At 41.6% G+C, this 115,072-nt stretch overlaps 1 protein-coding gene across 1 annotated transcript; it reads left to right on the top strand.

The window, feature by feature from the left end:
- The first annotated feature begins 3,395 nt into the window (after positions 1–3,395).
- On the top strand, positions 3,396–93,473 carry LOC106605051 (2-oxoisovalerate dehydrogenase subunit beta, mitochondrial). Its single transcript, XM_014200299.3, has 11 exons — positions 3,396–3,627; positions 17,709–17,786; positions 17,919–17,987; positions 20,496–20,629; positions 27,195–27,350; positions 28,572–28,680; positions 38,159–38,256; positions 39,584–39,694; positions 70,551–70,637; positions 88,565–88,726; positions 92,986–93,473. The coding sequence occupies exons 1-10, from the start codon at positions 3,432–3,434 to the stop codon at positions 88,703–88,705; spliced, it is 1,179 nt and encodes a 392-aa protein (XP_014055774.1). The 5' UTR covers positions 3,396–3,431; the 3' UTR covers positions 88,706–88,726; positions 92,986–93,473.
- Positions 93,474–115,072: the final 21,599 nt, after the last annotated feature.

Raw genomic sequence — 115,072 nt, 5'->3', positions numbered from 1 at the left:
GTGTTCAAAAGTTTGGGGTCACTTAGAAATGTCCTTGTTTTTGAAAGAAAAGCACATTTCTTGTCCATTAAAATAACATCAAACTGATCCGAAATACAGTGTAGACATTGTTAATGTTGTAAATAACTATTGTAGCTGGAAACAGCTGATTTTTGATTAGCTACATAGGCGTACAGAGGCCCATTATCAGCAACCATCACTCCTGTTTTCCAATGGCACGTTGTGTTAGCTAATCCAAGTTTATCATTTTAAAAGGCTAATTGATCATTAGAGTGTCTAGTTTGAGAAACAGATGCCTCACAAGTCCACAAGCAGCTTCATTAAAAAGTACCCACAAAACACCAGTCTCAACGTCAACAATGGGGGCGACTCCGGGATGCTGGCCTTCTTGGCAGAGTTCCTCTATCCAGTGTCTGTGTTCTTTTGCCCATCTTAATCTTTTATTTTTATTGGCCAGTCAGACATGGCTTTATCTTTGTGGTGACTGGGTGTATTGATACACTATCCAAAGTGTAATTAATAACTTAACAATGCTGAAAGGGATATTCAATATCTGATATTTTTTATTTCTATCTATCAACCAATAGGTTCCCTTCTTTGCGAGGCATTGGAAAACCTCCCTGATCTTTGGGGTTAAATCTGTGTTTGAAATTCACTGCTCAACTGATTGGCCTTACAGATAATTGTACGTGTGGAGTGCAGAGACTATTATTGCACACAGAGTGAGTCCATGCAACTTATTATGTGACTTGTTAAGCACATTTTTACTCCTGAACTTATTTAGGCATGCCATAACAAAGGAGTTGAATACTTATTGACTCAATACATTTCAGCTTTTAATTTTTTATTAATTTGTAAAACTTTCCAAAAACATATTTCAAGTTTAACATTATGGAATAGTATGTGTAGGCCAGTGACACACAATCTCAAATTAATCAATTTTAAATTCAGGCTTTAACACAACAAAATGTGAAAAGAAGTGAAGGTGTGTGAATACTTTCTGAAGGCACTGCTTTTGTAGGAGAATTTTCAAAAGTCACTTTTTTGGCACTCTGTTTCATTCCCTTGCCTCTGTGTCAATTCCAAGCTGCATCTTCATATACAATATAAACAACTGATAATATTCTCACTCATCAGGCTATTGTAAATGTAATCTTGTCTTTCAGCTAACTCTATTGTTATATGTTTGAAATGTCCCCGTAAAACTGCTTATAACACAAATTATGTTTGAGATATGAATATTCTAACAATGATAATGTGTTATATAGACTTATTTAGGAAAAGCCAAGGATGGGGGCAAATAACTTTAAATTGAAGGTCTTAGCAGAATTGTTAAATAACAGGGTTTTATATTTCGACTAAGTTGATGTCCCAGGGACAGTTAGTGAAAAACATAGGTCAATGCAACCCGATTGGGGTGAGAAATATGGATAGAATGGTTAACATTGAGAGATTTATTCACCTCAGTTTCAAGGTCTCAGCTTAGAGAGAAGAAGCCTCATGAGGTATTGGTCTGTCACATGTTATGAACCAGTTTTGGTCAGTCACATGAATGAAACAAAACGGTAATGATTAATTAATTATGCTAAATCATGCAAATATAACTTGTCTGTGTATAGCCGAATATAAGACAACTGCTGGGTTTGACTATGGGGTACTATGGTGCACTGAGTGTGTTGGAACCTCTCCAGGGTGCTGACGAATAAAGGATGATTCATTTAAGATTGACTTCGAGTGTCCCTGTGTAAGAATTTCCACGGGTCCATAGGTTTTACCGTGCAAAATATTTAAAAAAACGCTTCCAAATTAAACGAACCCCCTCCACCTCTCTGTCATGCTTTAAACTATTTATTTCTACATGGCTGCACAAACTCTCCCTGTCCATGGAGTGGATGAACATGCACAGGTAGCCTACATTGTTATTTATTTGACAATCAGATGAAAAGATCATGACTGGTTGTGTTCATGCCAAATGAAAAGCTAAATACATTTTTAAGTTAAATTAAGTCTTTATTATTAGGCCCTGCCTATAGTTTATTATGTGTAGGTCTATGTGAGTAGCATGTTAAATGCAAGAGTCATGGATTTACATAGGACTACAAGATTATTTGGTCTAAAATTGAAAATCACATTAGATAGGTTGTGATTTGTGATCGATTACAGTAAGGTAGGCTTGTATGATAATTTAATGATGGTTTGATGGTGGCTGTGGTAACTCGTAACAACATAGTTTCGTCATCCCACAATACAAAAATAATTGTTTAGCACAACAAGAGTGTCGAATTTGGTCAGCAAAAAATAATGGTTTATTTGCTGCGTGAAGTTTATTTGATCAAATATAAATTTCGTAATGCTTAAGTTGTTACGAGTGTACTGATATAAGTAGGACATGTGACAGCCCGGCAAACTTTGAGAGAAAAAACACTATAAGGGAGTTGTCTCGAGATGGTTATGCATATTCATTAAATGAGTAGGAAGCATCTCTCTCCATTGAATACAGGTGGTTGACGTCAACAACCCTGGTGCTTATTACATTACTTTTACATCACTTTACATCGAATATTCAAAAACAGATTTACAGTAATGAGATGTATCCACCAATCCAAAGAAAGGATGGGCGGGAGCTAGACAGCCCGCTGTGCCGTTTTGTGGACAACGATTCCTAGTGCCAGGGCGGAGAGACTGTCTTGTCAGTATATCCATAATATTTGGCACAACTTCATTACCTTAGTCAAAGGGTGTTCGAGAGCGTCAAACCCATGATGTATCATTGTTAAATTGTGACTGACGTACTGATCTACAAAGACTATTGAGTTGTTATTTAGGATGCACGGTGATTTGTAGATCAGTCAGTCTCGACTCGCTTATAAAGTGGGCTGCAATGTCGAACATGACTAAAGTCAAGGAGGGAGTTCGATTAATTTTGCCCGGGCTGAAAGTTGATTGCTGCCTCCGGGCTTGAGTCGGGTGTCCGCTCTGTCGGACAGCGAAGTTGGCTCAAAATAAAAGTGATGTAAAAAGCACGTGTAGTAATGAGTACGATTCTGTGTTTTCCCATGCAAAAGTGATTGCTTTTGATAAAAACGCTTTATCTGCCTTCCAATAAAACAAACATAAAACATGTATTTTATGGAAAATATATGTTGTATGTTTCTGGACGATACCATGCTGCCTTGTTGACAACATCAACTGACCGGCGCAGATTACTGTTCGATATGAGAGGCGCTCCTCCCTACCCGCTTTCGCCAGACGACGTGACGGACACTTCAACGCGGGCCAAGTCCCTCAAGTGTTCGGGGTCGATTGAGGCGATTGGACAAGAGGCTGAACCACTGACACCCCCCACTGTTTCAACCAACCACAGCCCCTTTCGACTGAAAAGGGACGCTGTCATTATTCTCTTCTTCCTGTTCACTCCACTCACAACAGCAATGGCGGCTGCTGCACGGTTTCTTGTCAGAGGTGCAGTCTCGAAAGCCTCCATCGCGAATGTAAATGTCGGTGCTCAGAGCTCTTTTGGGATCACTCTGCTGAGGTTATCCCCGAGTTTCTCATCCAAAACAAAAACACAAAGAAGGAATGCAGCGCACTTCACCTACCACCCTGACCCTGTCCCCACAGAGTATGGTAAGTGAAATGCCCTTGCATTCTAAAATAATGTGTCAGACAGACAACTATCTTTGCTGAAAAGGTAAAGATGATTTGAAAATATCTTCAGTTCGTGGTCTGTAGATTTTTTCTATATGAGTTAGCTAACTATCTAACTAACATGATAACATTAGCTAGCTGGTTAACGTTATGCCAGCTGCATTCCTGCTTTGCTTTTTCTGTTGGCAAATTGGCTGTGTTGCATTCCCATACTTTAGTTTGGCAGATGTAGATGACAGTCACATGGCTCTTTCTAGGGTACCAGTGAGCATTTCTGGTAGTGGACAGCTGTTTGGAGCTGCTACAAAGTAATTCATAATGATTTCCTTTTTTTTTAACCTTTTTTTCTTCATGTGAATACATTAATATATGAAGGGGGAACATAGCTATATTCAATACAGCTAATTCATGAGTTGAATCAACAGCTATGTTTAAACCCTTTCTGGTGCTTGGAGTCTTCAGATTTGGCTAAAATCGAGTGACAAAAAACACAACTTTTCTTTCCTACATGTATGATACATCTACCTACATGCACATATTACCACGACTAACCGGTGCCCCACACATTGACTCTGTACCGGTACCCCTGTATATAGCCTCACTATTGTTATTTTACTGCTGCTCTTTTAATTATTTGTTACTTTTATTTCTTATTTTTTACTTATATTTTTCTTAACTGCATTGTTGGTTAAGGGCTTGTAAGTAAGCATTTCACTGTAAGGTCTACACCTGTTGTATTCGGCACATGTGACATAAAATGTGATTTGATACTGTTTGTTGTTATCGTATACTAAGCATTTAACAATTGAATTATACATTGACATTGATCCTGTGAAATTCCTGGATATTGCTGTGACTCACTTTTTTTGTGTGGAGACCTCAGAAGTGTACTTTAACATTTCGTATCTCCCAATGTTACAGTGTGAAGTTTTCATGGGCTCACATAAAAAATAATGTATGTGATTGCAAAAATTCTATGCTTCAAAGATAAAGATGTACTTTAATATGATTAATTAAACACAAATCGATACTGTCTTTAACAGGGTATTTCAATAATTACTCATTGTTTTCGTTAAGTGGGTACATTATCGCACAACATCAGCTGATTCAGGAAAGGATTTTCTGAATGACAGTCAAGTGATAAAGACCTTGTGTGATACTGCACACAATTTAACAACAGCCAAAGTGCGGGAATGAATCTTAATCTCAAGGCTTGACAGAACATTTTGGTGTCTGTTGGGGCGGTCAAGATAATTAGCCTACTTCGTGGACAACATTAAATCAAGATTCCTGAGGTAAGATTATGGTTGGTGTACGTTTTGATCGTTTGTTTTCCGAGTTAAAACGGCCTGTTATTAGTTTGAGTTAGTTAAAACCAAAAAAACAACTTGATATTTAGATGGTTAAATGTGGAATGCCTGGTCAAGTGCACAGCCAACACTTCCCGTCCTTTCAAAGTAGGTCACCCTTACATCTAGACGTTCCGCTAGCGGAACACCTGCTCCAATATCCAATGATAGGCGTGGCGCGAATTACAAATTCCTCAAAAATACAAAAACTTCAATTTTTCAAACATATGACTATTTCACAGCATTTTAAAGACAAGACTCTCCTTTATCTAACCACACTGTCCGATTTCAAAAAGGCTTTACAGCGAAAGCAAAACATTAGATTATGTCAGCAGAGTACCCAGCCAGAAATAATCAGACACCCAATTTTCAAGCTAGCATATGTCACAAAAAACAAAACCACAGCTAAATGCAGCACTAACCTTTGATCTTCATCAGATGACACACCTAGGACATTATGTTATACAATACATGCATGTTTTGTTCAATCTAGTTCATATTTATATCAAAAACCAGCTTTTTACATTAGCATGTGACGTTCAGAACTAGCATAGTTCCGGTGAATTTACTAAATTACTCACGATAAACGTTCACAAAAAACATAACAATTATTTAAAGAATTATAGATACAGAACTCCTTTGTGCAATCGAGGTGTCCGATTTTAAAATAGCTTTTCGGTGAAAGCACATTTTGCAATATTCTGAGTAGATAGCCCAGCCATCACGGCTAGCTATTTAGACACCCACCAAGTTTAGCCCTGACCAAACTCCGATTTACTATTAGAAAAGTTTGATTACCTTTGGTGTTCTTCGTCAGAATGCACTCCCAGGACTGCTACTTCAATAACAAATGTTGGTTTGGTTCAAAATTATCCATTGTTATATCCAAATAGCGGCTTTTTGTTTGTGCGCTCAAGACACTATCCGAAGTGTAAATAAGGGTCACGAACATGGCGCATTTCGTGACAAAAGATTTCTAAATATTCCATACCGTACTTCGAAGCATGTCAACCGCTGTTTAAAACCTCTTGGGGCTAGGGGGCAGTATTGAGGATTTTGAAAAAAATATGTGCCCATTTTTAACTGCCTCCTACACCAACTCAGAAGCTAGAATATGCATATTAATGTTCAGGTTTGTATAGAAAACACTCTGAATTTTCTAAAACTGTTTGAATGGTGTCTGTAAGTATAACAGAACTCACATGGCAGTCAAAACCCTGAGACAAATTCTGACAGGAAGTGCATACCTGATGTGTTGAATTACCTTTAAGCCTATGCCATTGAAACACACAGGGGCTTATTAATTTTTGAGCACTTCCTATGGCTTCCAATAGATGTCACCAGTCTTTAGAAAGAGTTTTGAGTCTTATACTGTGAGAACTGAATGAACAAGAGCCTTGGAACGGTGGTGGCCGATTAGGCTCTGGCGCGCGAGTTCATGTTTGGTACTCTCGTTTTAAAAGAGAATGCAAACGTCCGCCTTGAATATTATTCATGTTCTGGTTAAAAAAGGCACTAATGATTTATGCTATACAACGTTTGACATGTTTGAACGAACGTAAATATTTTTTTCCCCCTCGTTCATGACGAGAAGTCCGGCTGGCATAGATCATGGGCTAACAACACGGAGCTTTTTGGACATAAATTATGAGCTTTTTCGAACAAAACTACATTTGTTATGGACCTGGGATTCCTGGAAGTGACATCTGATGAAGAGAATCAAAGGTAATGGATTATTTACATAGTATTTTCGATTTTAGATCTCTCCAACATGGCGGTTAGTCTGTATCGCAAAGCGTATTTTTCTGGGCGCAGTGCTCAGATTATTGCAAAGTGTGATTTCCCAGTAAGGTTATTTTTAAATCTGGCAATCCGGTTGCGTTCAAGAGATGTAAATGTATTCTTTGAATGACAATATAATATTTTACCAATGTTTTCGAATAGTAATTATTTAATTTGTTGTGCTGCTTGACTGGCGGTTATTGGAGGGAAACGATTTCCTCAACATCAACGCCATAGTAAAACGCTGTTTTTGGATATAAATATGAACTTGATAGAACAAAAAATGCATGCATTGTCTAACATAATGACCTAGGAGTGTCATCTGATGGAGATTGTAAAAGGTTAGTGCATCATTTTAGCTGGTTTTCTGCTTCTGGTGACGCCTGTCTTTGAATTGACAAAACATTACACACAGCTATTGTCAATGTACTCTCCTAACATAATCTAACTTTATTATTTTGCCGTAAAGCCTTTTTGAAATCGGACAACGTGGTTAGATTAAGGAGATGTTTATCTTTCAAAGGGTGTAAGATAGTTGTATGTTTGAGAAATTTGAATTATGACATTTAATTGTTTTCAAATTTGGCGGTCTTGATATTTCACCTGTTGTTGATTGGGTGTACCAGGGGTGGGACGCTTGCGTCCCACATAGCCCATAGAGGTTAAAATCAATTTTTATGCCATTTTTCTCGTAAAAAAGCCATAATATTCCGACCGGGAATCTGCGTTTAGGTAAACAGACGAAAGAAAATAAAGCATGGGGTCGACTCGGGCACGAGCCTGAGTCTCACAGTACTGTGACCAGCCACTATCCAAACGCGCTACTTTTTTTCAGCCAGAGCCTGCAAAGCCACGATTCAGCTTTTTGCCGCCTTCTGAGAGCCCATGGGAGCCGTAGGAAGTGTCACGTAACAGCAGAGATCCCCTGTAATGGATAGAGATAATCAAGAAGGGCAAGAAATTGTCAGACAGGGCACTTCCTGCATGGAATCTTCTCAGGTTTTGGCCTGCCAAATGAGTTCTGTTATACTCACAGACACCATTCAAACAGTTTTAGAAACTTTGGAGTGTTTCTGTGTGTTGTTATTATGTTATAATTAAGTCTATGATTTGATAGAGCAGTCTGACTGATGTATGTAAAGTCATAAACAACTCAATGCTTGAAGCACAGCGAAGAGCTGCTGGCAAACGCACGAAAGTGCTGTTTGAATGAATCCTTACGAGCGTGCTGCTGCCTACCATCGCTCAGTCAGACTGCTCTATCAAATCATAGACTTAATTATAACATAATAACACACAGAAATACGAGCCTTAGGTCGTTAATAAGGTCAAATCCAGAAACTATAATTTTGAAAACAAAATGTTTATTCCTTCAGCGAAATACGGAACCGTTCCGTATTTTATCTAACTGGTGGCATCCATAAGTCTAAATATTCTTGTTACATTGCACAACCTTAACTTTACTTACGTAAAATTCTGGCAAATTAGTTTGCAACGAGCCAGGCGGCCCAAACTGTTGCATATACCTTGATTATGCGTGCAATGAACGCATGAGAAGTGACAATTTCCCTAGTTTAATATTGCCTGCTAACCTGGATTTCTTTTAACTAAATATGCAGGTTTAAAAAAATACACTTCTGTAAAGCCTATCCACTCCCGAGATTAGGCTGGTGTAACCGATGTGAAATGGCTAGCTAGTTAGCGGGGTGTGCGCTAATATCATTTCAATCGGAGACGTCACTCGCTCAGACCTTGAAGTAGTTCTTCCCCTTGCTCTGCAAGGGCTGCGGCTTTTGTGGAGCGATGGGTAACAATGCTTCGAGGGTGGCTATTGTCGATGTGTTCCTGGTTCGAGCCAGGGTAGGGGCGAGGAGAGGGACGGAAGCTATACTGTTACACTGGCAATACTAAAGTGCCTATAAGAACATCCAATAGTCAAAGGTATATGAAATACAAATGGTATAGAGAGAAATAGTCCTATAATTCCTATAATAACTACAACCTAAAACTTCTTACCTGGGAATATTGAAGACTCTCATGTTCTGAGCAAGGAACTTAAACGTTAGCTTTTTTACATGGCACATATTGCACTTTTACTTTCTTCTCCAACACTTTGTTTTTGCATTATTTAAACCAAATTGAACATGTTTCATTATTTATTTGAGGCTAAATTGATTTTATTGATGTATTATATTAAGTTAAAATAAAAGTGTTCATTCAGTATTGTTGTAATTGTCATTATTACAAAAAATAAAATATAAAATCGCCCGATTAATCGGTATCGGCTTTTTTCCCCGGGTCCTCCAATAATCGGTATCGGCGTTGAAAAATCATAATCGGTCGACCTCTAGTGGTGACTCCTCAGCACTGCGATGCAGTGCCTTTGACCGCTGCACCACTCGGAAGGCCAAGCAAAGGTATTTTAAGGGAGTATGCGAGCACACTCTTTCAGTTTGGTTAGCCACCAGCCAAACTGAAGTATGCTGACACCTTTAGTTTCATGTCTTTGGCAAGGGCACTTATTATAAGGGTAACGTGACTGACTGGGTTAAGACTTTGTTAGCCTGCGGAGCTAAGGCCTAGGCATTGGTTCTGTGACTTGCGACGCTTTTGTGATGAGTAAGTTGTTAGAAACCTGAAAAGTTGCATTGTGTGGTGCACTGGAGACCTGAGTTAGAACACCATCAGTCAAACTAATACGTCTTCAGGTCAATGGCAATAATGTTGCTCATCACATGCATGGATCACTAATCCACCTCTGTTGCAGTCTCATTGGACTACACAGAACCTTCTGCTTCTGTTTGCCAAAGAAAGTGTTGTTGTGCAGTAGGCTTGAGTTTGAACCCAGTCAGTCATGTACAAAATTATTGGCACCCTTGATCAAGATGAGCAAACAATATTGTCTAAAATAAATAATACAAATCCTGTGCTTTATTGTATGCAAAACAAAATAATGAAATGTATATTTTATACTAAAACAATTGCTCAGAGACATTTTGTTTAACAAGTGACAATATGTTTTCTAAAAAAAAGATATGGGTCAAAATGATTTGCTCCCATGCTTTAAAAGAAAAATTTTTTATTTTTTTTTATATACCTTTCAGTACCTCACCTTGTGAGGATGATGGCACTGAGACTTTTCCAAAATGTTTTATGAGACTGGAGAACTCCATACATAATATTTCCAGATCCTTTATATTCTGACATGGCCATTGCAAAATGTAGATTTTTGTGTTCAATTAACAATTTCTTTGGATTTTGGGTGACTTGGGGTTATTGACTTGCTGGAAGATCAACCTCCGGCCAAGTTTCAGCCTCCTTGCAGAGGCAACCAGGTTTTTTGGGAAAAATATTAGGGTACCGGTTAAAGTTCATGATGCTGTTGACATTAACAAGGGCCCCAGGACCAGTGGAAACAAAATGGCCCCATAAAATCAGATCAACCACCATACTTTACAGTAGGTATAGGGTTATTTTCTGCTTATGCATCCTTATTTTGACCACAAACCCACCACTAGTGTGCGTGGCCAAAAAGCTATATTTTCATATCATCCAACAAATGTAAACGCCTAGAGTTTGATAAACGGCATTGGCACTTGGATTGAAACTGGTGTTATGGTCAGATGATGTGAGAAATTGTTATGGGAGCCAAATAGCATTTCTTGTCACACTCCCTTATAACGTGTCCTGCCCATTCTGTGACCATAATGCAGAAGGCACAACCATGTTCCAGTGTGTCTTAGGATTCAGGAATAGGGTCATAGTAGCTTATAGCCCAAACGGTTCAAACGCTAGTCAAGTTCATAGGAAGAAAATAAATTCAACATATTGATTTGATTTATTAGGATCCCCATTAGCCGACACCAATGGCAACAGCTAGTCTTACTGGGGTTCGACACATAACGAAAAATACTATACAATTTACATTTAAAACATTAACCTGTGTGTGTCTATCTGTTAGACGTCAGTACATACACAACAAGTAGGTCACATGGGGGAGAGGTGTTGTGCCGTGAGGTGTTTCTTTATTATATACACTGCTCAAAAAAATAAAGGGAACACTTAAACAACACAATGTAACTCCAAGTCAATCACACTTCTGTGAAATCAAACTGTCCACTTAGGAAGCAACACTGATTGACAATAAATGTCACATGCTGTTGTGCAAATGGAATAGACAACAGGTGGAAATTATAGGCAATTAGCAAGACACCCACAATAAAGGAGTGGTTCTGCAGGTGATGACCACAGACCACTTCTCAGTTCCTATGCTTCCTGGCTGATGTTTTGGTCACTTTTGAATGCTGGCGGTGCTTTCACTCTAGTGGTAGCATGAGACGGAGTCTACAACCCACACAAGTGGCTCAGGTAGTGCAGCTCATCCAGGATGGCACATCAATGCGAGCTGTGGCAAGAAGGTCTGCTGTGTCTGTCAGCGTAGTGTCCAGAGCATGGAGGCGCTACCAGGAGACAGGTCAGTACATCAGGAGACGTGGAGGAGGCCGTAGGAGGGCAACAACCCAGCAGCAGGACCGCTACCTCCGCCTTTGTGCAAGGAGGAGCAGGAGAAGCACTGCCAGAGCCCTGCAAAATGACCTCCAGCAGGCCACAAATGTGCATGTGTCTGCTCAAACGGTCAGAAACAGACTCCATGAGGGTGGTATGAGGGCCCGACGTCCACAGGTGGGGGTTGTGCTTACAGCCCAACACCGTGCAGGACGTTTGGCATTTGCCAGAGAACACCAAGATTGGCAAATTCGCCACTGGCGCCCTGTGCTCTTCACAGATGAAAGCAGGTTCACACTGAGCACATGTGACAGACGTGACAGAGTCTGGAGACGCTGTGGAGAACGTTCTGCTGCCTGCAACATCCTCCAGCATGACCGGTTTGGCGGTGGGTCAGTCATGGTGTGGGGCGGCATTTCTTTGGGGGGCCGCACAGCCCTCCATGTGTTCGCCAGAGGTAGCCTGACTGCCATTAGGTACCGAGATGAGATCCTCAGACCCCTTGTGAGACCATATGCTGGTGCGGTTGGCCCTGGGTTCCTCCTAATGCAAGACAATGCTAGACCTCATATGGCTGGAGTGTGTCAGCAGTTCCTGCAAGAGGAAGGCATTGATGCTATGGACTGGCCCGCCCGTTCCCCAGACCTGAATCCAATTGAGCACATCTGGGACATCATGTCTCGCTCCATCCACCAACGCCACATTGCACCACAGACTGTCCAGGAGTTGGCGGATGCTTTAGTCCAGGTCTGGGAGGAGATCCCTCAGGAGACCATCCGCCACCTCATCAGGAGCATGCCCAGGCGTTGTAGGGAGGTCATACAGGCACGTGGAGGCCACACACACTACTGAGAATCATTTTGACTTGTTTTATGGACATTACATCAAAGTTGGATCAGCCTGTAGTGTGGTTTTCCACTTTAATTTTGAGTGTGACTCCAAATCCAGACCTCCATGGGTTGATAAATTGGATTTCCATTGATTATTTTTGTGATTTTGTTGTCAACACATTCAACTATGTAAAGAAAAAAGTATTTAATAAGATTATTTCATTCATTCAGATCTAGGAAGTGTTATTTTAGTGTTCCCTTTATTTTTTTGAGCAGTGTATTTTTTTTAGACCACGTTTGCTATTCACTTGCGCTATATAAGATGGAAGGGAGTTCCATGCATTCATGGCTGTGTATAATACTGCACGTTTCCTTCAATTTGTTCTGGACCTGGGGACCGCGAAAATATCCATGGTGGCATGTCTGGTGTGGTAAGTGTGTGTAAGTTGACTATGCAATCAATTTGGAATTTCCAACACAATGTTTCTTAAAGAAACAAAAAGTGACGTAGTCAGTCTTTCCTCAACTCTTAGCTAAGCGAGACTGGTAAGCATAGTATTAATATTAGCCCTCTGATTACAATGAAGTGCAAGACGTGCCAGCTGCAGCTTAACCATTTCTTTCTTTGCAGCACTTGACCATATGACTGGACAATAATCAAGATAAAATTAGAGCCTGCAGGAATTGCATTGTGGAGTGTGGGGTCAAAAATAAGCAGAACATCTCTTTATTACGAACAGACCTCTCCCCATCTTTACAACCTTTAAATCTATGTTTTGACCATGACAGTTTACAATCGACGGTAACACCAAGTAATTTAGTCTCCTCAACAGCCACACCATTCATTACCAGATTCAGCTGAGGTCTAGAACTTAGGGAATTATATAATGCTTTTAATTTTAGAGATGTTCAGGACCAGTTTATTTCTGGCCACCCATTCCAAAACAGACTGCAGCTCTTTGTTAAGGGTTTCAGTGGCTTCATTATCTGGGGTTGCTGATGCGTTTATGGTTGAATCAGCAGCATACGTGGACACACATGCTTTGTTTTAATGCCAGTGGCAGGTTATTGATAAAAATAGAAAGAGTAGAGGGCTCGAGCGCTGCCCTGCGGTACACCACACTTTACATGTTTGACATTAGAGAAGCTTCCATTTTAAAGAAAGCTCTGAAAAGCCGTAACGCATACAGTACCAGTTAAAAGTTTGGACACATCTAGTCATTCAAGGGTTTTTCTTTATTTTTATTATTTTCTACATTGTGGAATAATAGTCAAGACATCAAAACTATGAATTAACACATGGAATCATGTAGTAACCAAAAAAGTGTTAAACAAATCAAAATATATTTGAGATTCTTCATAGTAGCCACCCTTTGCCTTGATGACAGCTTTTCACACTCTTGGCATTGTCTCAACCAGCTTCATGAGGTAGTCACCTGGAATGCATTTCAATTAACAGGTGTGCCTTGTTAATTTGTGGAATTTATTTTCTTAAGACGTTTGAGCCAATCAGTTGTGTTGTGACAAGGTAGGGTTGGTATACAAATACAGCCCTATTTGGTAAAAGACCAAGTCCATATTATGGCAAGAACAGCTCAAATAAGCAAATAGAAATGACAGTCCATTACTTTAAGACATGAAGGTCAGTCAACCTGGAAAATTTCAAGAACTTTGAAAGTTTCTTCAAGTGCAGTTGCAAAAACCATCAAGCGCTATGATGAAACTCTCATTAGGACTGCCACAGGAAAGGAAGACCCAGAGTTATCTCTGCTGCAGAGGATAAATTAATTAGAGTAAACTGCACCTCAGATTACAGCCCAAATAAATACTTTACAGCGTTCAAGTAACAGACACATCTCAACATCAACTGTTCAGAGTAGACTGCGTGAATCAGGCCTTCATGGTCAAATTGGTGAAAAGAAACCACTACTAAAGGACACCAATAAGAAGATGAGACTTGCTTGGGCCAGGAAACATGAGCAATGGACATTAGACTGGTGGAAATCTGTCATTTGGTCTGATAAAATCTCAAATTTGAACTTTGGTTCCAGCCACTGTGTCTTTGTGAGATGCAGAGTAGGTGGAATGGATGATCTCCGCATGTGTGGTTCCCATCATGAAGCATGGAGGAGGAGGTGTGTGGGTGCTTTTGCTGGTGTACTGTCTGATTTATTTAGAATTCAAGGCACACTTAACAGCATGGCTACCACAGCATTCTGCAGTGATACGCCATCCCATCTGGTTTGTAGGGCTATTTGACCAAGAAGGAGAGTGATGGAATACTGCATCAAATGACCTGGCCTCCACAATCACCTGACCTCAACCCAATTGGGATGAGTTGGACCATGGAGTGAAGGAAAAGCAGCCAACAAGTGCTCAGCATATGTGGGAACTCCTTGAAGACTTTTGGAAAAGCATTCCTGGTGAAGCTGGTTAAGAAGAAAATGGCAAGAGTGTGCAAAGCTGTCATCAAGGCAAAGGGTGGCTATTTGAAGAATCTCAAGTATAAAAAATATATTGATTTGTTTAACACTTTTTTTGTTGTTGGTTACTACATGATTCCATATGTGTTATATCATAGTTTTGATGTCTTCACTATTCTACAATGTAGAAAATAGTACAAAATAAAGAAAAACCCTTGAATGAGTAGGTTTGTCCAAACTTTTGATTGGTACTGTATGTTTTCTCAACAACCGGTTATTGTCAATATCAAAAGCTGCAATGATACAGTTGAAGTTGGAAGTTTACATACACTTAGGTTGGAGTCATTTAAAACTCGTTTTTCAACCACTCCACACATTTCTTGTTAACAAACTATAGTTTTGGCAAGTCGGTTAGTACATCTACTTTGTGCATGACACAAGTCATTTTTCCAACAATTGTTTACAGACAGATTATTTCACTTATAATTCCCTGTATCACAATTCCAGTGGGTCAGAAGTTTACGTGAACTAAGTTGACTGTACCTTTAAACAGCTTGGTAAATTCCAGAAAATGATGTCATGGCTTTAGAATCTTCTGATAGGCTAATTGACATCATTTGAGTCAATTGGAGGTGTACATGTGGATGTATTTGAAGGCCTACCTTCAAACTCAGTGCCTCTGCTTGACATCATGGGAAAATCAAAAGAAATCAGCCAAGAGCTCAGAAAATAAATTGTAGATCTCCACAAGTCTGGTTCATCCTTGGGAGCAATTTCCAAATGCCTGAAGGTACCACATTCATCTGTACAAACAATAGTATGGAAGTATAAACATCATGGGACCACGCAGCTGTCATACCGCTCAGGAAGAAGACACGTTCTGTCTCCTAGAGATGAACGTACTTTGGTGTGAAAGTGCAAATCAATCCCAGAACAACAGCAAAGGACCTTGTGAAGATGTTTTAGGAAACGGGTACAAAAGTATCTATATCCACAGTAAAACGAGTCCTATTTCGACATAACCTGAAAGGCCGCTCAGCAAGGAAGAAGCCACTGCTCCTAAACCGCCATAAAGCCAGACTACGGTTTGCAACTGCACATAGGGACAAAGATCGTACTTTTTGGAGAAATGTCCTCTGGTCTGATGAAACAGATATAGAACTGTTTGTCCGTAATGACCACTTATGTTTTGAGGGAAGAAGGGGGACGCTGGCAAGCCGAAGAACTCCATCCCAACCGTGAAGCATGGGGTTGGCAGAATCATGTTGTGGGGTTGCTTTGCTGCAGGAGAGACTGGTGCACTTCACAAAATAGATGGCATCATGAGGGGGGGGGGAATTATGTGGATATATTGAAGCAACATCTCAAGACATCAGTCAGGAAGTTAAAGCTTGGTCGCAAATGGGTCTTCCAAATGGACAATGACCCCAAGCATACTTCCAAAGTTGTGGCAAAATGGCTTAAGGACAACAAGGTCAAGGTATTGGAGTGGCCATCACAAAGCCCTGACCTCAATCCTATAGAAAATGTGTGGGCAGAACTGAAAAAGTGCGTGCGAGCAAGGAGGCCTACAAACCTGACTCAGTTACACCAGCTCTGTCAGGAGGAATGGGCCAAAATTCACTCAACTTATTGTGGGAAGCTTGTGGAAGGCTACCTGAAACATTTGACCCAAGTTAAACATTTAAAGGCAATGCTGCCAAATACTAATTGAGTGTATGTAAACTTCTGACCCACTGGGAATGTGATGAAAGAAATAAAAGCTGAAATAAATCATTCTCTACTATTATTTTGACATTTCACATTCTTAAAATAAAGTGTTGATCCTAACTGACCTAGGACAGGGAATTTTTACTAGGATTAAATGTCAACAATTGTGAAACTGAGTTTAAATGTATTTGGCTAAGGTGTTTGTAATCTTCCGACTTCAAATGTATCTAACAGTTCAGCTCCCACTATCTTCCTATTGTAAATTTCTTTCATCCAATCTTCAGTCATTCTTCAGTGCAGCACATGTCGTGTGCCTTTCTCTATAAGCATGCTGAAAGTCTGTTGTTAATTTGTTTACAGAGAAATGGAGTTGTATTTGGTCAAACACACACAATGGTTTCCAACAGTTTGCTGAGAGTTGGTAGCAAGCTGATAGGTCTGCTGTTAACCAGAAAAAGGCCGCTTTACCACTCTTGGGTTGCGGAATTACTTTGGCTTCCCTCCAGGCCGGAGGACAGACTTTCCTCTTGGCTCCGATTTAAAGATATGACACACAGGAGTTGCTGTAGAGTGAGCTACCATCCTCAGCAGCTTTCCATCAAAGTTGTCAATGCCAGGTTTGTCATTATTGATTGATAACAATATTGTTTCCACCTCTCCCACACTAACTTTACTAATATTCCAACTTACATTGCTTTTCTTTCAATATTTGTCTTTTTATGTATGAGTATGATGGCTCACTGTTTGTTGTTGGCATTTCCTGCCTAAGTTTGCCCACTTTGCCAATTAAGTTATCATTAAAATAATTGGCAACATAGGTTTCTGGCAGTTTCTGAAGCCAATTTAACACAGCGTTTGATTCTGTCTCTTCTCTTCTAGCATTTCTTGCTGGCAAAGTACCAGAATGTTGTCTCTGCAAATTCCGTTCTCCAAATTCATTTAAAATAACCAATCTGAACGCTGAAGTGCGACATGTTTACTCGTAAAGGCGGCAAATATTTTGCTGTGCACCCTGAAGTAAAAATGTAGGGAGTGCCAGTGCGGCTAGAAAAATGTTATATTTTTCATTGTTCTCCTAAATACCTTTTTTGTGTGCTTACATTTTTCAACTTAGGCACTCCTGTTCCTTGTAAAAAAAAAAGGTCAGAGTAGAACCGTGAAATGCGTCTGAAAAGTTGAATATGTGAAACTGGAAATAGTTTGAACTTGGTACACATACAATGAATGCGATATTGAAACTGATTCTATAAATATAGAATTTGACTATTAACCTAAATTGAATTTGAAATCTGAATGCAATATTCATTCAGTTTAAAATTAAATACAAGTTCAATTTATGAATTAAACGATTCCATCTGTACATTACAAATTCAATATCTAGATACAAATGAAAAAATATGGAATTCAAATAGTTTGTTGGCACTTTAATCACTCAATAAAATTCTCCCAACTTCTTGTAGGCCCCACTACAAAGATGAACTTATTTCAGTCTGTGACCAGTGCCTTGGACAACACTCTCGCCAGCGACCCCACCGCAGGTAATAAAACTGGTCTGCATTGTAATTTAATGTATTCATCAATATCTTGAAAGATATGCGTGAATAAGACATGCAATTTAGAAATATTAGGTTTATGTGTTACTGTGTCTATGAGATGTATCTGTGCTTCAGTCATCTTTGGGGAGGACGTCGCCTTTGGTGGAGTATTTCGTTGTAGCGTGGGTCTCCGAGACAAATATGGTAAGAGGCTGAATTCTTTCCATTTTAGACAAATATATCAGGATGTTAAATATATCAGTATGTTTGTGCTGATTCCTGTTAATAACCTTGTGATGCCACCAGATGGCAGCCGAGGACCATTTTCATGCCCTTGTTGGTCAAAACTCCCAAGCGTGTGCGTACACCTATTGGTCAAAACTCCAAAACTGTGTGTTAGTTTGCACGTGTGTGATACTCCTGACATAGCTGTGCTTGCTTACAATTGTTGATCGCAAGGAGACACATTTCTACAGAAACTTTTTTCATATAGTAGTAATCATTTTTGTCAGCTATGCCCATGCATACTGTTAGGCTATTCATTGCACAGTTGACATAATGGATTAACTTGTGTGGGTGTACTGCTGCTACAAATGCGCAGGTTTTGAAATGGCCATTATATCTTTTGTGTGCTGCCTCCTCATAATGTAGAATACTTTACCCTCATCTCCATAATGAACCCAGTCATGATTCACCCCTGGCTAGGTGGAAATATATGATTAGGTTTTGGAAAAGTCAATGCACGTCTCCCTCTCTGCTGTCTTTTGTTGTCGTTGACGTCAGATGTGTTGACCTTCTGCTAAGGATCATTATTTTTAAATCTCATCTAAGGGCGGAGAGGGTTTTTTTATTTTTTATTATCCCCCCTCTCTCTACCATTATACTGCATGCAGGTTTATGGGAAGTATCCTGATCTCTATTTGTGTGGCTGACTGACTCATTCACCCCAGTGATGCGTTACTCCGCCACTGAGTAGCGTGCGCACTGGAAGTGTCTTCTGCGCCGTTCACCTGGAAACGACTAGCCACTTTGACCTCTGTCTTTCTATTTCTCCTAAATGAAAATGAGTCTATCATGAATGACTAGCTAATAGATGCCTCAAACGTGCATGTGCAAGTGCAGTGCATATTCATCAAATGTGAGCTCCAAAAGTGTTTGGACAGTGACACAATATTTGTGGAACCAAAAGTATTGGGACAAATTCACTTATGTGTATTAAAGTAGTCAAAAGTTTTGTGTTTGATCCCATATTCCTGGCACGCAATGATTAAATCAGGCTTGTGACTCTACAAACTTGTTGGATGCATTTGCTGTATGTTTTGGTTGTGTTTCAGATTAGTTTGTGCCCAATTGAAATTAATGGTAAATAATGTATTGTGTCATTTTGGAGTCACTTTTATTGTAAATAAGAATAGAATGTTTATGAACACTTCCACATTAATGAGTGAGAAAGTGAGACGCAAAAATATCATACCCCACCAAAAAATGCTAACCTCCCCTCTTAATGTAGTGGTCAGAGGTTAGCATGTCTTGAGGGTATGATATTTGTGCGTCTAACATTGTCACTCATCATTATTCACGATTCATTCAGGACTATCCGTAATCATGGTAGCATCCATATTAATGTAGAAGTGACTCCAAAATGACATAATACATCATCTGTAACACAACCAAAAACAAACAGAAAATGCATCCATCAAGTTTGTAGAGTCACGCTTGATGTAATCCTTGCATGCTAGGAATATAGGATCAAATACTAAACTTTTGACTACTTTAATACACAAGTGAATTTGTGGTCCCCTAAAATAGGGGGACTGTAAAAAGCACTGTCATTTCTAAACTCTTCACCAGATATGGATGAAAATACCCTCAAATTAAAGCTGACAGTCTGCACTTTAACACCTTAGTCATTGTATCATTTCAAATACAAAGTTCTGGATTACAGAGCCAAAATGACAACAAAACATTCTCACTGTCCCCAACACGTTTGGAGCTCACTCATTGACCACCAGGTTTATTTTGTTGTATACTCTGGCTGTGTTTTACAAGTACACAGGATTCTGATTTGACTGACAGGTTGGCCTAATTCTTCATTTCTGAGGGCTTGTAGTGCTCTAATGGTGTCCGGTTTGTGGTGAAAAGTGGGCACTTGCGGTAAGGACAGAAACGAGGTTCGGAGGGATCAATGAAAGAAAATACTTGCTTCTTGGCAATTAAACAAAGCAAGGGAACCAAAATAACATTCCTCCCAAAATGTAGAGCCCCAGTCCTGCGGCTCCCAGTCAAGATTATAGAGTGCTGGATGGAAAAATAGTTTTTGTTTATTATTCAGACTAGGGCTTTTTAGTGCAACACAGCCTAATTTGCTCCAGTTGAGGAGGAGTCCTCTCTCTCTCTCTCTCTGAATGTCACTTAACTTATTTTAAGTCCGGATGCTATTTTAAGGAGACACTGCAATGATTAAACACACACTTATGAAGCAAGTGTTGGGTAGGGGGGCGACTGACAACCTTGTCGTCCATCGTGTGCCCTGGCCCTATTACACTGTATTTTGCTTGGATTTCATCCCTAATTGAAAAGGAATGAGTGTTTTAGTCAGCAATGCACAGCATTAACTTTCCTTTGGTTGATATGGGTGTGCTGTTATTTGTTGTTATCAGCCCCCTTGGTAGATAACTGAGTAACCCTCTCCCCTCCTCTTTCTCTCTCCAGGTAAAGACCGTGTCTTCAACACTCCTCTGTGTGAGCAAGGCATTGTGGGATTTGGAATCGGTGCGGCAGTTGCCGGCGCCACGGCCATCGCTGAGATCCAGTTTGCCGACTACATTTACCCTGCCTTCGACCAGGTGAGCCAGTCTGACTGCGCTCTGTGCATGAATTGTAATTTCTCAGTCACTTGTTTGCTTACGCAGATGGTTTTATTTGTTATCGTCATAGCCCAGCCTCTTGTGTGACAGGAACAGATTTGATCAGGGATACTGGGATCCAGTTCCCATTTCTGCTTCACTCATGCATATATGTTTTCACCCACCAACAAACACCTGCCTCATCTGCATCCATGTCAATCTTGTGTAAATATAATATTTTCCCTAGTGAGTTCTCTGCTCATAAGTGATTAGGCTTTCACACAATCAAGTTGTAATCAAATGCTGTCAAAAAAGCTAAACATTATAATTGAGGTGCAATTTGGCAAGATGCCAACCACACACTAGCTTTTAACGCTATCTGCTGATGCATTTCCACTCTAAATAGCACAGCTGTTGTTTGAAAGACCGGAAATTGACACCGGAAATCTGCCCGAACTATGTCTCCCTCACTGTAAAAATTTGCTCAAAGAAAACACTAGGGTAGCGAGTCTACCTCAGAAGATGGCAATGGGGCTTTAATGCACTGACCTGGAAAGTGTGCGCGGGTTCACTATCTGGCCTTGTCTGTTATGCTGGCACTCGTTTCCAGGCAGCATATCCGCATCCCAAAGACCAATGAGTTTCCCTCCCTTGTCAAGGCAACCGAAAAAACGCTGAATGTTGATAATGAGATATTTCAGACTGCTGCCATATTGCTACAGAGCAAAATGGCATACATATAGCGCCAGGCGCCTTGAGTCACACACACACTCCTCTCTCTGTACTCTCAATTAAAACGAGGGAGTCCAAAATGGCCCCCAGAGATGCATAAAATCAAGAAAGAATTGTCTACCTGAATATTAGACACTGGTAGTGTCCAATAGAGCCTTGGACACCACCAGTGTCCAAGAACCTGATGGTCACTCTGACAACATTCCAGAGTTCCTCTGTTGAGATGGGAGAACCTTCCAGAAGGACAACCATCTCTGCAGCACTCCACCAATCAGGCCTTTATGGTAGAGTGGCCAGACGGAAGCCACTCCTCAGTAAAAGGCAAATGACAGCTCACTTGCAGTTTGCCAAAAGGCACCTGAAGGACTCCGACCATGAGAAACAAGGTTCTTCGGTCTAAAGAAACCAAGATTGAACACTTTAGCCTGAATGCCAAGCGTCACGTCTGGAGGAAACCTGACAACATCCCTACAGTGAAGCATGGTGGTATGTGTGTATATATACATACACACATATATATATATATATATATATATACATATACATACACACATATATATATATATATACATATACATACACACATATATATACATACATATACATACACACATATATATACATACATATGTATGTGTATATATATATATGTGTGTATATACATATACATGTATGTATGTATGTATATATGTATGTATGTATGTATGTATCATTATTCACGATTCATTCAGGACTATCCGTAATCATGGTAGCATCCATATTAATGGTAGCATCCATACACACATACATATACATACACACATATATATACATACATATGTATGTGTATATATATGTGTGTATATACATATACACATACATATATATACATATACATATATATATACATCCACATACATCCACATATATATATATATATATATATATATATATATATCTATATCCTGATCTCTATTTGTGTGGCTGACTGACTCATTCACCCCAGTGATGCGTTACTCCGCCACTGAGTAGCGTGCGCACTGGAAGTGTCTTCTGCGCCGTTCACCTGGAAACGACTAGCCACTTTGACCTCTGTCTTTCTATTTCTCCTAAATGAAAATGAGTCTATCATGAATGACTAGCTAATAGATGCCTCAAACATGTGCAAGTGCAGTGCATATTCATCAAATGTGAGCTCCAAAAGTGTTTGGACAGTGACACAATATTTGTGGAACCAAAAGTATTGGGACAAATTCACTTATGTGTATTAAAGTAGTCAAAAGTTTTGTGTTTGATCCCATATTCCTGGCACGCAATGATTAAATCAGGCTTGTGACTCTACAAACTTGTTGGATGCATTTGCTGTATGTTTTGGTTGTGTTTCAGATTAGTTTGTGCCCAATTGAAATTAATGGTAAATAATGTATTGTGTCATTTTGGAGTCACTTTTATTGTAAATAAGAATAGAATGTTTATGAACACTTCCACATTAATGAGTGAGAAAGTGAGACGCAAAAATATCATACCCCGCCAAAAAATGCTAACCTCCCCTCTTAATGTAGTGGTCAGAGGTTAGCATGTCTTGAGGGTATGATATTTGTGCGTCTAACATTGTCACTCATCATTATTCACGATTCATTCAGGACTATCCGTAATCATGGTAGCATCCATATTAATGGTAGCATCCATACACACATACATATACATACACACATATATATACATACATATGTATGTGTATATATATATATGTGTGTATATACATATACACATACATATATACATGTATGTATGTATGTATGTATGTATGTATGTATGTGTATATATATATGTATATATACATACATACATACATACATTATATATGTATGTATGTATGTGTATATGTATATGTGTATGTATGTATATATATGTGTATGTATGTATATATATGTGTATATATATGTATGTATGTATATATATATGTGTATATATGTATGTATGTATATATATATGTGTATATATATGTATGTATATATATGTGTATATATATGTATGTGTATATATATATATATATGTATGTATATATATGTGTATGTATATGTATGTATATATATATATATATATATATATATGTATGTATGTATATATATGTATATATAATATTACTCATATATATATATATATTACTCATTAAGAACACCTTTTTTATATTGAGGTGCCCTCAGCGGACTCAATTTGTCGGGGCATGGAATCTACAAGGTGTGAAAAGCGTTCTACAGGGATGCTGGCCCATGTTGACTCCAATGCTTCCCACAGTTGTCAAGTTGGCTGGATGTCCTTTGGGTGGTGGACTATTCTTGATACACACGGGAAGCTGTTGAGCATGAAACCCAGCAGCGTTGCAGTTCTTGACATAAACCGATGCACCTGGCAATTCCTACTAGAGGTCGACCGATTAATCGGAATGGCCGATTAATTAGGGCCGATTTCAAGTTTTCATAACAATCGGAAATCGGTATTTTTGGACGCCGATTTGGCCGATATTTTTATTTAATTATTATTATTTTTTTTTTTACTTTTATTTAACTAGGCAAGTCAGTTAAGAACACATTCTTATTTTCAATGACGGCCTAGAACGGTGGGTTAACTGCCTTGTTCAGGGGCAGAACGACAGATTTTTACCTTGTCAGCTCAGGGATTCAATCTTGCAACCTTACGGTTAACTAGTCCAACGCTCTAACCACCTGCTTTACATTGCACTCCACGAGGTTACGCGAATGCAGTAAGAAGCCAAGGTAAGTTGCTAGCTAGCATTAAACTTGTCTTATAAAAAAACAATCAATCATAATCACTAGTTATCTACACATGGTTGATGATATTACTAGTTTATCTAGCCTGTCCTGCGTTGCATATAATCGCTTAGGTACACGTTGCTCCAACCATAAACATCAATGCCTTTCTTAAAATCAATACACAAGTATATATTTTTAAACCTGCATATTTAGTTAATATTGCCTGCTAACATGAATTTCTTTTAACTAGGGTAAATGTGTCACTTCTCTTGCAAACAGAGTCAGGGTATATGCAGCAGTTTGGCCGCCTGGCTCGTTACGAACTGTGAAGACTATTTCTTCCTAACAAAGACAGCCGACTTCGCCAAACGGGGGATGATTTAACAAAAGCGCATTTGCGAAAAAAGAACAATCGTTGCACGACTGTACCTAACCATAAACATCAATACCTTTCTTAAAATCAATACACAGAAGTATATATTTTTAAACCTGCATATTTAGCTAAAAGAAATCCAGGTTAGCAGGCAATATTAACCAGGTGAAATTGTGTCATTTTGCGTTCATTGCACGCAGTCAGGGTATATGCAACAGTTTGGGCCGCCTGGCTCGTTGCGAACTAATTTGCCAGAATTTTACGTAATTATGACATAACACTAAAGGTTGTGCAATGTAACAGGAATAACGTTTTGTTTTCAAAATGATAGTTTCCGGATTCGACCATATTAATGACCTAAGGCTCGTGTTTCTGTGTGTTATTATGTTATAATTAAGTCTATGATTTGATAGAGCAGTCTGACTGAGCGGTGGTAGGCAGCAGCAGGCTCGTAAGCATTCATTCAATATAGCACTTTCGTGCGTTTTGCCAGCAGCCCTTCGCAATGCATTGCGCTGTTTATGACTTCAAGCCAATCAACTCCCAAGATGAGGCTGGTGTAACCGATGTGAAATGGCTAGCTAGTTAGCCGGGTGCGCGCTAATAGCGTTTCAAACGTCACTCGCTCTGAGACTTGGAGTAGTTGTTTCCCCTTGCTCTACATGGGTAACGCTGCTTCGAGGGTGGCTTTTGTCGATGTGTTCCTGGTTCAAGCCCAGGTAGGAGCGAGGAGAGGGACGGAAGCTATACTGTTACACTGGCAATACTAAAGTGCCTATAAGAACATCCAATAGTCAAAGGTATATGAAATACAAATCATATAGAGTGAAATAGTCCTATAATAACTACAACCTAAAACATCTTACCTGGGAATATTGAAGACTCATGTTAAAAGGAACCACCAGCTTTCATATGTTCTCATGTTCTGAGCAAGGAACTTAAACGTTAGCTTTTTTACATGGCACATATTGCACTTTTACTTTCTTCTCCAACACTTTGTTTTTGCATTATTTAAACCAAATTGAACATTTTTCATTATTTATTTGAGGCTAAATTGATTTTATTGATGTATTATATTATGTTAAAATAAGTGTTCATTCAGTATTGTTGTAATTGTCATTATTATAAATAAATAAATGGGAAAAATCGTCCGATTTAATCGGTATCGACTTTTTTTGGGGGTCCTCCAATAGTCGGCATCGGTATCGGCGTTGAAAAATCATAATCGGGCGACCTCTAATTCCTACCATACCCCGTTCAGAGGCACTTAAATATTTTGTATTGCCCATTCAACCTCTGAATGGCACTCATAAACAATCCATGTCTCAAGGCTTAAAAATAATTTTTTAACTTGTTCCCTTCATCTACACTGATTTTGAAGTGGATGTAACAAGTGACATCAATAAGGGGTCGATCATAGCTTTCACCTGGATTCACTTCGTCAGTCTGTCATGGAAAGAGCAGGTGTTCTCAGTATTTTGTGCACTCAGTGTATATCCCTCACATGCGACCCGTAATAAGACAATGCAATTGGCCTAATTTAAAATGTTTATCTGACTCCATTTAACATTATAGTAAAGCTTTTTGAAATCAAGTATTATGGAATTGTCATGATAAGCGAATATCAAAGCAAGTATTATTTAATAACTGTGTAAAATGAATGGATTCACATACAAGGCATAAAGCTTACGTTACAAGGCAATACCGGGGTGGCAGGTAGCCTAGTGGTTAGAGCGTTGGGCTAGTAACCGAACGGTTGCTGGATCGAATCCCCGAGCTGACATGGTAAAAATCTGTTGTTCTGCCCCTGAACAAGGCCGTTAACCCACTGTTCCCCGGTAGTCTGTCATTGTAAATAAGAATTTGTACTTAACTGACTTGCCTAGTTAAATAAAAAGATTAACAAAGCATAATTCTAGGCGTATACATCCTACGGTTAACTAACTTACAAGACAAAGCATGAACTAATCAGACCTACTCAGGGCATGGGCCTGGGTAGCTCACAAAATAAAAAGCTGGTATAAATGGGATGAAGGTCTGTTGTTCTCGCTCTTCTCCTGTATCCTGCCCATGGAATAAGGTTGTACAGACATTTTTATTTTGTGAGCTACCCAGGCCCATGCCCTGAGTAGGTCTGATTAGTTCATGCTTTGTCTTGTAAGTTAGTTAACCTTAGGATGTATACGCCTCCAATTATGCTTTGTTAATTTTTTTTATTTAACTAGGCAAGTAAAACTAAGATGTCACATCAAACCAGCCAAAATCCCCTAGGAAGCGGGTCACTTCTATGTGTGATGACCTGAGGGGGTGTGCTGGGTAGGACAATTTTATACAGTGTCGACAGAGTTCACTCTGAACAACTGCAAGTAACCATAGAGATCATACATTCATCTAAGTTTTATTTTATTTTATAGAGTAACACTATTGCAGCCATATTTGGTATCTTACACACATTTCAGTAGTCAATTCTCTGGTTTCTGTTGGAGAGGTTTGTCCCCTCGGAGGTGGGAAGGGCGTACTGGTCCTTGGGCATTGTCTTCTCTGGCAACAGAGAGCCATAAATTAGGGTCGAGCCTACACAATCGTGTGAGGTCCAAGTCTTACTGTTATGGGAGACTGAGGTAATGTTATGAATGACTAGCTGTGACTGACCAGCTTGATGAGTGGTGATGCTATTATTTATGGATCTCTGTCTGTCTCCCCTCAGATTGTAAACGAAGCAGCCAAGTACCGCTATCGCTCCGGCAACCTATTTGACTGCGGGAACCTCACCATCCGGGCGCCGTGGGGTTGCGTGGGCCACGGCTCGCTATACCATTCCCAGAGTCCAGAGGCCTTCTTCGCCCACTGCCCAGGCATCAAGGTTAGACACTCATCCCTATCGCCTTCCCTCCCTCCCTCCCTCTCTCCCTCCATCCCATCCTACACTCACTCACTTCTCCACCTCACATGTACTCTTAAAGCACCTTATAACCTATTTACCTCTGCACTGCTTGCCCCTTCCTTAATGAGCCTGTCTTCATGGTCTAAGGCACACACATCTTTCTCTCTGTATCAGTTAGCTAACCTCTCTCTTCACTTCACTGCACTGCACTTATTACACATATTTTGGTGTAGTCGATCTCTGTGTATGTACCTTGCTAAAACACCTACTGGACTGTTTGAATTGTTGATTTGATGAGGGTAGAAAAATATCTACCTCAAATTGCTGTTGACCTATTCATGCACCCACTCCCTTCATTTCCAAACCCTGCTGGCTGCTGCATAGTGCTTTACATCCATAGAAATGAAAGGGAAATTAAGCACACAGACTCTCAAATAAATACCTGAGTCACTGTACGCCGTGTGCTGTCACCTGGGTTTCAACCGGCTGATCTGTGAGCGTGTGTGATTAAGCTGGCTTTGAAGGCACGTACGCTCGGAGGGAAACGAGTGCGTGCTAAAAATGTCAAATATGATTCACCCCCCCCACCCCCCCCCCCCCACACCATCATGAAAGGAATAAAAGTCTAAAGTTCTCCTACGCAGCCAAGCACCACAGCACCAGTTAGCGCTTTACAGCCATAGTCAATTCAGTAAACATCCTCTTGTCTTTTTCAAAGGTCAAGGTAATAAACACTGCAAGGGGTGAGAGAAGGCTCAAATGTCTAGCTCAGATATAGAGGAAGCCGGCTTCTGCTTTCCACCCAATTGCACATTGTTTGGATCTGGGTTGTGTGTGTGTGTGTGTGTGTGTGTGTGTGTGTGTGTGTGTGTGTGTGTGTGTGTGTGTGTGTGTGTGTGTGTGTGTGTGTGTGTGTGTGTGTGTGTGTGTGTGTGTGTGTGGTGTGTGTGTGTGTGTGTGTGTGTGTGTGTGTGTGTGTGTGTGTGTGTGTGTACCAGTTGAATAGTATGGTCTCTGTTGGTACAGATACACTCTGTTTGCAAGTTGTCCTGGGTACACTGCCTTAATAGTTGCTGGAACCGTGCTGAAAAAGGACCACTTTATAAGAAAATGTCCGAGACAGAACAGTTCAGGTTGGCACGATAGTACAATATTACCTTTTTCACACTATGTATTTACGATCTATGTATTTCACTCCAGGTTGTAATACCCAGAGGTCCGGTCCAGTGTAAGGGACTGCTGCTGTCGTGCATCGCAGATCAGAACCCCTGCATATTCTTCGAGCCCAAGATCCTCTACAGAGCAGCAGGTGAGTGAAAGAGCCCATCTGACCCAGGTGATGTGTGTTTGTAGGTGAGGTGTGTTTACAACAACACGTCTATGCTCAGTTTCCTCAAGCATTCTCAATGACCTTCTGTCAGCCTTTTTTGTCTCCTTGGTGACAGATGGTTTGTTATTGTTGTGACAGAACAGAACGATAAACAAACTATGTCCTGGCTGCTTGGCTCTGGACTGAGTGTGAGTGACTTCACCAGATTCAATCGCAAGTGTGAACCAGCTGGTCCAAATGGGCCGTAAACTGCTGACAGCCTCTGGGCCGTGTCCTGTCCTCTGGCTGGCTGTCCATTCTAGCCCTGGCAGGACTGGCAGCATGCTGCCTCAGGCGCCTGCCTCAGGCCTACATCGTTTTTGTTGGCTTTTAGAGCAGGGATCGACGGCCTTCACGACTGAATGACCTCTTATTATCCCTTTTAACAAAGCCTATAATTTCCACACACAGCTTTGGGTGATAAGAGTCAATTAAATGAAGTTGTGAGATTGTTTTGATTAAGGCATTAGAAAGTTGTTATGCCCAGAACATTCTTTTCTTCTCGGGTATTAAAACCACTCGATCCAAAACAAGCCTTATGTCCGTCTTTCCCTCCGTCTCGTCTGGAATTGTTAAAATCAAATCAAATTTTATTGGTCACGTACACGTGATTAGAAGATGTTATTGCGGGTGTAGCGAAATGCTTGTGCTTCTAGCTCCGACAGTGCAGTAACATCTAACAACATACAGTTGAAGTTTACATACACTTAGGTTGGAGTCATTAAAACTTGTTTTTCAACCACTCCACAAATTTCTTGTTAAACTATAGTTTTGGCAAGTCGGTTAGGACATCTACTTTGTGCTTGATGACACACAATTTTTCCAACAATTGTTTACAGACAGATCATTTCACTGTATCACAATTCCAGTGGGTCAGAAGTTTGCATACACTAAGTTGACTGTGCCTTTAAACAGCTTGGAAAATTCCAGAAAATGATGTCATGGCTTTAGAAGCTTCTGATAGGCTAATTGACATCATTTGAGTCAATTGGAGGTGTGCCTGTGGATGTATTTCAAGGCCTACCTTGACATCATGGGAAAATCAAAATAAATCAGCTAAGACCTCTGAAAAACAATTGTAGACCTCCACAAGTCTGGTTCATCCTTGGGAGCAATTTCCAAATGCCTGAAGGTACCACGGTCATCTGTACAAACAATAGTACGCAAGTATAAACACCATGGGACCACGCAGCCGTAGATGAACGTACTTTGGTGCGAAAAGTGCAAATCAATCCCAGAACAACAGCATAGGACCTTTTGTAGATGCTGGAGGAAACGGGTACAAAAGTATCAATATCCACAGTAAAACGAGTCCTGTATTGTCATAACCTGAAAGGCCGCTCAGCAAGGAAGAAGCCACTGCTCCAAAAACGCCATAAAAAAGGCAGACTACGGTTTGCAACTGCACATGGGTACAAAGATCGTACTTTTTGGAGAAATGTCCTCTGGTCTGATGAAACAAAAATAGAACTGTTTGCCCATAATGGCCATCGTTATGTTTGGAGGAAAAAGAGGGAGGCTTGCAAGCAGAAGAACACCATCCCAACCGTGAAGCACGGGGGTGGCAGCATCATGTTGTGGGGTTGCTTTGCTGCAGGAGAGGTTGGCATCATGAGGAAGGAAAATGATTTGGATATATTGAAGCAACATCTCAAGACATCAGTCAGGAAGTTAAAGCTTGGTCGCAAATGGGGCTTCCAAATGGAAATGACCCCAAGCATACTTCCAAAGTTGTGGCAAAATGGCTTAAGGACAACAAGGTCAAGGTATTGGAGTGGCCATCAAAGCCCTGACCTCAATCCTATAGAAACTTTGTGGGCGGAACTGAAAAAGTGTGTGTGAGCAAAGAGGCCTAAAGGAATGGGCCAAAATTCACCCAACTTATTGTGGGAAGCTTGTGGAAGGATACCTGAAACGTTTTGACCAAAGTTAAACAATTTAAAGACAATGCTACCAAATACTAATTGAGTGTATGTTAACTTCTGACCCACTGGTAATGTGATGAAAGAAATGAAAGCTGAAATAAATCATTCTCTACTATTATTCTGACATTTCACATTCTTAAAATAAAGTGGTGATCCTAACTGACCTAAGACGTGGAATTTTTACCTGCATTAAATGTCAGGAATTGTGAAACTGAGTTTAAATGTATTTGGCTAAGGTGTATGTAAACCTCCGTCTTCAACTGTATACCCAATGCAAACAAATGTAAGTAGGAATGAATTAAGACTTTATACTAATGGACGAGCGATGTCAGAGAGGAACGGACTAAGATACTGTAGAATAGTATAGAAAACAGTATATACATATGAGATGAGTAATGCAAGATATGTAAACATTAAGTGAATGAGAGACCGTAAAATAGTATAGAATACAGTATATACATATGAGATGAGCAATGCCAGATATGTAAATATTATTAAAGTGACTAGCGTTCCATTCCTTAAAGTGGCAAATGATTCCTAGTCTATGCCTATAGGCAGCAGCCTCTAATGTGCTAGTGATGGCTGTTTAACAGTCTGATGGCCTTGAGATAGAAGCTGTTTTTCAGTCTCTCTGTCCCAGCTTTGATGCACCTGTACTGACCTCGCCTTCTGGATTATAGCGGGGTGAACTGGCGGGTGGGTAGTTTGCCCCCGGTAAGGCATTGGGCTGACCGCACCACCCTCTGGAGAACCTTGCGGTGATACAGCCCGACAGGATGCTTTCAATCGTGCATCTGTAAAAGTTTGAGGGTTTTAGGTGACAAGCCAAATTTCTTTAGCCTCCTGAGGTTGAAGAGGCTCTGTTGCGCTGTCTTCACCACACTGTCTGTGTGGGTGGTCCATTTCAGTTTGTCAGTGATGTGTATGCCAAGGAACTTAAAGCTTTCCAACTTCTCCACTGCGGTCCCGTCGATGTAGATAGGGGGGTGCACCCTCTGCTGTTTCCTGAAGTAGTCCACGATCATGTCCTTTGTTTTGTTGACGTTGAGTGAGAGGTTGTTTTCCAGGTACCACACTCCCAGAGCCCTCACCACCTCCCTGCAGGCTGTCTCGTCATTGTTGGTAATCAAGCCTACTACTGTTGTGTCGTCTGAAAACCTGATGATTGAGTTTGAGGCGTGCTTGGCCACACAATCATGGGTGAACAGGTAGTACAGGAGGGGGCTGAGCATGCGCCCAGTGTTGAGGATCAGCGGAGTGGGGGGGATGTTTCCTACTTTCACCACCTGGGGGTGGCCCGTCAGGAAGTCAAGGACCCAGTTGCACAGGGCGGGGTTCAGACCCAGGGCCTCGAGCTTAATGATGAGCTTGGAGGGTAATATTGTAATAATAATGCTATTTTCAATCTATGTAATTAATGCAAAAACAAACAACTGTCAAATTCCCGAAGCTGTTAGGTCATTATGTAGATTATTTATGACATGCACGCCACACACAGCCTAGGGAATAATCTGTCTGGTAGTAAGAGCATGCAGTGCTCAACTGGTAGTTGTGTGGAGCAGCTCACAGAATTAATATGGCAAGACAGCCTGTGTGACTGACACTTCTTTAAAATGTATTTTACCTTTTTTTATTTAACTAGGCAAGTCAGTTAAGAACAAATTCTTATTTTCAATGACGGCCTAGGAACAGTGGGTTAACTGCCTTGTTCAGGGGCAGAACGACAGATTTTTACCTTGTCAGCTCGGGCAATTATGCTCCATCATGGTATGCGCTACACACACACACAAACAAACCGGTTCCATGATGAAGCTCCATCATAAATGTATATTAGAAAAGATTTCCCTGATTTCTCTGCCCAGGTTTTCAACAATATTATCTTTCGTCATGATTCGTCCAGTTGTAGCATGTGATTTGGCGCCGTAGCCCAATGGTGGTTTTAGCTGAGTTATTTTTAATTGCGGGGGGCAATAGGGAGCGATTCCATCGTATATATCATTTACATAGTCACGATAGGACAAAGGTTGACATCGCCCAATTCTAGATTACGTAACAAAGTAAACAGAGAAGCAACGCACAATAGGCAGTAGTTATACGACTAACTATGAAGAACAATATACACATGTCACAACTCACTTGGTGCACTCGCACCAACCCACAAGTCCACAGAGATCTGGAGGAGTCCAGTTGTTGGGCAGGGCTGAGGTGAAGGAGCTTGCTCCTCTTTCTGCAATTGCTTAGAGACTGTGTAGTGTGAGACCTGGAGAGTCAGAAGGGTGTATGGCCCCCCTAGCAACTGCCCTAGCTACTTGCTTGGCAACCAATAAGGGCCAGGTCACACAGGTCAGAGAGAGTTTTGAGAGGTCAGTTTATGGTACCCATAGACTTTCAGGCACCACTCCTGGTTGGATGGGGAGTGGAGTGTGCAACTTGAAAGGGTTGTGAGGTGCTGGTAAGAGGCACTGTCAGGGAATTCGTGAAACTATGCAACATTCTGCTAAATGTGGAAAGCTATGCTGTCATCAGTGTGCAGTTTATAATGTAGTCATTAACTTAGCGTGAGTGTATGCTTCTAAATTGTAGAATATAGGATATGTGGTAGTGTTGACGCATTTTGCACCTCTGCCATTTCTATGCATGTCTGAAGTGTATTATTGCCTCAACTGCAGGGGTCTCCAATTACATTCAGCTCTGGGTTGATTTTTCCTTGAGCGGATGGTTGGAGAGAGGGAACATAGTTATAAATAATGTACACGCTGCCTATTGACCGCAAGAATCACAAACAGATATAGTATTTGACAAAAACAATCATTTCAAACCTTGATTACATTGCGGTACGATCACATATGCCTCTCTATTTATGGGTGGGAATAGTAGTGAACTTCCTAAATTAAAATAACTTTTAGCTGATTTTCCTGGTGTTTTACAGACTTTATGCTATAAGTACTTGGGGGGGCCAAATAAAATCACCCGCTGGCCGAATTTGGCCTGCGGGCAGCCTTTTGGGAAACCCAGCTCTAGTCAGACTGTAATATGGTGAGGTGAACTGTTAGTCACAGTAATATAGTTTAACAATCAAGTTGAAATCTGCCTCTTTAGGGCCTGCAAGGATATGTTTCAGTTTTGCAATGTTCTTGGCACAGAAAAGCAGTTGCCACATTTATTTTTCCACTCCTTATCTTGGATGTCAAATTGTGTTTGATGCTTCTCAGGAAGTCAAGAGCAGCCTTTTTTTTCTACTGCAGAGTAAAAATCATATGAGCCATGACACTTACTGTCTTAGTCTCTCAAAATGAATGAAATAACACCTCAGTTTTATATATCCCTCAACAAAACTGTAAGTCTTTCTGCGAGGTTTGTTGTTTCATTTTCAGATGGACTAAACCCAGTTACTTGGAAGTACAGTGGGGTATGCAGGTTCAAATTGTGTACAGTGTCTATGACTCAGTGAGACTTAATGAAACTACGTCAGAGAGGGAGATATTCGGTGCGTCTCTTTGAGGAGAAATAGACTCTTGTCTGACAAATAGTTCCATGGCATACCACCTAATGGATATTTCTCTCTTTTTCTGAAAATATCTCCTACAGTGAGGGGAAAAAAAGTATTTGATCCCCTGCTGATTTTGTAGGTTTGCCCACTGACAAAGAAAGGATCAGCCTATAATTTTAATGGTAGGTTTATTTTAACAGTGAGAGACAGAATAACAACAACAAAATCCAGAAAAACACATGTCAAAAATGTTATAAATTGATTTGCATTTTAATGAGGGAAATAAGTATTTGACCCCCTCTCAATCAGAAAGATTTCTGGCTCCCAGGTGTCTTTTATACAGGTAATGAGCTGAGATTAGGAGCACACTCTTAAAGGGAGTGCTCCTAATCTCAGTTTGTTACCTGTATAAAAGACACCTGTCCACTGAAGCAATCAATCAGATTCCAAACTCTCCACCATGGCCAAGACCAAAGAGCTCTCCAAGGATGTCAGGGACAAGATTGCAGACCTACACAAGGCTGGAATGGACTACAAGACCATCGCCAAGCAGCTTGGTGAGAAGGTGACAACAGTTGGTGCGATTATTCGCAAATGGAAGAAACACAAAAGAACTGTCAATCTCCCTCGGCCTGGGACTCCATGCAAGATCTCACCTCGTGAAGTTGCAATGATCATGAGAACGGTGAGGAATCAGCTCAGAACTACACGGGAGGATCTTGTCAATGATCTCAAGGCAGCTGGGACCATAGTCACCAAGGAAACAATTGGTAACACACTACGCCGTGAAGAACTGAAATCCTGCAGCGCCCGCAAGGTCCCCCTGCTCAAGAAAGCACATATACATGTCCGTCTGAAGTTTGCCAATGAACATCTGAATGATTCAAAGGACAACTGGGTGAAAGTGTTGTGGTCAGTTGAGACCAAAATGGAGCTCTTTGGCATCAACTCAACTCGCTGTGTTTGGAGGAGGAGGAATGCTGCCTATGACCCCAAGAACACCATCCCCACCATCAAACATGGAGGTGGAAACATTATGCTTTGGGGGTGTTTTTCTGCTAAGGGGACAGGACAACTTCACCGCATCAAAGGGACGATGGACGGGGCCATGTACCGTCAAATCTTGGGTGAGAACCTCCTTCCCTCAGCCAGGGCATTGAAAATGGGTCGTGGATGGGTATTCCAGCATGACAATGACCCAAAACACACGGCCAAGGCAACAAAGGAGTGGCTCAACAAGAAGCACATTAAGATCCTGGAGTGGCCTAGCCAGTCTCCAGACCTTAATCCCATAGAAAATCTGTGGAGGGAGCTGAAGGTTCGAGTTGCCAAATGTCAGCCTCGAAACCTTAATGACTTGGAGAAGATCTGCAAAGAGGAGTGGGACAAAATCCCTCCTGAGATGTGTGCAAACCTGGTGGCCAACTACAAGAAACGTCTGACCTCTGATTGCCAAAAAGGGTTTTGCCACCAAGTACTAAGTCATGTTTTGTAGAGGGGTCAAATACTTATTTCCCTCATTAAAATGCAAATCAATTTATAACATTTTTGACATGCGTTTTTCTGGATTTTTGTTGTTGTTATTCTGTCTCTCTCACTGTTCAAATAAACCTACCATTAAAATTATAGACTGATCATTTCTTTGTCAGTGGGCAAACGTACAAAATCAGCAGGGGATCAAATACTTTTTTCCCTCACGGTAGCTTAGTTTCCAATAGCGAAATGACTCCATTTTGTTCCTTTTTTCCCCGAACTTGGTATCAACAATCACTTGTCTGTTTCCCACAGGACTCTCAGAACTAATAGCAGTTAGGGAATTACTTTAATTTCCGAATAGCGCAGAAAGCACTACCTCGTGCCGGGTCCTAATCCCTCTGAGCGATGCTTGTTCGGATGATGTCATGTAATGTTTTTCATTGAAACAGTCATTTTCTTTTCTTACCAAGCCAGAGGGGGATGTAACCACAAGCACTGGCTTTATCAGGACCATAGTTAAATGTAGGCTAGTTAGTGGCAGAGATTCTCAATATTAAGAGAATATTTTTTATGAAGACTGTTATACAGCACCATTGTCACGTGAGCTTATGATCCCACAGCTGGTTGTTGAGTGGACTTCCTTTAAGTGAATTGGGGACTGAAAAAGGCAATCACCGCCTGACATTGGTCTTCTTGAGTAAGATCGGTCACTACTACTATAAAATGACTGCTGTGTCACGGTCTGAAACGGGGAAGCTATGTACACCAGAGGAGGTTGATGAAATTCCACTATATAAAGATCCCAGAATCCAGTCAACAGTAGTTCACTGTTTTGTTCGTTGGTGGCGTGGGTGGGATTTTACTTGATGCTTGTTGTGGCTTTGTGTGTAAGGTTAACTTAGTAGTTTACTGTATGCTTACGTATTAGAAGAATGCTTATATATTAGAAGTATCTCAAGATGTTCCGAGAGAGAAATCATTTGAAATTCCATCATTGGAGTTGGTATTTTGAAAGAGTGCATTTTCTTTTTCCAATTCCACATCTTTCTGAATCACCCTGAGGATTAGATGACTTGCTCTGAGAGATACTGGTTAACCAAAATAAGCATCCTCTCATCCCTGACATCACTTAAATTTGGAAGCCATTTAATTGTAAATGAATGTCCCATGTGGCCTATAGGTAAATCAATCATTCACACCCCATTCAATCTATGATTCATTTGAACCATGTACGAGCACACACACTAACTTCAGGATTGGGTTGGAAAAAGGCTTGCCAGAGGTAGCTCATTTGACTCGTTTGAAATTGCTGAAGAAACTTGGAGTCAGCAGCCTATTTCTTAACCTCTAGAGGGGGAATGGGTGGAAGTCATCCCGACTGTTCCAGGAAGTGTAGAGTGGAGTCGGAAACCGTAATGTCTCCCTTGAGTATCAATAGTATGGCCAGTGACTGTTGCAGTTCATGTGTTACCTTGCAAGAGACTTTTAAAGAGCACCAGTCTCCCCACTGAACACCCACACACACCTTCTGAAGGTCTTATCTTGCTTGTCAGGGTCAAAGCTGTGTATGATGAGCGCCAAAGACCTGTGTAATGGTGTTACCAAATAACTACATAATAGGCTATGTTGGTGCCTCAGGTTTTTTTTCCCACCAAGTGTTTATGAACTCCAAGATTACTACAAATAGGGTGCCGAAGGGTCGGATGCATGAATATAATGTCCCTTGTGTGTTGAACACATTTTGAACTATATCCAGTCCCGCAAATGTTTTGTTGTCCACATTGATCAGGGTGACTGGCCTATAGTTGTTCACTAGATATTGTTAGCGCATAGATTTATTTTCTTCTTATTATTAATAATATTAATAATAATAATATGCCATTCAGCAGACACTGTTATCCAAAGCGATTTAGTCATGCATGCATAAATGTTAGGTATTGGTGGTCCTGGGAATTGAACCCACTACCCTGGTGTTGCAAGCGTCATGCTCTAGAAACATAGCAACAGAGGACCATAGAGAGGCGCGCACACAAGGCTCCTTGTGATTGATGAGGTCTGGAAAAAGCATCTCAAATGGGCCAGAGACTTTGTTCCTAACTGGAAGCATAGATTGTAGGCTTTCATTTGTGAGTGTGCCGGTTATTTCCCTTCTTGTCATCCACTCCATCATTGAGCTCTACGGGTGGTTATGGACCATCGTTTGACAGAGAAACCACAGTTGGCCATAACAGTGTGATTAATGTGTGTTCGAAATTGACCCCCAATTATATTCCTAGCGTGTGTAGTACTGTAGTTACGTATGTGCACCAGGTCATGTTGGCTATACTGATAGGATACTTGGGCTCTTTCTAAAAAATGTATATATTCTCCTTCGCTGCACTGATCTGCACGGTTAGCTTCCACCATAGGGTTTCACCTGTCAACTAATTTACGATCAGTGCGGATGAAGGGGAGGAGATGAGAGTACAGGTTTTGAAACAATTGAGATGGAGGTCGTGTTTTGTTTTTTTCTTTGTTTGCTTTGCAGTGGAGCAGGTCCCTACAGAGGCCTACACCATCCCACTTTCGCAGGCCGAGGTTATACAGGAAGGAAGTGACGTCACTCTGGTCGCGTGGGGAACACAGGTGAGACGTGGAAGAAGGAGCCGTGGGTTGAGTCTACATACTCGAGCCATAGAGGAGATGGAGCTATATATCTATGGCTGTGCGTGAGTCATGACCTTAGCCAGAAGTCATTGTTTATGGTGTGGAGGCGTGCAGAGTAGGGACATCCGCATTACATCTTGGGTCTTTGACATTTTTAAGCCGACAGGGACGAGCCGTGGATTACCTCTTAGCTCCATCACAAGCCCACGCCTCTCAACAGGGGCTTTCTCACCAGGGGTTGGTTGGTTTATCGTGTCTACACTGACGTCTCCGTTGGACCGATGCTGCTCCACAGTGTTAACAGTCCACGTCTACACAAGGCCTTCCATTATCCTCAACTCCTGTCCCCCTGATTTTCTTTTCCTCAGGAGAGGATTATGGTCTCTATAGCACTCTTGGTGTCGTTGCCCCTTACAAAGATTATGCTAGCCCACTTAACGGGCTTAACCCACCCAGAGAAGGAGACTAATGTAGGTACAGCTGAAGAGCAGAGGGGGTCTAAGCCTGAGGGCTGGGAATGACTGGGAAATCAACTCCTTCAAAGACGTCATTTTGCAAAGATGAAAAATCCACCCAAGTAGTCGAAATCGGGGCTTTTTAAAATGCCACCCCATTACTCTGGTAATCCGTCAGCCCTCCGTGGACGAGTGAAAAGAAAACAACTCCCAGCAAGTGGAGCGGTCGGAACCGCGCCTGGAACCTGCCGTGAAGGCCTGCTAATGAGTGTAACAGAGGGGTTCATTTGGCCAGTCCTGAAAATCCCTACATTTGTGCGCATTTTATTGCGCACTTTAAACCTGTTCATATCTTGACAGAAGTACTAGGCTATATCATTGCTTCAGCAATATTCAGTATATTAGTAGTCATCTCTAGCAAGGTTGACTAACACCAGAATATAATATTTATCTTTTTAATATGCCTGTTGTAGACCCGTGTCTATATGGGCTGGAAGCCTATAGATTGCTGTGTTCCTTTTTTATCAATTGGCTGTCTGACTCATGACTATCACTCAAGACCCACACATTAATAGATTTTATTCATTAACCCTCACACACATTCATAGACAAACTCAAAGCCCTGATGCACAGCTTAGGGATAACGATGGAGCCAGTATGTCCTGCTGTTAGATTGCCGGTGATTCACAGGCACAGCAGTCATTATCTGGAAACGGACAGCTTTCTAATCAGCCAGTAAACATGGAGTCTATCCAAGCAACTTTCTCCATTAGTCCAAACTGACTTGAAAAAAAATCCATTGTGGATTAGAATGGAATATATGGTCTTGATCTCTGACTCCTGCCTTGCAGATCCATGTGCTGAGGGAAGTGGCCAACATGGCTCAGGAGAAGCTGGGTGTGTCCTGCGAACTCATAGATCTACAGACCATCTTGCCTTGGGACACTGAGACTGTTTGCAAGGTAAGACGCATGCTAGGCTATATAATTTGTGTACACACACTCAGGGTTGGGTAGGTTACTTTCTAAATGTAATACGTTAGTTACTAGTTACTTGTCCAAAATTATTAGCAGTAACTTCACTTTTGGATTACCAAAACTCAGTAATCTGATTACTTTCAGTTACTTTTAGATTGCTTTCCCCTTAAGACATTAGAAGACAAAGACTCCCTCAAACGTCAAATCAAAATAAAATTGTATTTGTCACATGCTTTGTAAACAACCTTTGTAGACTAACTGTGAAATGCTTATTTACAGGCCCTGCCCAACAATGCAGAGAAAAATATAGAAACAATTATAACACAAGGAAAAATGCACAATGAGTAACAATAACTTGGCTATATAAACAGGGTAACAGTACCGAGTAGATGTGCAGGGGTTCTGAGGTAAATATGTACATATAGGTAGGGGTAAAGTGTCTAGGCAGCAGGATAATTAATAAACACTGGTAGCAGCAGCATATGTGAAGAGTCAAAAGAGTTAGTGCAAAAGAGGGTCAATGAGAGTCCGTGCAGCTATTTGGTTAACTATTGATAAGTATTATGGCTTGGGGTAGAAGTTGTTTAGGGTCCTGTTGGTTCCAGACTTGGTGCCACTTGCCATGTGGTAGCAGAGAGAAAAATCTGTGTCTTGAGTGGCTGGAGTCTTTGAAAATGTTTAGCGCCTTCTCACACCGCCTGGTATAGAGGTCCTGGATGGCAGGGAGCTTGGCCCCAGTGATGTACTGGGTCATACGCACTACCCTCTGTAGCGCCTTGCGGTCGGATGCCAAGCAGTTGCCATACCAAGCGGTAATGAAGCCAGTCAAGATGCTCTCAGTGGTGCAGCTGTACAAGATTTTGCGGATCTGAGATTACATGCAAAATCTTTTCTACTTTTTTATTCCATAGGCTGGGATCCGTACTATGCAACTGAGGCAAGAGCGCATTTTTCACAGGCTGTCCACTGGCCTCAAAAATGATTGATATGCAGCTTAAACTTCTTCAATTTAACCATTGAGTTATACATATCCAATTGTGAACAGCCATCCACAATTGCCACAATAAGTAAGGCGCAAATGGCTAAATGAGAGGGCAGCAGTGTGATTTACATCAATGCGCTATGTAGATATCAATAATATGTAGCCCGTAGGCTACATCACTGCTGTCGTCCTTACCCTTTGCGTTTTATTTAGATTGGATCATCTTTGGATGCCGACAGCGGTTGCACTATTGGAAGACATGGCTTGGACAGTTGGCTACAGAATTCTATTCCTGCTCTTTTCCCGCGATCCCTCAAACACATTTGGTGTGTCATCATAGTGGTCTCTGATTTCAGACTTCCTCAGGCGGAACAAAAAACATGGCTGAGGATTATTTCTGTCTAATAAAACTCTTGTTGATTGGCTGGGCCTGGCTCCCCAGTAGGTGGGCCTATCCCCTCCCAGGCACACCGATGGCTGCATCCCTACCCAGTCATGTGAAAGCCATAGATTAGGGCCTGATTTATTTATTTCAATTGACTGATTTCCATATTTGAACTGTAACTCAGTAAAATCTTTGAAATTGTTGCATGTTGCATTTTATATTTTTGTTCAGTATAGGTGATGATCCCTGCAGTAGACTGTGTAATTTAGCACTTAAATTTCCCTTCAATGTGGCACAGAAACCATGTTATTTTTCTCTGCAGTGCAGTTTCTGCCATTCGTGATTGATTGAATTCCAACTTCATTCTCCTACAGCTGGTATGATTTCATTAGGGCTGTATTTCTACTTTGCCGCACGATTAAAGTAACTGTAGCACTCACTCGTGTTATTATGTAATGTAAGAGAGAAACTGTTTTGTTAGCCTTTCAAAGTATTCTAATGATGTCTTGAGTTTAACGTTATGGTCCATTCAAGCCCAGAGGAATGGGAGGAGAGGAGGTAAGCGAGGCCTGTATATTTTGTCCACATACAGTGCCTTCAGAAAGTATTTACACCCCTTGACCTTTTCCACATTTTGTTGTTACAGCCTGAATTTAACATTTTTATTTTTTTTCGTCACTGGCCTACACACAATAGTTCATAATGTTAAAGTAGAATTAAGTTATTTAAAAAAAAAAATGTGAACAAATTAATAAAACAATGAAAAGCTGAAATGTCTTCAGTCAATAATTTGTTATGGCAAGCCTAAATAACTTCAGGAGTAAAGATTTGCTAACAAGTCCCTTGATAAGTTGCATGGACATAACATTTTTTTTAATGACTACCTCATCTCTGTACCCCACATACAATTATCTGTAAGGTCCCTCAGTCAAGCAGTGAATTTCAAACACAGATTCAACCACAGACCAGGGAGGTTTTCCAATGCCTTGCAAATAAGGGCACCTGTTGGTTGATGGGTAAAAAAGAAGAAGCAGACATTGATTATCCCTTTGAGCAGGGTGAAGTTATTAATTACACTTTGGATGGCATATCAATACACCCAGTCACTACAAATGTACAGGCATCCTTCCTAACTCAGTTGCCTGAGAGGAAGGAAACCATTCAGGGATTTCACTATGAGGCCAATGATGACTTTAAAACAGTTATGGAGTTTAATGGCTGTGATAGGAGAAAAATGAAGATGACTCAACAACATTGTAGTTACTCCACAATTCTAACCTAATTGACAGAGGGAAAAGAATGCCTGTACAGAATATATGTAAAAATATTCCAGAACATGCATCCTGTTTGCAACAAGGCACTTAAGTAATACTGCGAAAAATGTGGCAATGCAATTCACTGTTTGTCCTGAATACAAAGTGTTATGTTTGGGGCAAATCCAATATAACAAATTACTCTCCATATTTTCAAGTATAGTGGTGGCTGCATCATGTTATGGGTGTGCTTGTAATCGTTAAGGACTGGGGAGTTTTTTAGGCAACAAAAATGTACGGAATAGAGCTGAGCACTGGCAAAATCCTAGAGGGGGGGGAAAAAATCTATGGCAAGACCTGAAAATGGCTCTCTAGCAATCATCAACAACCAATAATGGGCAAATGTTGCACAATCCAGGTGTGAAAAGCTCTTAGAGACTTACCCAGAAAGACTTACAGTTGTAATCACTGCCAAAGGTGCTTAGACAAAGTATTGACTCGGGTGTGAATACTTATGTAAATGAGATTTCTGTATTTAATCTTTAATACCTTTGCAAAAATGTCTGAAAACATGTTTTCACTGTCGTTATGGGGTATTGTGTGCAGATGGGTGGGGGGGGGAATAAATAATAATAATATCTATAGATAGTCTGAATTCAAAATTTAGATCTCTCTAACGCAACAAAATGTGGAATAAGTCAAGAAGTATGAATACTTTCTGAAGGCACTGTATTTTGTCACCTCCCGAGATGTGCCAATGCCATGCATTTTAAATGGCCCACTTCAAACGTGCCACATACTGTTTTGTTGTGAACGTGGCAAGCCGCTGGGGACCCGATGCCGGATGGATTTTTATATTGCCTGTTTTATCATGCATTTTTAAAGTCCCTCTGGTGCAGCACATGACACAGTTGGTAAGCTCTGCGAGGCCTGGCGCTGCCAAGTAAATCTTATAACTGACAGTTAAGGCACAAGATGAAAATTGTGGTCACAGGCCGGTAATTTAATAGGGAGCCCAATTGGAATCGATGGTATATATTATTATTGTCTTGGCACCGGGGCGCTTCAAATGAAGTGAGCAACAGTCTGCTATGGGCCGTTTTGTTCAGAGACAATTTTCTCAAATGAACGGGGTGATTTTCAGCAGTGGCCGCTCCATTAAACCGGCTCTATGAAATTGAATAGTGTGTTTATATACTGCTTATGGTTCTCGGGGGCAAGGCCGCCGTCTCCACCTTGCCAACAACACTTGTCTTCCTCTCCACTGTTTTCTCTCCTCTCCTTCAGCTAAACGTGTTGTGGAGTATCCATCCTCACACCTTTTTAAATTTCCCTTTTCCTTGTCAGTTTATATCCTCCTATCTTCTCATTCTCTTATTACGTATTATTCTGTTTTCTCTTGATAAGGCATTATGTCCTCACTCAGTCCTATAGCCATAAAAATTCAAATTCTAACAACATTGCCTGGGAATGTGTTGTTGTCTCTCAGCTTCAGTGTGTTACCCTATTTGACCCATGTGGCATTATTTGATGGTTGTGGATGAGTAGAGAACCTTTTAATCATGCAATTAACTGGAGAGGATGAATTAACCACAGGCTAAATAATCCCCATGTTCTTTGTACCCGATTTGCCATGAATGCAACGTTAAAATATTTTGTTTTATCTTTTAATAAATCTGAAGCATAAAGAACTTCGTGGTCCAGATGTCAAATTAGGAACAAATGCGGTTCTCTGTTTTAAAAAATAAATAAATAAAGCTTACGTAAGACTACTAATTCCTCTCAAAATGATGTTTTCAGACAGTGGGGCCAACTAATGAAGACAACCCTGACATGAAATACTATGGTCTCCTTTTATGCACGAAAGGTGGGTTAGTGGACAGGGAAATGGGGTTCCGTTACCCAGAAATGGCTATGCTGAAGTACTGTTTAAAAAAAAAATATATATTTGTCAGTCTTAGCAGTGCCTGTTTTGGTCACAACGCACAATAAAACAAATGCCCCATGGTTCAGTATCATCATTGCAAATGGTCAGCCCTGACTGAGTGTATACCTAATTTCCCACCTGTGGTCAATGATCTGCCTCTGCAATGATTGTGTGTGTCTTGGTGTGAAGACTAGACACAAGTATTCATCCACTGAGTGCCATAATGGATTCTTTTTGTGATCTACCTCTGTTGTCTTAGTTGGGAAGTGCTGGCTGCTGAGCGGTTGAATTACAGGTTTTGACCAGTGTACTTAGGCGCTACAATGTATAGCACATGAAGGGCGCCTTTGAAACTAGTCTACCTTTCCATATCTGCATTTGAAGAGCAACCTGATTGTACTCGCATTGCACAGCATTTTAGGGGGTCATAGCTGCTTGACGATAGGGAAAATATTTCACTTTAATGGTTGGTTTCACTAACCCATATTGAATAAATCCAAGAGTAACAGAGAACTAAAAACGTTATTTCATTAGCATTGACGTAACTGGGATTTCAGACATCAGGCCAGGACTATTGAGTCTGAGTGGAACCTTTTTTAAATCGTATGAACTGCTGTCCAGGAATATGTCTATGAAACTAAATTATCATTCATCCTACCTAAAAATGCAATCTAGTCCAGGTCCCTGCTTAATCTCTAATGTGAAACAGACCCCTTTATGTGTGCTTACGCTACTCTTTCTGTCACCCCTCTGACTACCCAGAATCCTCCACTTCCAATCCTAAAGTAGGCCCTATATTCAAAGGTTAGGTGGAGAGTGAGGTCAAACCTTGGTGCCCCTGGTCACCCTGACTGACTGACTGCGGACTGACTGAGGGCTAGCCCTGAGTGACCCCTGCCTGCCTGCCCTGGCTCTGTGGCTAGAACTACTGCTGATGCTGAACATTTCAGACACTGGGGCATTCACGCAAGGCAGCTATGACAGGAATTTCCCCCTGCATTTACATTTTGCATTTTATTGAAACAAGTTCATTTTTTATTTTTTTTTGTATTTTGTTTCAGGGTCAGCCGGCCCTACATGTGTTTGTTGGGGCACAATTGTCACAAACCTCTTCTCTATTTCTCTTGACTCACCCTACCGCTGAGCCCTCTGACAGACCAGCTATTTTAGATTTACAGAGGACGACTGTGGCCAGAATTACGCAAGTCACACAGCCTTCTCTCGCCTTAGATCTTTTGCTTCTAAAGGGGCGATGTGACATTTCATCAAAGGATTGCTCAGAGGAATAACTCACAGAGCATTGTGACCTCAATCTTCATCCTGTTCCATCTGAGTTGGCTTTCTCCGTCTCCGTTGTGAATTCCTAGGATTCATTATGTGCCAGTCTATAGGCTGAGGTAAGGGGGGGGGGGCACAATTGGCACCATCAGAGGCTAGTAAATAGTTGTCAGTGCTGATTGTCAGTGCTGTTCTTTGTCTCAAGTACATGTCAGAAAGAATTCAGTCTGCTTTTTAATTCAGTGGTTGTTTGCTTGATCTTCAGTGTTTTTCCAGGAATACCTACGTGCTCTCACATCGTCTTGCATTAAATGGGTTGATAGGCTCATGAGCAGACGGAGTGTGTGTGTGTACACACACGCTCAGCTTGTTGGTCCATGGACGCACATCCAAACACGGACGCACATTCAAATAGGACTTCATGTAAATCTATGAGTCACAGTCGGCTCCTGCATCTCTCCTCAGCGTCTTTCAACAACGGACATCCATGCCCAGATTGAGCACGATGTCCATATGAGTCAGTTCAATCAGTTCTTATCTCTTTGAGCCTGGTGGGTCTTTTATAGATGAGTGTCTGTGTGTGTCTCCTTAGTACATGTGATCATTAACACGATAGCTCTGGGTTTCCTGTTCCCTCCATCCGGAGCCATCCACCCCGGTGGTAACCGGAGGCGACACAGGGATCTAAATATACAGTCAAGTCTCTTGTTGACAAAGGGAATAGACAGAAATTACTGTAGAAATGGAGAGAAACTGTATTTTGTCCCGCTGTCTGCGGCAGTCCAGTAAATGTAATAGTCGTTCATTTAAGGGATAAACAAAATTACTGGTTTGGCCCTGCCAGACCCACAGGCTCAAATGATATAATGTGGAAAGTCTCCCTCTCTCTTGTTCCTGGGTCAAAAGCCAGTGTGGTAATTTATTTAAAAACCCATATCATCCTCTTTGACAGACCTTCAGTCTCTCTTGTTGTTTTGAGTGGCCTATATCTTAAGTGCTCTTGAGCTGGCTCTTGTACAATCTAATTTTGATCAGACATTTCTACCACATTGTACAGCTCCTTGTCCATATTCAATACTAGTCCAGATTCGTATTAGTGCCTAGCCAGTGATTCAGAGCCATTTTCCAGTCCTGGTCAGACTCCGATCTGGGCAGTGTGAAACCGCCCTTTTGAGGGTGTGCAGTCAGTAATAGAGCGGTGGCTCAGTTAGCAGTGATTGGAGATGGCTCTTCCCATGCCGCACAAACCAGACCCGTCAGCCAAAAGGCCTGGGTCCTGGAAGACCTTGGAGCTCAGGTCCTCTCCCTACAATGAACCTCTTATTACTTTCCACCCATAGCTTCAGCTCTCTCCATTGAAAAAAAAAAAGCTATTTTGACTGCTTCGTCCTCATGACACACAATACCCTTCCAGACTGGGTCTTTCCAAAGCAAAGAAACTAGCTAACGTGATCAAGATGTGGCTCGGGCTCATGCTTTGAGGTTCCGAGCTCCATGTGGGCATGTCCACTATAAAATGCATTTGAGGAAATTCACGGCAAACGTATACATTTGTTTGATTTTACAGTGAGACTTGGAAAGGCGTTTTGTACCCTGGCCATAGTCCGTGCGCTAGGCATCTGGAGGGTTCATGCACTATTCTTTAGTACCTGTACGGCAGAGTTCATGTACTGTTTAATTTCGTTGTGTTCTCATTGCCTTAAGTCAGTGGGTTCAAATCATTTTTTTAAAGACTTCTTCTCAGGCTCATTTTAAGGTCACTAAAGTGCTGATGAAATAAGTTGTTCCACTATGAACTGTCAAGATTAGCTTATTTCACCTGGGATTGATCTCACAGCAGAGGGCCATGGAGCTGACGTTATAATAAGATAGCATATCCCTTCGGTCACGGCTGGGAAATACTATTTTAGAAATCTCCCTGTCTCCCATCTCTCCTCACACTTGGTCATGGTCTGTTAACTCTCTCTTGGTCATCAATATTCCCTTTTACTTTACTTCTTTTACCTCTCTTGGCCTCACTTGCTTACTCTCCCCTCTCTCAACATCGCTATTGTTATCGCACACAATATTTCTTCGCTTTGGCATTTGTCCTCCTCGCAGCCAGCAAGTCCATGCTGGTTTGGGAATCTGCAAGTCCTATCTGCTCCCATAAAACACACCATTTCCCCAGCCCCAACCTCGGCACACATTCCACATCATATGGTGTCCCTTAATGACCCCTGGAAATGTGTGTGTGCTCACTTCTCCCTCCTCCTCTCCAGAAATATGTATGACTTTGCCAAAGAAAAGCCAGAACACCCACTGTAACAGAGTAAAAAGTAAAGGAGAGCGAAGACTTAACCAAGACCACTCTGACTTTCCGCAGCACGGAGGAAACTCCTCTACTTCACCCTTCTGCTACATCAGAGCACTGCTGCCACAGATGGAGATTGCTGCTGGTGTGTCCTATTTGTCAAGTAGAAAGGGATGCGTAAACATGAAACAGCCAGTGATATGTTCTCCCTGTCTGCTCTGAGTGGTGTGGGCATAGCGTGTTTGCTGAACTTGGTTACCCGAGGGGCTGGTGTTCCCGGCAGTCGGCACTTCACACTGAAGGCTAACACCTGCCATGGTAACAGAGATGTGTTGGCAGGTGGTATAGTGTGGCAGGTGCTGGCTGGCCGTGCCCTGTTTCATTAGTTTGTTCAAAGTTCACCGGAAGTGGAACATTACATTTTAAAAGCCCCAGGGTTGCATGGGTACTTAAAGGCGTGGATATAAAAGGTGTGGTTGTCACTACAGAAGCTGTATATTATCCATAGTGGATTACCATCAGTCACTCCATTTGTCAATTGATTTATTTGTAGCAGTGAATGGAAGACGTTAGACTGTGTGTACGGTTTTTGGCCATATCTTGACCAAGAAAATATCACTTAAATCCGTATCGGCCTAGAACTTACACTACTGTTCAAAAGTTAGGGGTCACTTAGAAATGTCCTTGTTTTTGAAAGAAAAGCACATTTCTTGTCCATTAAAATAACATGAAATTGATCAGAAATGCAGTGTAGACATTGTTAATGTTATAAATGACTTTTGTAGCTGGAAACGGCTGATTTATTATGGAATATCTACATAGGCGTACAGAGGCCCATTATCAGCAACCATCACTCCTGTGTTCCAATGGCACGTTCTGTTGGCTAATCCAAGTTCATAATTTTAAAAGGCCAATTGATCATTAGAAAACCCTTTTGCAATTATGTTAGCACAGCTGAAAACAGTTGTGCAGATTTTAAAAAGCAATAAAACTGGCCTTCTTTAGACTAGTTGAGTATCTGGAGCATCAGCATTTGTGAGTTCGATTACAGGCTCAAAATGGCTCGAAACGAACTTTCTTCTGAAACTCATCAGTCTATTCTTGTTCTGAGAAATGAAGCCTATTCAATGCGAGAAGTTGCCAAGAAACTGAAGATCTCGTACAACGCTGTGTACTACCTTCACAGAACCACGCAAACTGGCTCTAACCAGAATAGAAAGAGTGGGAGGCCCCGGTGCACAACTGAGCAAGAGGACAAGTACATTAGTGTCTAGTTTGAGAAACAGACGCCTCACAAGTCCTCAACTGGCAGCTTCATTAAATAGTACCCGCAAAACACCAGTCTTAACGTCAACAATGAAGAGGCGACTCCAGGATGCTGGTCTTCTAGGCAAAGAAAAAAGCCATATCTCAGACTGGCCAATAAAAAGAAAAGATGGTCAAAAGAACACACACTGGACAGATGAACTCTGCCTAGAAGTCCAGCATCCAGGAGTCACCTCTTCACTGTTGACGTTGAGACTGGTGTTTTGTGGGTACTATTTAATGAAGCATATAAATTATCCCTAATGCACAGTGGAGAGGTCTGTCTGCCTACAGGCCCGCTGGTGACACGGGTAGGGGCCTTCCCTTTTTGGTGTGATAGTGTGAAAAGGTCATAATGCTCCTGTTTTGATTTAATGTGTATACTTCCTAGAAAATGTTTCCACTTAATATAATTGTGTTCCTTTCAGTTAGACTGACTCAAAGTGTTGGCCCTCTGCCCTCGAGGTGACGCAACCCATTTGGTTAACCCATAAGAGGCGAGAGTCATCTAAGGACTAGATTTGTGTGTTTGCACACGCCAATCTCTCTAATAAATGAAGATGTGTCTGTTGTGAGAGAGAAATAGATGATGGTATGAGAATGGGGGGGGGGCACAGATGCAATCTCGGCAGCGTGGCCTGTTCTCCAAAACTGTGTTTCTGGGAAGTGGTGCTGCTGACTGCATAGGGAGCTCTGGAGCCTGTTCACTTGCTTTAGATAAGACTTACCACTTACCAACCTGGCCCACCTCTCCCGCTAAGTGCCTCACATGCTAAGTGCTGTCTTACTCAAAGAAAGCTAGCAAATGTACTGTACCGGCAGTGGAACAGAGTGTTCAGACTTTGTTTGTTTGTCATGAACTGGGATGGAAGCAATGCGAAATGCAAACACTTTTTAGGACTGGTGTTGTTTTTTGGATACAATGTCACAAGTAACGGCTTTCCAGTTATGCTTTTCCTCAGTCTATGGCTGTGGGTGTAGTGGTACTATAGTTTTTTGGTAGTACAATTTTTTTTAAACTTTTGAATACATTTTTACTTGGATCAACTAGTCTAAAGAAGGCCAGTTTAATTGCTTCTTTAATCAGCCCCAAGTTTTCAGCTGTGCTAACATAATTGCAAAAGGGTTTTCTAATGATCAATTATCCTTTTAAAATTATAAACTTGGATTAACTAACACAATGTGCCATTGGAACACAGGAGTGATGGTTTGCGTATAATGTGCCTCTCTACGCCTATGTAGATATTCCATAAAATAATCTGCTGTTTCCAGCTACAAAAGTCATTTACAACATTAACAATGTCTACACTGTATTTCTGATCAATTTGATGTTATTATAATGGGGGGGAAAAAATTGCTTTTCTTTCAAAAACGAGGACATTTCTAAGTGACCCCTAATTTTTGAACGGTTGTGTGTCTGTGTATATATGTGTATACAGTTGAAGTCGGAAGTTTACATACGCATAGGTTGGTGTCATTAAACCTCGTTTTTTAAAAACTCCACAAATTTGTTGTTAAGAAACTATAAGTCGGTTAGGACATCTACTTTGTGCATGACACAAGTCATTTTTCCAACAATTGTTTACAGACAGATTATTTCACTTATAATTCACTGTATCACAATTCCAGCGGGTCAGAAGTTTACATACACTAAGTTGACTGTGCCTTTAAACAGCTTGGAAAATTCCAGAAAATTTGACGGATTTAGAAGCTTCTGATAGGCTAATTGACATCATTTGAATAAATTGGAGTTGTGGATGTATTTCAAGTCCTACCTTCAAACTCAGTGCCTCGTTGCTTGACATCATGGGAAAATCAAAAGAAATCAGCCAAGACCTCTGGAAAAAAATTTTTTAGACCTCCACCAGTCTGGTTCATCCTTGGGAGCAATTTCCAAATGCCTGAAGGTACCACGTTCATCTGCACAAACAATAGTACCCAAGTATAAACACCATGGGACCACGCAGCCGACATACCGCTCAGGAAGCAACATCTCAAGCTATCAGTCAAGAAGTTAAAGCTTGGTCGCAAATGGGTCTTCCAAATGGACAATGACCCCAATCATACTTCCAAAGTTGTGGCAAAATGGCTTAAGGACAACAAGGTCAAGGTATTGGAGTGGCCATCACAAAGCCCTGACCTCAGTCTTATAGAAAATGTGTGGGCAGAACTGAAAAAGCGTGTGCAAGCAAGGAGGCCTACAAACCTGACTTGGTTACACCAGCTTTGTCAGGAGGAATGGGCCAAAATTCACCCTACTTATTGTGTGAAGCTTGTAGAAGGCTACCTGAAATGTTTGACCCAAGTTAAACAATTTAAAGGCAATGCTACCAAATACTCATTGAGTGCATGTAAACTTCTGACCCACTGGGAATGTGATGAAAGAAATAAATAATTCTCTCTACTATTATTCTGACATTCCACATTCTTAAAATAAAGTGGTGATCCTAACTGACCTAAGACAGGACATTTTTACTCTGATTAAATGTCAGGAATTGTGAAAATCTGAGTATAAATGTATTTGGTTAAGGTGTATGTAAACTTCAGAGAGAGAGAGAGAGAGGAGAGAGAGAGAGAGAGAGAGAGAGAGAGAGAGAGAGAGAGAGAGAGAGAGAGAGAGAGAGAGAAGGAGAGAGAGAGAGAGAGAGAGAGAGAGAGAGAGAGAGAGAGAGAGAGAGAGAGAGAGAGAGAGAGAGAGAGAGAGAGAGAGAGAGAGAGAGAGAGAGAGAGAGAGAGAGAGAGAGAGAGAGAGAGAGAGAGAGAGATCACTTTTTCAGGACCCTGTCATTCAAAGGTAATTCCAAATAACTTCACAGATCTTCATTGTAAAGGGTTAAAACACTGTTCCCATGCTTGTTCAATGAACCATAAACAATTAATGAACATGCTCCTGTGGAACAGTCGTTAAAACACTAACAGCTTACAGGCGGTAGGCAATTAAGGTCACAGTTATGAAAACTTAGGACACTAAAGAGGCCTTTCTACTGACTCTGGAAAAAAACAAACAAATTAAGATGCCCAGGGTCCCTGCTCATCTGCGTAAATGTGCCTTAGGCATGCTGCAAGGAGGCACGAGAACTGCAGATGTGGCCAGGGCAATAAATTGCATTGTCCGTACTGTGAGCGCCTAAGATGGCGCTACATGGAGACAGGACGGACAGCTGATCATTCTCGCAGTGGCAGACCACGTGTAACAACACCTGCGCGGGACTGGTACAGGATGGCAACAACAACTGCCCGAGTTACACCGGAACGCACAATCACTCCATCAGTAATTAGACTGTCTGCAAAATGCTGAGAGAGGCTGGACTGAGGGCTTGTTGGCGTGTTGTAAGGCAGGTTCTCACCAGACATCACTGGCAACAACGTTGACTATGGGCACAAACCTACCGCCGCTGGACCAGACAGGACCGGCAAAAAGTGCTCTTCACTGACGCGTCACGGTTTTGTCTCACCAGGGGTGATGGTCTGATGTGTGTGTGTGTGTTTTGTATTTCACCTAATTTGAATATGCTGTTGTAAAGAGCACGTTCCACTTTATAAGTCATGTTTTCCCATCTCAAGAGCTCAAATTTAAGAAAAGTGCCAAAAACAAAAAATGGGTTGACGATTTGTATCTTAAATCAGCCTTAACTCCCCTAGTGACAGGGAATGAAAACATGTGTGCAACAGGGAGGGGCAATTGAATGCAAGCTTAACAAAAAAGTGACTTGTTAGAACATGTCTAGCCCACTTATCTATCTATATGGGTTACAGGGTGGATGTGTTATGCTCTATACCACAAAACACCAGAAAATGTCGAAAAAGAGTAGAACCAGCTCACCTGCTTTTACGCTATGATTTGACTATTAATGTTCAATGTTTCTTTTGAAAAAATCTTAACAAGGAATAGTTTCACCATATTAAAACAAATGTTCAGTTGACAGGGTTTAACCTAAAATGAGGGACACATTTAAATGTATCTCACTAATCACACAAAATATATAATAATGTTGTCAAAGCAACTATATAACTAGGGCTTTACAATGATGAAAACTTTTTGAGTTAAACTCTTCCTCAAAGTGATGTGAGTGGGAGGCATTGGGAAGGGTGGGGGATCAATAGGGAATGTTCTGGAGGAGGAGTTTTTATTGGTTTCTCAGTCAGACTGAATTGTAAACCAATTTACAAACATAACATCATATAATTATCTCATAGTAAAAATCCTAAACTAGCAAAACAGTTAATATAATACAATGTTAAAATATGCAATATAAACAAAACAACAATACTACAATGACAAGGTTTGGGGTGGCAGCCTGGGTAGAATATTTTTATATTCCGGACATTGCTCATTCTGATATTTCTTAATTTCTTTCTTTTAACTTTTTGGATTAGGTGTGCATTGTATTATTGAACTTTTGGAGCTAGAAACACAAGCATTTCACTGCCCTTATGATAACATCTGCAAATCTTTGTACATGACTAATCTTTGATTTGGGGTACAGGCAACGATTTGTTGCGCGTCCCCCGTGCTTCTGCAGGGTCATCACCTTAACTGTTCCTGTGAATTCAGTGCCCGTTTTGAGGGAGGTAATATCCTCCCGTCTCCAGGCGTGGGCAATCAGAGTTTAAATTTTTTTTTTTTATGTCGGATCCAGGACGGCTGGTGCAGCCGGTATTTCCTGGTTCCGAAAGGCAGTCAAGACTTTACCCCCATTCTATTCTTACAGTGCATTCAGAAAGTATTCATACCCGTTGACTTTTTCCACATTTTGTTGTGTTACAGCTAGAATTTAAAATGGATTAAATTGCGATGGGCTTTGTTACTCCGAACGCAACAGTTGACTACTCCAATTTCGACACTTTAATCAAATCAGTAGGCCTAATATCAATATATTTAATAATACCATATACAGTGCCTTCAGAATGTATTCACACCCCTTGACTTTTTCCATATTACAACCTGAATTTAAAATGGTTTAAATTGATATGTTGTGTCACTGGTCTGCACACAATACCACATAATGTAAAAGTGGAATTACGTTTTTTTACAAGTTAATTAAGTATGAAAAGCTAAAATGTCTTGTCAATTATTCAACCCCTTTGTTATGGCAAGCCTAAATAAGTTCAGTAGTAAAAATAGGCGTAAGTCAAAAGTTGCATGGACTCTGTGTGCAATAATAGTGTTTAACATGATTTTATTTAATGACTACCTCATCTCTGTACCCCAGACATACAATTATTTGTAAGGTCCCTCAGTTGAGCAGTGAATTTCAGACACAGATTCAACCACAAATACCAGGGAGGTTTTCCAATGCCTTGCATAGAAGGGCACCTTTTGGTAGATGTGTTTTTATTTTATATTTTTTAAATTGTTTTAAAGAGCAGACATTGAATATCCCTTTGAGCATGGGGAAGTTATTAATTGCACTTTGGATGGTGTATTAATACACCTAGTCACTTCAAAGATACAGACGTCCTTCCTAACTCAGTTGCCGGAGAGGAATGAAACTGCTCAGAGATTTCAATTACATAGTTAATGGTAGTGAGAGGGGAAAACTGAGGATGGATCAACAACATTGTAGTTACTCCACGATACTAACCTAATTGACAGAGTGAAAAGAAGTGTGTACAGAAATAAATATTCCAAAACATGCATCCTGTTTGCAACAAGGCACTAAAGTAATACTGCAAAAAATGTGGCAATGCAATTCACTTTTTGTCCTGAGTACAAAGTGCTATGTTTGGGGAAAATCCAATACAGCACATTACTGAATACCACTCTCCATATGTTTTAAGCATAGTGGTGGCTGGATCATGTTATCGGTATGCTTGTGATCGTTAAGGACTGGGGAGTTTTTCAGGAGAAAAAATGAACCGAATGGAGCTAAACACAGGCAAAATCCTAGAGAAAACTCCCCTTTCAGCAGGACAATAAGCTAAAACACAAGGCCAAATCTACACCATAGATGCTTACCAGAAAGACACTGAATGTTCCTGAGTGGCCGAGTTACAGTTTTACCTTAAATCTACTTGAAAATCTATGGCAAGACCTGAAAATAGTTGTCTAGCAATGATCTACAACCAATTTGACAGATCTTGAAGAATTTTGAAAAGAATAATGGGCACATTTTGCACAATCCAGGTTAGAGGTCGACCGATTAATCGGCATGGCCGAGTTCAAGTTTTCATGACAATCGGTAATCGGCCTTTTTGGATGCCGATTTACATTGCAATCCACGAGGAGACTGTGTGGCAGGCTTGACCACCTGTTACGCGAGTGCAGCGTCAAAAGGATCTTGTGCCGACAAAGAGCCAAGATAAGTTGCTAGCTAGCATTAAACTTATCTTATAAATAACAATCAATCTTCACATAATCACTAGTTAACTACACATGGTTGACGATATTACTAGGTTAACTAGCTTGTCCTACGTTGCATATAATCAATGCGGTGCCTGTTCATTTCTCATCGAATTACAGCCTACTTCACCAAACTGGTGGTGATTTAACAAAAGCGCATTTGCGAAAAAAAAAGCACAATTGTTGCACAAATGTACCTAACCATAAACATCAATGCCTTTCTTAAAATCAATACACAGAAGTTTATTTTTTTAAACCTGCATATTTAGTTAAAATCAATTAATTTTAGCAGGCCATATAAGCTAGGGAAATTGTGTAACTTCTTTTGCGTTCAGTGCAAGCCGAGTCAGGGTATATGCAGCATTATGGGCCGCTTTACTCATTGTGAACTGTGTGAAGACCATTTCTTCCTAACAAAGACCATAATTAATTTGCCAACATTTTCCATAATTATGACATAACGTTGAAGGTTGTGCACTGTAACAGCAACATTTAGACTTAAGGTTGCCAACCGTTCTATAAAATACAGAACGGTTCCGTATTTCACTGAAAGAATAAACGTTTTGTTTTCGAAATGATAGTATCCGTACTATACAGTATTAATGACCAAGGCTCGTATTTCTGTGTGTTTATTATATTATAATTAAGTCTGATTTGATATTTGATAGAGCAGTCTGACTGAGCGGTGGTAGGCAGCAGCAGGCTCGTAAGCATTCCATTCAAACAGCACTTTACAGCATTTGCCAGGAGCTCTTAGCAATGCTTGATGCACAGCACTGTTTATGCCTTCAAGCCTATCAACTCCAGAGATTAGGCTGGCAATAATAACGTGCCTATAAGAACATCCAATAGTCAAAGGTATATGAAATACAAATGGTATAGAGAGAAATAGTCGACATGTCATAATTCCTATAATAACTACAACTTAAAACTTCTTAACTGGGAGTATTGAAGACTCATGTTAAAAGGAACCACCGGCTTTAATATGTTCTCATGTTCTGAGCAAGGAACTTAAACGTTAGCTTTTTTACATGGCACATATTGCACTTTTACTTCTTCAACACTGTGTATTTGCACTATTTAAACAAATTGAACATGTTTCATTATTTATTTGAGGCTAAATTGATTTTATTGATGTATTATATTAAGTTAAAATTGTCATTATTTTTAATTGTCATTATTACGTGTGTGTGTGTGTGTGTGTGTTATTTATATATATACATACACACACACACACAGAGAAATGGTCCGATCGGTATCAGTGTTGAAAAATCACAATCGGTCGACCTCTAATCCAGGTATTGAAAGCTCATATAGACTCAACTATAATCGCTGACTTAGGGGTGTGAATACTTATGTAAATTATATATTTCTGTATTTGTAGCATTTCTAAAAACATGTTTTCACTTTGTCATTATGGGGGTATGTGTGTGTGTGTATAGATAGATAGATAGATGAGAGAAACAAATATTTCATATATTTTAAATTCAGGCTGTAACACAACAAAGTGGAATAAGTTAAGATGTATGAATACTTTCTGAAGGCACTGTAGGTGTCTTCAGAAAGCACTCAGTCTATGAATTCAGAATACTCACAAGCTGCCGGTTATTACAGTTGACTGGCTGGGGGCAAGCAGTGTTACACACACACATACAGTACCAGGCAAAAGTTTGGACACATCTACTTATTCAAGGGTTTTTCTTAATTTGCACAATTATTTACATTGTAGAATAATAGTGACGACATCAACACTATGAAATAACACACGGCACAATTATTTACATTGTAGAATAATAGTGACGACATCAACACTATGAAATAACACATGGAATCATGTAGTAACCAAAAAAGTGTTAAACAAAGTGGTTTCTTGGCAGCAATTTGACCATGAAGGCCTGATTCACGTGGTCTCCTCTGAACAGTTGATGTTGAGAGTTCTGTTACTTGAACTCTCTGAAGCATTTATTTGGGCTGCAATGGGAGGTGCAGTTAACTCTAATGAACTTATCCTCTGCAGCAGAGGTACACTACCAGTCAAATGTTTTAGAACAGCTACTCATTCAAGGGTTTTTCTTTATTTGTACTATTTTCTACACTGTAGAATAATAGTGAAGACATCAAAACTTGTTGCCATAATATAGGACTACCTTCTGTATACCACCCCTACCTTGTCACAACACAACTGATTTGGCTCAAACGCATTAAGAAGGAAAGATATTCCACAAATTAAGACGCACCTGTTAATTGAAATGCATTCCAGGTGACTACCTCATGAAGCTGGTTGAGAGAATGCCAAGAGTGTGCAAAGCGGTCATCAAGGCAAAGGGTGGCTACTTTGAAGAATCTCAAATGTAACATATATTTTGATTTGTTTAACACTTTTTGGGGGTACTACATCATTCCATATGTTATTTCATAGTTTTGATGTCTAAAATGTTGAAAATAGTAAAAATATAGAAAAACCCTGGAATGAGTAGGTGTGTCCAAACTTTTGACTGGTACTGTACAAGCTGGTGTCCCTTACTCAGTCTCTAGGCTTGATAGGAAACCAGAAAAAAGCTGTCAGACTTAATCTCACCGCATTCCATTCTCCAATGAGACTCGCACACGAATCACTCTTTTCGATCCATTGGGTGTGTCCAGATTCTGGCTCTGATTAGCCTAATTTCAGCTGCATCACGCAGTGCTTTTTTGCCAGTGCCTACGCCTACTGGGGATGATGGCTTCCCCAAGAGCTATTGTTGTAGCCTTTCCTGTGCTGAGTGCTAGTTGCTCACCTAGTCCCATCTCACAGCTTAAACCAATCTCTTTGGGTGTCCACGTCGGGCCTACAGGCTAATTTATTGTCAGTGGGCTCCCATGGGTTCAGTTGTACACCGCAGGGTGATCACGTCAACCCACGCTGAGGGTGGGTTGCACTGTACGATGGCAACTCAATTCGGGGGTTATGGACAGTGGGACGGAGTACACTGCATATGAATTACTTAAAGCTCCTATCATAAATGGCGCTCAGGCACTTCCTCCCACCTTTGTCGGGCCGGCTTGTTCTGGTCAGAACCGGCAATGTTCATGGCGGTGGTGGCATACATCAACAGACTGTAAGGGACTCGGTCTTCCCATTGCTGTGGAGCAGTGCGCACATGCTCTCGCTTCCCCAGTTGCCTCAACTCTTGTACAGATCTTCTAACCAGGGGGGGCCTTCTCTCTCCCTGGGCGGTCTCCCAGATATGTGGAATATTCGGCAGGGCCAACGTAGATCTTTACACATCACGAAGAAGCACGCTTTGTCTGTTTCTCTCAAAGACCTGAGCGCTTCGTTGGAAACGGATGCACTGGTGCACCAGTATCCTCGGCCCCTCCTTTACGCATTTCCCCCCGTGGAGCTGGTTGTGCCTGGAGAGCTTGTTTTTGATTTCTTGTGGCTCCCCGTTGGCCCAAGCAACCTTGGTTCACAGAGCTCATTCGTTTTTTAGGTGTTGACCTGTGACAACTCCTGTTGTTCAGAGACCTGTGGTCCCAGGCGCACGGTCAGAATTGGCATGCAAAGCCGGATATTTGGTTCCTATGGGTCCGGCCCCTGAGAGGGCCAATCTGATGGAGTCTTCAACTCGAAAGTCATGGCTATGTCCTACAGGTCTTTTAGCTTTTGAGTTATTTCCCATTTTGTGTCCTTTTTGCTTCTGAAGAGCAGCTGAGTTTAAATGCCCTGTGTCCAGTATGAGCATTATTCACGTACATTGAGTGGATCTGGGATATCCGGTTATGTGACCAGCTTTTAGTTTGTTTTGCTAATCCAGCTGGCAGCTAATGATTAGCAGACGCTCTCCCCTGGCAGGCCCAAGGTTAGAGCCTGTATCTGCTTACTGGGTCGCACTTATATCTTTGGTCCGTCATAGGCCGAAAGGCCCTGGAAACAATCACTAGAGAAAATGTCACACGAAGAAAGAGCCCAGTAGTTTTGGGGCTGGCTGATACATATTTATTGTTGAAGCCGATGTCTGTAATTACAATATTAACACAGTGCTCTGGTCTGGCCTAGTGGGGTTGCGTGTTTATTGGCCAGTATGTCATAACTTTGTCATGTGTCCTTACTGTGGTGATGTTTCGGCGGTTATATCAGTGGAAAATGACTCATGGTTGTTTTTCGGTGGTGGCTCTATCGCTTGCTGCCTGGTGAAATTATGGTGTAACCCGACACTGCCAGAGGCATAGGCCTGTGTGGACTGGTGAGGAGTTTTTCACACTACAGGGACTTATTCAGGTGAAATAAAGTTGTATCCATAATGTTATATTAAGCCCATTTGTTGATTTTATATTTTTGCTGCCTTTGTTTCAACACTGTGTGTGAGATTAATATGGTCTCTCTTGATCTGCTTCTCTTCATTCAGGCTCTCTCTCATCACCTTTTCCTCCTCTCTCTATCACTCACTCGCACTGCTTTCCCATTGACTTTCCAGGCTGCAGCCAGCGTTCTACATTCCTCTCCTCGGCACTGGAGATTTCTAGAATTCCTCCCTGTGTCACCTTCTAGCGGAGGCCAGGCTCACATTTTCTAAATCCACACAGAGGCATTAAAAAAAGGGTGAGAGGAACAAGGGGCTCTTTATCCTTTCTTTGGAGGCGCTTTTTCCTGGAGGAATTCAGATTTGAATCTAAAGTGGTCTAACTGGCCACTGAGGAAGCTTACGGTCAGGGTTGACATGACGTACAGTCAGTGTGGGTGCTGTGAGACAACCCTACTGTATAGAAGTGAGTGATGCACAGCCATTGGCACCTTACAGATGCACACATTGGGAAAGATACACACACACACACACACACACAGTGATGGAGAATAGGCCTGGTCAATAATGAGCCACCAATTCCCCACTCCACTGCTGTGTTTTCCCTGTTTTTGTTGGCATAACCAGCACTTACAGCAGGGGCTGGTGGTGTTCTCTTGAGATTGGACCTGTGAAAGCGTAAGCCACTTAACATTTGATGGGTTGCTGGGTCGTCAGTTTTCCACTCGGCGATAGGAAACTATTGGATAAGGGTCTGGACAGATTAAGATCATTAAGGTCAGCTTGGAGTATGGACTGGTAGCAGCAGGCCTGAGTGGAAAGAGTGAGAATAGTGGGAGAGACAGGGCTGTTAGTCATGAGGATGGTACTGGGATCCAGGGTCCAGCACGGACTCAGAGAGAGCGAGAGGGAGCGAGACAGGGAGGGAATGCTCTGTTGTTTAACATGGGACCTTCAAATAAAATTGTATTTGTCACATGCGCCGAATACAACAGCTATAGATAGACCTTACAGTGAAATGCTTACTTACAAGCCCTTAATTGTTCAACTATTTACTAAAATAAAGTAAAAAATTAATAAATAAGAAAATAGAAAAATAGCAAATAATTAAAGAGCAACAATAAAATTAGCAGTAGCAAGGCTATACACAGGGGGTACCGGTGCAGGGGGCACTGGTTAGTCGAGGTAGTATGTACATGTAGGTAGAGGTAAAGTGATTATGCATAGATAATAAACAGAGTAGCAGCAGCGTAAAAATGGGGGTGGGGGACAATGCAAATAGTCCAGGTAGCCATTTGATTAGCTGTTAAGGAGTCTCATAGCTTGGGGGTAGAAGCTGTTAAGAAGCCTTTTAGACCTAGACTTGGTGCTCCGGTACCACTTGCTGTGCGGTAGCAGAGAGAACAGTCTATGACTAGGGTGGCTGGAGTCTGGCAATTTTTAGGTCCTTTCTCTGACACTGCCTGACATAGAGGTCCTGATGGCAGGAAGCTTGGCCCTAGTGATGTACTGGGCCGTACGCACTATGCTCTGTAGTGCCTTACGGTCAGAGGCCGAGCAGTTGCCATACCAGGCGGTGTTGTAACTGGTCAGGATGCTCTCGATGGTGCAGCTGTAGGACTTTTTGAGGATCTGAGGACCCATGCCCAATCTTTTCAGTCTCCTGAGGGGGAATAGGCATTGTCGTGCCCTCTTCACGACTGTCTTGGTGTGTTTGGACCATGATACTTTGTTGGTGATGTGGACACCCTAGGAACTTAAATCTCTCAACCTGCTCCACTATAGCCAAGTCGATGAGAATGGGGGCATGCTCGGTCCGCCCTTTCCTGTAGTCCACAATCTTATCCTTTGTCTTGATCACCACACTGCCAGGTCTCTGAACTCCTCCCTATAGGCTGTCTCATCGTCGTCAGTGATCAGCCCTACCACTTTTGTCGTTGGCAAACTTAATGATGGTGTTGGAGTCGTGCTGGGCCATGCAGTCATGGGTGAACAGGGAGTACTGGATGGGATTGGGCATGCACCCCTGAGGGGCCCCCGTGTTGAGGATCAGTGTGGTAGATGCGTTGTTACCATATCCTTACCACCTGGGGGCGGCCCCTCAGGAAGTCCACGATCCAGTTGCAAAGGGAGGTGTTTAGTCCCCGGGTCCTTAGCTTAGTAATGAGCTTTGAGGGAACTGTGAGCTATGACCAGCCTTTCAAAGCATTTCGTGCTATGAGGCGGTAGTCATTCTGACAGGTTACCTTGGCATTCTTAGGCATAGGAACTATGGTGGTTTGCTTGAAATACGTAGGTATTAGACTGGGTCCGAGAGATGTTGAAAATGTCAGTGAAGACACTTGCCAGCTGGTCAGCGCATGCTCTGAGCATGCGTCCTGGTAATCCGTCTGGCCCTGCTGCCTTGAGAATGTTAACCTGTTTAAAGGTCTTACTCGCATCGGCTACAGAGAATGTGATCAAATGGCACTAGTTAAACTCCCCCTTTTGTTACATTTCCCAACGTTTACAGACCACTGCTCATGCCCTATCAGAGCTGTTCGTCAAGTCCTATGGTCTGTGCTCCGAGTTGTTCATGGTGTTATGGTTTAAGGGCAGAAAGGTGGTGTAATTGGGTTTAATGGGCCTTTATGGGATGTCGGGAGTTATTTCCGTCTGAGGTCTCCCCTGGTGTCTTGACTCATCTCTCTGTAGGCAGGCTTGGACAAGGGCCCAGTGCCTGAGACATTTTCCTCCCACTCTCTGTGCTTTAACTGGCCTCACACTCACCCCTCTCGCTAATTGTGCAGCGCCACTTAAAAGGACTGAATAACAAGTCAAACTGCGCCGCGACTACCATTTGTCATTGCGATCTCAAGGCGGCGGTGTGAGTTAGGACCCGGCGGCGGCGATTACAGGGTGGGCAGGGCAACTCAAAGCCCAAAGGGGCCACAACTCCTCGCTGGTTGCAGGGTTCACCATCTTCACTTCTTGTCCCGGGGTTTTGACGGAGTGCCCTGTGGAAGAGAAGGGTTGGGGAAAACGCTGGGAGCTTCTTGCAGGTGCTCTGTAGCGTGTGTGCTGGATTTTGTTGTCAACCCTGACTATTTCTGTACTTTCTTAGCCATGTGAAGTATAGGCTAGATCTCACTTGTACATTTTATAAAATGTTTCTCCTAATATATAGAACTTATTGTGTTGGACTTTTGCCAATATGAAAGACATTGATTTCTTCTGTTTGTTTGCTTTTCTGACTGCATATAGTCCTACAGAGTGAGAGTCCATGATCAGTTTGAGGTTGTACTTTGTCTCTTTCATTTTGCTTTCCTGCAGACATCAATATCGGCTTCTGAAGATTTTCAAAGCAGCCAGGAAATCGATTGAACTGAAATCAGAAAAGGTGTAGAGTGTGGAGTTGCAATATTGGCAGGTCTTGGGCAATAATAGAACTGTCAGTCAGTCGAGGTTCAACTGCAACAATTGATTTCCTGGCAAGTTTCTATTCAAAAGAGGAATTTTAGCCTACAACCGTGTCTATATGAGTGGACCCAGTGACCCTGAGGCAGAGTTGGACTGAGTGGGCACAGGCCTGAAGGCTGTGCTACTGGGTTAACTGGCTGGGCTGGCTGCATGTTGGTTGGTGGTAGTGTGGTTGGGACGAGCGTAGGCTGCATGGCCTGGGACTCCAAGGCAGAGTAGAGTGAGGCTGAGCGCTGCTCATTATGTTGGGTGTGTATGGGAACGCCTGTAAACATGACATTCCCTCTCCAGCGAGTTAATGACAGCCCTGCAGCACAATGAGCAGTAAAGTGCAGCCACCACTGTCGCCACACGATGGCCAGGACCTTCCTACTCCCAGGCCGGGACTGCGACGCGACAGACCCAGAGTGGACATTAACCCCTCTTTCCAACCTATTGAAATAGAATGACTACAATGGACATCCATTGAATTCCATTTCTATTTTCTCACGCTCTCTTGCCACCCTCTTTCTGTCATCTCTTCTTTCTGCCTTCCCTTCCTTCCCCCTCCTCTCTCCCCTTTCATCCCTTTCTTTTAAGTCTTCCATATTTTCCCGAGAGGACATTAACCTCTTTCCCACCATACACCACTCTGACTCTCTCCATGCTCTCCTATTTTCTGCTCCCCCCCCCCCCATCCACCCGACTGACTCTGGGTTCTCACCATCCACTCAACTCTGCCTACCTTCTACACTCCTCCATCAATTTCTGCCTTTCATCGCTTTTCTCAGATTTCCCTTCCTTTCCCTCTCCTCTCTCACGCTTTCTTTCCTCTTATTTAGATTTCTCCATATTTCCCCCATTTACCTTCTGGTCTTCCTCTTCTCACGCGTCACTCTTTCATATAGGAGGTGGAGGAGAGATTTGTCGTGCAGCCTCCTAGCTCCGTACTCATCGTCTCCGAGGTTTTTGAAAGCTCTACTTGAGTCTTGATTACACGCATCACACACACTCTAATCCACTCTTCCTCTCCTCCTCATCGCCCTCTCCTTCTCTGTCTTCTCTCTCTCACACACACACACACACACACACACACACACACACACGTTAAATCGTAGCAATAAAAGCCTCCTGTCAGTATGCATGCCTGTTTTTGTCAGGCTGGAGTGTACAGTGAGATTCATGGCATGTCCGTGTGCTCTCATTGCTCCAAGCGTATAATTCTCATGTGGAGAAAGCCTACTGCTCATATTTGGGCCCTCTGCTGTGGCTCCACCACTGTCCTATATAAGGCAACTTGACATTACGACATTGGGTCCATGTTCACCAACATGAAAGACTGGTTTTGATGAGTGAAATAAATAGGTAGTGTGCTACTGAGAAAGGGTCACTGGCTCCTCTGAAGAGGAAGAGTCAGGGTTAAAGGTCCGGCCACAATTACTATGTTTGAGTAAATGAGTACACTACTGTCATTGTGTGTCCAAGAAAAGTGTCTGGCCCATCCCTGTCCCCTGGGTGAGGCAGTGATTTGAGATGAGTGAGTTGGACAGTGCCAGTGTTGCGGTCAGCAGTATTTGGGGAGGCAGGTAGCCTAGTGGTTAGAGCATTGGACTAGTAACCGAAAGGTTGCTAGGCCGGCCGGTTGGTCTGTACCCCGCCGGCCAGCCCATCCCCCGCCTTTTCGTATTCCATTTATCAGTGTCCCGTCTGTCTCTCTCTCTCATTGTCTGGCACACAACGCTTTTAAAAAAGGGCAAATACCATGGCCGCTGCTATCAGACCTAAGCTTATTTTTATTTTATTTAACCTTTATTTAACTAGGCAAGTCAGTTAAGAACAAATTCTTATTTACAATGACAGTCTAGGAACAGTGGCTTAACTGCCTTGTTCAGGGGCAGAACGACGGACCGGCAGGGTGGAAGGCGCGCGCAGGCAGACGGAAGATGGAGGTTGGCGCAGGAAGGTGGGGGGGGGGGGGGGACCGGCAAGGCGGGAGGGGACCGGCGGGGTGGAAGGCGCAGTTAGACAGACTGAAGATGCAGGCGGGAAGACAGGCAGGGGATAGACCGGGCGGGGTGCAGACCGACCGACGGGCGGGGGGCGGACCGGCAGGGCGGATGGCGCGTGCAGGCGAGGCTGAAGGCGCAGACAGACGGGGGACGGACCGGCAGGGCGGATGGTGCGTGCAGGCGGGGCTGAAGCCGCAGGCAGACGGAAGACGCGGGCTGGCTGGCGCAGGCAGACGCGGGATGGCTGGCGCAGGCAGACGCGGGCTGGCTGGCGCAGGCAGACGCGGGCTGGCTGGCGCGGACTGGCTGGCGGGCGGCCCGGCAGAGGACGCGGGCAGGTGCGGGCAGGCGGAAGACCGACCGACCGGCGGGGGGGACCGACCGACAGGCGGGGTATCGGCAGGGCGGAAGGCGCGGGACAGACAGAAGACGCAGGCAGACGCAGACAGACGGAAGATTCAAGCAGGCGCAGACAGGGGGGGCAGACAGACGGAAGACGCAGGCAGACAGGCGGGGGACCGACCGGGGGGGACGGCGGAAGACGCGGGCAGGCGGAAGACCGACCGACCGGCGGGGGGACCAACCGACAGGCGGGGTATTGGCAGGGGACTGGCGGGGCGGAAGGCACGGGACAGACGGTAGACGCAGGCAGGCGCAGATAGACGGAAGACGCAGGCGGGGGACCGACCGGGGGGGCTGGCGGGCGGACGGACGGAAGCCGCGGGCGGATGGAAGCTGTGGGCGGGCGAGCAAGTAGAAGACACAAGACAGACAACAGGTAGAAGGAAAATGGACAGACTGAAAGAAGACAGACGGACGTATTTAAGAGGTTGAGGGAAAAGTAGAGATCAGATGGACATAAGAGCTGTTTCTTCTCCATAGTTTTTTGTCTGTCCCACAAAATCTTTATCCAAACACATAAGCAGTGATTATAGCTTTAAACGGTCGAGCTCACAATAAAATGTCAGTTTCTTCATAACAAAAGATTGCTGGGTATGATCTAGCATTTGAGGCAAGAGATCTGGGAGCTGGAATACTCCTCAGTTTGAATCTGATAGTGTTTATTTTATTACATTTGTGATTATTATTAAGAGTGTGATCTCACATAATCTTGGCCCAAGCCTCACCTGGTTCTCATATTCCTATTTAGCCCACATAGTCCAACATTTTGGGCACCCCTGCTTTACATTCAGCAATACCCCTGCGGTGTGGGCCAGACGTGAATAGCTACATTTTGTCTTGTCCATTATTGTCACAGCATGCACTGGAATCAGTCACAATCACACATCAGAATACCCGTCGGCAAGGGACAGGCTTTCCCAAACCACCGTCCCACCTATTAGTGCAGAAATCCAGAAGGCATTTGGAGTGTGATTACTAAATGGGTCATTCGATTCCCTGGCCCCCGAGGGGTGAAATTCTATCTCACGATATTGAAATAACAGCGCTGCTGCCTTTGTCAGAAGCATCTGAAGAATGTGCTTGTGTTGGAGTATGGTATGCAGCTCTACTCCTGGCACTGAGGTAGAGGCAGCCCCTAGTGTTTAGGGGTGAAGTGAAACGCTTATTTAAACACAATCTCTCTCTCTCTCTCTCTCTCTCTGTCTGCGTGTGTGACAACAAGCAGGGGGACTGGTGTCAATTTAGCTGCAGGGAATTGGGGGGTAGCCTCACTTATTTATCTACCTGTGAGTCATATTCCGTAACATGTCACACCATGATATTGGTGCCCTCTCTCACCCCTTGCCTGATTTGCTATCTGCGTTACATTTTAGCAAGGCACCGTTACCCTCTGGTTCTCCCAATTTCCAACCCTTTATAGCAAAATGATATAGCCTGCGGTGCTGTGGGTTTATTTTATGTGAAAATGTATTTTTAAGGTATTTCACCTGGTAGTCAGTTACTCAAGCTCAGTAGACAAGGATACAAATATAATGGACATTATTATTTTAAAGGGATGGTACAATTTATTTTCTTCCTGATCACACAATATGAGTGATTGGACAGTCCTACTCTCAACCGGAGTGCCATACCTAGAAATGCCATGGCTGGCAAAGCAGGCATTCTTCCAATAGGTTGACTCTGGAGACTGTCATGGTGAGATCCCCATATTAGTATGTGGTCTCTGACCGAGTCAGTGTGCAACCATACTAGGGACCCCAGCGACGTAAACAAACACTCAACCAGCCTCTTTAACATCAGCAACGCTTTTGGTTCTGATACTGTATCTGTGGTCCTTTGGTGTAGTAGCAAATGAAGCTATATTTTTGTATCTTTCTATATCCATGTGTTGCGTATTTCTAGAGTAGGTTTTGAGTGAGGTCAGGAGTCTCCACACCAAATGAAAAATGACGCTGTATATAAGCTGCGGCGCTTACTCAAAAAAGGTATTGCAGATAGGGCATGTTGTGATACATTGGGAGTTCACTTGCCAAGTGGTTTAGAAGGTGGAGGAGCCAGGTGATAATTTGCCTCATGCCTGTTCTAGTTGCAGTGTGTCACATGCCTGCAGTAGACCCTCTTGTATAGGGGAATGAGAGAATCACAGCTTTGTCTGTGTAGTCCATTATTTCTGTGGAAACAATATTCTCATTCCAAACCGAAGAAGGAATTTCTCTCCACTCATAGCTGTAACTCAGGGCTGCACAATCCAATAGAAACACTAAACCAGTGCATTACTACCACACAACACTAGCAGGTTTTTACAGCCTGGATTGATGGAGTAGCTAACTGAACTTCCGTGAATTATAATTGCTATACCAGTATTTGTCTCCTAATCAAGAGTAGGGATATAATCTATTGAGGATGGAGCGATGCGATTTGGAGACGATGGAGTTAAGACTGAGTTAAGGAGAGACAGACGAGGTTTGGATGAGATCAGACTATACGATGGTGTTAGTTATACGCTGTGGTCTGTTGCATCTTCCTCCTCCACCGCAACCTATTCTTCGTCCTGCTGCTGCTGTAAAGTAGGGTTTACAGTAAAGCCAGATGAACAGCCTCTCAGCATGTCATCCAGCTCGTTGCCTACCAGCCTAAATCAAACCCCAATAGCATTTCAAAAGAACACATCCTACTGCTCTCCAACATCCATACCACACAAAGCCTGGCCATGCAAACAAAGCCTGGTCATGCACACATACTGTTCATTCCATTCCACTGTTTCAACCAGCAAAATAAAGTTCTGAACCGGTTCGAACCACAAGAAGTAACGGTTTATATCATTCCTTTTTTAACTTGTGGATTTTTTTTTTTTTTTTTTAACATTTAACTAATTAAATTACTTTACCAGTCAGTGCGGATAGAGCAGGCAAGCAAGTTGTTTACATGCATGATGGACAGACAAGTGTATACTATGGTGCAAGATGCGACAGCAATTTTGCAGGTGGTGAAAGAGGGGGAGAGTGTTGAAAAGAGGCTTGAAGCACTGGGCATCTTGTTATGACATGCATTATTTGAATTAGGCCCACATAATTGAGTTTCAGGATAAAAAAGAAATGGAATGGTGCTAAGCACAGGGAAAATCCTAGAGGAAAACCTGGTTCAGTCTGCTTTCCACCAGACACTGGGGGATGAATTCAGCTTTTAGCAGGACAATAACCTAAAACACGAAGTCAAAGCTATACTAGAATTGCTTACCAAGAAGACAGTGAATGTTCCTGAGTGGCCAAGTTAAAGTTTTGACCTAAATCGTCTTGAAAATCTATGGCAAGACTTGAAAGTGGTTGTCTAGCAATGTTCAACAATCAATTTGACAGCGCTTGATGAATTTTGCAAAGAATAATGGGCAAATATTGTACTATAGAGACTTACCCAGAACAAATCCCTTTAATCCATTTTTAATTCAGGTTGTAACACAGCAAAATATGGAATAAGTCAAGGGGTATGAATACTTTCTGAAGGCACTGTAAATATCATGACATTAGCTTTTATAACGGTCAATCTTTCCTTTTTATCATGTTTTGGAACATAATCAGGCTCTCTCTCCACTAACTATTGTTCATGCCGTGAGGATTCAACATCTTCATCAAATGTTTTCTAATTTATCTGCAGATAATTACCGAAAAGCAGTAGTAGATGAGCGGCTCTCTCACCGTTTCGGTTCCGTTCACCTGAAAGATCCGGTCAAAAAGAGCCGTTCGTTCGCAAATAACCCATCCGTAGGCTGCACTGACGGGTCACTGGCACTAGCACGTCTCGACATGGGCTTTCCTAGGAAAATACAAACAATATCTTTGGTTTGCTTCTCCGGATGTGATACCATGGACATGCAGTATAACTAAATTGTATATTTTATGAGTAACATAGGGAAATAGGAGATTGACTTTATTCAGTCATTGCGACACCTTTTATAAACTTGTCAACACTTGCAGTTCGGTCGTCAATCAAACCACAGTAAATGGCCTCTGTTCCCGACTCTGTGGCTGGCTATAGTAAGCCTTTGAAACAGGCCGAAAGAAAATAAATGAATGGGCCACAGAACAATAATTACGTGGATTTCAACTCATCATTACCACTTACGTTACATGGGACGTCCCATGGGATCTCCCTCCTCCGTGAAAAGAAATTCAACTGCAGCCAACCAGAACGCACAAAAATAACACGGATACCGAGAGGGGGACAGACAGCACACTGACAAACCAGCAGTGTCCCTGTCATGACTGACAGGCGCCTGTCCTGTCACTAGAAGATGCATGTCGTTCATTCTGTTGGGAGAGGGCTATACAGACTTTTCTGGCTATCGAATTGAAACTTTTAAATGAAAAGAAGCCTAGTTAATAAATTAAGTGGAAAAGGTATCCGGCTAACTATGAGTCTGAGGCTATTTTAAGCAAAGGCCAGCGTTTATGGACAATACTGCACTCGTTTGTGCACACACATATGCTACACAAATTCTGTTAGAATGGTTGTGTGTGTGTGTGTGTGTGTGTGTGTGTGTGTGTGTGTGTGTGTGTGTGTGTGTGTGTGTGTGTTTGAGTTTGAGTATTTATTATCTCCGGGGAGCTATTCATTGTGTTAAGAATTGTTACTCATGGGTTGACTGCACTAACTGTAGTAAAATGTATCAAATGTGAAATAGGGGTCCCTCCGGGTAAAAGGATGTGAACTCCTGTGTTAGAACATGCTACAAACTGTATTTGCGTACTCAAATCATGTTCACCCTCTAACTCATTGTACATTTGTCATGGTACCATAATACGATGCTTGTCTCGTTGTCTGCGACATGCTTGCCTTAGACACCACAGGCAGGCTGGGGAGAGACATTATGTGTAAGGTAACTATAGATTTTGTCTATGGGTGATGTCACACTGTATTGATCAGACTGCGTGTGTTGTGTTTTTCAGTCGGTGGCCAAGACCGGACGGTTGCTTATCAGTCACGAGGCTCCAATCACCGGAGGCTTTGCTGCCGAGATCAGCTCCACAGTGCAAGTAAGTGTGTTTGTGTGTGGTCATGCATGCAGAGGGTTCTATTGGAATCCCAGGGGGCCTTCAGAGGTGAGATGTGGGATGGATTGCAGATAGACAGGTAGGGTATCTATATCTGTGTGGATTGGGGTTTGGGTTGGACTTTCTCTGTTTGAAATGTGAAAAGAAATTCAAATATCTGTCAGTGGGTGTCCTCGGTCAGGCAATAAATCTGAGCTTAAGAGGCACTGACAGATACAGTCGAAGTCGGAAGTTTACCTAAAACTCATTTTTCAACCACTCCACAAATTTTTTGGCAAGTCGGTTAGGACATCTACTTTGTGCATGACACAAGTAATTTGTCCAACAATTGTTTACAGACAGATTATTTCACTTATAATTCACTGTATCACAATTCCAGTCGGTCAGAAGTTTACATGCAGTAAGTTGATTGTGCCTTTAAACAGCTTGGAAAATTCCATAAAATAATGTCATGGCTTTAGAAGCTTCTGATAGGCTAATTGACATCATTTGAGTCAATTGGAGGTGTACCTGTGGATGTATTTCAAGGCCGACCTTCAAACTCAGTGACTCTTTGCTTGACATCATGGGAAAATCAAAATAAATCAGCTAAGACCTCTGAAAAACAATTGTAGACCTCCACAAGTCTGGTTCATCCTTGGGAGAAATTTCAAAACACCTGAAGGTACCACGTTCAAAATGTACAAACAATAGTACGCAAGTATAAACACCATGGGACCACGCAGCCGTCATACCGCTTAGGAAGGAGACGAGTTCTGTCTCCTAGAGATGAAGGTACTTTGGTGCGAAAAGTACAAACCAATCCCAGAACAACAGCAAAGGACCTTGTGAAGATGCTGGATGAAACAGTTACAAAAGTATCTATAGCCACAGTAAAACAAGTCCTATTTATCGACATAACCTGAAAGGCCACTCAGCAAGGAAGAAGCCACTGCTCCTAAACCGCCATAAAAAAGCCAGACTACGATTTGCAACTGCACATGGGGACAAATATCGTACTTTTTGGAGAAATGTCCTCTGGTTTGATGAAACAAAAATAGAACTGTTTATCCGTAATGACCATTGTTATGTTTGGAGAAAAAAGGGGGAGGCTTGCAAGCACGGGGGTGGCAGCATAATGTTGTGGGGGTGTTTTGCTGCAGGAAGGACTGGTGCACTTCACAAAATAGATGGCATCATGAGGGGGGGAAATTATGTGGATATATTGAAGCAACATCTCAAGACTTCAGTCAGGAAGTTAAAGCTTGGTCGCAAATGGGTCTTCCAAATGGACAATGACCCCAAGCATACTTCCAAAGTTGTGGCAAAATGGCTTAAGGACAACAAAGGCAAGGTATTGGAGTTGCCATCACAAAGCCCTGACCTCAATCCTATAGAACATTTGTGGGAAAAACTGAAAAATTGTGTGCGAGCAAGGAGACCTAGAAACCTGACTCAGTTACACCAGCTCTGTCAGGAAGAATGGGACAAAATTCACCCAACTTATTGTGGGAAGCTTGTGGAAGGCTACCTGAAACGTTTGACCCAAGTTAAACAATTTAAAGGCAATGCTACCAAATACTAATTGAGTGTATGTAAACTTCTGACCCACTGGGAATGTGATGAAAGAAATAAAAGCTGAAATAAATCATTCTCTCTACTATTATTCTGACATTTCACATTCTTAAAATAAAGTGTTGATCCTAACTGACCTAAAACAGGGAATATTTACTAGGATTAAATGTCAGGAATTGTGACAAATTTAGTTTAAATATATTTGACTAAGGTGTATGTAAACTTCCGACTTCAACTGTGTGTCAGATATATCATACTGAAACTTGGTAGACTTTGTCAGTTGAAATGAGTAATATATATTAGATCAAGCCAGTTAAAACTAATACTCAAACCTTGTCTGTGGATGAATTTTTGCTCATGGACTGTACTGACTACTGGAGGTGTATCCCCTCTCCCTCACTCTATATTTCCCTCCATACCTCCCTCCCTCCCTCTGTCTGGTGAAGACTGCTCTGGCCTGGTTAGGGCATGATCAAAGTATGTGCTGTGTTCCCTTCAGGGAGAATGTGAGAGGGCATAAGCCACAGTTTCACCTCCATGAGCTATTCCTGAGTTATGATTATGACCCTTGTCGGCAGGGCCGCCAATCGCTTTTCTTTTCTTTCTACCTAGACCACACTAAAAGGTATCCGGATAATGGCATGCTATTCAGTGTAGGCATTACCTCAAGTGGATGATACCCTGTGTGTCTGCATCAACACTGGTCTAGCGCTGAGATGAGGGCCCTGGAATTGGTCCTTCTCATCTCCCTGGCTGTCACTCATGTTGTTGTTATCCCCAGACCTGCTTATTGGTAGGATTAATGGTCTGAGTAATACCCATGTTTTCACATGTTTTGTGTCCCGAGGTAACCATTGTTGAATGTGAGATGGCATATGGTGAATATAACTGTTTATAGCGTTTTAATACCTTGTTTTTATTGTGTATAGCCATTAGATTTATGAGCTTTGTGTATGATGAGGTATTGTTGAGGCTGCTTTCATCTCGCGCCAAATGAATCCTCAACCACTACTGACAGAATAAATGATCACACGCACTTGCGCCTCATGTCTAAGTGCATCCAGGTGTTGCGGCCACGTGCCACGTTGTTTCCCCTCAAGAGCAGGGCACACACAGACTCTCGTGGCCAACTTCTCTTGGCAACGTGACAGCGCTGGCTCTGGAGGGCCCACTTGCACCCTGTCCAGATGGGCCAGGGGAGATGGTCAGTACTGCAACTCGCCAGACTGTGGTGACTCACCCGCTAATAACGGGGATGTGGCGTGGGTTCTGCGCTGATAACGCAATGAAACGGAAAAGGCACTAAAAATAGGGCTTTTAGTAGAAAGGTGCTGAGCTATCGGACCTGGGTCAAGCCTTTGGGAACTACCATAACAACAACATCATCCAGTGCTCTCAAGGGAACGACCAGAAAGGGAGACTTAAACCACTACTTAACAAGAGTCAAGAGCAGAGAGGGAGATCTGCACCACACCTCTCCACCAGTCAAAAGCCGAGAGGGAGACCCTGCACCACACCTCACCACCAGTCAAAAGCAGAGGGGGAGACCCTGCACCACACCTCACCACCAGTCAAAAGCAGAGAGGGAGACCCTGCACCACACCTCACCACCACAGTCAAAAGCAAGACTCGGCCTGGAATATCCCATTCAGGGGCACATGGTGGGAATGAAGGCCTGTGATACAAATGGCTTATAGTCTTGTATGGGTTACTGTTACAATTGACAAAGTGCATGCTCAGCTGTCGGAGTCCAGGACTCAACTTTTATTCTATTCTTTATGTGAAATATACTTTGAACACTGTGCAAATAGATTTTCTTAGAAGTGACAGGACTGAGAGTATGCCTTGATTTACCCACCCTGGAGCTTGTTGTTTAATTTGGATTGTTGAAGAATAAATCATTTAAATCAGGCCATCCCAATAGGCTTATCCCAATGTTCAGCTGTTTTGTTATCTGGCTTTGAGGCATGTGCAAAACTCTTTCCACCCCTGTCCATGTTTTAAAGTGACTACAGGAGTTGCTATATATATATAATGCTTTTGTCAATGTATTATGTCTGGACAGGAGGGTGAAACTAAAGAATAACCGGGTCAAAGCCAACTGCCTCAGGGCAGTGTAAGCACGGTCCAATTATGGATTAGTTTGACTTTCTTTAAAATTTGGAACAGCAGAGTTGAGGGATGGTGGATTAGCTGCACCTCACAAAAGGTGTTGTCATTGGCTGACCTCTACTCATATCAGAGCTTCTCTGCTGACTTACAATGGACCTCAGGGATACAAAGAGTACCATGGTAAAGTTGAGCAGCCTCTCCCATACTACTGTGCGTACAGCTTTGTGACAATTAATACATGGACCTCGCTGTGCTACATACATACAGTACCAGTCAAAAGTTTGGACACATCTACTCATTCAAGGGTTTTTCTTTATTTTTACTATTTTCTTCATTGGAAAACAATACTGAAGACATCAAAACTATGAAATAACACATATGGAATCATGTAGTAGCCAAAAAAACAAAATATATTTTAGATTTTTCAATGTAGCCACCCTTTGCCTTGATGACAGCTTTGCTCACTCTTGGCATTCTCTCAACCACCTTCACCTGGAATGTTTTTCCAAAAGTCTTGAAGTTCCCACATATGCTGAGCTGCTGGCCGCTGGCTGCTTTTCCTTCACTCTGTGGTCCAACTCCTCCCAAACCATCTCAATTGGGTTGAGGTTGTATGATTGTGGAGGCCAGGTCATCTGATGCAGCACTCCATCACTCTCTTTCTTGGTTAAATAGCCCTTACACAGCCTGGCGGTGTGTTGGGTCATTGTCCTGTTGAAAAACAAATGATAGTCCCACTAAGCGCAAACCAGATAGGATGGCGTAACACTGCAGGATGCTGGTTGTGTGCCTTGAATTCTAAAGAAATCACCGACCAGTGTCACAAGTAAATTTCGACTGCAATTAAAGAAACTTTAAAAGTTTTTGAATGCTCTGCATTGACTGACCTTCATGTTTAAAGTAATGATGGACTGTCGTTTCTCTTTTCTGATTTGAGCTATTCTTGCATTAATATGGACTTGGTCTTATTTTTTTACCAAATAGGGCGATCTTCTGTATACCACCCCTACCTTGTCACAACACAACTGATTTGGCTCAAACGCGTTAAGAAGGAAAAATGCATTACAGGTGACTACCTCATGAAGCTGGTTGAGAGAATGCCAAGAGTGTGGAAAGCTGTCAAGGCAAAGAGTGGCTACTTTGAAGAATATCAAATATATTTTGATTTAACACTTTTTTTTGGTTACTACATGATTCGATATGTGTTATTTCATAGTTTTGCTGCATCTCCCCAGTCACTGCAAACACCAATCCCAGATTATAAACTGGGTGGTTTGAGCCCTGAATGCTGATTGGCTGACAGCTGTGGTATATCAGACCGTATTCGCTTATCGCTGAGCTGTGGTAGTACTGGTCCGGGCCTCACATCGAAGATGGCTGTCTTCCATTCCGGCCCAGTTGGGGTTGGTCAAAGATGAAGGCCTGCCGTTTTTCTGCCATAAATGCCTTCCGAATCAGAAGCAGAGCCCTTGTTTGCCTGTCAGGCCGTTTTAAAGAAAGCTGGATTGTTTCCTCAGGCGCTGTTTTCCTGCGCCTTCCACTGTAAAACCATGGCTGGATGCCCCATCTCTCTCCCTCACAGGATACATCAATCTCCTTCAAAGGGATGTGTTTATGGAAGAGGCCTGTTAGGCTACACACACACACTGAGGAAAGTGAAATTGGATAGCCTGCAGGCTGTGGTAGAGTATGGACATGAGGTATCGCTCCAAGCTCCTTGTTTTCTTTTTTGACAATTGATGGGTTGAATGGCCACAGCCTAGCATGAACCCCTCTTTGGCCAGTTTGGGTGTTAATTCATCCATACTGGTCCATCCTTTACCTGTAGAAGTAGATTTTAATCTAAATTGCAAGGAATTTCCCTAAATTTGACCAGAGAATGTGTGACTCATTGATCAGAGAATGTGTGACTCATTTTTCCTTCCAGGAAGTTGCTTAGTAAGTAATACATGTAAGTACTAGTACACAGGAAGTCTTAATTAACTCCTCTAATCAGTCTCTAAAAGCTTCCAGTCTTTATGAACCCACTAACTGCTGCTGTCTTTGAACCCTCTGAAACCATTGTTCATATGGGAACCATGGAAGTAAACAAATACTTTTTAAGATCAAAATGGATTTTCCAAGATGTCTTTAAAAAAAATGACCACACCATGTATTATTTGTAAACCCAGTAAAATAAGAACTCTGATAAAAAATGAAAAAAAATCAATGGACTGCTGTCAACCTCAGGGCGGTGTTGAAATGGCCTATGTTTGTTGATAATCAGTCATTGGAGAGCCTATGTAAGTCTGATAAAGGTACAGATTAAACGGTGCTGAGAGACTAGGCAGAGGAAAGTACACCCCAGATCTCACTGATGCTTTCTTATGTGCTGCGCCACACAGTATATTCGGAAAGTATTCAGACCCCTTGACTTTTTCCACATTTTGTTACATTACAGCCTTATTGTAAAATTGATTTCAATTGTTTGTTTCCCCCCACATCAATCTACACACAATACCACATAATGACAAAGCAAAAACAGGTTTTTAGAAATGTTTGCAAATGTATAAAAAAAATACTAAACTGAAAATATCTTATTTACATAAGTATTCAGACCCTTATCCTCGGTTGCAACACTCACTACCGAGTTCCAAACTGCCTCTGGAAGCAACGTCAGCACAATAACTCTGTTGGGAGCTTCATGAAATGGGTTTCCATGGCCCAGCAGCCACACACAAGCTTAAGATCATGCGCAATGGCAAGCTTTGGCTGGAGTGGCGTCAAGCTCGTGGCCATTGGACTCTGGAGCACTGGAAATGTGTTTTCTGGAGCAATGAATCACTCTTTACCATCTGGCAGTCCAACGGACAAATCTGGGTTTGACGGTTGCCAGGCAAATGCTACCTGCCCCAATGCATAGGGTCAACTGTAAAGTTTAGTGGAGGTGGAATAATGGTCTGGGGCTGTTTTTCATGGTTCGGTAGTTCCAGTGAAGCGAAATCTTAACGCTACAGCATTCAATGACATTCTAGACGATTTTGTGGTTCCAACTTTGTGGCAACAGTTTGGTGAAGGCCCTTTCCTGTTTCAGCATGTCAATATCCCAGTGCACAGAGAGAAGTCCATACAGAAACGGTTAGTCGAGATCGGTGTGGAAGAATTTGACTGGCCTGCACAGAGCCCTGACCTCAACCCCATCAAACACCTTTGGGATGAATTGGAACGCCGACTGTGAGCCAGGCCTAATCGCCCAACATCAGTGCCCAACCTCACTCATGCTCTTGTGGCTGAATGGAAGCAAGTCCCCGCAGCAATGTTCCTACATCTAGTGGAAAACCTTCTCAGAAGAGTGAAGGCTGTTATAGACCCAAATGAGGGACCAACTCATTATTAATGCCCATGATTTTGGAATGAGATGTTCGACGAGCAGGTGTCCACATACTTTTGGTAATGCACCGTTAGCCCTATAAATAGGATGCAAAATTCATGATTTTAATAATACACTTTTATGTTTGGATATTGTCTTGTATTTGAAGGATGGTTGGTTGATTTTCAAATGTAGTCTACAAGTTATGTTATGTTAAGTTATGTTGGATTCATGCCTCCATCTCATCCAAAAATCTAAGTTGGCGAATAGGACTAAATCAAATCAAACTTTATTTCAAGTGCAATTAAAGTTTGATTTGATTTAGTGCTATTCTTTAACTTAGATTTTTGGTTGAGATTGAGACATGAATCGAACATATCAATTATTCTTTTGTGGACAAACTTTATATTGAATTGTGAACACAATCAAATATCAATTTTGAAGGAGTATCTTCTGCTTGGATAGTACACACACATTGGCCAGCTTATTAGGTATACCCATCTAGTACCGGTCGGACACCCCTTTGCCTCCATAAGTCTGAATTCTTCGGGGCAGGAAAACGTCGTTCATTTGGTATCAAGGGACCTCACGTGTGCCAGGAAAATGTTCCACACATCATTAGACCACCGCCACTAGCCTGTACGATTGACACCAGGCAGGATGGGGCTATGGACTCATGGTGCTTATGCCAAATCCCGACTTTGCCATCAGCATGACACAACAGGAACTGGGATTCGTTGGACCAGGTTATTTTTTTCCACTCCTCAATTGTCCAGTGTTGGTGATTGTGTGCCCACTGGAGCCACTTCTCCATGTTTTTATCTAATAGGAGTGGAAACGGTGTGGTCATCATCTGTGGTAACGACCGACAAGTGCGTGCCGAGATGCCTTCCTGCACACTTCTGTTGTACTTTGCCGTTATTTTCCTTTTTTGTGGTATGCCTTAGCTTGCACGATTCTTGCCATTCTCCTTCGACCTCTCATCAACGTGAAAAGCCCAGGACGCCGGCCGTTTCTGAGATACTGGAACTGGCGTTCCTGGCACAGACGATCATACCACGCTCAAAGGCGCTTAGGTCACTCGTTTGGCCCATTCTAATGTTCAATCTGAATGCAACAGTAACTGAATGCCTCTATGCCAGTCTGCCTGCTTTGTATTGCAAGCCACAGCCACATGACTCACTGTGTGTAGGAGCAAACCATTATCGTGAACGGGGTGGCGTTTTAAATAAATATTATGAATAACGTGCAGTATATAAAAGACTATATCCAAAGGTAAAAGTGTAATGTTATTATTAGTATCATGAATTTGGCATCCTATTTATAGGGCTAATGGTAGCTATTTCTAAACTTCCAAAGATGGATGAATGAGAGTATACCTAGCTAAATGTTGAAATTATGGTGTCCTTTATTGGGCAAATCAGATGTCAATGTAGCCTACATAAACTCAACCTCACTCCGAATTAACTTTCACATACAACTTATGTAATAAAAGTTAGTTACTTTCAACTATTCAGTGTTATTTTGGTAGTCTACTCAAATTAGTATGGAAGCTTATTAATGTCTAAATGTGTTGACAGGGGAGCTCCGCTGAATTGAACACCGCTTGTTTCCAAATCTAAGCAGGGTACATAGAGGTAATCATCTGGACGGTAGACTTGTTCTCTCTGAAGTGCATTGCCCCTCGTATACTAGTAGGAGTCAATGTTCAGGCAGGAATCGTTGGATTTTGGCTTCACATTTTATTTCAGTATACCTCTGTATTTAGGTTCATGAGGCATGACACTGAAATGATGTTGATTCAAACATACCATTTTACTATCAACATTGAAACAAGTTCAAATAAAATGTCTAGGGCTGTCCCCGACAAAAATAAAATCTTAGTAGACCGAGAGTCGTCTGTTCTTTCAGCCAATCGATCAGTCAAAACATTTTAACGTGAATTTTTCCATATGTTTTAATAAAATTAACTATATGTAGGCTACTGAGCTGGTCTGATGCTTTAAGCGTTGTAATTAAAAATGAAGACGCAGAAATTACTAAAAAGGGAGCCAGAGATCAATATATCATAACTAGAAGAAAATAACCTGTTCCTAACCACCTCCTCCCGCTGCTGCTGGCCTTCTGTTAAGCTCCTGAAGTTGCTGGTAAAGGGCTACACCAGCGGTCTGCAAGCTTTTCAATTTGGAGTGCCAATTTATCGTACCATTTCTACAGATCTGCGTGCCAGTTATGATTTTTATATGCACATTTTCGTGGAACAGTTTCAATTTATAATAGTTTTCATATCTCAAGCAATGTCATGTCGTTAATCAAAATTCTAAATGAAAAAGATACTTTTAGATTGGTAACTTTCTATTGCCATTGCCAATATGTAAAAATAGCAGCCTGCAGGTAGCCAATATCCTGATAAAAATAAATATCCTATAAGTCATATTGGCTACACATGGCCTGTCTGCAAGGAACTTGTCAACTATCAACTTGGTCCAGCCCGAAGCTAGTGCTAGCAAACTTACAACATTAAATACAATATTTTGGGCCCTCAGTTTCCCACACCAGTAAGCTCCTGACACACAGCTGTAGATAATTTGTGCAAGGGATAAGAAGTAATCAGGTAGGCCTATTTTATGGAGTTTCCACTGGATCGGAGCATGACATTTTCTTCCCCTTTCATGCTGTGGTTATCGAAAGGGAGAGAGCTGGAAAGATTTTTCAAATAGGCTATGTTGAGGAACTATTTTCATTCTCAATGGATGTAAAAACATACTTTGTTTACTTGCTGCTTGAGGCGAAGAAAAAATTACTTTGAGAAGCTCCACAGTGGTGGTGAGTTAAGACAGTCAGAAATAGTATCAGATCCCCAGATCTGGGCAAATTTATAGGCCTACATTTGCTTGCAGGCCAGGTAGCCTAGGCCTACTTCTATACGTAATCAGGTGCGTTTCCTTTCTCAAGATTGACAGGAGCGCTCCAAACAAAAGACAATTTATAAATTGACAACTCGTAAATGGAATGAAAGTGTAGCCTAGGTTGTGCGTTCTGCAAACGGTGTCCACTCCTACAATGAGGAAGGTAAGACTCATAATATATTGAATATATTAACAGAAATGACCGTAACCAAACAAACATTGTAGATTCGAAATTATGGGAATTTACTCTAAATGTAGACTTACTACCGGTGTGCCATTGCCACAGCCTCTGCAATGGATTAGTCCACTGAGACAGGTGTGAATGACGGATGTCTTGTGTGCCATTTAAAAAAAAATATATATACAGTGCATTCGGAAAGTATTCAAACCCCTTGACTTTTTCCACATTTTGTTATGTAACAGCCTTATTCAAAAATGGATTAAATCTTTTTTCCCATCAATCTACACACAATATCCCATAATGACAATCAAACTGTTTATTTTTTATTTTTGCAAATGTATAAAAAATGTAAACTGAAATGTCACGTTTACATAAGTATTCAGACCCTTCACTCAGTACTTTGTTGAAGCACCTTTGGCAGCAATTACAGCCAGTATAACGCTACAAGCTTGGCACACCTGTATTTGGAGTTTCTCCCATTCCTCTCTGCAGATCCTCTCAAGCTCTGTCACGTTGGATGGGAAGCGTTGCTGCAGAGCTATTTTCAGGTCTGTTCAAAAATGTTTGATCGGCTTCAAGTCCGGGCTCTGGCTGGGCCACTCAAGGACATTCAGAGACTTGTCCAGAAGCCACTCCTGCATTGTCTTGGCTGTATACATAGGGTCGTTGTCCTGTTGGAAGGTGAACCTTCACCCTAGTCTGAGGTCCTGAGCACTCTGGAGCAGGTTTTCGTCAAGGATCTTTCTGTCCTTTGCTCCGTTCATCTTTGCCTGGATCCTGACTAGTCTCCCAGCCCTGCCACTGAAAAACATCCCCACAGCATGATGCTGCCACCACCATGCTTCACCGTAAGGATGGTGCCAAGTTTTCTCCAGGCGTGATGCTTGGCATTCAGGCCAAAGAGTTCAATCTCGGTTTCATCATACCAGAGAATCTTGTTTCTCATGGTCAGAGTCTTTAGGTGCCCTTTGGCGAACTACAAGTGGGCTGTCATGTGCCTTTTACTGAGGAGTTGCTTCAGTCTGGACAGTCTACCGTAAAGGCCTGATTCGTGGAGTGCAGCAGAGATGGTTGTCTTTCTGGAAGGTTCTCCCATCTCCACAGAGGAACTATAGAGCTCTGTCAGAGTGACCGTCAGGTTCTTGGTCACCTCCCTGACCAAGCCCCTTCTCCCCCGATTGTTTGGCCGGGCGGCTCTAGGAAGAGTCTTGGTGGTTCCAAACTTCTTGATGATGGAGGCCACTCTGTTCTTGTGGACCTTCAATGCTGCAGAAATGTTTTTGTACCCTTCCCCAGATTTGTGCCCTGACACAATCTTGTCTCTGAGCTGTACGGACAATTCCTTCGACCTCCTGGCTTGGTTTTTGCCAAGATATGCGCTGTCAACTGTGGGACCATTATATAGACAGGTGTGTGCCTTTCCAAATCATGTCCAATCAATTGATTTTTACCACAGGTGAACTCCAATGAAGTTGTAGAAACATCTCAAGGATGATCAATGGAAACAGGATGCGCCTGAGCTCAATGTCGAGTCTCATAGCAAAGGGTCTGAATGCTTATGTAAATAAGGTATTTCTGTTTTATTTTTAATAAATATGCAAACATTTCTAAAAACCTTTGTTTAGATTGCTGATTAATTTTTATTTATTTATTCCATTTTAGAATAAGGCTTAACCTGTTGGGGCTAGGGGGCAGTATTTTCACGGCTGGATAAAAAAACGTACCCGATTTAATCTGGTTACTAATCCTACCCAGTAACTAGAATATGCATATACTTATTATATATGGATAGAAAACACCCTAACGTTTCTAAAACTGTTTGAATGGTGTCTGTGAGTATAACAGAACTCATTTGGCAGGCAAAACCCTGAGACAGATTCTGACAGGAAGTGGATATCTGATGTGTTGTATTACCTTTAAACCTATGCCATTGAAAAACACAGGGGCTGAGGAATATTTTGGCACAAGACAGTAAATTAGGAGAGATGGACTAGGCTACATGGACTAGGCTACATGTTGCCATTCTTTCAAAAAGTCTGACAGGATTTATCACACCTCTGATGTAACTCTACAAAAATGCAGGCCTGACCAGACTCATCTTAAGTTTTAATCTTCGTCTTCATGATTTAAGTGTGCTGTCAATCTGTCACTGAAGTCCACTGCAGGCCCTCTCCAGCTGCCACACACGTGTCTGCCTTTTACACTGTTACACTCCTAGCCCCCATGACCAGGAATAGCTTTCCACTGAGCAACATGGCAAGGACAACTGGTCAAAGAATATAATTAGTCATCGCAGCTCACTTCCTATTGCTTCCACTAGATGTCACCAGCCTTTACAAAGTGTTTTGAGTCTTTTACTGTGAGATCTGACCGAACAAGAGCCATGGAACGGTGATGGCCGATTAGACTCTGGCGCGCGAGTTCATGTTGGGTACCCTCGTTCCAATACGTTATAAAAGAATGCATTCGTCCACCTTGAATATTATTCATGTTCTGGTTAAAAAAGGCCCTAATGATTTATGCTATACAACGTTTGACATGTTTGAACGAAAGTAAATATATTTTTTCCCCTCGTTCATGAAGTGAAGTCCGGCGGGCTTAGATCATGTGCTAACAAGACAGAGATTTTTGGACATAAATGATGAGCTTTTTTGAACAAAACTACATTCGTTATGGACCTGTGATACCTGGAAGTGACATCTGATGAAGAGAATCAAAGGTAATGGATTATTTACATAGTATTTTAGATCTCCCCAACATGGCGGCTAGTCTGTATCGCAACGCGTATTTTTCTGGGCGCAGTGCTCAGATTATTGCAAAGTGTGATTTCCCAGTAAGGTTATTTTTAAATCTGGCAAGTTGATTGCGTTCAAGAGATGTAAATCTATAATTCTTTAAATGACAATATAATATTTTACCAATGTTTTCTAATTTTAATTATTTAATTTGTGGCGCTGACTTGACTGCCGGTTATTGGAGGGAAACGATTTCCTCAACATCAATGCCATAGTAAAACGCTGTTTTTGGATATAAATATGAACTTGATAGAACTACAAATGCATGCATTGTCTAACATAATGTCCTAGGAGTGTCATCTGATGGAGATTGTAAAAGGTTAGTGCATCATTTTAGCTGGTTTTATGGTTTTGGTGACCCTGTCTTTGAATTGACAAAACATTACACACAGCTATTGTCAATGTACTCTCCTAACATAATCTAACTTTATGCTTTCGCCGTAAAACCTTTTTGAAATCGGACAACGTGGTTAGATTAAGGAGATGTTTATCTTTCAAAGGGTGTAAGATAGTTGTATGTTTGAAAAATTTGAATTTTGACATTTATTTGGTTTCAAATTTGCCGCTCTTGAAATGCACCTGCTGTTGATGGAGTGCACCACGGGGGGGGACGCTAGCGTCCCACCTAGCCCATAGAGGTTAACAAAATGTGGAAAAAATCAAGGGGTCTGAGTACTTTCCGAAGGCACTATATTTGGGACTAAATATAAAAAAGTATTTGTTGACCAACAGCCTATCAACCAAACAATCGACCAGTCGACTAAATGGGGTCAGTCCTAAAAATGTCCAAATGACATGAAATTCAACAAAATTTCAACTTCCCAATTGAATGTAGGATGAAAAAGATTTATGTTTCTACATGACATTTTCAATGCAATTTCAACATTACATAGTTCTGATAATTATGTTGAAATTAGATTAATGTAACAACCTGTTAGTCAGGTTAAGTCAATGTATTTAAGTGAACATTTTATCCTAATTTCAATGTTTACAACGCTGGTTCAAATTAGATCAAAACATATAACTGGTTGACTACTTATTTCAAATCCAATGTATTTTCCACGGTGATTCCTAGTCACAATACGGATTCAGCTAGTGTGTACCCAGAGGGCAGTGTGTGATTTGTCGTTGTTGGCAGTCCCATTTAGTAATATTGGTATAACCCGGGAGTGACTGAATTCCCCAATCTGTGGCTGTCGCTGACACACTTTTTCCGTGTGACAGGAGGCAAAAAGCCCAACTGCAAATCTAAACCCCCGCCAGTTGGTATTTTTACATTTTTCAATATTGCCTCCTCGAGAGATGCAGTCCGCCATTTTGTCATTTATATGCAGACATTTAAGTCAGATTGCATATAATGATGTGTTTTCTCCAAAGATAAACAGCGATTTGAGGGAAATCGGAGTTCTGTGGCACATCACCATTTAGCTGTGGTGACAAGCAACCAGACTGTTCTTTTCTCCTGCTTCCAGTAAGTAAGTGTATTTAGAGGAGATTACAGTTTGGAATCTGACAGGAAAAAGCCTTTAGTACTGTCTTTGTCTGCCTGTGGATCATAGACTGTCTCATGAGACGTTCTCCCTTAATGCTCTGCACTCTAGAGACACGGATGGTCCTCTATCAAGACAGTAAATTAGGAGAGATGGACTAGGCTACATGGACTAGGCTACATGTTGCCATTCTTTCAAAAAGTCTGACAGGATTTATCACACCTCTGATGTAACTCTACAAAAATGCAGGCCTGACCAGACTCATCTTAAGTTTTAATCTTCGTCTTCATGATTTAAGTGTGCTGTCAATCTGTCACTGAAGTCCACTGCAGGCCCTCTCCAGCTGCCACACACGTGTCTGCCTTTTACACTGTTACACTCCTAGCCCCCATGACCAGGAATAGCTTTCCACTGAGCAACATGGCAAGGACAACTGGTCAAAGAATATAATTAGTCATCGCAGCTCAATTTTTTTTATTTTCCTTAGTGGCATACATGCCACCGCCAGACATTGTGAGCGTCCTTTCTGAGAGTTCTGCATCAAGAAAATCTTCCACCTTCCAAGTGTTGAAGAGCTATTAAAGTTCTTTAAGACTGTGAAAACTAATTTGGGGCTTATACGATTTTAACCTTACAGAGGCTAAATTGATTCATGTTCTTGCCTCAACTAGGTGCAATAGGTGGATAGATATATTTAACTATAGAATATGTGAACTTATGGTCTTATACATACAATGCATCATGCCCAGTCTCCCAGCTCTGCCCTAGACTGTTGGAGGCGACAGAAGGACTTATCCACGGAAACCGTTTGGCCCACTTAGCCAAGGAGGGGTAGGGCTGGATGGGGAGGGGATGCTGGCTGGCACTAACTGCAGGCATCCATTAAAGCTAATCACCACGAATTAGCAAGGCAGAGTGGGGATGCCTGTTGTGGGCTGAGTAATGACACCCCCACCCCCCCTTTGATACACTACAGTGGGCCATGAGCCATACACATGAGCACACTGTAAACTTGTGATGGATTCTGGGTTCTGACTCTTAAACTTGGAACAGTGTTAATTATCGGGTATTCTATTGAAATATTGAGTGCTATGGTCTAGAGGGTGTACACCAGAAGTTAATGGTTATCTGTAGGAGGAATGTATATGGTGGAGGCAATTAAACTTGGAATGTACTGAGTGCAGGGAAGACGATCAGATGTTGGCAGGCACTGATAAGGGCGGAGAGCTGTGGATTAGTGAGGAAGCGGGTCGAGGTCAGGTCACCCTAAGGGAGAAGGAACAGTTTGTGGCCCGTATCACTTAACTTCTTGCCTAGCAATAAAGATGTAAGATTTAAAGAGGCGGAGGATACTCCACCCAAATCGGGGTGTGTGTGTATATATATATATATACTACCACTGGTGGAAACATGTCTTTGTGCAGCTCTATTGACCCAATGGGTGAATTAACTTGGTTTAAGCTTTACTAATCGTCCGTGAGTTAATAGGTTCATTTAGAACCTAACACCTGGGAAAAAAACTGAATTGCTTTTAACACTGATTTATGACCTCTGTTGTACCACAGTGGTAATAGTGTATACTGCATATGTATTCCCGTCTCGTGGTACAGTAAGCCTTTATGACCCAGAGGACCATTTTGTATGTCTGCTAATTCCCTTTTAATATATCAAAGCATCCTGAGACATGCCGCTGCTGGCAATGCTAAAGCTATAGATGTGAATTAGACTCCGCGGACCTGGCATGGTACTGGGGACATGGAGCCGACGCGCATCTGCAGGCTCTCTCTTGTGTTTTTACAGTCCGTGAAATAAGGAGACGCACAAAGGCTTTCTCATGGAGCCTGACGTTCTTCTGAACCCTGCCAGATGTTTTTGAGGAGATGAAAAACATATTGCTGCAGAAACATGCAAATACAACAATGTCTACAGAGTAGGGCTAGCCTGACTGTCGTGTGTGTGTGTGTGTGTGTGTGTGTGAATGCTAGTTACTAAGACCTTATGGCTAATTTGGCTCAGCGATGGCTTTTCTCTCCTGTGGAAGCTATTGGCCCCTTCATCGCATTCAAATGCTGTGGGAGGAGGTCAAAAGCCAATAGAGACATGAGTGATGGCTTGTTTACAAGCACTGCCAAAACACAAGCTGTGCGTTGGCCAGCTCTGAGTTGTGATTTTAAATAAGCCATTTGTCTCCAACTTTTAAGGGTAGTGGTAGTGAATTCACTGAACCTGTTGGAAATGTTTCAGTGAAGCACTTCTAGTATTACTGTGTCTACAGCCATGACAGTGAAACTGATTCCACTTCACTGTCTCGTTGTCAAGCACAGAACAGGGGCCTTTATTCTGGTATTTGATATTGTATTAGGATCCCCATTAGCTGTTGCAAAAGCAGCAGCTACTCTTCCTGGGGACCACACAAAACATGAAACGTGACACAATACAGAACATGAGTAGACAAGAACAGCTCATGGACAGAACTACATAAAACATTTTTAAAGGCACACGTAGCCTACATATCAATGCATACACACAAACTATCTGGTCAAATAGGGGAGAGGCGTTGTGCCGTGAGGTGTTGCTTCATCTGTTTTTTGAAACCAGGTTTGCTGTTCATTTGAACAATGTGAGATTAAACGGAGTTCCATGCAATAATGGCTCTATATAATAATGTACACTTTCTTGAATTTGTTCTGGATTTGGGGACTGTGAAAAGATGTCTGGTGGCATGTCTGGTGGGGTAAGTGTGTGTGTGTCAGAGCTGTGTGTAAGTTGACTATGCAAACAATTTGGGATTTTCAGCACATTAATGTTTCTTATAATAATAAGTGATGCAGTTAGTCTCTTCTCAACTCTTAGCCAAGAGAGACTGGCATGCATAGTATTTATATCAGCCCTCTGATTACAATGAAGAGTGAGATGTGCTGCTCTGTTCTGAGCCAGCTGTAGCTTAACTAGGTATTTCCTTGCAGCACTGGACCACACGACTGGACAATAATCAAGATTAGACAAAACTAGAGCCTGCAGAAATTGAATTGTGTGGTGTCAAAAAGCAGAGCATCTCTTTATTACGGACAGACCTCTCCCGTCTTTACAACCATTGAATCTATATGTTTTGACCATGACGGTTTACAATCTAAGGTAACGCCAAGTAATTTGGTCTTCTCAACTTGTTCAACAGCCACACCATTCATTACCAGATTCAGCTGTGGTCTAGAATTTAGGGAATGTGGTCAAGAAAAATGCTGTCCCTATGTGTGTAATGCAAAGTCCGATAAACATTTGCATTAACTTGGTCATGTTTAGGCACAAGAAGGATGGCGGTACGGGGAGGTACTATTTGAACATATCTGACTACAAGTACTTTCGGATTTCCTCTTGCAAAATCTATCCAACGCATGCCCTACTGAACACGAATTGTTGCGAATACCCAAACACCAGCAGAGCCTGTCATCCATGTCCAGAGGGATGTGATGTGACTGCTGAGAGAGTGAGACTGACCACGTATCTGTTGTGTGTCCACAGGAGGAATGCTTCCTCAACCTAGAGGCGCCCATCGCTAGAGTCTGCGGCTACGACACTCCCTTCCCCCACATCTTCGAACCCTTCTACATCCCAGACAAGTGGAAGTGCTTTGACGCCGTCAAGAAGTTGATCAGCTACTGATCTCCAACTACTGATCCCCAGGTGAGTACCACGTTGGAAATGGATGTGTCTGTCCTCTGGGGTTTGTAGGTTTTAACTGTACAACTTTTTGAATAAAAAATAAAAGAAATCCAATCATAAATCACCTCCAACCACTTTTTAACATGGATTCATACTTCATAAAGAACAATGTAGATTATATCAGAAGCCTTATATCAGGTATGCGTTCAGGAGTCGCAATGTTCTGGAACGTTGCCAATAGAAATGTACAGTGGCAAGAAAAAGTATGTGAACCCTTTGGAATTACTGGATAAATGCATAAATTGGTCATCAATTTTGATCTGATCTTCATCTAAGTCACAACAATAGACAAACAAAGTGTGCTTAAACTAATAACACATAAATTATTGTATTTTTCTTGTCTATATTGAATACATTATTTAAACATTCACAGTCTAGGTTGGAAAAAGTATGTGAACCTCTAGGCTAATGACTTCTCCAAAAGCTAATTGGAGTCAGGAGTCCGCTAACCTTGAGTCCAATTTGAGATGTTGGTTAGAGCTGCCTTGCCCTATAAAAAACACTCACAAACTGTGAGTTTGCTATTCACAAGTGCATTGCCTGATGTGAACCATGCCTCGAACAAAAGAGATCTCAGAAGACCTAAGATGAATAATTGTTGACTTGCATGAAGCTGGAAAGGTTTACAAAAGTATCTCTAAAAGCCTTGATGTTCATCAGTCCACGGTAAGACAAATTGTCTATAAATGGAGAAAGTTCAGCACTGTTGCTACTCTCACTAGGAGTAGCCATCCTGCAAAGATAACTGCAAGAGCACAGCGCAGAATGCTCAATGAGGTTAAGAAGAATCCTAGAGTGTCCGCTAAAGACTTACAGAAATCTCTGGAACATGTTAACATCTGTTGACAAGTCTACAATATGTAAAACACTAAACAAGAATGGTGTTCATGGAAGGATACCACAGAAAAAGCCATTGCTGTCCCAAAAAACCATTGCTGCACATTTGAAGTTTGCAAAATTGCACCTGGATGTTCCCCAGCGCTACTGGCAAAATATTCTGTGGACAGATCAAACTACAGTTGAGTTGTTTGGAAGGAACACACAACACTAGGTTTGGGGGGGGAAAAAAGGCACAGCACATCAAAACCTCATCCCAACTGTAAAGTATGGTGGAGGGATCATCATGGTTTGGGGCTGCTTTGCTGCCTCAGGGCCTGGACAGCTTGCTATCATCAACCGAAAAATGAATTCCCAAGTTTATCAAGACATTTTGCAGGATAATGTTAGGCTATCTGTCTGCCAATTGAAGCTCAACAGAAGTTGGGTGATGCAACAGGACAACGACCCAAAACACAGAAGTAAATCAACAACAGAATGGCTTCAACAGAAGAAATGCGCCTTCTGGAGTGGCCCTGTCAGAGTCCTGACAGAGTCAACCCAATTGAGATGCTGTGGCATGACCTCGAGCAGTTCACACAAGACTAGAGGTCAACCGATTATGATTTTTCAACGCCGATATCGATTATTGGAGGACCAAAAAAGCCGATACCAATTTAATCGGCTTATTATTATTATGATTTTTGTGTGTATGTGTATATATATATACATACACACACACACACACACACACACACACACACAGCTCTGAAGTGACAATGATACTGAAGAGTCTGCTTAGGAGACATACTCTCAACTGTTTGAATAATAAAAATAGAGTTTAAGTTACCTGTGATGAATGCTGAAAACAAAAACTGTAATTTCTATATGCAGGAAATCCTATTTTAATAATGGGCATGGTAAGAATTGACTACCAAAGTGCGAGTCATAATTCCCATGACACCTTCTAGCAAAATCTGAAAAGCGGTTCCTTCATTTATTCCATAGGATATTTTTAGATTAACTTAAAATAAGGTCTGTTTGGTTTAGGCTTACACCACCTTGCCAATTTTATAACTGTGTAGATATCCATAGGATACAACTCTGATCAATATAAGCGAAGGTCATTTTTTTTGTAGAGTGGATTTATGAAAATATGTTGACAAACGTTACCTAGTGAGATTTACACGGGTATGAAAACGCCGAGGCGGTTTAAGCACAAAACACAGACCTTATTTGAAGTAAATCAAGACATTCTCTATGGAAGACATGAACGGTAAAATAACGAAGGAACCCCTTTCAAGTTCAGCCGCAAGTTATTACAGGAATTATGACGCGTCGACTATTTCTCTCTAAACCATATACCTTTGACTATTACGAGCCTGCTGCTGCCTACCACCGCTCAGTCAGACTGCTCTATCAAATCATAGACTTAACTATAATATAATAAACCTTAGTTTCCGGATTTGACCATATTAATGACCTATCATCTCGAAAACATTATTCTTTCAGTGACATATGGAACCGTTCCGTATTTTATCTAACGGGTGGCATCCATAAGTCTAAATATTCCTGTTACATCGCACAACCTACAATGTTATTTCATAGTTCCGTAAAAGTCTGGCAAATTAATTCGCAACGAACCAGATTCTGTATACCCTGATTCTGCGTGCAACGAACACAAGAGAACTGACACAATTTCACCTGGTTAATATTGCCTGCTAACCTGGATTTCTTTTAGCTAAAATATGCAGGTTTAAAAATATATACTCCTGTGTATTGATTTTAAGAAAGGCATTGATGTTTATGGTTAGGTACAGTCGTGCAACGATTGTGCTTTTTTTCGCGAATGCGCTTTTGTTAAATCATCCCCGTTTGGCGAAGTCTGCTGTCTTTGTTAGGAAGAAATAGTCTTCACAGTTCACAACAAGCCAGGCGGCCCAAACTGCTGCATATACCCTGACTCTGTTTGCAAGAGAAGTGACACATTTTCCCTAGTTAAAAGAAATTCATGTTAGCAGGCAATATTAACTAAATATGCAGGTTTAAAAATATATACTTGTGTATTGATTTTAAGAAAGACATTGATGTTTATGGTTAGGTACACATCGGAGCAAAGACAGTCCTTTTTCGCGAATGCGCACCACATCGATTATATGCAAAGCAGGACAGGCTAGATAAACTAGTAATATCATCAACCATGTGTAGTTAATTAGTGTTTATGATTGATTGATTGTTTTTTATAAGATAAGTTTAATGCTAGCTAGCAACTTACCATGGCAATGTAAAACAGGTGGTTAGAGCGTTGGGCTAGTTAACGTAAGGTTGCATCCCCAAGCTGACAAGGTAAAAATCTGTCGTTCTACCCCTGAACAAGGCAGTTAACCCACCGTTCCTAGGCCATCATTGAAAATAAGAATGTGTTCTTTAACTGACTTGCTAGTTAAATAAAGGTTAAAAAAAAAAAATAATAATAATAATAAAAATAAAAAATATATTAAAATCGGCAAATCGGTGGCCAAAAATAGCGATTACCGATTGTTATGAAAACTTGAAATCGGCCCTAATTAATCAGCCAGTCCGATTAATCGGTCGACCTCTACACAAGACACCCCAAGAATATTGCTAAACTGAAACAGTTTTGTAAAGAGGAATGGTCCGCAACTACTGAAAACATTTGGTTGAGGTTATTGCTGCCAAAGAAGGGTCAACCAGTTATTAAATCCAAGGGTTCACATACTTTTTCCACCTTGCACTGTTTACACAGTGTGTTCAAGAAAGACATGAAAACGTATAATTGTTTGTTATTAGTTTAAGCAGACTGTGTTTGTCTATTTGTTGTGACCTAGATGACGATCAGATAAAATTGTATTACCAATTTATGCAGAAGTCCAGGTAATTCCAAAGGGTTCTCACATACATTTTCTTCCCACTGTATTTTGTAGAGCTGACGTGATTCCCTGTTTGACATGACTGAGGACCAGTTCTGCATGATATATTTTTATCTGAAAACTCTGACTGACAAGATGTCTAGATTTAATGATTATGCTTCATGTCTCCAATTGAACTTGTGTAGCTCCATGCTGTTTTTTTTTTTTTATAGTTTGTGCAAATGATTATCTTTTATTTGTGGCAGCGTTGATGAGTAATTCACTGTGAAATGGAGAGCGCTGTCGTCATTCGCCTCGATCAGCTGTGTTTTTAATCCCTTTTTTAATTGCCTGTGTCGTTTTGAGCACCATGTTGTAAAAACAAGCCTGGGAAGAAGTCACCAAAGGGATGGTAAATTGAGTTCCACATGAGTCAACCCCCGCCTTTCTCTCGCTCTCTCGCTCCCTCTGCAATGTCAAGTAAGATATCTGGACTGACGTACTGAACCTTTCTCTTCTCCTTATTCTTCCCAGAGCCACCTCTCGGAGGACCTGGACTCAGAGCTTTCTCTTGCCATTGTTCTCACCAATGGACATTATCCAGAAAAATACACTTTGTCGGCCATCCAATCAGGAAGCATAATCCAGACGGTTCTTTTGGCCCTCCGTGTGCAAGCACAGACTGTTACTTCTGGTTTAGTGAACCTTTTCTGTAAATGGGGAATAGGTGTCCTCTTGGTCGTCTCTCTTACTACTGTACGCTTTCTAGCTTCCATGGTAAATCAGATCCACACAGACAGTTTCACAAACACTAATGTGAGTACCAGTAAGTGTTATTCAATAGGAACTCTGACTGTTAGGATTGTTGTCTCTGCCTCAGTCTTCCCTGTTTAATTTTACTCTTTGAGTGACCCTTTGCCTTTCTAATCTTAGTTTTGTTTCACATCAAGTTGACTGTACTAAAAATAATGGACCTGTTTTTTTTGTTTTTTTTTTATGAAAATAAAGTAATTGACCTTGCAGTGGTACATCAGCCTCATTATGTTTGACAGTTCATTAAAGGGACAATCTGAAGTAACTACATCCATTTTTTAACTTATAAATTAATAATATGTACCCATTGATTCTTGAAGAATATAACTTATAAATGTCTCATGAGTTCAACTGTCGTAACCCATCAAAACCCACAATATAAGCTTGTTTTACTCCAATGTTTGTAAACGCAGTCAATGTATACAAACACTGTATAGCCTCAAAATATGATTACTATAATTTTTATATCATGGATGGTCAGTCCTTGCATCCATAGCTCTATCTATGAAATTGAGTGGTTACATTTCTCTAGCCCCATCCCTCAGCTTTTTGGTGAAACAGTGGCGGGGAGTACACTTTATTGTTTCAACTGCTGATTGCCACTTTAATGTCTTGATGGTTTTCATAGCTGAGATAGTAGAGTTTTTATACTGGTCATTCACTTTTATGATGAAGCTATGTAGGTGACCTTTTGAGAATATTTGAGTAAGATCGACTGAATCTGTTGTGGAATACCTCCATGGGCTCTCGAGTAGCGCAGAGGCCTAAGGCACTGCATCTGTACTAGAGGTGTCACTGCAGACCCTGGTTCGATTCCAGGCTGTATCACAACCGGCCGTGATTGGGAGTCCCATAGAGCGGCGCAAAATTGGCCCAGCGTCATCCGGGTCAGGGTTTGGCCGGGGTAGGCCGTCATTGTAAATAAGAATTTGTTCTTAACTGACTAAATAAATCTGGTTTGTGCTCATTACGGCACTAAAAGGAAAATGTTTTAAAACCCAAATGAGTTTCTTATAGGACAAGTCCAAATAGTCCCTCCCTGTTTCAATTCACTTTCTTACACTTGGTGCATAATGAACACGACCCTGATAAATGATAGTAAACATGAGTGTGGCGGATTGAACACGGAAAAGGCTGACTGAATCAGCTCTCCGCCTTCAAGTACCCTATCAATCATCCTCTCTGATATCCCAACCCTCAGCCAGATGCATACATGAAAAAATACCTTAAGACTCCCTGGGGTGCGTAGACAGCCTGACCCACTTTAATCAACATACCTAACCACAGCTCTGACCCTGAGACTAGAGATAAGCATTAAAGGGGCTTCAAGGAGGCGTATGGGATTTTTGAAGGTGGAACAGTCTCACTGATGGCATCGTTATTAGGGTATCTAGATTAAACACTACAGAATCCCAGGACTTTTACATGTTCCCACTATGTACCCAGGGAATCTGTAACTGCACACATGGGTGTTCAGAGTCAGACACTTCAACACACACACAGAGAGAGAGAGAGAGAGAGAGAGAGAGAGAGAGAGACTAGTGCACAGGTAACTCCCATACAGTCCGAGTATGCAGCCTTTCTATCTCTCTTTCCCTTGTCAGGGTGCATGTTGCAACAGCGCCTCACCTTGCAGGATATTTCACTTCGGGCCTCCTGTGCTCCTCTGTCTCACCCACAGAGAAATACAATTGGAAATATTTGAGAGGCCTCGTTCATGAAACTACACTGAACAAAAATATAAATGCAACATGTAAAGTGTTAATGACGGCATGTATCATGAGCTGAAATAAAATATCCCAGAAATGTTCCGTACGTGCAGACGTGTTTACATCCCTGTTCGTGTGCATTTCTCCTTTGCCAAGATAATCCATCCACCTGACCAAGAAGCTGATTAAACAGCATGATCATTACAAAGGTGCTGGGGACAATAAAAGGCCACTCTAAAATGCCACAGATGTCTCAAGTTTTGAGGGAGCATGCAATTGGCATGCTGACTGCAGCAATGTCCACTAGAACTGTTGCCAGAGAATTTAATGTTAATTTCTCTCTAAACTCTGTTTTAGAGAATTTGGCAGTACGTCCAACCGGCCTCACAACTGCAGACCACGTGTATGGTGTCGTGTGGGCGAGCGGTTTGCTGATATCAACGTTGTGAACAGAGACCCCCATGGTGGCGGTGGGGATATGGTATGGGCAGGCATAAGCTGCCGATAACGATCACATTTGCATTTTATCAATGGCAATTTGAATGCACAGAGATACCATGACGAGATCCTGAGGCCCATTGTCGTGCCATTCATCCAACGCCATCACCTCCGGTTTCGGGCATGATCACGCACGGCCCCATGTCGTAAGGATCTACACAATTTCTGGAAGCTGAAAATGTCCCAGTTCTACCATGGCCTGCATGCTCACTAGACATGTCACCCATTGAGCACGTTTGAGATGCTCTCGAACGATGTGTATAAAGGCGTGTTCCAGCCATTGAAGAGGAGTGGGACAACATTCCACAGGACACAATCAACAACCTGATCAACTCTATGTGAAGGAGATGTCGCGCTGCATGAGGCAAATGGTGGTCACAACATTCATTCATTTATTTCAATTGACTGATTTCCTTATATGAACTGTTACTCAGTAAAATCTTTGAAATTGTTGCTTATTGCGTTTATATATTTGTTCAATGCAGTAATATGCACAGATTGTATTTTAAATTATGCATACAATAAAGTCCATGCCAAAACTGATTCATAAATCTTGAATTTGACATGAAAATACTTGATTTATAATCTGTACATACACAAGATAATTTGTATTTCTACTATGATTTTTACTCCTAGGTTTATATTGTTCAAAATATTCAGTAGAAAATAGCAATTCAGAGTGCAGTAGATACTATGTTTACAAATTGCATAGCAATGGTTGTACAGTGCCTTCGGGAAGTATTCAGAGCCCTTGACTTTTTCCACATTTTATGTTCCAGCCTTATTCTAAAATGGATGAAATAAAAAAAATCCTCAGCAATCTACACACAATAACCCATCATAACAAAGCGAAAACAGGTTTTTTGAAATTGTTGCACATTTATAAAATTAAAAACAGATACCTTATTTACATAAGTATTCAGACCCTTTGCTATGAGACTCAAAATTGAGCTCAGGTGCATCCTGTTTCTATTGATCATCCTTGAGATGTTTCTACAACTTGATTGGAGTCCACCTGTGGAAAATTAATTGATTGGACATGATTTGGAAAGGCACGCACCTGTCTATATAAGGCCCACAGTTGACATTGCATGTCAGAGCAAAAATCAAGCCATGAGGTCAAAGGAATTGTCTGTAGGGCTCCGAGACAGGATTGTGTCGAGGCACAGATCTGGGGAAGGTTACCAAAACGTGGTTCTCAAGAACACATTGGCCTCCATCATTCTTAAATGGACGAAGTTTGGAACCACCAAGACTCTTCCAAGATCTGGTCACCCGGCCAAACTGAGCAATTAGGGAAGAAGGGTCTTGGTCAAGGAGGGGACAAAGAACCCGATGGTCACTCTGACAGAGCTCCAGAGTTCCTCTGTGGACATGGGAGAACATTCCAGAAGGACAACCATCTCTGCAGCACTCCACCAATCAATTATGGTGGATTGGCCAGACGGAAGCCACTCTGGAGTAAAAGACACACGGCAGCCCGCTTGGAGCTCGCCAAAAGGCACCTAAAGACTCTGACCATGTGAAACAAGATTCTCTGGTCTGATGAAACCAAGATTTAACTATTTGGCCTGAATGCCAAGCATCACATCTGGAGGAAACTTGGCATCATCCTTACGGTGAAACGTGGTGGCAGTATCATGCAGTGGGGATGTTTTTCAGCGGCAGGGACTGGGAGACTAGTCAGGATCGAGGATAAGATGAATGGAGCAAAGTACAGAGAGATCTTTGATGAAAACCTGCTCCAGAGAGCACAGGACCTCAGACTGGGGTGAAGGTTCACCTTCCAACAGGACAATGACCCTAGCACACAGCCAAGACAACGCAGGAGTGGCTTCGGGACTAGTCTCTGAATGTTCTTGAGTGGCCCAGCCAGAGCCCGTACTTGAACCCGATCGAATATCTCTGGAGAGACCTGAAAATAGCTGTGCAGCAACGCTCCCCATCCAACGTGACAACGCTTGAGGGGATCTGCAGAGAAGAATGGGAGAAACTCCCCAAATACAGGTGTGCCAAGCTTGTAGCGTCATACCCAAGAAGACTCGATGCTGTAATCGCTGCCAAAGGTGCTTCAACAAAGTACTGAGTAAACAGTCTGAATACTTACAGTTGAAGTCGGAAGATTACATACACTTAGGTTGGACTCATTAAAACTCGTTTTTCAACCACTTCACAAATGTATTGTTAACAAACTATAGTTTTGGCAAATCAGTTGGTGCATGACACATGTAATTTTTCCAACAAATGTTTACGGACAGATTATTTCACTTATAATTCATTGTATCACAATTCCAGTGGGTCAGATGTTTACATATACTAAGTTGACTGTGCCTTTAAAATAGATAGCATCATGAGAGGGACAATTATGTGGATACATTGAAGCAACATCTCAAGACATCAGTCAGGAAGTTAAAGCTTGGTTGCAAATGGGTCTTCCAAATGGACCATGACCCCAAGCATACTTCCAAAGTTGTGGCAAAATGGCTTAAGGACAACAAAGTCAAGGTATTGGCCTCAATCCCAAAGAAAATTTGTGGGCAGAACTGAAAAGGCATGTGCGAGCAAGGAGGCCTACAAACCTGACTCAGGTACACCAGCTCTGTCAGGAGGACTGGGCCAAAATTCACCCAACTTATTGTGGGAAGCTTGTGGTAGGCTACCTGAAACGTTTGACCGAAGTTAAACAATTTAAAGGCAATGCTATCAAATACTAATTGAGTGTATGTAAACTTCTGACCCACTGGGAATGTGATGAAAGAAATAAAATCTGAAATAAATCGTTCTCTCTACTATTATTCTGACATTTCACATTCTTAAAATAAAGTGTTGATCCTAACTGACCTAGGACAGGCAATTTTTACTTGGATTAAATGTCAGGAATTGTGAAAAACTGAGTTTAAATATATTTGGCTAAGGTGTATGTAAACTTCCAACTTCAACTGTAGGTAATTGTGAAATTTCAGTTAATCTTTTTTTATAAATTAGCCAATTTCTAAAAACGTGTTTTTTCTTTGTCATTTTGGTGGTATTATGTGTAAATTGATTAGGGGGAAAAACTATGTAGTACAATTTAGAATAACGCTGTAACGTAAGAAAATGTGGAAAAGGTCAAGGGGTCTGAATACTTTCCGGAGGCACTGTATATGTTTAGTTGAGAGCAGTAAAAGTGTACTATCAGTCAGTGATCACGGTTCTTAAACATGTCACTCTGTCTATTAGATGTTCGCTAGGCTCAGAGCCAGAGTTATGGGTGGGCCTTAGGAGGCCTGGCCCAACCTACCGTACCTCCTTGCCAATCCAAATAAAATATTTTAATATTGATTTGACCAAGATGCGCGACGACAGAAAGACTCATCAATCTTAGATAAAGTATTAGAGTGAGAAAAACAGCGCCCTTCTGGCTCAGTATGTGTACTCCATTTAGCTGATGCTGTCTGGACAAAAACAAGTGTATGGCACGTCATACTTTATTGGCCAAACATCATCAGATTACATGTGCTACATATAGTAAGGCAGAGAGGTGCTGTTTCGCTCTCTCGGATGGTTTCTCCAGTGAGATTCGTTTCAGCCACTTGTGAATTGAAGGGAAAGTTGGCGGGTGCACAGTGCACTGTTCGGATTCTAGAATTATTTTGGACGAACGTGCAAAGGTAACCTACTATTTGAAGTGATTTGTTTGACAGTGAGGTGAAAACATCATGCCACTTTTTAAAAGGTAAAACATTTTTACAGTTAAATTACATATCTTTACTATCAAACCCATTTAAATGTAGGAGCCTGTGAAAAAAACGTGCCCTTCGATGGAAATCAAATGCCCGTCCAACTGATTTGTTCTGGCCGGCCCTGGATAGGTTTAAAGGGATAGTTTGGGGTTTTGGCAATGAGGCCCTCTATCTACTTCCCCAGAGTCCAATGAACTAGTGGATACCATTGTTTTGTCTCTGCGTGTAGTTTGAAGGAACTTGCTTTCTAGTGATTGTGCAATTGCTAACTGGTGATAGTGCAATGACTGGAATTCTATGGGAATAGTAGACTTCCAGTCATTGCGCTAACACCAGTTAGTATTGGCTTGCAAAACTACCTCTAACTTCCTTCATACTGGACACCGATACGTAAAAATGGTATCCAAGACTATGGGAAGTAGATGAAGGGCCTCATTGACAAAATCCCAAACTATCCCTTTAACGTACAGTATGAAACATATGGCCCCAATAACAGGGCCAGCTTCCCCCTAAAGGTAAAGTATGAGCCTTTGGAAAGATTAATGGATAGAATGCGTGAAACATCCTGAGATGATGTAAGATTGACATTTTCAGGGTGGAAAAGTATGTATGTATGTATGTGTGTTAGGATTAATCATCTCAAACACTTTTCAATGATGGAACCTCTACACACAGTGACTAAGTGCATGAAAGGAGTGGCCTGTTGTGGCCGCGGCCAAATATACAGTACGAGGCCTCATCCCAGAGGATTCATTTGCTCTCCAAGTGTAAAACTCAAACCATCGGCACGCTTTGGAGGAGAAAGGTGGATCGTACATCAAAGCAGCACTAACAAGCACTGAGCGTACAGTAATCCTTTCCTCATGGCCAGCGCTATATGCGATCAAATAAAGCGGACAGAGCTGGTCTGCCTTGTCCAGATGATGCCCAGGACAGCTGGGCTGAGATCTGGACACCTGGGAAATGTCTTGTGGGCCTAATCAGGAACACAACATGTGTTGGACTTTGTTCTGAGAGGACTGTGACTGCTAGTCAATGTGCACTTTTGGCTTTTTCTGTGTTCTTTGGATGTCCTTTTGACTGCAGCGATGTAGGCCACACATTGGAGTGACGTGTTGTTGAGAGCAATTGTTTCTTTGCCTACTGTTCCTCAATATCTTTTGTGAAGAATTCTAGAAGACATCAAACAAAAGCAGGTTGAACTCTAAACTCTGAAGGACATTAGTTGATGTATTGTAGTGGCTTGGACTGATTATGAGCAGGGCTTTGCCGAGATAAATATATTTATTCTCTAATGACGATGTCGCTCACATTACTACAAAGTAAGATGGATGCCTTGACCTCTTCCGCAATCGTTCAACACCAACTATCATAAAGTTCTTGCGGTTCACATCAACTGGAAGCTGCGGTTTTGGTCTTCAAAGGTGACCAAATAAACTGAGAAAGTAACAAAGGTTGAACTATTAAGTTTAACCTTTATTAGTTAAAGGTCAAAAAAAGAAAAAGACAATGCCACTAATCACCCAGTCTCTGCCAACCTCATGTTCGCTTCACCGAGAATTCTCAGCACTCCCCGACTGCGAAACCCCAGAGAAAATGTAAAGATAAAATGTCTGTCATTTTGGTTAGGGCAAAAGCCGGGCCTATAACCGCGGTGTTGAGGTGGCCCCACCCTAGGGTGTGGCAGGCAGCAGAGATGACCTCTGGTTTGAAGGGTATAATAGCATCTATGCTCTGACACTGTCATTAGGCACTATATTTACATGAAACACGAAACCACACGGTGGGCGGGCTGGTCACCGTTCAGTGTATCCCTCCTCTGCAAGTGGGAAAGGATCCACTGTGGTCCCTTTTCAACTCTAACTTGTGTTTACTGCGGGGGAAAACATCAAGCTTTTCATGTACAGTGTTATATGACTGCTGTCATTGAAAATAAAAATATTGCTTATGACAAAATTCTGCAAAATGTTTACTGTCACATATTTCCTCTCTGCCTTCACCACCCCTATTCAAAGTCAAAGGACCACTGTAATATTTTAGAATATGCTGAGTGTTTCAAATGCATACAGTAGAAATGTTGAATTGACTAAGAAAGTCAATAAATAGTGCATTTATTTACATGATGCAACAGATTCTAATGAAAAAGCCCTGAAGACATGCTATCAGTGGCCTCGTGAGTCGTGAGGTCAGTCTTGCGTTACAACTTTAATTGAATTTGGTGAACTCATCCTCAAGAAACATGTTCAAATCTTTGCACTTGATATAACAAAATGGCATTATAGTCCCTCCTGTGTATTATTTATAATTAACTAGAAGCCAATTTGTCACAATTGTGACTGGTTAAAAATAAATGTTGCAGAGCTTGATACTCTTTTCCAATATTGAAAGTGTTCTCAAGATACGATGTGATGATCACATGTCATGTACCATTGGCATCTTTGTGAAGTTGATTAATTCCCCATTTCTGGGCCTTAGTAAGATGCCTCTGTGACTCGGGGCAGGTAGCCTAGCGTTAAGAGCGTTGGGCCAGTAATCGAAAGGTCAATGGTTTGAATCCCTGAGCCGACAAGGTGGAAAAATCTGCCGTCCTGCCGTTGAGCAAGGCACTTAACCCCCAACAACAATTGCTCCCCGGCCACCGATGATTTCTATTAAGGCAACCCCCCGCACCTCTCTGAATCAGAGGAGTTTGGTTAAATGTGGAAGACACATTTCATTTGAATGCATTCAATAGTGACTAGATATCCCTTTTCCCTTTCCCCGTCCCTGTTGGTGCATTCAGACAGACTACAGCTGAACTTTAAGGAAACTCAGACTCCAGTCATTTCCTGTTCTGATTGGTCAAAGCTCTCAGACGTTCAACACCGCAAGACATTTTGCTGTTTTCTTCAGCTTCCTCCTTCCCATCCATCCCATGATTCGTTCAATCTTCCCAATGCTGTTGCAGATGATGTTGCAGTGCTTCAGGGAACATTGTGATGCGGGAAGAATAACGGAAAACAGTTTTAAAAAAGTGTTTTATTGTTTCCTTGGGATCTAGCAAAGAATGGACATCGATATCCTATTCAATTACTAATATATAATAGTAAAGAATTGGAACGCTAAGATATTTTCTTGAGGTCAACCATTTAAACTCCAGCGTTAAATCCACATGCCAGTCTCCAATGTACATGGAGGCATTACATCCCCTAAGGAGATACAAATAGGCTTATGATGTTGATCCAAGACTGAAACCTATTGGGGTTGAAGGTATTGCAAATCCATTTCAACTCAGTGAAATGAGCATTGACAGGAGAAAACCCACTAACCAGCTGTTCATCTGTTCCCCTCCAGACACACACACACACACACACTCATTCTGCGTTTGTTGACTGGAGTCACAGGGGACTGTGTCTTTATCCTGATTATTTAAACTTCCATTACTTCATCAAACATTTACCTGAAATCGGACGGACACACACCTACATTTTGTGCTCTCAGCCCATTAAGGCACTGATGGCAGAGCAGAGCAACAGAAGAGGTTCAGTGGGCACACAGGTCTCCTAGCAGCATCAAACCCCTACTGAATACACACACTCTAATAATACATACATTACACATGTAATGGTCTGTCTCTGTCTTTCTGTCTCGGTCTTTCTCTCTTTACTGTGTTCCAGTGGTGTAAAGTACTTGAGTAAAAATACTTTAAAGTACACTGCGTGCACAATTATTAGGCAAGTGACTATTCTGATCTTATCATTGTTACTATTCACATTTTCGAACTCCAAACCATATAAACTTGAATGCTTATTGGATTTAATCATTTTCAGGTGATATGTATTTGTGTAATGAGGGAGGGTGTGGCGAAAGTGAATAACACCTTATATCAAGGTGTGCATAATTATTAGGCAGCCTCATTACCTCAGGTAAAATGGGCCAAAAAAGAAATGTAACTGACGCTGAAAAACCAAAAATTTAAAATGCCTTTCAGACGGATGCGACACTCTTTAAATAGCTCAACTATTGAGCTGTGACCACCGGACATTCAAATGTTTTGTTGCGAATAGTCAACTGGGGCGCAGAAAACGCATGGGGAAGAAAAAGCGCAAATTAACTGCAAAAGACTTGAGAAGAATTAAACATCAAACTACCAAGAACCCATTATCCTCCAGTGCCACCGTATTCCAGAACTGCAACCTACCTGGAGTGTTCAGAAGTATAAGGTGTCAAGTGCTCAGAGACATGGCCAAGTTCAAGAAGACTGAAACAAGACAACCACTGAATAAGATTCACAAGTTGAAGCGTCAAGATTGGGCAAAGAAATACCTGAAGACTGAAGAAATACCTGAAGATTTTTCAAAGGTTTTATGGACAGATGAAATGATGTGACTCTTGATGGAGCAAATGGATGGGCTCGTGGCTGGATCAGTAATGGACACAGGGCACCACTTTGAGTCAGGTGCCAGCAAGGTGATGGAGGGGTACTGGTATGGGCTGCTATCATTGAGGATGAGGTAGTTGGACTTTTTCGGGTTGAAGATGGACTGAAACTCAACTCCCAAACCTACTGCCAGTTTCTGGAAGATTCTTTCGTCAAACAGTGGTACAGGAAGAAGTCCTCAGCATTCTAGAAGGCCATGATCTTTATGCAGGACAATGCTCCATCACATGCATCCAAGTACTCCACTGCTTGGCTAGCCAGCAAGGGCCTCAAAGATGCCTGAATAATGACCTGGCCCCCTTCCTCACCTGACTTAAATCCTATTGAGAACTTGTGGGCCCTTCTCAAACGTGAGATTTACAGTGATGGAAGACAATACATCTTTTTGAACAGCATTTGGGAGGCTGTGGTTGCTGCTTCAGTGAAAATTGATTAGGAACAGATCAAGAAACTGACAGACTTCATGGATGAAAGGGTCATGGCAGTTCTTGAAAATAAGGGTGGCTATATTGGTCACTGAATATTTTTGAAAGGCCAAAAATGTTATATAATTGTCATTATGTGTTACTTATCTGTTACACTTACTCTAAAAATGGAGAATCAACAAGTGAATTGAGAGAAATTATTTTTGTAATTTAGTTGCCTAATAATTCTGCACACTAATAGTTGCCTAATAATTGTGAAAACTTATATATTTCCCTGAGAAAGACAAAACTCACTTTTCCTTTGTTAAACATTCAGGTTTGAGGTTCAATAACATTTTGGATTGACTGAGAGCATTGTGTTTGTTCAATAAAATAAATCCCGAGGAATACAATTTGCCTAATAGTTGTGCACGCAGTGTAATACTTAAGTAGTTTTTGGGGGGTATCTGTACTTTACTTTACTAATTATATTTTTGACAACTTTTACTTTTACTTCGCTACATTCCTAAAGAAAATTATGTACTTTTTACTCCATACGTTTTCCTTGACACAAAAGTACTTGTTACATTTTAAATGCTTAACAGGACAGGAAAAGTGTCCAATTCACGCACTTATCAAGTGAACATCCCTGGTCATCCCTACTGCCTTTGATCTAGTGGACTCAATTAACACACTTGCTTTGTTTATAAATGATTGAGTATTGGAGTGTGATCTGGACTATCAGTTAATTGCTTAATGTAAGGAATTTGAAATAATTGATACTTTTACTTTTGATACTTAAGTATATTTTAGCAATTACATTCACTTGTGATACTTAAGTATATTTAAAACCAAATACTTTACACTTTTACTCAAGCAGTAGTTTACTCAGTGACTTTCACTTTTACTTGATCCAATAGAAATGTACAGTGGCAAGGAAAAGTATGTGAACCCTTTGGAATTACCTGGATTTCTGCATAAACTGGTCATCAATTTTGATCTGATCATCATCTAAGTCACAACAATAGACAAACAAAGTGTGCTTAAACTAATAACACATCAATTATTGTATTTTTCTTGTCTATATTGAATACATTATTTAAACATTCACAGTCTAGGTTGGAAAAAGTATGTGAACCCCTAGGCTAATGACTTCTCCAAAAGCTAATTGGAGTCTGGAGTCCGCTATTCTTGAGTCCAATCAATGAGACGAGATTGGAGATGTTGGTTAGAGCTGCCTTGCCCTATAAAAAACACTCACAAAATTTGAGTTTGCTATTCACAAGAAGCATTGCCTGATGTGAACTATGCCTCGAACAAAAGAGATCTCAGAAGACCTAAGATGAATAATTGTTGACTTGCATGAAGCTGGAAAGGTTTACAAAAGTATCTCTAAAAGCCTTGATGTTCATCAGTCCACGGTAAGACAAATTGTCTATAAATGGAGAAAGTTCAGCACTGTTGATACTCTCACTAGGAGTAGCCATCCTGCAAAGATAACTGCAAGAGCACAGCGCAGAATGCTCAATGAGGTTAAGAAGAATCCTAGAGTGTCCGCTAAAGACTTACAGAAATCTCTGGAACATGTTAACATCTGTTGACAAGTCTACAATATGTAAAGCACTAAACAAGAATGGTGTTCATGGGAGGACACCACAGAAGAAGCCACTGCTGTCCAAAAAAAAACATTGCTGCATGTCTGAAGTTTGCAAAATTGCACCTGGATATTCCCCAGCGCTACTGGCAAAATATTCTATGGACAGATGAAACTACAGTTGAGTTGTTTGGAAGGAACACACAACACTATGTGTGGAGAAAAAAATCAACATCAAAACCTCATCCCAACTGTAAAGTATGGTGGAGGGAGCACCATGGTTTGGGGCTGCCTGAGGGCCTGGATAGCTTGCTATCATCAACTGAAAAATGAATTCCCAAGTTTTTCAAGACATTTTGCAGGATAATGTTAGGCTATCTGTCTGCCAATTGAAGCTCAACAGAAGTTGGGTGATGCAACAGGACAACGACCCAAAACACAGAAGTAAATCAACAACAGAATGGCTTCAGCAGAAGAAAATGCGCCTTCTGGAGTAGGCCAGTCAGAGTCCTGAACTCAACCCGATTGATATGCTGTGGCATGACCTCAAGAGAGCAGTTCACACAAGACATTCCAAGACGATTGCTGAACTGAAACAGTTTTGTAAAGAGGAATGATCCAAAATTCCTCCTAACCATTGTGCAGGTCTGATCTGCAACTACAGAAAACATTTGGTTGAGGTTATTGCTGCCAAAGGAGGGTCAACCAGTTATTAAATCCAAGGGTTCACAAACTTTTCCCCCCCTGCATTGTGAATGTTTACACGGTGTGTTCAATAAATACATGAAAACAAATATTTGTTTGTGAGTTTAAGCAGTCTGTGTTTGTCTATTGTTGTGACCTAGATGAAGATCAGATCACATTTTTTGACAAATTTATGCAGAAATCCAGGTATTTCCAGTGTTCACATGCTTTTTCTTGCCACTATATGACAATCGGGTACTTTTTCCACCACTGTTCTTCCTTTCTTGAGCTATAGTCCATTTGTGTGTCGTCCTGTGATGCCGGCTGACGGGGCTAATGAATGGTTGCTAGGGGGACTCAAAAACACTGTCAGCGGAGGTCATTTGGCTTGGCTGACCGTTTGACTGGGCAATTGTTTTTCTAATGATAGCATGCTCTTTGAGACCGAGGGCAGCTCAGTCTCATGACGTAAGTGGCACTAATTTGTGTCAATTAAATATTTCCAACTCTCATTGAGGCACCCTTGTATGTCATGCTCCACGCTTGCCCACGTAAGCCCCATGGCAAACAAAAAATTTGAGGTTTCCACCAGTGGCTCTGAGGTAGTGAGGAGAGAGAGAGAGAGAGTGTGTGTGTGTGTGTGTGTGCAACATCTTTCTACACCAAGGACAAGCTTTTAAATGTTTAGCTTTGCCTGGAGCGAGCATTGTGTATGAAAGCTGATACAATAGAAATGCCTACCATCTGTGCAGGACTGAAAAGGCAACATAGTGTTTGAAAAGGTTTAGCCAGAAGCATCAGCACTGGGTTGACCGTGTATACAGAAACTCATTGCATTTAGTGAGTAAACAAAAATACGTTTTGGGAAACTGGTCATAATAAAGTCAGACTGAGCAGCATTACTCTCTGTGGCCTATGATAAGAAATACAACTCACACCATAGACCTAGGACTAGGAGTGAGGCATTACAGTGTACATTTCTATGACATCCCTGTGTAGTGTGTGGAGTGTGCTCATAGCTGGTGTGTGGAGTTTGTGTTCAGACTAGCGGTGTTTACTTACTTAATCCATCTCATTCCTGGAGGGACATAAGGCCTGTACTAAAGTTTTCTGATGTTGCCTGTCTTGGGATGCTTTCTTTGCCTCAGGCCATGACAAGCGGATCTTCTTCAGTTCTGAGTCTACACCTGCGCCAGGTCATTGTTGGACGTCCTCTTCTTCGCTTTCCTTGTGGATTCCATGTGACCAACCCATCTCCACTTCCGCTCCTTAATGGTGCTCGAGGCAGGCTTCTTCCACAGGTCTATATTAGAGAGCCACTCAGGCCACCATATGCGCAAGATTTGTCTGAGGCAGTTGACGAAGACCTGAAGCTTGTGTTCTAGGCTCTTGATCGGAGAGTTATGTTTAGTGTACAGTCAATGTTGATCCCTCTACTGCAGTCTGGAGTGTATACAGTGTATGTTCAGAACAAGCCTTGCAAAGTGTGTGTAGTCTGTGTATTGTGTAGCGAGAGCATCAGTGTCCAGCATATGGTCAGTGTTGATGCATTCCAGCAGTCTGAGTCAGAGGTTTTAAGGGTGGCCAAGTGGAGGTTAGAGGTCAAGTGAAGCAGTCGGATGTTGTGAGATGTTGACAATGAAATGGAGGAGGAAGACTATCTCATCTCCTTCCAAGCTTTGATGTCCATCTCACTGGGTTTGTTTTAATTTAAACCCAAAGTCATCTGAGTATGATTTATATGCACAGATGTAAATTGAACAAAAATATAAACGCAACATGTGAAATGTTGGTCCCATGTTTCATGACCTGAAATAAAAGATCTCAGAAACGTACCAGAGTATTTCTCTCAAGTTCTGTGCACAAATTTGTTTACATCCTTGTTAGTGAGCTTTCCTCCTTTGCCAAGATAATCCATCCACCTGACACGTGTGGCTTATCAAAAAGCTGATTAAACAGCATGATCAATACACAGATGCACCTTGTGCTTGTGACAATAAAAGGCCTCTTTAAAATGTGCCAAGCCTATCGTGCATTGTCTTGGCTGTGTGCTTAGGGTCATTGTCCTGTTGAAAGGTGAACCTTCACCCCTGTCTGAGGTCCTGAGCGCTCTGGAGCAGGTTTTCATCAAGGATCTCTCTGTACTTTGCTCCGTTCATCTTTGCCTCGGTCCTGACTTTTCTCCCAGTCCTTGCCCCTGAAAAAAAAACACAGCATGATGCTACCACCGCCATGCTTCACCGTAGGGATGGTGCCAGGTTTCCTCAAGACGTGACGCTTGGCATTCAGGCCAAAGAGTTGAACTTGGTTTCATCAGACTGGAGAGTCCTTTGCCTTTTGGCAAACTCAAAGCGGGCTGTCATTTGCCTTTTACTGAGGAGTGGCTTCCGTCAGGCCACTATACCATAAAGGCCTGTTTGGTGGAGTGCTGCAGAGATGGTTGTCCTTCTGGAAGGTTCTCCCATCTCCACAGAGGAACTCTAGAGCTCTGTCAGAGTGACCATCGGGTTGTTGGTCACCTCCCTGACCAAGGCCCTTTTCCCCCTGATTGCTCAGTTTGGCCGGGTGACCAGCTCTAGGAAGAGTCTTGTTGGTTCCAAACTTCTTCCATTTAAGAATGATGGAGGCCACTGTGTTCTTGGGGACCTTCAATGCCGCAGAATTGTTTTGGTACCCTTCCCCAGATCTGTGCCTCGACACAATCCTGTCTCGGAGCTCTACGGACAATTCCTTCAACCTCATGGCTTGGTTTTTGCTCTGACATGCACCTTCAACTGTGGGACCTTATATAGACAGTTGTGTGCCTTTCCAAATCATGTGCAATCAATTGAATTTTCCACAGGTGGACTCCAATCAAGTTGTAGAAACATCTCAAGGAGGATCAATGGAAGCAGGATGCACCTGAGCTGAATTTCGAGTCTCTTAGCAAAGGGTCTGAATACTTATGTTAATAAGCTATTTCCATTTTTTATTTGTTATAGATTTGCAAAAATTCTAAAAGCCTGTTTTCACTTTGTCATTATGGGGTATTGTGTGTAGATTGCTGAGGATCTTTTTTTATTTCATCCATTTTAGAATGCTATGTAACAAGATGTAGAAATATTCAAGGGTTTGAATATTTCCCGAAGGCACTGTACTTTTTATTCCATTTAACCCTATACCAAATCACCCTACATATGCATTGTACTGCATTCCAAAAATTATTTCTCTGTTCTCAATCTGCTTCTACGCTTTTTTCTTTTTTCTTTCCACCGCTGCAGAACGTTGCCAGGCTAGGCTTGTGGTATGAGGCTTGTATTCTCCTGCCACGGCTTATGTACTTTCACTTTTCAAACACCTTTTTAGACACAGACCCCTTGATCTACTCCCGATCCACAGATCTGTCAGACGTAACTTACTGATCATGGTGCTGAAGGATCCAAAGGAATGTGATTTCTGCTTGGAGAACAGAGAGGGATGAGTTATCTGAGGTCAGCAAAGGAGAGAAATGTATGAACAGTAAAAACATTCCACGTTCCTGGTGACTGAGACACAGACACTCGAATCAGAAACTGGCAGACACATTGTTACCAAATACAGCTGGGAATGATGGGAACTGATTGACCCAAAAAAAGACTGGAGATTTGTGATGGAGGGAAGAATTACATTATTACCCCCTGCCAAAATCCACACAGGGAACTTCTTTTAGAAAAACTTTAGAGGACTTTGTCAACTCAGAGAAGGCAAAGATAGTGAGTAAATATGACATACTTTCAGGGAGACAAATACAGCTGTTGTTTGGTTGATAAGACATATACATGTTTGTTGCCCTAAGTAAGGGATCATCCAAGATTTGACAAAGTCATCAAATCAAGGTCAGGGAGAGGTCTGTCAGTAGACTGTATGGAAATCAGTTTAAGTAATCAATGCCAGCTGGACAACCCTCAAAATACAGATCCATCTGAACGAGAGTATAACATTATAACGCACTGAATGGTCATAATACTATCAACACGTTTTCTTTGACAAAGATTCTCATAGTAATGACTGGTTTATACAGAGATCTAGATTCAATGCATTGCAAAGATCTTTCACATACAAATGGAAATGAAGACACAATGCATGTGTGCATGAGATTACGCTTTTACTAAAGAACTCAGTGGCAGTATGAGACAGGAATGTAACACACTAGTACAGTATGTGTAGCCTATTACGTCAGGGACATTGTCCTTCGAATAATGTCACACATGTCAACGAGATGACCAGAGGCTGCCTTGTGTAAAATAACTGGAGAATCTTTTTTAATTATTTGTTTATTATAGGTCAAAAATAACTTTGTTTTTTACATCTTTTTATTTTTGGTTACATGTTCATTCTACTCACATTTTACCTACATGGCACTTTTTTTTTTACACAGTAGTTACATAGCAAAATATAGTTATTTGATATATATTACACTTGGATAGATAGTACTTAAACACATCCAGTATACATTATACGTATATAGTATTTTCAGTCATAACTATTATAGATCATGGGCTTTTAAAAACCATCCCATCCCACCTATCTCCGTAAACCACCCTCATATGGTTTCCTTGTGTCATATATTTTTCAAATGTGCTATGATGTTTCCCATAAATTCTGAACTTTCTAATCACATACTATCTACAGATTGTAAATTAAAGATTCATATTTTTACTAAGAGTGTTATTACATTTTTGATTGATTGACTATGGCTTTCCAAACCCCCCATCAGTGCTATTTGTAGGGTTAGTTTCAGGTAAATGTTATGATTTTTAAGCGTCTGCTGAACCTGTGACCAGAAACAAGATACATAGAGGCAACACCAGAATAAGTGATCTACTGTAATGATTCTGTATCTTCGCAGCAAAATCTGCAATGGTTGTATGCCCCATATACATAACATTCTGTTGGTGGCAAGAATTTTGTTGAAAAAAGTATTCAATGAAGCGTTGTTTTGTGTTACAGTTCATAAACCCTGTGCAATGGAATCGGAATATTGAAAAACTCTTCCCAGATATTTTGCAAACTGTATGGCGCCGCTGACATCCTTTTGGTCCTGAAACTGGTATAGTTTTGCCAATTTTGGTCTTTAATAAAGGACAGACAAACAAGTTTCCTACCTTCTCCCCCTTCCACATGCCTCCTCCATTTTTGTGGTAATGCTGCAATCAGTTGGTTGCAATCAGTTGGTTGCAATTTTGGATAGAGCAAAAATGTCCATATGTTTTTTTTAACTGCACGTGTGACATACAAGTGCCTTCAGAAAGTATTCATACCCCTTGATTTATTCCACATTTTGTTCTGTGTCAGCCTGAATTCAAAATAGATTAAATAGATTTTTACACACAATACCCCATAATGACAAAGATAAACATGTTTTCAGAAATTTTTGAAAATGTATTGAAAATGAAAGGCAGAAATATCTAATTCACATAAAAGTATTCACGCCGCTGAGTGAATACTTTGTAAAAGCCCCCTTGACAGCGATTACAGCTGTGAATCTTTCTGGGTGAGTCTCTAAGAGCTTCCACACCTGGATTGTGCAATATTTGCCCATTATTCTATTCAACATTCTTCAAGCTGTGTCAAATCGGTTGTTGATCATTGCTGAAAAAACATTTTCAGGTCTTGCCATATATTTTCAAGTGATTTATTCAAAACTGTTGCTCTGCCACTATTCACTGTTTTTCTTCGTAAGCAACTGCAGTGTAGATTTGGCCTTGTGTTTTAGGTTATTGTCCTGCTGAAAGGTGAATTCATCTCTAAGTGTCTGGTGGAAAGCAGACTGAACCAGGTTTCTCTCTAGGAGTTTGCCTGTGCTTGGCTCCATTCTGTTTATTTTTATCCTTAAAAACTCCCCAGTCCTTAACGATTACAAGCATACCCATAACATGATGCAGCCACCACTATGCTGGCAAATATGGAGAGTGGTACCCGGTAATGTGTTGTATTGGATTTGCCCCAAACATAACACTTTGTATTCAGGACAAAAAGTGAATTGCTTTGCAAATATTTAGCAGTATTACTTTAGTACCTTGTTGCAAACAGGATGCATGTTTTGGAATATTTTTATTCTGTACAGGCTTCCTTCATTTCCCTCTGTCAATTAGGGTAGTATTGTGGAGTAACTAAAATGTTGTTGATCCATCCTCAGTTTTTTTTTCTCTCACCCATTAAACTCTGTAACTGTTTTAAAGACACCATTGGCCTCATTGTGAAATCCTTGAGCGGTATCCTTCCTCTCCGGCAACTGAGTTAGGAAGGATGGCTGTATCTTTGTAGTGACTGGGTGTATTGATACACCATCCAAAGTGTAATTAATTACTTCAGAGGTAGTCATTCAAAAATCATGTTAAACACTATTATTGCACACAGAATATGTCCATGCAATTTATTATGTGACTTGTTAATTTTTACTCCTGAACTTTTTAGAGTAGCCATAACAAAGGGGTTGAATGCTTATTGACTTGAGACATTTCAGCTTTCAATTTTTTATGAATTAGTCAACATTTCCAAAAACATAATTCCACTTTGACATTATGGGGTATTGTGTGTAGGCCAGTGACACAAAATCTCAATTTCATCCATTTTAAATTCAGGCTGTAACACAACAAAATGTGGAACAAGTCAAGGGGTGTGAATGCTTCTTAAAGGCACTGCACTTTTCTTGTTTTAGAAAAGGCGATACAGTGCCTTTAAGGAGTATGCACACCCCTTGACGTGTTCCACCATAAAACAGTTACAGAGTTTTAATGGCTGTGGTAGCAGAAAACTGAGGGTGGATCAACAACATTGTAGTTACTCCATAATACTAACCTAAATGACAGAGTGAAAAGAAGGAAGCATGTACAGAATAAAAATATTCCAAAACATGCATCCTGTTTGCAACAAGGCACTAAAGTAACATTTCCAAAAATGTGGCAAGGAAATTAACTTCATGTCCTGAAATACTAAGTGTTATGTTTTGGGCAAATCTAACACAACATAGTACCACATTTCATATTTTTAAGGATGGTGTTGGCTAGATCATGTTATGGGTATGCTTGTCATTGGCATGGACTATGGAGTTTTTGGGGATAAAAAGAAACAGAATAGAGCTAAGCATAAGCAAAACCGTAAAGTAAATCCAGGTTCAGTCTGCTTTCCAACAGACACTAGGAGACAAATTCACCTTTCATCAGGGCAATAACCTAAAACACAAGGCCAACTATACACTGGAGTTGCTTACCAAGATGACATTGAATGTTCCTGGGTGGCCTAAATTTGGCATAAAAATCTATGGCTAGACTTGAAAATGTCTGTCTAACAATGATCAACAACCATCTTGACAGTTTGAAGAATTTTTCAAAGAATAATAAATAATACATATTGTACAATCCAGGTGTGCGAAGCTCTTAGAGACTTACCCAGAAATACTTACATCTGTAATTGCTGTCAAAGGGGATTCTAACATGTATTGACTCAGGGATGTGAATACTTATGTAAATTAGATATTTGTGTACTTGATTTTCAATAAATGTGCAAAAATGTCTAAAAACAGGTTTTCACTTTGGCCCAAATTCCGACCCAAGTTAAGCACGTGTAAAACGAACGCAATTCCCTTTTTATGCACTTTTTTCTATCTACATATTCTCACCCTGAATTTAAGCATGAGAATAACATGTTATTCTCCCACTATTCATTTGTGGCGGTGAACTAAGAAATGAAGGTGTGACGGAGGTGTGTCCACATATAAGCCATATTCTGACCTTGACTTAATTCCACCACCTTCACGCAGCCAAGACAGAAAGATAAACGCGGTCAGTGACCCACTAAAGCAACACTGCTTTAGTGGGTCTGCTTTAGTGGGTCTGGCAGGGTTGGTCTAACAAAGCCAAAGACCCCGGATGGGTGAGCATAATATACAAGGAATTTCTCAAAGCTGCTAAGGAGAACCTTGATGACCTTGTAGCTAGCCGGTGGGAATTTCGGTGGGGTACCCCAACCCAGGTAGTGGTAGTGCTGGCAACACTAGCTGCAGTAACCCATGGGGAGGAGGTCACGCTCGGACTATCAGAAAGGGAGCAAATTATTGTGGCCCTGGTGGCACAAAATAATTAAAAGTTCTGATTGCACAGTGATGCTTGGTAAAATGGTCACAACAGGTGACCAGCGTGTGTGGTGTATCTGAGCTCCATCAGCTAGGACTTGACATTGGTTAATGAAATCTTCCCATTCTTGCTCAATTTTGCATGCCTTCTCAAACAGCTTCAACTGTATATGCCACGGGAGGTTGGTGGCACCAAATTGGGTAGGACAGGCTCGTGGTAATGCCTGGAGCGGCATAAAGTGGGATGGCATCAAATACTTCAAACACATTGTTTCCATGTGTTTAATGCCATTCCATTTGCTCCATTCCAGCCATTATTATAAGCCGTCCTCCCCTCAGCAGCCTCCACTGGTATATGAATTCGCTCATCAAGTCTTCTCTTGAGTTGGGCTCAGGGATGGAACAACTGTGGAACATCTGAGCTTGTGGTTGTGTGTGTGTGTGTGTGTGTGTGTGTGTGTGTCCCACTTCTGTTGCTATGGGGTAATGATGTTAGGGACAATACAGGATGAATCACAAGAATTGTTTGCCCCCCCAACATTTTTTGTGTCATTTTGCCAATCCTGGTTACAGGTAAAAATCCTTGGTATGAACCGTTTACATTATTATGCATATTATTTGATAATTGTGGAACTAAATTAAGATATGCAAGATTTTTTGGGGTATATATAGATTTTTTTAAATA

Source organism: Salmo salar, chromosome 05, assembly GCF_965601325.2.
Source record: "Salmo salar chromosome 05, fSalSal1, whole genome shotgun sequence".
In the NCBI taxonomy this organism is placed as follows: Eukaryota; Metazoa; Chordata; class Actinopteri; order Salmoniformes; family Salmonidae; genus Salmo; species Salmo salar.
This window is presented reverse-complemented; position numbering and strand designations above follow the sequence as displayed.

Coding starts and splice junctions, on each gene's coding strand:
- LOC106605051 (XM_014200299.3), top strand. CDS start 3,432: ATGGCGGCTGCTGCACGGTTTCTTGTCAGAGGTGCAGTCTCGAAAGCC. Junction 3,628..17,708: donor CCCTGTCCCCACAGAGTATG/GTAAGTGAAATG, acceptor AACTTCTTGTAG/GCCCCACTACAAAGATGAAC. Junction 39,695..70,550: donor ACACTGAGACTGTTTGCAAG/GTAAGACGCATG, acceptor TGTGTTTTTCAG/TCGGTGGCCAAGACCGGACG.